The sequence below is a fragment of the Podarcis liolepis genome, assembly GCF_965112155.1.
Source record: "Podarcis liolepis genome assembly, chromosome: 10".
Classification (NCBI taxonomy): Eukaryota; Metazoa; Chordata; class Lepidosauria; order Squamata; family Lacertidae; genus Podarcis; species Podarcis liolepis.
In genome coordinates, this window is record NC_139562.1 from 47,288,160 (window position 1) to 47,432,338 (window position 144,179).

Below are 144,179 nucleotides of genomic sequence, written 5' to 3' on the forward strand. Positions count from 1 at the left end.
CCTATAATCCTAAAAATATTCTTTTTAATGCAAAAGATAACTGCCCCCCTATTATCCCTTGTTATGGGCTGGGAGTCAGAGGTGGGTCTTGGATCATTTGAAGGTCGCTGATCTAGTACATGGGGGCTATTATTATTATTATGGTCTGTGCAGAAGAACCACAAAATCTGTAGGTCTGAGCTCCTACTCTGCTCCCCCCGTATATTTAATATTCTTTGTGTGATTGTGCAAAGTCTTCTAATTTTTCTCCCAAATCTAATTATACTGAAAGAGCTAGGAGATGACTCACACTGTCTTACATGACAAGAGTACTTGGTTGTTTTATATCCCAGAATTGGAATTTCAGAACTGAGGTTTTGAAATATGAACTTGTTTGGAAATCCAAAATGCCATTAAAGTTGGGTCCCGACTCCTCCGCATTCTACACCGGCTCTTAATCAGGGTTTGCTTATTTGTATACCACCCTTTCATCGATTTGTCTAGCATCCCCAGGACAGTTTTATATTTAAAATGCATGAAGATATATGAAACAACCCACCACAATTAACTAGTCCTTCCTGTTGGCTTGCTCACCTCCACTTCCCATTAAGATTCTTTTTTAGGGTGATCATGTGTCCTAGAGATTCTCTAGTTTTTCATTCTATGATACTCCAATTTTATTGATTTCTGCTCTTGCCTCGTTCTCCAGGGCCCACTTAGGAGGCTCCTTTTATAGCTGCTCTTTCAGGACACACTGGGTGAATATGTACAGAACCCTAGATCAATGGCAGAGCACAAGAATTTGCATGTAGATGCTTGCAGGTCCACTCCCTGACATCACTATGTAGGACAAGTAGGGCTGCATACCCCACAAGTGTCCAAAGAAAAAAGAAAAAAGGGACACCCCATTTTTTTCATTTGAGAGCATGGTGGTAATTTTGGGTGCCATGATCTTGCGTGATTTCATGCCAAGATCTTGCACCCCCAAAAGCACTTTTTTGGGGCTGCATTCTTGCTGCAATCCCAGTGCATCCTGTCCACTGCCTCCAAATGCTCAGACCCCTACTTCTCCTCCAGTTCTGGCTCCTGCCTTATGAGGGGCACAAAACCACAAAAAGTGCTACTCACTTCCCCTGGAACAGCTGCCTCTTCCACCCACCCCTCAGAGCCTCTTCTTCTTTGGTGATCACTTGTACCCGAGTAAGATTGTCTTCCATAAACATGGTCTTAACTTTGAGTCCGTAAGTCACTGTGGAGGCCAGTTCTGGATCCACAATTCCTTCCACAGTGGGGACATAGGTTTTTGGGCAGGAGTTGATCATGGTGAGGGTTTGCCAAGTGTGCCTTCCTCTTAGCATGTTTCTCTCTTTCGTCCTGAGTTCGAGCGTCTACAAAGTCCATGACACCTTTGGTAAAGGCTGTTCTCCAGTTGGAGAACTCGCAGGTCAGTGTTTTGCAATTGCCGGTGTTTATTTGCCTTGAGAGAGTCTTTAAACCTCTTTTGTTGATCACGGCATTACACTTTCCATTTTCAAGTTTGGAATAGAGTAGTTGCTTTGGAAGACGATCATCAGGCATCCGCACAACATGAACAGTCCAACAAAGTTGATGTTGAATAATCATTGTTTCGACACTGATGATCTTTGCTTCTTCCAGTACATTGACATTAGTTCACCTGTCTTCCCAAGTGATGTGTAAAAATTTTCGGAGACCCTGACAGGCTGGTATTTTATAAGGACAACATGAAAGGAATTACAAAAGAGACCCTAATATGATTAAAAGAGTGCGCTTTCCTTTTCCTCGCTTCCCCCCTTTAAAATTCTGTATTTGTCACATTATTCTTAATTCTTGGGAGCTTTTAAGAAATGGCCACAGCCGTTATAGATACAGAACATTAGCTGAAGTGATAAAATGGAACTAAATAAGAATTAGTAAATTGCTGTAAAATGGATAAAATTTCTTTAATTAATCTACAAAGTCCTAATTAACCTATCCAGTGGCCCAATTAAGAAACAGGAGATCTTTTGGAAGATATTTTGAAAACAGAAATGAAATTATTTCAGATTGCACCATCGGTTTCCCCCCCTTCCACACTGAGCAATTAGTTTTATTTCCAATTTAACAAGTTAAATGAGAAACATCAGATGTGGAAGGGGAAGAATAATCAAAATATTGTGAAAGCAATTCTGAATATGGGGAAATATGCACAAATGGCTCCACCTGGGTGGGATTTTTTTGCTACGAAACGTCTGCATTGCAAGGAATGAAGGGAGAAAGAAAACCACTTTGCCTGACATCCTCCTCATTTCCTGAACTAAATTGCAATATGGATATTCTCAGATTTTTAAAGGAATTGCTCACTAGACCTTAATGATGTATCAGAAGGGTAGTGTAATGGAACAACTGTCCTCCACTCCTGACATAAGCTTTCAATAATTAATGGGAGCTAATGGCTGTATTTTAACAAGAGCAGCTTTAGACAGTTTATCAAGTGTTCCTGCATGATGTGCTACCCTGAGGTGAGGAAGGATTGTGGTAATTTCTCTAATGGGCTGAGGGGAACATGTCCATCCAAATGGGAAGACTTTTGTCTCCCCTCTTCCCCCTGAATCTTAGGGGAAGGGCCATAGGTCAGTGGTGGAACACATGGTTTGCAAGCAGAAGGTCCCATGTTCCATTCCTGATACCTCCAGTTAAAAGGATCGGGTAGCAAGTGATGCGAAAGGCTCTGAACTTAACTGAGGACCTGGCTACACATTACATTAATGATGTGATTATTGGGTAATAGGTATGTCCATCTGTACTTATTTCCATGGTGTATCACTGTCAATCATGGCATTCACAATAAGGTTGGCATAACTCTAATATGGCAGGAGACCCTCCATGATGAACTTAGGTGATCCTGGGACAAGCCTGATTCCAGTCTCCTCCTCCTCAGGCGGGATGCGGGTGGCGCTGTGGTCTAAACCACTGAGCCTAGAGCTTGCCGATTGGAAAGTCGGCGGTTCGAATCCCTGCGTTTCTGTGTGCTGCTCTGGTTCGCCAGAAGCAGCTTAGTCATGCTGGCCACATGACCCAGAAGCTGTCTGCTGGCTAACGCCGGCTCCTGTGGCCTATAGAGCGAGATGAGCGCACAACCCCAGAGTCTGACCAAAAGATTAACACATGTAAATTTAGTTGCTAAGAAACATTCAACTTTTCAATGGGAGCCATTGGCACAAGTGTAAGGCAGATAGCAGACTGAGATAGCTCATTATCAGATGCTTTCACCCTGTCCTTAAGCAAACAGTTTTAGCCATTTCTCACTAGGGTGGCCAAGCTGAGAAATGGGCAGGAACTCTGAGGGAAGACAGGAATTGCTTATCTCAAAGCCCCTCCCTTCCCTGCTAGGAGACATTAGACAAAAATACTATTAAAACCCCAGACATTTCAGTACTCCCCAGGACTCGGCACAATTCTGCTTTGCTTTAATGACAGGTATACTCCCCCCCCCCCGCCGCTTCTAGTGTGGGTTTATGTTGAGGACTGTTGGGAGACTCCTATTTCCCTCAGAAAGCCACTGTTCACAGAGAAGAGAGACACTTAAAATGAACTAGGAATTGTACCTCTCTGAGGAAAATAAGGGACCCCTAAGGACTCTCAGCACCAGGGCCAAGGCACCTTTTTGGAGCTATAGTCAGTGTTGCCTTGGTGGAAAACCTTCAAGGGTCATATTCTAGTAGCAGAAAAAGCCAAACACCTTAAACCACAGACGCGGATATAAAGGACCTATGGGGGGGGCATTGTCTCTTCCCCCACCACTGTGATTGGGAAGAATCAGATGCATTTCAGCGTTCAATCCCACTTACTGTTATAAGAAAAAAAAACCTGCTTCTTTATCCCTTTTGGGTATCCAAGAGCCTGTATAGAGTCCTTATGTAGGTTTTCTAACGCTAGGAGAAAATAATAGAGGCCAACCAGAGAATACTGAGAAGCAAAACAGCTAGTAAGCATGATCTTTATTAAATGGTTGCAACATGGTCCCCCCTCCCCCACGCGGGGAGGGAGGAGGAACCCAGAACATTGGTGTGCAAGCTCTTATATAGACATTTGAAATTGCCTACCCTGTAGCTCAAGACCATCCCCCCCAAAAAACATCATACATCCATCACTGAAATTGGTGGTCCCCAGCAGAAATTTGAGTGTTGCTTCTCTGCTGTCTGCCAGGATACCTGATAATGCCTTATCTGATTGCCTTTTCTGGGTTGCCTGGCCATTCCTTTGAGATGGTAAATACTTCCTGAATCTCTTGATACTGTGCTCAGCTTAACAGATACTTGCCAGACTGTATTTACAGGGAGGTGTAAGCCCCTATCGTCCAAAGACAACTGGAAAGCTTTTTCCCATTTCCTTCCTCCTTGCAGAGAAATATTTGAGGTCAATTTGGGAGAGTCAAAATGGCTTCAGGATTGTTCTCCTGTACTATTTCAGATACTTGGCTTATATACTTATGTATGTGTTTGCCTTGTACATTTATGAACATTTGTTTTTTATATATAAGACCTTAGAATTCCTATAACGCTGACTCTACCACTTTCAGACTTGGTCAGTATAAACAAATGGATAGATGTCTATTTCCTTATCCTCACATCTTTCTTTGCCCAGTTTGCTAGGGGATACCACGTGCCAGTAGACATCCTCTGCCTCTCCAGCACCCTGAAACGCTGCTGTTATCCCTGATTCATATACTTCTTTTGACAATATGCCACACATTTTAATTACAATACAAATTATATGGTACTGCCATGCAGCAGTAAACAAAGAACTAATTTGTGTTCCTTCTACACTTATCATTCATGGATTAATTAGTTTCTCTATGAGGGTCCAAGTGACTCTTATATAAAGCAAAAGCTCCTGAGGATATAAAGGTTAATTTTGAAGTGATTACAAATATTCTGCTAACATTATAATTAATAGTTATACTTAAAACACAGCAGTTGTCTGCAGCTCCAATAAGTCGACTGTTAATTAGCCAACGAAACTGGCATCATTTGGGATGCTTTAACTTTTCACTGTTTAGTCATTGAAATGACAAAGCTGAGTAATGCTTAGTTTTAATCCACTGCAACGATGAAAGGGGAAACCACTTCAAGCCCCAAACTTGCTGATTCACTGTTTCTCTGTAGCTTCAGTTTGTGTTTATCTTCATCTAGATTATCCTCAATTTTCCACACGGATGTAAGGCAGGGGAAAATTTCTCACAGGGTTTGATTCATATGTCACTGAAACCCAGCCAGCACTAGGCTGCAATGTGGCAGCTGTTTTGCAGGAGCAGAGAGGATTAATTGCAAAGTACAAACATATGGTGATGGTAAAATAGCCAACATAGCGATGCCACAATATTTAGGGCAGAGAAGGAACTTAGTTTTTTGAAAGTAGAGCGTGGAATGAAAGCCAAGATGAGAGTGATGCTTTGGGACAGTGATTGCTAGCAATTGCTGAGTGGTCAGAGTGCTGCTTATGCTCAGGTCCTACTTGTGTCTCACCGGCAGGTATCTGGTTGGCCACTGTGAGAACAGAGTGCTGGACTAGATTTGCCACTGGCCTGATCCAGCAGGCTCTCTTCTTTTGTTCTTCCATGGGGAAATATTTGTTGAGGCTTGTTGGGGTGTGTGTTCATCTTCATCACCCCAAAATCTTGTTCTCTGTAGGTGCACCGTGAAAGCTTCAGCAAAGCTGTTAAGTTCTCCAAACGTGAAACAGTTGTTGTTTTAAGCAGAGTTAGATAAGTAAACAAATAATTTTATTACTTATACCCCACCCATCTGGCTGGGTTTCCCCAGCCACGTTGGGTGGCTCACAGCATATATCAGAACATACTAAAACATCAAACATTAAAAACTTCCCGATACAGGGCTGCCTTCAGATGTCTTCTAAAAGTCAGATAGTTGTTTATTTCCTTGACATCTGAAGGGAGGGTGTTCCACAGGGAGGGCACCACTACCGAGAAGGCCCTCTGCCTGGTTCCCTATAACTTTGCTTCTCACAGTGAGGTCCCTCAGAGCTGGACCTCAGTGTCTGGGCTGAACGATGGGGGTGGAGACGCTCCTTCAGGTATATTGGGCTGAGGCTGTTTAGGGCTTTGAAGGTCAGAACCAACACTTTTAATTGTGCTCAGAAACGCACTGGGAGCCAATGAAGATCCTTTAGGACCGGTGTTATATGGTCCTGGTGGCCACTCCCAGTAACCAGTCTAGCTGTCATATTCTGGATTAGTTGTAGTTTCTGGGTCACTTTCAAAGGTAGCCCTTTGCTTTGATTCACACAAAACACACACTCTGTAGTTACACACTATATACAGGTTACATGAAGACTTTCCCCCTTCTAGTCCCAGGGTGGTTTCTGTACTACAAAGTCTACACGCAAGTTCTAAGTCAATTTGCACAGAGCCTAGCAACATCTTAGAGTTCTCTGAGTCCTGAAGTCTAGGAAGTCTCCAAGACGTCTTCCCAGACGAGCTCTTCTCAAAGTGTTCAGGTTACTTTACAGTTCCATGATGATCCATTCCTTCCTGATAACAACCCATGACCCACAACCAACTCTGTAATCTGAGCCCTTTTATACACAAAGTTCCATGCCCAGTAACACGGAGAAGGAAGTCACCAGGTTCAACCAGATGAATCTCAGGAATAACTCAGCTAATGGAATGAACCCATTAACTGCATTCTTTAACAAGGCATACACACAGACAGACAATATTGGGTTTCACTGTAGAGCTGATATGTATTTTTCAGGAAGGGTGTGTTTTGCAGCCTAAACTCCTGACATATTCAGATGCAATGATTTCACCTTTCACATACTCACCTAGGTGTATTTCTGCAAGTCAAATACCTTGCATTGGATTGACCCTAGTTTAGTCTAGTTGTTTAATTAATGTGATGCTTTCCCACAAAGTACTGAGACCAAAGCAGCTTACAGTAACACCAGCTAATCATCACGATACAACATCACGTTTGAGAAACCAGCTTGCTACAAAATGTAGCAAAAACATTCAAATATGACAAAGCCAGCAATTCAAGAAACGCATCATAGCACAAATTCAACTTGACAATGAACTGATGCAGATTTAATATACCTCAAATATAAAAGCAGGATCAAAATTAATGGGACAGGAAAAAGCTGACCCAACACACATTGCTAGTGTAGCTTGGTTTAATCTAGTTTAGGATCTTGGGGATGGGGGTCTTCTCACTAGGCTAGATGGTTCACAGCTGGCTCCCTCCTCAATCAAAGCCTCCCCAGTGGATCTGCTTCTAGTGCTGGCCTTGGTGCATTAGATTAGGAGTCATTTAATATTGCCTAAGAACCAACCTGTTCACAGTGAGCAGGTGCATGGAGGGAAGTTGCTATGAGGAGCACCAGTAAACTGAAACATGTCAGCAGTCATTTTGAAAGCAGTTGGTATGATATTAGTTGCACAGAGTTTAGTAAAGTTTGTTCTAAACTTCAGGCTCTGTTTTATAAAATTCTGGCATTGTGTCAGAAGCAGGGCAGGCCCTATCATTGGGCAGAGTGAGGCAGCTGCCTAAGAAGCAGCAGCCTGCTCTACAGCCACCAGGCCAGCCTTAATGACTCCTGGTAATAATAATAATAATAATAATAATTTATTATTTATACCCCGCCCATCTGGCTGGGCCTCCCCAGCCAGATGGGCGGCTTCCATAAAAACCAAAAATACAGTAAAATATCACACGTTAAAAACTTCCCTGAACAGGGCTGCCTTAAGATGTCTTCTGAATGTCAGGTAGTTGTTTATCACTTTGACATCTGCTGGAAGGGCGTTCCACAGGGCGGGCGCCACTACCGAGAAGGCCCTCTGCCTGGTTCCCTGTAGCTTTGCTTCTCACAATGAGGGAACCGCCAGAAGGCCCTTGGCGCTGGACCTCAGTGTCCGGGCAGAATGATGGGGGTGGAGACGCTCCTTCAGGTATACTGGACCGAGGCCGTATAGGGCTTTAAAGGTCAGCACCAACACTTTGAATTGTGCTCGGAAACGTACTGGGAGCCAATGTAGGTCTTTCAAGACGGTGTTATATGGTCTCAGCGGCCGCCCCCAGTCACCAGTCTAGCTGCCGCATTCTGGATTAGTTGTAGTTTCCGAGTCACCTTCAAAGGTAGCCCCACGTAGAGTGCATTGCAGTAGTCCAAGCGGGAGATAACCAGAGCATGCACCACTCTGGCGAGACAGTCCGCAGGCAGATAGGGTCTCAGCCTACGTACCAGATGGAGCTGGTAAACAGCTGCCCTGGACACAGATTTGACCTGTGCCTCCATGGACAGCTGTGAGTCCAAAATGACTCCCAGGCTGTGCACCTGGTCCTTCAGGGGCACAGTTATCCCATTCAGGACCAGGGAATCCTCCACACCTGCCCGCCTCCTGTCCCCCAAAAACAGTACTTCTGTCTTGTCAGGATTCAACCTCAATCTGTTAGCCGCCATCCAGTGGAAGATGCAGTCCTTACACTAGGGGCAGTAAGTAAGATTCAGTTGCCAGTCTAATCAGCTGCTGTGCATGGACTAGGGGAAAGCCACCATGCTGTTCTTTGCCTCAGGCAGCAAAATAATGGTCTCCAGGTGAACTTCAAAATGATGCAGATAATAGGAAGAGATGGAAACAACCATTTGAGGTGTAGTGCATTCCAAACTGAACAGATAAGAAAGATGAGAGGTTTCAGTTGGTGCTAGGTGGCAGGTGAAGATGCTAGTATGTTTAACTCTCCTTTTTGCTTGATCTCAACCTAGATAGAACATAGAAGAAACAATACATTAAAAAGGCCCAAATTCTTCACTAGAATTCAGGTCGAAAGAGAAAGCAAAGGCCTACATGTGAATAATTTTAAGCTCTTACTACAAAATTGTGGAGCTGTAGTCCAGTGGTGGGGTTCGTCTGGCTAGCCAGGCCTCCCAGTTTGGCCCATGATGCACACTGACCACACCTACCTGTCTCTCACCTGATGTCATGCACAGGACAGGTAAAGCTGCCACTACAGAGGAAGCCCACTCCCGATTGTTCCTTTGCAGCCCTGGTTTGCTTTTGGTCCTGTTTAAATTTGGCGCTCAATGCAAATCCTCCTGTTTCTTGGTGGGATCCATTCCACCTGATATCATGTGATACGAAAACGGAGAAACCCATTCACAACGCTTGCATATTTCTGTGCAGATTTAAAAAGAAAACTTCAAAAATGGGGTAAACTGAATGTAAGGCTGGAAAAACCAAGGGAGACGAGAACTGGCAAATTTGCCTGTCCCGAGGCATGGAACTGTTGGGATTTTCAAGCCTTATCAGGAGAAACTGGCCATTCTCCAGGCACCCGGCTTGATAATCTCCGGTTAACCTCCCTGTCTGCATTCTCCGGCAGGATACAGGCTAGGTCGCGATCGGCGATCCTTCCCAGCGTGAGAAGAACACACCACTCTTCCCTGCCCCCCCAGGCAGGGGAAAGAGATAGACAGAAACGTATTTACATGCCTTTATTTCTGTCTTTGCAGCATTACAGAAAAACACGTCTGCTCTCTTCAAACTCCAGCAGCCGAGAGACAAACTCCTCCTGTACTTCCTGTACAGCTCATATTACACTCTGAGCTAATTCCGGTGCTTTGCACTGAGAATAGACTGTCCCTCTGTTTCCCACGAAACAGTCCCAACATTCCCATTGATGTTTTGCTTTCCAGCTAGCAGCTCGCTGCCGCATTGCTTCTATATCGTAACAGGAACATGGGGCTGTGTGCGCTGGCATCCTCTCTGCCCAGATGTACCTGCACAATGCTGTTTCGGCAGCCCCTGGCTTTTGCCACTGCCTCCCAGTGCTCTCTGGTTAAGGTCACTGAGCCTTCCTCACCCTTCAGCCCCACTTGCTGAAGGCTGCCTCGTGAGCTGAAGCTCGCCCTGCATATCTAGTGCTGAACACGGAATTTCTTTTGGCAGGTGCAGCCTTTATCTTCCCTGCACAATGAGCTACATTTGCAAAAGATCACAAATGACACAGTTCCTGGTCACCCTACTCAGGACTGGTTACTGGATAGTGGTTTTAAAAAAATTAAAAATAAATTGTGTAATCTTTTGCGTTCCATGTTCATGCGCCAACTTAGGAAACTTTTTGGAGAGAGGAGGAGCACTGGGAAATCATCACATTGGCTAAGTAATCACCATTAGGTTGAGTAGAACGGCTTAGCAAGCACCTGCTTGGATTTAGAGCCATATCACAATACAGCAGGCAGCAGAGCAGGTGCATCAATGTCTTGCAGCCGCTTCTCCTGCTAACATCTGTCATGTGTGTATTTTGCTGATATCCCAAATATATATCCTGCTCATATGAACCACTTAGTTCTTCCTGTTTATTCTTATTATTGCACTAACAAGAAGATCTGAGCTGCAGATGATCTGCAGTGCAGCAATTGTGTGTGTGTGTGTGTGTGTGTGTGTGTTTTAAAAAAGCTTCCAAATCAAGAGATAGCTAACTTTGACAAACCCACTTCCTCCTGCTTTGTGCACCCCCTGATCTTTTTTTGAATGGCCTTAGAACTATAAGAAATGGCCAGAAAGACCTTTGTGGTAGGCTAACGTGAACAATACTGTAACCTTTGTGTGTGAGGATTTCATTCTGATTAAAAACAAATCTGTTTGAAACGCTAATAATTTTCTTAAGGTCAAACAGTAAGCAGAAATTCAAGTCGTAATATTTTAAAGTTCAAGCAAAGTCATATACATTTGTTAACAGAAGAGGGATGCAAAAGATCGTTTTCCCTTACCCATTTCTAAAAAGCTTAAAAGCTTATTTATGTTTTCAGGTGAATGAGAACTGCTCAGGAACTGCTCAGGTGATTTTATTTTATTTTACACAATTAGGCCAGAATAAGATCACCTTCTTAATTCAGTAATGTATGTGATTGATTTTGTCGCTGCTTTTTCATTGGGAAATGTGGTAGGGACTTAGGAATCTGCCTAAGATTCCTTTAGCCAGAACATTGGGTCCATTTAGCTCATTATCGTCTACACTGACTGACAGCAGCTCTCCAAAATCTCTTAGACTAGAGAAGAAGAAGAAGAGTTTGGATTTGATGTATTTATCACTACCCAAAGGAGTCTCAAAGCGGCTAACATTCTCCCTTCCCTTCCTCCCCCATAACCAACACTCTGTGAGGTGAGCTGAGAGACTTCAGAGAAGTGTGACTGGCCCAAGGTCACCCAGCAGCTGCATGTGGAGGAGCGGAGACACGAACCTGGTTCCCCAGATTCCGGGTCTACCGCTCTTAACCACTACACCACCCTGGCTCTGGAGACCACTGGAGTCCTTCTGCATGCAAGGAAAATGCTCAACCATTGATCCGTGTCCCTTCCCCCAAGAAGTGGTGACCAGTTTGAGCAAAGTTCTGGGGCTCTGGCTATTCTTTTGTTATAAGAATTTTAAAGTCTCAAATATAGAATAAATATTCATAAATGCACACATATATGAACCATGTGTTTGAAATAGTATGGGAGAGCAATCCTGAAGCCATTTTTATTCTCCCAATGACCTCAAATATTCCTCTGCAGTAAGGGAGGCAAATGGAGAAAGCCTTCCCATTGTCTTTCTGCTTGCAAATCCTGCGTTAAGGTTAAGGGTGCATTTGTGTATGAACAGAGTGAGCCTGTGACATGGATTCAGGAACTAAAGTATTAACCATCACAAAAGAATGGCCAGGCTGCCCAGCTAATGCAATCAGTGACCATTATCAGGTCTCCTGGCAGACAGGATTTCTGCTGTAGACCGCCTCCTTCTGTGATGTATGTATCATGTTTTAGGGGGGTGGTCTTGGGCTATAGGGTGGGCAATTTCAAAAGTCTATATAGGGGTTTGCGCACTATTGTTCGGGGTTCTCCTCCCTCCTGCCTGTGGTGAGTGGGGACCCTGTTGCAACAGTTCCTTTAATAAAGGTCAAGCTTACTAGCCACTTTGCTTCTCAATATACTCTGGTTGGCCTCTGTTGTTTTCTCCTACTGATAGGGAACCAACTTAAGGACTCTATATGGGCTCTGGAATACCACATAAGGGAAAGGGAGCAGTTTTTCCCCTTCCTTATGCAGGAGCTGGTGAAGAAGAGACAGAAATTCTGCACGTGCTCAGAGATACCATACTATCCACATGCTGCAAGACTGCTGTTAAAAACTGCCAAATGGAGCCAGAGGTCAAATGAAGCTTGTAGGGGAGGAGGGGATATAGAATGCCCACAGGGAGAAAAAAAGTGAGAGGAATTCAGTGGCTTTTTCATTTTAACACGTGCTGCAGTTTCCATCTGGATGGTAGGCAGCCGGTTGTTTATATCACCAGAAGTGTATTACCACAATTTCTGCTCTCCAAAGTGAACCAATGACAGTTCTATCACAGCCTTGGTGAGACCTAAAACCCCAGATATTCTTACCAGTGTTTATGTTATAAGTTGTGTTTGGGCAAATAGTCAAAGTGGAGATGTTTGCAGAGGGGTGTTTGCGCAAGCCATGCCCCCAAAGTTCTTGAACATTTTGCCTCCCCTTCTCAGTCCCCAACCTCATCTGGCTTCTCAACAGGGCCGGATGTAGGTTTGATGAGGCCCTAAGCTACTGAAGGTAATGGGGCCCTTTATATGTCCAGCTGTTCTTTGTCAACAACAAATTGTCACTGTTTTTTTGTGTTGAATATATGCTATATGGTAATTTATGGACCTAATAGGTATCTAAAGCCACTTGCACATAACAAAATATGTATTTCATCAAAGTAATTGTTGAACTGAAATATTTTGTTTTTTATGTTATATTTTGGAAATGTACATCCAGTTTCCCCCCCTTTAGTTTTTTGAGGGCCCCCAAGAGAGTGGGGCCCTAAGCTATAGCTTGCTTAGCTTATATGTTGGCGCTGCTTCCCAACATGGAGGTTGCTGCCAGTAAACAAGGGGGATGGATGAGTGCAGGAGTGTTAAGTTTCAGGTGTTCCAGAAGGCATTGTTGATTTGTTCTAGAGTCTCGAGTTTCTCATGCATTGGAGGGGGAATGTCTGAACTGGGGAGTCTGGTTTATATAGGAAGGCTCTGATTGTGATTCAGAATCCTAATGAGAATTGTGTGAGGGTGTACACCACTGTAGGGCTAATGTTTCCATCACTACTAGGAGAAAGTATTTTATCAACATAAAATATTAAAATTATCAAGGTGCTTTTCTTTAGACATAGGAGGGCATAGCCCGTGAAACCTGTCAAAGTCTCTCACATAGTGAAACAAATAACTGTTCACAAATACAATAGAAAGGTAAAATAAGAAGCCTCCCAAAGGAATAAGAGAAGGTTAAAAAGAAGGCAAAAACCATACACTTGACAACTATCAGCCTGAATCACAGAAAATGCTCATTTCTGTTCAGATTCTTTGCAACTAATTATCAGTAGATCACCCAGGCTGTTTCAGTCTTTCCTCCCCTGAAAATATTGCTTGTCGGTTGAGCTAAGAGTAGAACATCTTTATCAAATGGGAGACGACATCCATTATAAAGGCAGGAAGAACTGTTTTTAAACATGCCTCAAACCACAATTCAATTTAACAGGTTAAGAATATGGTAGGAAGGGTACACCCCAAAAACTGTGGCTATCTAGCTATCTTTGTACATCAGCAGGGGAAGAAATGTAAAAACAACTGCTACAGGCAGTTTGTAGAATGGATAAATATATTCAGCGGGGGTGAAAAAGAGATGTTTCTGTTTGGAATTTTGTACTAGAGCAAGAATCTAATTTTGAACAGTTCTGGGGTTTGAGTCAAACAGCTTGCAGCCTGCTAAAAGATTCCTCTGTTGATCTGAATTTGCAAGGGAGGAGAGAAAGCAGAGAGCATATGCTAATGGCCGTATGCACTGTGCATTTTACTGCGGTTCATCATAATTCTCAAGAAAGCAAAATATTACACGTGCTAAAAATAATGTGGGCCAGCTGTGCTCCTTCTGGGATAGAAAATATTACTGCTTAATTGGGTAAGCCCTTCTAATATCTTCGCCATAGTGTGCAAAATAAGCTGTTTGCAATTATCACCGGCTCCTCCACTTAACCTAGGATTTTATTTTCTCCCATATTAATTTTTCTCCTTATCTTTCCTGCCCTCTCTGCTTAGTTTCACTGTTGCAAAATTGCCTCCTTTGTATCTTTGCCTCAAGGGAGTAGCTTCATATTGTTTACAAAAACACATGTGGCGTTTTATTATTAGTGATTTTTTTGTACTCTGTATATCTAAAGGTATTTGGATTTAACTGTTGAGGCATTGTGTGTTTGAACCTGCAAAAGCTGTAATATTTGCCTTTGGGCTTGTGACTGGTTTTATTCAAGATGCAGAAATTTATAATGCAGTATGGGTTTAATGAAGTGATTCTGGGAACCAAAAATGTAATATTATACATTTTAGGCTTTGCTGCTGAACAATCCTTATGAGTTAGCTTAATGCTTTGGAAGGTGTGGTGTTGCCTGCACAAAAAGAGGGGAGGGAGACAGACAAAACTAGACTCACCCCACCTTCTTGGTAGCTTTGCTGCCGCCACCAAGTGAATATCTTCATTTTTCTCTGGCTACCTAAACGAATCAGCTTCTGGACTTGAAGTATCTCAACCTACTCCCTATACTGGACAGAGTAGTATGGCACTGTAACATGGGGTAAATAACAAGACCATGCCTCTATTTTTTCCAAAGCAAACTTTGGTTTTACTTCAAGTTTCAGTAAGGCAACAAGTTAAATAGTTTCTCAGAAAAATACTTTTGAAAAAACAACAACCCTTTGCAGTTTGAATGGTAACCCATAAAATCAAATAAAATTTAAATAGAGATCCAGCTATGCCAATTACAGGCTGTTTCACTAACCATCAATTTGCATCTCTCATTCCAGCTTCTGCGACCCTTTTGGTCTTCTAGCTACTGCTTCAGTATCAATCCATGCTCTCTAGCACATTCCAGCTCTCTGAGTATTTCAGCCCCTTTTTTCTCTCTTGCAGCTCCTCCTTGCAAGTTTTCAAACCAACACTGAACACAAAATGTATGCAAGTCCTATTGCCTCACTGAAAATCTCATTGAAATGAGAAATGAACCAGAGAAATGCTTGGTAAGTTATCATAGCCTGTGTTTTGGCATCGTATTTACCACCAGTTATTATATAATGGTATATTACTTTTGGTCATCTTCAGTGTTTATTAGATAAAGAACTCTGATTTCTTCTCTCTCCCTCTTTTACTTAATTGGTTGTGTTGCTCTAACACAGGGGTCAGCAAACTTTTTCAGCAGGGGGCCGGTCCACTGTCCCTCAGACCTTGTGGGGGGCTGGACTATCTATCTATCATCTATCTATCTATCTATCTATCTATCTATCTATCTATCTATCTATCTATCTTTGGGGGGGATGAACGAATTCCTATGCCCAACAAATAACCCCGAGATGCATTTTAAATAAAAGCACACATTCTGCGCATGTGAAAACAAGCTGATTCCCGGACCGTCTGTGGGCCAGATTTGGAAGGCCCCCGGGCCTTAGTTTGCCTACCCATGCTCTAACATATATGGTTGCATCCAAACCACCCTCAAAATAATTGCCTTCCTAGTTCCTCCTACTTCCAACTAGTTTAGCATTCTGTCTCTGGAAGTGGACAGCCAGAGTTTCCTGTTAGAAGGAATAATTAAAAAAAAGATATTATCATATCATATCATTTATCAATTCCATATGCTTTGAATTACATGAAGTTCTTTTTTGGGGGGTTGTTTTGAATGTATTGCCTAACATTCTCTGGGAATAATCCTATACATGTTACTCTGGATTAGGTCCTGCAGTGTTCAATGCACCTTATTCCCAGGAGCTCAGTGTGCATAGGATTGTAGCCTAAGAGTTCTATCTATCTGAGATATTAACTGTCTCTCTTTACAGTAAGCACTGTTGAGCTCCTGCCCTCCTTTAAATCTTCATTTTACCCCAGAACTATAAGTCCTAATGGTGTGATAATGTGTTTATTTTCAGTCACTTTCTTATCTATCTTCAAACTGGATCTGCTTTTTTTCTTTGCTGAAGGTACTGAGCTGACATTTTCACTGATACCCTTGGATAGTTAACAACCAATTTAGACCTCTGCAGTGGCAATGTGAAGTGGCAATTTTTGCTTCGGTGTACATCAGTTTGCATTCACTTCTGCTGAATCACAAATACCATTGAGTTGTCCATTCGTCCAGTTTTTAGAATTTATTGGGTTTGATAGAGTACTGAAATCTTTCACTTTCAGTTAATATTGTTCTTAAAAATGCCACCGCCAACACAGCCTTATTAAATATGAAATATTTAAAACATTAACATTTAATATTTTTCTGACTGTTGACTGACTGAAAAACACTTTTGAAAGAGAACATTTTGGTAAAGCACGCAAACATTTGGCATTCAACCAATAGCACCTGCTCACATCTTTTGTAAACAAGCTTGGTGAAATTATAATACCATATGTTACCCATGATTGACATAATATGATTAATATAGTACAAGTGCCAGTCCTTCAGCACTGCTTAAGTGTTATGTAGCACTTAGCAACACTTCAATAAACATTAACAGTTTGTCCTCATTTCTCATGGGACTGTTAAAACAAATACCTGAGTTTTTAGTAATAATATAATTGTTATAGTTTTTAAGTATTTTTTAAAAAATCACTCTGAAGAAGGGGCACAATGAACTGTCTTTCATTTCAGCTGCAGAGCTACCTAATCTATATTTGTGTTAAGGGACCTAGAAGCAATAAGAACAAACTGTTAAGGAGTTTCTGCCAATACACTTCACTTTGGCATCTTTTGGGCAAAGTGCCACTTGCAAGTTGCTTACTTGGAACTGTATGCAAACATACTTACTGTCAGTTGCTTCTCCTTTTCCTCTCCTCCATGGTTGCTTCTCAGTGGGTTGCCCAGCGAAGGATGGTTGTCATCCCAGGTTTGGGGATGTATGTGATAAATATCCAAAGAAACATCAATAGTACTGTCAGAAGTTTGCCTCCCTGTGTAGGCTAAACTCATGGTGAGAGAGTGGGACCATGTGCATATTGTAGGGGTATGCATTTCCAACAACTACTGAATTTTAAGCTGAATAATGCTGATTTGGAGAGATTCAAGATGCAAGGTGAAGCAGGTGTTCTCCAAGGCATTCTGAAGCTCTTGGAGGTCCCAAAGAACTTGGGCTCAGATTGTTGGTCTCTTTAAAACCATTGCATTTTCCAAGCTAACTGTATAAGGACAGAGTAGAAGGAAGTGGAGAGAGATGGGTTGTTTTCTGACTGAGAGCTCTAGCTTCCAACCAGGAAACAACATTCGTCAAGGAACTTTGTGACCAGGGTTCCTGACTGCGTAGCAATTTATTTGCATGCACATAGACTTCTCTTTTCAGAAGCCTGTGCTAAACATGCAAATCTCAAGGGTGAGGCTAATGGTGTGTGATGTCATCGATAGGGTTGGCAGGCACAGTCTTGCTCTGCTCTCATGTGTGCAGCCTTCCTATGGAAGCGAAATTCTTTATAGAACTATGGTTAGTGCTGAACAGCAGGAAGCGCAGGACTTGGTCTATGGAGATGTTGTACCAGGAGGCTTTTTGTTGTAAGTGCAGCTGCTCCACCCTTCCTGTTGCACAAGTGGAGCCCCTAAACAGGACTTTGAAATGGGATGCTGTATTATTGGGTCTGAACCTCCATGGGTGGGCCTCAGTTTGGGCTCACTGTTGTCTCTGTTCTTCAGATAGAAGCACTATTGCAATATCTGTTTGAATTAGTTCCAAACTGCTCTGTGAGACGTCTCACAGCTTGGTTGTCTATATGATCTTGCCAAATGGTATGGAGAATTTTATCAGGTGGAAATTGTTCAGCAGTAGGGGGCTCAGCAGCATTGCTACAGACATCGTTTTCATAAGGCTATAAGGAAATCAGATGCAGAGTCAGTCCCATTGGTGCTTAAGAACTTTGTTGACCGCGGTAGCTATGCGTGTTCTGATAGCAGCAACACTAACAGCAGGTGGCATAGAAAATGTAGGTGGATTCGTGTTCTCAAAATGGATAATGCTAAAAGGAGATACTGGAGGTCCATATGGTGTTACCTTCAGCACACATGGCTGTGTAGGCGATGGTTCTGTTGTAGCAGCTGCATACTATGACTCTTCAAAAGAAATGATCCAAGTGGTTCTAGCTGCTGAAAATTCTGTCTCATTATTAGGCAAGGTCAATTGGCACTACCAAAATGTGTCTTTCAAATTTTTTGTCTCTAAAATTATTTTTTTACACTGTCTCTGAGGAAGTAACATGGACACTGAGACTAAAATCAGCAACAAAGGACCTCATGTGCTGGAGACCCCTGATCTGGGACATCCAGTGACTGCAATCCCTGAGGGGGCAGCCTCCAAGACCACCTTCTTTCTCAAGCTCACCCACTATCACTGGCTGCTTCTCTGATGTGAGATAATGGAGAGGCAACAGAGTGCCAGGATCTAGGAAAGAGTGCTTTCCTATTAAGTCTGTTCTCCAGCAAGGTAGTGATACCTAGGAAATGTAGTCTGTCCCTATAAAGCAGTGGTTCTCAACCTGTGGGTCCCCAGATGTTGTTGGACTACAACTCCCATCATCCCAGAGCTCTGGCCTTGATAGCTAGGGGTGATGGGAGTTGTAGCTCAACAACATCTGGGGACCCAAGGTTGAGAAAGGCTGCTATAATGGTTGAGTTAAGATCAAGTTGCCCTTTCCCTTGCATGGACTTGTCCATGGTGCTGAAAGACATATGTCTGACATGGATATGTTTCCTTATTCTGGTTTAAAACCTTTGAGTGGCCTGCTGTTGCTATCTGCTTCAGACCACTGTGAGACCTGCTTTCTGTAGAATTTTCCACAGGTTTACACTTGCAAGGACAGGACCCCCCAAAAGACAGGAATGTGTTTATGGAGGCTGGTTAAGACCAGCCCTTGAGGGGGGAAAGTGAACAGAGAAGTATTGCAGGCTTCCCATAGCCATCTGACTGGCCACTGTAAGAACAGGATAATGCATTAGATGGTCCTTTGGCATGATGCAGCATGCTCTATACATTGTATAAGCTCTTGATTGGTTACTTAGGGCCCTGAGAAATAAAGGAGACTTTGCAAGAAGCACCACTCTAAAATCCAGCATGAATTCAACAGCCTGAGTGCATTCCAACCTTTTGTTCAATGGAAACAAATAATGGCATCTCTTGCATTTGATTTTGGCACATTCTGAGCATGGAAAGTGGGTATGGAAGTTGCTCGCAAATCCTTTCTTATATTCCTGGAAACACAAAAGACCATTCTTCCATGGAAGCATATTAAACTTCTATATGAGTAGAATGTGAGTATTGTTTTTCAAAAGAAGTCTGCCATCGTTTTTATTTCATCTTTTGTGGAAACCCCAGTACCTGAAGCTCTAATACCTGGATTGAGTTATTTTTCTCCCATTTTTGTTTTCAAAAAATTCAGCACTATTAATTGGAGGTAAGCTGCACTTGCTAAATGTATCCAAAGGGGAAAACATAATAAATGGTTATGTTACAGCCTTGAAAGACTGCAACTATTTCTGGGGTTTGCTTCATTCCTAATAATCCACCTAGATTAATATGGCTGGCCTGAAATAAAACAGACTCCCCCCTCCCCGCTTTCATCTTGACATAAAACTCAAGTTTTCATTGGAAAGCCTTTAATCTGACTGTCATCTTTTCCCAACAACAACCGTGATCCCATAAAGAACTATATCTTTGCTGGAAATGTCAGCTGCATAGAGAGGTATTGAAAGCCGTGTTTGTTTATTGAAATCCTGATAAACACAGTGTCAGCACTTCAGAGAGTGAAACATTTTCATTCTGAATTTTGTGTCTGAACAAACAGCTTATATTAGATTTGGAAATGATAAATAATGACTGCCATAATAAGTATTCATCCGTACACATTTGATTCCCTAAGGATGATGTTAAGTCATAAAACTGACTCCATCTATTGCCACAGCAAGTCTCTTCTTCACATTGCCTTCCCTTCAGCGTAGCTAAACCTATTGTACTCAGGGCACAATTCAAATGCCATGTCAATCTCTAAAAGAGCGGTGGGAGACCTCAGGCTCCAGGGAACAAATGTGACCCTCTGGCCACTAAAGATTGGATGAATGCTCTCTCTCTCTCTTGGTTTCTCATTTTCCAACCTTAAACTCAGTTCACTACATTTCCATAGCTGTTTGAATTTTTTTTTAAAGTCCTCAAGAAACTTCTTCAGCATTTTAATGCATTTTTCCTAATACAGAATGCATATTTAAATGCAATTTTGCTTAATATTTCAAAACAATTTCCCCTACTACAATGGGGAACAGAATAGAATATATAACTATATAATACTTATTTTATTTCTGCTTATATAGATATTGAAATACGTGTACATACATATGCACAACATATATCCATTCACACTCACACTGATCCTTTATTAGCACAATTTCCAACTTTTAATTAAAAATATTTAGATTTGTACACATACATAGAAGAACACATATAGACACATAATCATAGATATTTACAAATACAAATTCAATTTTATCTACAAGATTATTTATGGCAGCAAACCATCTATTCTTATATCTGTAACACACAGTGTGTGTGTGTGTGTACACATACATACAGATAGATGGATGGATGATACAGAAATATATAGTGGTTGGGATCCATTTGCTTTCTCTCTAGTAATCTGATAAGGATTCAGCATATCAGATAACTTTATAATTTATAACTGCTCCCACATTTTCTGAAATAATTCAAGTTTCTTTAATGCTTTGTCCCCCACCCCATTTTATCATATAATATCCTTGCAGTAGTGACTATGTACAAAAACCTGTGTTTGATATTTCCATGTACTCTCATTTCCTTGTGTATAATTTAATAAGCACAACAGCGGCTCTGCGTTTATCTGTAACTTGAACATTACCCTGAGCAGTTCAGTTGTTATTTGCCAAAATTGTTGTTTCTTTTCACATCCTCGCCACATATGAAAAAGCTGCTATTATCATTATGAGCTATCTAGCACTTTTGATCTCCCACTTTACTTATCATTTTGTTTTTCCACTGAATCCTGTACTGTTGAGTTATCATTTTGATAAAATTTTATTCATACCTCATTGCTACTGAGAAATCTGAACCTTTTTGGAACAAAAATCCCCAGATTTCACATGAAATTTCTGTATTTATGTCTTTGTTCCATTTCAACACATACCTATGTACTATATTTCTATGTGTTTTAATGATAAAATTAGTACATCTTAGTACATCTTAGATACATCTAAAATTAGTACATCTTAGATTTTTCTAAAATTGTTTCAAAACCTGTCTTTTCTTTCCAAATCTCATGACTTCTGATCACTCTACTCAGAAAGAAAAGCCTGGAAATAATAATGATAATAATGATGATGATGATGATGATAATAATAATAATAATAATAATAAAACTTTTATTTGTATCCCACCCTCCCCAGCTGAAACCGGGCTCAGGGCGGCTAAAATCAAATATATAACATTGGTATAAAATCAAACAATAATTAAATTACCTCCTAAAAACAAGTCAGGATCAAATTAAAATCTAATTAGATGGCTTTTTGCAGGATTAGGGTTGGGAACAGTAAATGCCCATCAGGCATATTGGTAACTGAGTGGGGTTATCTTCATTTATCTTACGTGTGTTCATATGTTTATATACCTTCCCAATCTTGAACGGTTTCTAATTTATGTTTCTTACATATCTGGAAGTTACTCGGGTGCCCATCCAAATTAAGCATCTTCAATTAAAGATGCCAGTGGGAAGGTCCAAGCAGTGGTCTGACCTGGTGTAAAGTGGATTCTTCTTTCTGTGTTCCAAATGTATCAGGAAAAAAAAACCATTTAAACTGACTGTGAATGTGGTGGGCTTAAGTAGAGTCCTTGAGATAATCCATACCCATGCCATCTTTCCCACTGAGGACTGAAATGTCAGCATGTGGGCTCCATCCCTTGACTCACCCCTGCACAAGCCAAGGCACAAGTCAAGAGCACTTTAATTCCCACCCATCACAGTGTAAACAACAATAAATACAACAACAATAAAGTCTTTGCTTTGGGAACTTGAGCAGTTCAGTACTGTTCACCTACACCTTGAGCTGTTTGTCCCCATAAACAGCAGAGGCACAAACCTTTTGTTGTTGTTTAGTTGTTTAGTCATGTCCAACTCTTCGTGACCTTATGGACCAGAGCATGCCAGGCACTCCTGTCTTCCACTCCCTCCCACAGTTTGGTCAAACTCATGCTGGTAGTTTCGAGTACACTGTCCAACCATCTCGTCCTCTGTCGTCCCCTTCTCCTTGTGCCCTCCATCTTTCCCAACATCAGGGTCTTTTCCAGGGAGTCTTCTCTTCTCATGAGGTGGCCAAAGTATTGGAGTCTCAGCTTCAGGACCTGTCCTTCCAGTGAGCACTCAGGGCTGATTTCCTTCAGAATGGAGAGGTTTGATCTTCTTGCAGTCCACGGGACTCTCAAGAGTCTCCTCCAACACCATAATTCAAAAGAGGCAGTGATCCCCTTCATGGATCACTGCCTTGCTGTGGCGAAGGGGCTTGAATAACTTGTGGAGAGTTTTGACCAAACGTGCTCCACCTGGAGCAGGAACTGGCAAGCCACTCCAGTATCCCTGCCAAGAAAACTCCATGGACAAAGACAAGAGGCAGAAACTATGGGGGTGCTACTCTTCCTGTTCATACTGCAGGAAGGAAAGTTTAAGAGTCCTATGTCTTTGTCTCAGTTTGGGAGAACATTGCTAAGGTGCATCGTCACCATCATCTTCACCATCTGTGTGTACATGCTGTGAGAGAAGTTATTATTTGTTGCAAAAAGAGGTATACTGGGTCCAGATGGAAAGTTCATAGAGGCTAGATTTGGTCCCCGGTTGCCAGTAGTACCTAGTCCAGGACGACAAGTCCAAATCAATTCTGAAGAGAAGAAATGGCTGTCTCTCCAAAGATGTCAGATTTGTCTATATTTTGCTGCTCTACTTTGTCCTTTTCAGACTTGAATATACGTGGGGAGTTAAGTTGATTTAGGCTTTGTATCAAAGAATTCTAGTTCGGTTTGCATGAAATTTCAGAAAGGAAAAGAAAGACCAAGTAAATTAAATGGAGAGTCCAAGTGATTTGCCAGCATTCATTGTGACTTCTTAAGTGCTTTGTTTTTGTGAGCTTGTGGGTGTTTTATGTAGAATTTATTTGTTGACCCCCAACAGAGTCAAGCACCAGATGCTTTTAGCTCAGTATCTTTTTTGTTAACCTGGAATCAGCAGATCTGAGGTTCCATTGTGCCATTTTTCGAGCATCTGTCATTTTTTCTTTGAAAGCACATTTTCCCAGTAAGGATGGGGCTTTTGTAGTAACAAAACAATTTTGAGCAAAATCCTTTGGAAGACTCTCTTTTGGTTGACAGCATTGACTACCTAAAAATAGAATCATACATACAGAATAAGAAAATGAAAGCCCTTTTACCGATGAGGGAAATTACAATTGACAATGTAAGTTAAATAAAATTAGGCTTTACTCAGCTTGCATTGCAAATTAAACCTAATCGATGAGGCTGGCAATTCCAATCAAGATTTTCTGTTAACCTTGTATAATACTTATTTAAACAGAAAATGGTTTTAGTGTGTTATTATTGTTAAGCTGTGAAAAGGGACTGAGCCCCATTTCAATGCCTCAGTTGATAGTTTTTGATGAGTTTCACAAATTGCCTTTGCTTCAGTGTGACTTAGAGTATTGTCATGTTTACTCTCCCTGGCATATTTGACTTGACGGTTGATCCAAGGGTGACCATGATGTTATGTACAACTGCACTCTAATGAATATTGTTTATGCTGGCGTGCTTATTGGTTATGTTGCTCTTCAATTGTTTTTATGACTTTTGTCATAAGCCACTGAGAGCCCATTTCAGCAATGAATAGTACCATGTCATTTAAACAAACAAACAAACAAACAAACAAACAAACAAACAAACAAACAAATTCTGCTATAAGTGGTCATCTAGTCATTTCCACTTGATAGTTAGCTCTAGGATTTCCTGCACTTGGAAGTCTGCAATAGTTAAAGACTGAATATACACCAGGGCAATTGTAAGAACTAGTATGAAAGAGACCTCCCAGCATTTTCACAGGCCCATATAAGATCAGCATAAACAGTTGGGCCGATGAGCATTTACTGTTTCTAACCCTAACCCTGTGGGAAGCCATCTAATTAGACTTTAATTTGATTCTGACCTGTTTTTAGGAGGTAATTTAATTATTATTTGATTTTATACCAATGTTATATACCTCGGGTTGCAGATGCTTCAGGTTTCAGATGATTCAGGTTACAGACTCCGCTAACCCAGAAATAGTGCTTCAGGTTAAGAACGTTGCTTCAGGATGAGAACAGAAATTGTGCAGCGGCGGCGCGGTGGCAGCGGGAGGCCCCGTTAGCTAAAGTGGTACCTCAGATTAAGAACAGTTTCAGGTTAAGAATGGACCTTCAGAATAAATTAAGTTCTTAACCCGAGGTACCGCTGTATTTGATGCTAGCCACCCTGAGCCCGACTTCAGCCAGGGAGGGTGGGATATAAATAAAAGCTTATTATTATTTATTAGAAGATGTACTGTAGGGAGGCAGTGTCATGGCAAAATGCATGCTGTCCTTTTAACCTTGCATCCTGGTTGGGAGCCAGACAGGACAGCCTGGAAGTTGGGAGGCGATGCAGTGGTGTAGCAGAACCCAGGAGGTAAAAGGGTAGTTGGCTGAGCAGCTCAGCTAGTCCTAAAACAGAAGAGAAAGTTGCATAGTTTCCCTTCTGCTCTGAATGACCATCACTTGGGGCTGCTCTTGCTTCAGTTCAGGGAGTGGAATGAACTTCCAGTACCAGAGCAAAAAAATCCCTCTGTGGTCTCTTTTGAACTGCAATGCCACTGTGCTAATTTTAGGGACCTTGGTTGATTGTGTTATAGGCAGCATGAGCAGGAGAACACAAAAACACTCTCTAGGCAACTTTATAACACTGGAGTCTAGCACTTCTGCTAATACTCCCAAGTAAGTGTGTTTAGGATTGCAGCCTAAATCCCTGAATAGTTTTGTTTGGTTCCCTATATATATAATTCGACTTTATATATTACTTGGTATCTTTCTTAGATTAACATGATCCATGAATAAGGAGATATACTTACAGCTGAATATTTGTTATGGCATGCCATTTTGATGCTGTCCTGCAAGAAATTGACTATGGCTCTGTGGTCTAAACCACTGAGCCTCTTGGGCTTGCCGATCAGAAGGTTGATGGTTCGAATCCCCATGATGGGGTGAGCTCCCGTTGTTCTGTCCCAGCTCTTGCCAACCTAGCAGTTTGAAAGCATGCCAAAAAGTGCAAGTAGATAAATAGGTACCGCTCCGGTGGGAAGGTATACGCCATTTCCATGCGCTGCTCTGGTTTTGGTGTTCTGTTGTGCCAGAAGCGGCTTAGTCATGCTGGCCATATGACCTGGAAAAACTGTATGCAGACTAATGCCGGCTCCCTCAGCCTGTAAAGCGAGATGAGTGCCGCAACCCCAGATTTGTCTGCGACTGGACTTAACTGTCAGGGGTCCTTTACCTTTACCCTTTTAATTTAGTAGGGCAATTCTAGCTTCGTTTACTCAGGATTAAGCCCACAGAGTTCAGTGTGTACATAAATGTGCATAGGCGTGTGCATAGAATTAGACTTGCTGAATGGAGCTTTCATGGGTGGTGATGTTCATGGGTATACCAGCACAGGGTTAAAGAAATAAATTCCTCCTCCTCCAACACCACAGTCATAGTTTGAATCATCCTCTGCTCCTTGTGGTTGCTATTAACACTTACAAGTACAAGACCACAGCCCTCTTTGTGTATATCCACATTTGCTTTGCCCCTTAGATGTCAAACCTGTGCCAAGGTGCTTTAGAGCACCAGATCACCTTGACTTTCTCTCCAGATAATGTTCTCACTTCTAACATCTGTAGACTGCTTTTGAATTATTCAGTACCGCAGCAATATCCAATGAAGTATTCTCCAGATGTTGTGGGCTGCAACTCCTATTACCTATGACTATTGGGCATGCTAACCACATTGTCTGATGGGCAGGCACCTCTGTAGCAATGCAACAAATAATGTATTCCATTTTCATCTCCCTACTTGCTATGCTGCGTTTTTATTTTTGGCACTACTTTTAATTATTTTTCAAAACTACTTTTAATTATTTTTCAAAAGATTTATTGATCTTTCTGGCTTAGGTGAATCTCCATTTGGGATAAAGGCAGGATAAATAAATAAATAAATAAATAAATAAATAAATAAATAAATAAATAAATAAATAAATAAATAAATAGGTGTCATTGTGCCCTGCAGTCTTTAAAACTAGTTTAAATACAGTTATTCCTACTGCTCTTGTCCTTTGATTATACTCAGTTGTCTTTGCACATTTATTCCGCTTGTTTACAAAGTGCTTTCAGGTGGAAAATAATTGACCCACAGTGTGTCATGCATAGCTGTCTTGGGCTTCTTTAATGCTGTATGAAAGTACCCTTTGAGTTACATAACTGTGGTTAAAAAAATCTCCAATTCAATGAGATCCCATCCCGTACGCTTTTGGATAAATTGCAAACACAACACAATATAAAACAAATTGGGCTCGCTATCCAATTCCATCTGTGTTGCAGGTTGAAAATGCTAGAAATCTGAAAAAGAAAAAGTATGGGAATCATTTAAATATAGCAAGTAACAAAGCTGCCTGAAGACAAAGTTTGCCTGAGGCAAATTACATTTCCATAACATGGTAATAGGACTTAGGCTGTGTGGGGGAAAAGGTGAGTGATTTTTCTAGCACTTTTGAGGAACCAGCTCACACAAGCCAACTATTTTGCTATCAAGATATGACACTGGGGGAAAAAAACTTGAAAGAAGTGGAAAAAAAGAAGTATCATGTCAGAAATAGTTGTAGATTGTGGTGGCCCAAGAAACCCATTCTTAATGATCAGTCAATCTTCGTATGCGATCCATGCTCTGGTAACTTCCTGATTGGATTTAAATAATATATTATACATGGCCATGAAGATGACTTGGAAGCTTTTATTAGTTCAGAACTCAGTGGCTAGATTTCTGAAAATGTTAACTAGGTAGAGCCATATTACAAATTCTGAAATAATTTCATTGGCTGTCTAATTGCTTCCAAGCCCAGTTCAATGAGTTTCTGTTTATCTTTTAAACCGTTAAATGCCTTGGGACTCAAGTACCAGAAGGAATGCCTTCCCCATACCTTGGAATTAGGATCTTCAGGGGAGGCAACTTCTCTGAGTACCATTAGTGGGAGAATTTCATTATGTATGAAGGAGAAGGCCTTTATGTGGCAGTGTCCGAACTCCAGAATGCCCTCCCCAGGGAACTTTGACTGGCATCGACATTACAATCTTTTTAGTTCCAGGTCAAGACAGTTGCTGAGATGACTTACAGGATCCTTAGATACAGTGGCGTAGCGTGGGGGGTGCAGGGGGGGCCGGCCGCACCGGGCGCAACATCTGGGGGTTAGGGTTAGGGGGCGCAAATCCACGGGTTAGGGGGCGCAAATTACTTGCCTTGCCCCGGGTGCTGACAACCCACGCTACGCCACTGCTTAGATATAGCTGTTCAAACATGCAATCCTTTCCTCTGTCTGGTGAATTAGCATTTCCAAGGTGTATTATTACTAGTACACAGATATTTAAATACAGATCAAGATCAAAACATTTGTCCCAACACACATGCTGGCTCTATATCTTCCTCACATTTTAACCTAATAACTGTGGTTACATAGCTTTGTAGCACAGGTCTCAGATTGCTGGCTGAAGGACATGTTTTTGAACCGCCAGAAGTATTGTGGTCTGTCACCTGAGGGTAGAGCAAGTGGTCACTGTTGTAGACTTTTGAAATCTAAAAGGGTACATTTCACTTTCTGTTGCTGTAGTATTTAAGCCTAACCTTGAATGTCCTGGAAACAAATCATGTCAGTTCAAGTAAACTCATAAGATTTGCTGTGAGGGTAATGTTGGGGGTGGAATCTATGTTTGAAATTGATAAGTGAGAGACCTTGGGCTAAATTTAGTTGAACTAAGGTTAAATGGTATTGATCAAACATTATGGCTGGAGAGAATGATTCTGAAAAGCTTTCATATAATTAGTATGATATAAACTCACTGAGCAGGAGGAAATGTTAGTCCCATGAAAATGAAGGTATCAGAAGCAATGTGAACATCCTTGCCAATTGCTATGCAGATCTTCAATGATTTGTCTTTGGGTGACTTTGCTCATCACTGTGAAAGGATTCCTGAGGCTGACGCAGGAGTGTTAGACTAACTCTGTTAATTCTAATTTGTATCATGCCTATAAAACATGTGGACAGCATTACATAAATATTTTTGCTGCTCTCCTTATTATAGAACTCAGACCTTCATCTGAGCATTTGCTAGAAACTTTGGCGTAATTCAGCGTTATCATTGTTGTTGCTTTTTGTGAAGTGCAGCTAGAGAATACAATGGTATCTCGGGTTAAGTTCTTAATTTGTTCCGGAGGTCCGATCTTAACCTGAAACTGTTCTTAACCTGAAGCACCACTTTAGCTAATGGGGCCTCCTGCTGCTGCCATGCTGTTCTCATCCTGAAGCAAAGTTCTTAACCCGAGGTACTATTTCTGGGTTAGCGGAGTCTGTAACCTGAAGCGTATGTAACCTGGAGCATATGTAACCTGAGGTACCACTGTATTCCAGTTTGGTGACAAATCTGTTCAGAATTCTAACAAGCGGGCAAATTTCTTTTAAAGCAAATCAATGTATTTCAGAGGAACTGCACATATCTGTTTGTATGTTTATGCATACATACTGTGTGATCCCTGACTGACTGGGAACATTATTCCAAGGAAGAAAAACACCTAGTGTGGGCAAAAATTGTGCTAAAGCAGCATTCATTTCGGGAATATCTGTATGCTTAAAGATGTATGTTTATACATACATCTGTTTACATGGCACCTTACAATTGCAAGATGGATCTGCATGGCCACAGCCTGCTCAAGCTTCTGTTAGACAAAGTGGGTTATTAGGACTGAAATGGCCTTGGTTGAGAGAACTGGGCGATGGTCTTCCTGAGGGAGATAGCAGGCATATAGTCCCCCTTGGCAGTATTTGGTACAATTGATCATGATATCCTAAAGTGGATAAAGTATGGGACGTAGTGATACACCATGGGGTGACCCTGTCCCTGATTCTCTGGAATGGCCATCCAGGGATTGGGAGAAGGGCCTTTTATCTGTGACAGAGCATTTGCTTTGCATCCATATGGTCCCAGGTTCAGTTCTTCAGCTCCAAAGTGATGGAGCATGGACCTCTTTTCTCTGATGCACATGACCTGAAAGCTCTGTGCAAATTAGAGCAAAGAGGGCACAACTGATGAATGTAGGAGGAGGAGGATTGCACCAGCTGGTCATTTGGACCTTCTGAACAGAACCTGTGTACATACAAGTTGTATGCATGTGGGATGTACACACAAGTTAGGGTCCACAAATGGAAGTCAGAGGTGGGGTGTACCATCACAATCCTGCTTGCTCCTCCATACATTGATTGAAATCTATTTGCAGTTGCTTGCATAAGATTGATAGTCATGTCACCATGTCCCATTTGGGTGGGTGGGAGAGGAGATATTTCTTTGTTTTGAAAACAGTGTTTTTTCTAAGCCCCATTTCTATTTCCCGTTTTATGGACATGATAATCCCTTAAATAGGTCATCCTCTCCTCCATAAAGTAGAGAACTAGTCAATTATCAATGATGCTTTAGCATGTGCAATATTATTACTATTTATTTATTTCACTGATGAGTTGCTTCCTATGAGGTATCTCAAAAATGATTTACAATACATATTTTAATGGCAATCCAGTTTTCATATATAGTTACAGACGCTTCAGGTGGTGCGTTTTTGGGTTGTGCACCACGTCAAACCTGGAAGTACCAGAATGCGTTACTTCTGGGTTTCGGTGCTTGTGCATGTGCAGAAGTGCTAAATTGTGCTTTGCACATGCACAGAAGTGTTGAATCACGACCTGCGTGTGTGCACAGACATGGCGCTACAGGTTGCGAACGCTTTGGGTTGCGAACACGCCTCCCACACGGATCATGTTTGCAACCCGAGCATCTACTGTACAGATCAATCTCATTTTTTATGCAAAATTTAGAAGGGTACATGAACAAAGAACTTCATGTGGATAATTAAAGATAGCAGTGATCATCTCTTCTGGAGTGGAGATATGGGACTACACTAAGTTTTGTCCAATCCCTTAATACAGGCATCCCCAAACTCAGCCCTCCAGATGGTTTGGGACTACAACTCACATCATCCCTAGCTAACAGGACCAGTGGTCAGGGATGATGGGAATTGTAGTCCCAAAACATCTGGAGGGCCGAGTTTGGGGATGCCTGACTTAATAGATTAACTGTCTGGGCCTATGTGCACACAAGTCTACAATGGACTGGGGTATATACACAGATACTGAATAGATCAAGACCAATCCTTTATCAAAAATAAGTGTTGGTCGATATTAACTTTTCTTCACATTTCTCTTCCGGTCTCAAGCAAGCAATAACCATGCAAACTCTGCAAAAATATCTCAAGGTGCTTCAACGTAGTGTGGGTTTTTTTGATTGGCACACAAAAAGTAATGCTTTCCAGAAAGAAAAGTTATCCAGTTTAGAATCAAAATACAATTTAAAGAGTTTCTCAGCCCTGGAAGAATTTACTCTGCTCAGTCCCACGGAGTTTATGGTAGGTAATGGTTATTTATTGCTTTAAATTTTGACAGTTCATATCTAGTGCAAACCAGGATGGCACTAACAAGCAAATTGTTTCCATTTCAAAAAAGCAATTGTCGTAATTGCTACTGACTTCGGAGACATTTCTTAGAAAAATCAGCAATGATTACCTGGCAACATTCTTTTAACTACGCTTATTTTACAAGAACATATTCTCACTAGTTTACATTTCTGCCTACATGTCAATGGAGAAGTTTATGGAAGGTCCTAAGTCCACGATGAAGTTGTTTTAGCAGTGCAGACACACCAGTATTTGTAGCCCCAGATATGATGAACCTCCCGACCTAAAATGATCTTTATAAGAGACTGAGGCAGGCAAAATAATTCTGTATTATGGTTCTAATCTGGGTATGGCCTCATCGTCCACCCTGGGGGTGCACTTGAAGTATCTGTGGGTCGCATGTCTTTCTAATCTCTTCTGGTTAGAGAAACCTTATTGTGGGACTATGCCAAATGTAGAGTCTCTCCCCATATAAACCGATCTGGACTCTGTGTTACTCGTCTGAGGCCCCTCCTCCATGTGAGGTCCAGAGGTTTGTGACATGAGAACGGGCCTTTGCTTCAGTGGCTCCCTATTTGTGGAGTGCTCTCTCCCCAGGGAGGTTCACCTGGTGCCAGGTGAAAATGTTCCTCTTCAACCAGGCCTTTGACAGATTACTATCCTACAGCCTTTTAAATGTGTTTGTGAGGGGTAGGGGCTATTTGTTTTTTAAAAAACACTATTTTTGTGTGCTGTTACCTTGTGTTTTTATGCCGTGAACCATCCTGAGATCTTGTGATGAAGGATGGCATGTAAATCTAATAAATAAAAGGAATGAAATTAAGGTTCTGAAGTTTACGCAATGCATGCCTAACTGGCTGGTCTTTCAAAGCTGGCAAGGCACATCAGATTCATTCAAGGTTGCCTGTGTACATGCGCCCCAAAAGAAAGAATTGTTGTTGTTGTTGTTGTTGTTGTTTACTCGTTTAGTCTTAGTTTAGACCCTACTCCAGGCTTCCTCAACCTCGGCCTTCCAGATGTTTTGAGACTACAATTCCCACCATCCCTGACCACTGGTCCTGCTAGCTAGGGATCATGGGAGTTGTAGGCCAAAAACATCTGGAGGGCCGAGGTTGAGGAAGCCTGCCCTACTCTGTCTTATGGGCTGAGAATAGTTCACAGAAGCTTTTCTAATAGTTTTTGTTCCCAAGGCAAGCATGATCTAAGCCAATTGTTTCTAGGGAATAAAAGAGGTGAAATAAAATTCAAATGGCATTGTCAACATATATATATTTTTAAAAGAATCACTCTATAAACAATTAGTCCAAGAATCCAAAAGTACTTCTAGCAAGCGGGCAGCTACTAAGTGCTTATTGGTTAAAGAAGTGCAACCAGCTGGAAGGCCTACATTCTAATTTAGCATGTGTATATCAATCCTTAGTCAGCAAAATTCTTACACATTTCAGATTTATACCTTCTCATGCTCTTCATGCAATGCTGGTGAAAACATGTGCAGGGTCTGTTCATAGAGCTGAACACCACACATGGAGAAAATGATTTTATTCTATTAAATTATTGCCTTTTTGGTGTTTTCCCAAAAAATTATCAGTAAGACAATTACGGAGTTTTGCCTAATTAAGCATTCTATTACCGAACTACTATTATGAATTATTCTGGCTCCGTAGATAGCAAAGAGTTGTGGAAGCAGTTCCAGCTGTGTTGGCTAGGCTTGATGGGACACAGGGGTCACATACAAATATTTCTTCTGAATTAAATTAGCATAATTTAGAGCCAGATTCTTTTCATAAATATGTCAGTGCATAAGTTGCAGGTTTTCAACTTTCACTTGAAATTTAATGTCTTCATGAATATTCTTCAGGGGAGATTTATTCACGACAATTGTCTTTTGCAAATCGATACAGAATTATGTAGTCCACAGCGAATGTCTTTCAATTAAGCAAGTATTTTCAGGTTAGGGGGAATAATCAAATATTTTGCTGTCACATCAAGGCACCCCTGGATACACATGTAGCCACAGAGCCAATTTCTGGTGCCCACAGGATCACTTTCCCCATCTGATATTCAGATTGAAAGCAGCTTTATATTGTTGCCAAAAGAACAGGTTATGGTGTGGGTGGTGCCCATGGCAGTTTCTCCAAATGACAAATGTGCCCACAGCCCCCTAAAGGTTGATGCCCCTTGATAGTATGGCCATGGCATTTTAATCTCATATTTCGGGAGGGTAATTAACATAATGATGCCTAGGCGAAAATGCTCATAGTTCTGGTCAAAAAGTCAGGGACCAGATCAGATCAGCAAAAACTATGTTACACTCAGAACAAGGAACCAATACAGGATCTGGAGCCCAAAGTCTAAAGGTATGGAATCCAAACCAAGCTTCTCTCAAAGACTTATAAAACTAGTGCTGGATCACAAACTCAAAAATCCAGTAAGATGTAGGGCCAAATTCATTAGCTCATTCAGAAGTCAAATCTGTTGAAGATCTATGACTGCCAGATCAAAGCATGGAGATTAAGAACAGAAGCCAGATTCTAAATAGCAAGCAATTGAGTCATCAGTAACTGTAATTCTTCTTGTAGGGACATTAAGTATTGTAGGGACACTAAGTAATCCCAGCCCAGTGGAAGGTATCGATTCCAGTGAGGAAGGATGCCTTGCTACATATTTGGTTAGTCCTCTCTCCTAATGCTTTAAAAACTCTTTACAAAGTCAGCTAGACAAAAGGGAGTCCTTTGTCACACATCACCCAATTAACTTACAAATTCATTATCACCATAAAATATAGCAGTGGTGGTCATTAGCTTACATGGCTATTAAACCCAATTAGATAAATTTATCAGAGAGTCTGTCACTATGTAGGTGCCATTCACACACTTGCCCAGAAGCAAAGGCAGCCACTTCAGCACTGTGCAATTCCAGAATGTAGGAGTGTGTATGTGAATGACATGCCCATGGAAGTAGAGCCAGTCATATCAAGTACCACTTCCATGTGCAAGGCCCATTTGATCCTGCTCTCATGGCTATGTTGTCCACAGGGATGCTTCTGCAACATGGGATCCCACCGCACTGAATGAAGGCCACTTGTCTCATCAAGTCACCTCCATTTTCTCTGTTCCTCAGTCTGCTCAATGTCCATGTCATTGTCCGCTTGTGCTCATTGTCCAGTTCTTCTTCTTGGCTCCTGGCAAACCATCTTGCCCATTTTATTTGTCTTCTCTCTTTTTTAAAAATATTGTCCAATGTTCCCTTCCCACATTGGACCTCCTGAACATCTTCTATCTTTCTGGTTGTTCTCTGGTACAATTTTGACAAATGAACCTGCACTTTCTGGATTCTGGAGGTGGGTGGGTGGGGGAAACATGGAAGAGGCATGACCCTATAACCCTTCTGTAGGCATTCATGCCTTCTATAAAAGGAACACATGTGAGAGAAACAGGCGCCTTCCCCAGACACCACACAATTCAACATATCTACCACTATACCCCCTGGGACCCGGGTGGCGCTATGGGTTAAACCACAGAGCCTAGGACTTGCTGATCAGAAGGTCGCCGGTTCGAATCCCTGCAACAGGGTGAGATCCTGTTGCTTGGTCCCTGCTCCTGCCAACCTAGAAGTTCGAAAGCACGTCAAAGTGCAAGTAGATACCACTCCGGTGGGAAGGTAAACAGCATTTCTGTGTGCTGCTCTGGTTTACCAGAAGTGGCTTAGTCATGCTGGCCACATGACCTGGAAACTGTACGCTGGCTCCCTCGGCCAATAAAGCTACCCCAGAGTTGGCCACGACTGGACCTAATGGTCAGGGGTCCCTTTACCTTTACCTTTACCTTTACCACTATACCCAGAGGGGTTCTTTCCATGAATTCAAATGAACAGGTGTAGGTTAGGTGCATAGGTTAGGAGAGTGGTTCCCAATTAGAGTTCTGGGCCCCTGGGGCACCATCCCCTGCCAGGACTCACTTATCTTGTTAATTGCACAGTGAATGCCACAATAATGATCCACAGATCACCCAGCCTCTGCTCGTGACCAGGTCCTTCTTGCTGGTAGGAGAAAAACCTGTGGAAGTGTTTCTGGATGGCAAGTGAGCTGGGAATGGGCACAAACCTCTGACATAGTTTTTTAGGGCTCTTGAGATGGTGGGGGGGGGAGCGCAAAAGTTTGCTCCACAAGATGGATTCACATGCTTATCATTAAAAAATAAATGTAAGGGATTTCTTCCCCTTGCTCTCTACTTTTTAACTGAAAAGAACTTCTAGCTGCTTTAAACAACTATCGAGTTTAGAGGACTCTCCCACTCCTGCAGCCAGTCAGAACCACGGAACCTGCAATGGACATTTGGGTTCCAAAGAACGTTCACAAACTGGAACACTGTGGCGTTTGGGAGCTAAAATGTTCAACTCACAAGGCATTCGACTTCTGAGCTAAGACTGTACTGTATTTAACTAATTAATCTCTTTAAACCAGGGATGAAACTTGGGCACAGGAGGACTAAATAATAATAATAAATTACTACTAGTAGTAGTAGTACTAATGCTAATACCACTGTTACTAACATTATAAAATTCCAGCTGTTTTCTACTCAGATTCTTCACCTGTAAATTAGTCCAGGCTTAGTGTACTGGGATGGAGATCAACCTTAATGATTCTGAAAAGTGAGGTGTGAAGGTGTTTAAAATGGTCATCAAATGAAATTTGACATAAAAGATGCTTTGATAGTCAATGCATAAAATCTGACGTATCACAGCAAGTAGCATGTGAAACACCTGTACTTCTTGAACGCTTTCCATTTTTTTTGGTCCCATTCTTGTTCACTTAGCACATCAAGGACACAGAGGCAAGAGAAGCAGCTGAAGGAATTATTAATGCTGCAAAATGTATCAAACCAATTCTCAACAGAGTTTGCTCTTTATGTTCATTTAGGGTGGAGAGATGATTGAAAGTAACCTTTGAGTGTTTTAATCACATAATGCCTTGTGTTTCCAGAACAATTTAGAGAGACGAGAGAGAGAGAAAGACAGTTTATTAAAAACCTGCCGTGGTCTTATATTTTTAAGTCAATGGGATGTAAGAAACTGTTTCTGGGAACATGAACTGCATAAAGATACCAGGCTTAAGAACATGCTTCTAATTCCTCTTTCAACCATCTTGATTTTTTTTACCTGTGCTCCATCTGTCTTCTTCCTTGTTTTAAGATTAGGGTAAATGATACTGTTGTTCACAGTAGCAACTGGAATCTCCTCTCCCCTGCTAACATTTCTGATGCAGGATTTCACTGTAATTCTCCTTTCTGTTTTCCTCACAGGCTTAGGCACTTCAGAGAATATCCCAATGGGCCTCCCCGCTGAGGGAAAAACCTGAAAAGGTGTGTTTGTACTGCAGTTAAAATTATTCTTGATAAAAACAGCAGTCTTCAAATTTGACACAGTAAGGATCTGACACACATCATCTTCTGAAAATGTTAGCCGTGAAAATAAGGTGTGTGAGGATGTTATGTGTGTGTTTAACAAACAAAAGGAGTGCTATACCTGATTGGAATTAAATGGAGTGAGGAAATGAGACAGTCTTTTGGGGGGTAAGTAGTCTTTGCTTTGAAAGTGTGGCTGATTCTTTCAAAAAGGAAGGCTGTCTTCAAAACGTCATCCACCATTTTGATAGGTTTATAGTTTTCCATAATTTCTAGAACCATAGGGTAAATAAATAACCTGGGAAGTGGGCTGTGGAGATATAACCTTTCTTGTCATGGGTCACTGTGTCATTGATGCCTGCATTAACACAGTCTTCTATAAATGGTTCAACGATCTCTGGGTGCTGCCTTTGAGTAATTAACTACCACTACTGGGACACGGGTGGCGCTGTGGGTTACACCACAGAGCCTAAGGCTTGCCGATCAGAAGGTCGGCGGTTCAAATCCCCGCGATGGGGTGAGCTCCCGTTGCTCGGTCCCTGCTCCTGCCAACCTAGCAGTTCAAAAGCACATCAAAGTGCAAGTAGATAAATAGGTACCGCTCCGGCAGGAAGGTAAACTGTGTTTCTGTGCGCTGCTCTGGTTTGCCAGAAGTGGCCTAGTCATGCTAGCCACATGACCTGGAAGCTGTGACCTTCCTCGGCCAATAAAGCGAGATGAGTGCCGCAACCCCAGAGTTGTCTGTGACTGGACCTAATGGTCAGGGGTCCTTTTACCTTTACCTTTACACATATGCAGGTGAGCTCATGATAAAGTATGCACAAAGCTTTTCCAATTTTTATTTTATTTTTTGAAAATGTTGCTTTTTGTCTCTCTGCAAAAACAGCGCTGGGGAATCTGCCCCCCCATGTTGCTAGACTACAACTCCCATAATTCCTAACTGTTGACCTTGCTGATTGGGGTTAATGGAAGTTGAGTTCAGCCACATTTGGAGGGCTGCAGGTTCCCCACTGTGCACTGCAATGCAGGAATCTCAATGACAGGTGGCCATCCAACATCTGCTTGAAATCTTCCAATGAAGGGGAGTCCAAACCACCCCAAGGGAGTCTGTTCCACTGCTGCACAGCTCTGACATGATCTTTCCTGACCACTTTAGGGTACGTGGTCACATGGAGAAACCTTTGTAATAAATACAGCCAGCAAGCGCCATATTCCCATGAGGCTGATGGCTGAAAAGGAACATTCAGACTGCTTGCGGCATCCATTTATGTTCACAGAAACATTTCTCCATGAATTCACATACACTGGAGATAGTCAGAAGATACTGGATGGAGAGGGGGAAATGGCCAGTTTATTTCTAGCTTTCGTTAATAAAGTTTATATACTGTTTGATTGTAAGAAACCTCAGAATGGTTTACAAAAGGAATAAAATGATTTAAAGTCAAATTGGATGGGTTTAAAAGAAAATTAGACAAATTCATAAGGCTGTCAAGGGCTACTAGCCATGATGGTGATGCTATATCTCCATGGCCAGAGGCAGTAGGCATCTGAAAGCCAGTTTCTGAGAATTGCAGGCAGACAGAGAGTGCTGTTGGGCTCCAATCCTGGTTGTGTGATTCCTCCAGGCATCCGGTTGGCCACTGTAAGAATAGAATGCTGGAATAATGTGCCATTGGCCAGACCCAGCAGACTCTCCTTATACAGTGGTACCTTGGGTTACAGACGCTTCAGGTTACAGATGCTTCAGGTTACAGACTTCGCTAACCCAGAAATAGTACCTTGGGTTAAAAACTTTGCTTCAGGATGAGAACAGAAATCGCATGGCAGCAGCGCGGTGGCAGCAGGAGGCCCCAGGTTAAGAACAGTTTCAGGTTAAGAACGGACCTCCAGAGCAAATTAAGTTCTTAACCCGAGGTACCATTGTATTCTTATGTGCTTATCCATAAATGACTTTTGGTCTACCCTTGTCTGTTAGGGAATAAAATATAAACTTTTTCTTTTCTCTGGCAACTTTTACTTTTGTAAAATTGATTTCAGAGGGCATCAATGGGTCGTGGCTACTGATATGTTTTAAAGCCATACACAGTTACACCGAAGCCCCTGTGAAGCATAGCACGGCGCGGCACTGTTTATGTACCTGACACAATAAAAGGCACCCACTGTGCAACACGCCATGAATCCAAGTATAACGCAGCTCTTATAAAGAATATGAAGTGACAGTGTGGGGCATAACTTACTTAAGCACTTCAGTACTGTCTCCTGCGCGTCCTCTTTTTGCAAGCTAATTTTGTCGACGCCCTAATAGTTTGATGAATTGGAAAATATTCTCATTTTATTTACTGTATCTGTCCTATGAGCTGGGAACCTTTTTCAGGCCACATACCCTCCTGGACAATCTTCTAGGGACCACCCCAGATCGCCCCCTCTGCTTAACAGCTGCTGAGCGGAGAAGGTGATGCTCTGCAAACAGTTTTTCTGGAAGAAAACCACTAGCAGAGCATCGTGTGCACATTGCAGAAATGTCTGTGCAATAGTTGTCTCAGACCCTCCAAGTGTCCCTATTTTCCAGGGACAGTCCTGGATTTACAGAAGCCATCCCGGTTTTGGATTTGATTCCATAATGCCCTGCTTTTCCTTAGGACATTTTCCTATTTTCATTGGAGAAATGTTGGAAGGTATAATGGGACGTCCCTACTTTCATTGGAGGGTATGGAGCTATGTGACCCCCGAGCCAAGTCATTTGAAGGCAGCCCAGTATAGGAAAGTCTTTTAATGTTTCACGTTCTATTATGTTTTTATATATGTTGGAAGTCACCCAGAATGGCTGGGGCAACCCGGTCAGATGATGGTGATGATGATGAAATAGAATAAGGCTATGCACTAGATTTGACTTGGGCCTATTCAGAGGCATTTGGGCATCAGGCAAGTTGGATTCAGGCAGCCACAGACCACAACAAGCCAGGTTGGATGGCCCAGAGGGATCCATGGCTGTCAGGAGGTGGGGTGTCAGGCAGAAAGGAGAGACAGGCAGGGTAGGAAACCCTGCCTGCCTGATGCAACCCCATCCTTGATCTCCCCTTCCATTAAACAGCATGCCCTCCAACATTTCTCTGGCAAAAATAGGGACAATATCTGCAAGACTCCCAACTGGCAGTCTGAGCATGATCAGAGGAAACCATCAGTTACTAACCCTTAAAATGAAGACTGGGCACAATCCCAAGCTCACTCCCTGCTGCAACTGCCCAATGGCAACATGAGTTCTGAGAAAGGAGAAGCACAGGCCACCAGGATGGAGGTTAGGAATGCTGGTACCAGGGCATGCATTATGAGAAATTGTAAGATCAGGTAGGGTTTGGCTGAGCTCATAATTGCTTACCTTTTCATCGTTGTCATTAACGAGCAGTTTGCTTCTGACTCCCTTCTCCTCCCACTTCCAGATTTCAGCTCCGTCTCTCCACATTGTCCACCCAAATGTCTCAAAGTCAGAACTACTCTGCGGGCAGATTTTAACACCCCACAGTGTTACATACAGTCTAAAATAGCCTCCAACAGTTACTGTTGGCATATTTTAGACCCAGATCGTCTTCACACTTTATGTAAATAAGACACAATATGTGCTGTCATTAAGTGTTAAAAGAAAATGCTTCTTATTACTTTGAATAAATTTCAAGTTAGTGCATATTGAAAATTGCATAGTGAAACTTTTTTAAATGGCCTTTTAATAAAGCATACTTTTAACAAAGTTGTGGAGGACTTGGAATTCTCCTCCATCACATTAGAATGGCCAGTGGCATTTGCAAACCAGTTATGCTAAGTACTAGAATTTTATATTAGTATCATCAAGTGAGAGCAAAAGACTTCACCTGATTTAAATTTTAACACCTAGGTATAACAACATGTTGGATTGGACAGTCAGGATTCTCAGATTGTCCTGTACTATCCACCTGGGACATCCTTCCCCTACCTGGTATCTTCCAGATGTTTTCAACTACCTCTGCTGGCTGTGACTGATAGGAGATGTAGTCTGAAGGGTCCCAAGCTGGGAAACCTGACCTAGGAACATTGTGTTGGTGACTGCAGTTCATAAAACACACACACACTACTTCCTAGGAATTTGTAAGCTGGTGACCTTTTTTGTAGGCCATGGCTGATAGTCTGAGCAATCTTGAATGTTTCAGCATTTAATTCCCCAGAATTCCTCATTAATTTGCATTTTTAAAATACCTTCTGAAAATGCACAAGTTCTTTTAGTGTAAGTTTATCCTAATATACACTTTTTGTATGCAATGTAACCCAATATACACAATTTTGCAAATGAATTTCTTCTACTGAAATGCTATGCATTTCTATGCACACTTTACCCCATTATATGCATTTTTGTACACATTGCTTGCCTGGAGAACTGCACTGTAAAATTCAAAGAACGGCAAATTTTGGACGATGGCTGTGTTTCACTTCTTATTTTGCAAAGTTTGCAATTGCATAGGTTCACCTTTGAAGGCAAACTGAATTTTTCCTTCATCCCCACCTGCTAGATCAGACAATGGTCTAACATCAGGCTCTCACGGTTCATCATATTTCAAATAATTTGATTTGCATTTTTTTATTACTTTGCATAATCTATTCACATTTATGGGTTGCGGCAGGGAGCTATTTGGCAAATTGGAGCCTGGCTTCCCACTCCACTAAAAATGATTTCAGTTCTCTTGGTAGATTCTGGGATTCTAGCACTTTCAAAGCATATGTTAAGTTCAGAAACATGCTTTTTAAAAAAAGAAAGAAAAGAAAAGAAAATGTACCCCAAATCTAGATTCTCAGGATCCCAGTATAATATACCAGTAATTCTGTTTCTGGTACCACATTTTGTGTTTTTCCTGCTCTCCTGTGGAGTGGTGCCACACAGCCTCCTTAAAGGAAGATTACCTTTCTGGAAGGAAGCATTTATTCATGCACAGCACATAGTTAAATTCTGGATTTTGCTGCCGCGAGATATTGAAGTGACCACTAGCTTAAATTACTTTTTTAATATTCATGGAGGATAAGTCTGTCCATGGCTACTAGTCATGGTGGCTCTGATGGCTTAAACTTTCAGGTCTGGAGATCTATATGTCACTGAACACTGGCAATTGGAGGCTGTTTGTCAGATGCCTTCTCAGAGGTATCTGTTTAGCTGCCATGAGAAGTAGGATCTGCACTACATGAGCCATTGGTCAGACCAACTGGATTCTTCTTATGTTCTTATGGAAGCACATCCTATTTAGGGATTCCTAAAAAGGAGCATCTCCAACTACCAGCAATGATGAGAAAAACCAGTGTTTACAAATAGTACTCTAAATATGGGGCAGGATTCAACTAATGAGTCCTGTCAGTGGAAGTCCTGCACAAGGATCCCTGTTTGTACAATGGCACGTTCTTCCATCTCCTCTTCCCCACACACCTCAAAATTGGTTGTAGTGGTGTCAGGAGAATCCCTAGCACAGCGTGTGTGGAGAGGAGGGTGTGGCTTGCTCTGTCTGTCTGAAATGCTTGCCCCAGTGAAACCACTGCCTTAGTACAACATTTAATTCCTCTCATGGGAATTTATCTCTGCTTGATGTGGTCTTATTTTGCTGTTGGTTATCATGGCTTGGCACCACAAAATGCATCAAGATGCATAAGGTGAACTCCCTCTTAACTACTGCTTAATTTTTATTTTTTAAAAGGAAAAAAAATCTGGTACTTGGAGACTTAGGGAAGTTAGGGGGGGGTGGAATTTACAGAGCAAAATGGGTAAAACAAAAGATGCATCAGGAAATGGAATTCTTTCAATGAACAGTTAACTCTCTAATATTTGGTGGATGTTACCGGCTTCTAAACAGGTGATACATGCACAGCTTTTTTCAGTTTCTTAAACTAGTTGTATAGGTGTTGCAGTTTATGTGTTAATACATTGGTTCTTAAACAAGGTGGTACTTGCCGTCAGTTTCCAAACAGTCTGTAAATTAGAGTTGCCATATTTCAAAAACTGAAAATCCAGACCCAAAAGTTGTTTTTGCAAAATCTCAAGAAAAGAGAGAAAATTTTGACCTACTTTTAAGGAAGTTCACCAAAAACTACACTTCCGACCTGGGTTGCTATACGTCCAGATTTTCCCAGACATTTAAGTGATTTCCGCCCAGATGCTGTTTCTGACGACCAAATCCCAGCTTTGTCCAGCAACCCTACTATAAATCACATGCCCGAGGCTCCTCTAGCAGCTAAGGGATTCACCACACACCCCTTCTAACAGGTTTGAAATTCTTCTCTTTCCAGAAGATGTCTCCTCTCCTTACTAAATTAAGACCCAAGCAGAGTGTTCCCTAACATCTCTATTTCCACTGTTCCCAGTTCAGCTTCACAGTTTTTCTCTTGTCTATATACTCCTAAAAAGACTCTAATCACTGTCTTTCAAACTAAGCTCAGAAGCTTCCTTCTCTGGCTACAGATATTTTCCTCAGAGTGGATCTTACACACCCAGCTCAGGAGCTATAGCCAGCTGAACACCCTTCGCTTTTTCCCATCCCAAAGTGTGTGGTCTCCATCCCTCTCTGGCTAGCTGTACCCACAGCCAATCAGAGAGAGGCTCCAGCCCAGCACCCGGGTGGAATTCCAGGCATCACCAACCTCTGATCTAGCTGAACTTTCCATCACAGTGCACTATATGTTCAGGTGTATGACTAGGGTGGCTATAGATTGAAAGCTAGACTGGTATGCGCAGCTAGACCGTCTCTAATTCACATGTAGCTGCGGTATCTGTTAAATACTCCATCTCAGCAGACTAACAAGTTTGGATCAATGTCAGCTGCCACTTGATTAATTACGTGCATAAAGCAGCTGGTCAGGGGAATTATCCACCATCTCCCTCAGTACCTGTGCATGTTCCTCACAATTAGTCATAGTCACTCAAAAGCATCATATAGTGAAGTCAGCAAAACGATTCGGCAAGAAGCTGCACAGGGCAAACTGAGTCGGAGAGGGAAAACACGCATTAAAATATGCATAAAAAGCATAGCTGGACTATATCTATTAATTAATGTTGCTCAAAAATGAGAAGCGCTATCTTCTCTCTTTTTCTAAACTAATAGATGGCTTTGACCTAGGCCGCTTCCTTGATGAATTATTGTTTTACAGATTGCTTATGTAAGTTACCCTGTTCAGTGTTGTTTTGCAATAGAAAAAGTGTAGCATTTTCTGCGTAGAATTGCACGTAGCCCCAACTTAAAGTTTTCTTTCATTTACAACTTATATAATAGATACACAGTAAAGGTGGGTGAGGCAACTGAGTCTAAGGTGCTTGCAGCAGCACAGTTCGTCAGTGCTAAAATCACAACTTCTCTGATACAGTTTTATTCTCTGGTTTCTGACATGTGGCTAAAAAATAACCCCTGACTATATATGTGGATTCTTTTCTCTACAAGGAAAAGTGGGGAGAAACCTGCTCTTCTTAAAAGTCAAGCTGATATTTTCAGAGCTCTGTCTGTGGTCGTGCCGCACCATGAGTCCCCTGCTCAGCTTGTGTGAGCAAACAATCAATGCCATATGAAGGGCACATTAGGTTATTTAAATCTCCGACTTTCTGTGGTGGTTTCACTTGTCATGGCGCATGCACAGCAAAGGCAGGTGTGCTATATTTTATGTCCTCTAAATCTCCAGCCGTTCATTCATCCCCATCAAGTCCAGACCGCATATATGAACCGAGAGCAAGGACATGTTGCTAGAGCACACTGCAGAGAGATTGCTTGATACCCAGTGGGCTCCAATCTTGGGCAGCTGAGTCCCAAGTAAACTACTTTAAGAAACATCCCCTCCTGAATAAATAGAGATCAGCTTCTGGTAAAGTTGGTTACATACAAGTAGTTTCCATAGATCTTCCCCAAATTAACACTGGAAATCCAGTGGTATTTTTCTAGAAAAAGAAGTGCCAGAACTCACCATAAACACCTCCCTCGTTCTCTTATACTGGCAATGGTGCCCACCTGAGAGATGCCAGAACTGAGTTCTGGCTGAAAAAAAGCCCTATGTTGGCCTCAATCTTTATGAGGAAAGACTGAGTAGTCTTCTGTGGCATGTGCCCCACCAGGGACTCCAACTCTTATCAGTTACAGCCAGCATGGATAAACATTTGTTTGTCCTATCAAGTTTGATAGGAATTGTAGTCCAACAACCTCTGGGCAGCCCTGTGTTAGCTAACTCTGTTCCATGGCCTCATCCAATGGGATTTCCCCCCAAGTATGAGGCAGTGAAATGGAGTCCACATGAGAGTTGTGAGCAGTTCTCTTCAGATCAGTGGTAAGCAGTGTCCTATCTTATAATTACAATTAGTTTTAGAACTTCCTATATTTAGCAATATATTTGTTTTAAAATAGTTGCTGTTGTGGGGAAATTCTTCTCCAGATCATTTTTGTTTCCATTAATCAGAAACAGAATAATCATGGGATGATTCACTGAATCCCACAGAAATGAATGGGAGAAATGAATAATCCGTTCCTTTCAAAATGGGCTGCTCTGGTAGATTTTGCCCATTGTTTACATATACTACTTTTGAGCATCATGGCCAAGTGCACATTTCTACTTGGCTTATGAAAATTACTGGGTTTCTACAAATCCCTGTGATAAACACTGCAAAAGCATTATATTCTCCTAGCCTGGCTATTGTTGATTTGCTGCCAGGATTGTTGTATGGATAGATAACATTGGTTTGAAGAGAGAGAAAAAGAAAGCTCTTAAATTTCAGCAGCGTTGATTTGTACATGCTCTTTAAATTTTTATTCTCCTCAATGGATACTGGCACTTTAAATATTAATGTGATTTTAATATTGCATTGAAAAAGACAGGAGGTTGAGACCTTCTTATATTTTAATATAATCCCTACAAAGTAAGTACCAGTTATGTATTATCGAGGCTTGATTTAGCTAGTGGCACAGTGGTAGAAAATAACAAATCTGAGCCTTGTGCTGCAAAAAATGTTGAGTTTCTCTTACATTATTCACTCCAATCTCATAACTTCAGTGCCATACAAGGCATGAAATGTATTGTCAAAAATATATAGTTCAGAATGCAGTGCCATTAAATATTTTATCCAATTGGCAACGCTACTAGAAATGAATTGAACCTTAAACTGCCTTCTCGTGTGTGTGTGTTGGGGGTGTGTGTGTGAGTGGCGGCAGTTCATTGTATTTCCTCATCCTATTTCTTCAGATATATTTTCTGTCAACATTTTTCCAAGCTCAGTAAAGCTAGCCTGAGTTTCTTAGAGAGGGATGGAGGAAAATGAACAGTGTTTCTGCTACACTTAGTGAGATAGTGAAGGGTTGTTTTATCTAGCATCTGTCATCTCTCAAGATTAGGGATGGATCTGCCAATATTAATTCTCTTGCTTCTCCTTTTCCGATCTTAAATTCAATTCCTCACATTAAATTCAATTCCAACAATTTGCATTTAAAAAAAGGGAAAAATCCTCATGAAAATTCATCAGCATTTTGGTGTGACTTTCTCCTAATGAACACATTTTTGTATGCACTGTTGTCTAATATGCACAATTTTGCATAGTAATTTCCAACAACATGCTGCATTTTTGTATGCTATTTTCACTAATATATGCATTTTTATGCGCACGTTACCCTAGTATGTGTATTTTTGTACCCATTAGTTGATTTGAGAACTGCATAATTCAGAAAAGTGCAAATTTTGATGGATAGATGTATTTTGATCTTCACATTTCACATGGGCCAATAAGCTGAGCAGGAACCCTGGTAAGATAGAGGCACTGTGAGTTGGTGCTTCCCACATCCGGGAGAATGTCCAGTTGACTGTTCTGGATGGGATCATACTCCTTCCAAAAGAATAGGTTCTGAGTTTGGGGGTGCTCCTGTATCCTTCTTTGTTTCTGGAAGCTGAGGTAGCCTCAGTGGCTAAGAGGCCTTTAACCAGCTACAGCTGGTATGCCAACTACAATGCTTCTTGTGCATAGACAGTCTGGCCACAGTGATTCGTAATGTTGTCTAAGACACTGTGAGTTTTCACTACAAGCCTGAATTCATTTTTCTGTCTAACCTTCAACAACTACCTGACAGATTTAGGCGTGGGTGGTAGAGGTGAGGCTTAAAATAAAAGCCTATGAAAGAGTAAGGTGCAGCAAATATGTGATGGCCACAAGGCCATCAACAGGAATAGGTCATAGCCTATTAGGCAATGGAAAGTTTATAATAGAGACAGGAACATAAAATTTTATTTTTACTTCTGTTGATGCTAGTACTATTGTGGGATGGGTGAGCAACTTGGGATCATGAGTTGACCTACAAGCCCATGATTACCAGCTGCATAAGACACTGGGAGGTGGCCAAAGATGCTACTGATCAGAATGCAATCTAGAAACTATTTGTATCAAGACAGTGCCAATGGTTTCAGCGGTGTGAATCCAGTGTGAATGTTTAATCATTGTATTATTTGTACTACAGCTATACCCAATCTTTTATCCAAGGAGCTCAAAGTTACATAAATGGTTCTCTACACTTTATCCTTATAACAATAGTGTGAGGCAGATTAGGACGAGAGAGGAAGAGGAAAGGACCAAAGGTCACTCATGGGTGAATGGGAATTGGAACCAGGTCTCATTGGTCCTAGTTCAACACCCTAACCCAGTGTTTCTCAACCTTGGGTCCCCAGATGTTGTTGGACTACAACTCTCATCATCATCCCTGAGCTCTGGCCTTGCTAGCTAGGGATGATGGGAGTTGGTAGTTTAACAACATCTGGGGACCCAAGGTTGAGAAAGGCTGCCCTAACCACTACACCATGCTGGCTGCCATCATCCACATGTTCATTATCCATATGGATGCTGGTAATGTGTTAGAAAATTTGAACCCTCAACCATTGTTCCCTCCTTTTCCTCATGTAATCACCAGTCTAGTCAAAGCCAAAAAACCCCAGTTATTAATTGGATAGTAATGGTAAAGGTAAAGGAACCCCTGACCATTAGGTCCAGTCATGACCGACTCTGGGGTTGCGGCGCTCATCTCGCTTTATTGGCCGAGGGAGCTGGCGTACAGCCTCCGGGTCATGTGGCCAGAATGACTAAGCTGCTTCTGGCGAACCAGAGCAGCACACAGAAACGCCGCTTACCTTCCCGCCGGAGCAGTACCTATTTATCTACTTGCACTTTGATGTGCTTTCGAACTGCTAGGTTGTCAGGAATTGGATAGTAGAGTGAAACAATTGACTGCAACCCAATGTCCATGTATTTGGTAGTGAGCAATACTGATTTTGTTGCAGATTATTTCTGAGTAGCCACGGCAGCATTGCACCAGAAATCTCTCCCACTGAAATCTGTGGGATTGGCCGGACCATGCCCCCAATTTCAAAAAAACAAGAGATATCTTTCAAATGGTCGACATGGAGCTATTAGCTACAGAATTAAATAAAAACAACCAAAAAGCCTACCATTCCTTTGTATTGTAATCCACCCTCACTTTGGGAACCTGCCCTTCCCACTGCATTTGCTGGGACTTGCATAATAAAAATTTGATTGCTTACTCATATTCCAAAATGGAAGTACGTATCAGGCCATTAAACATCTGTGCCTTGAAACATAGACTCAAGTAGGGAAAAGTCAAGACTAAGTGAGGAAGAGCAAGAGCTAATTAAACACTTTCTCCCCCCCCCAGCAAACTTTCACTGATGCCAACAAAATACAAAGTAGGCAATAATTATTTTTACCATACATTTTCATTACTAATGCAATTACAGCAGTAGGGAAACACAAAACCAAGCTCAGGGGACTGCGGACACAGTAGTGTGTGGAGGGGAGCCAAGTGGCTGCTCTTTCCCCCTTACACTGTTAAATGCAATGGAATTAAATTAGCCAAGTGGGAGGATAACAGGATTACAGTGGAATCATCCGTTCCTGCAGCATCTAGCCATTACATTTGACCTTTGCAGGAGTTCATTATGGCAGACATGATAGATGGTGCTTTTTAATTTTTTTTTTAAATTAAATAAATAATCCTAAATAACTGAAACCTATTAACAGAATAAACAAGCTATCCCTGTGTTCTATACTCATGCAGACATATTTATATAAGCAATGCCCTAACCACTGGTACAATATGGCAGTGCTAATTCACTTATCTTTTAATTTAATTTACAAAAGTATACGTGAACCTAAATAAGAGAAATAAGCCAGAGCACATTATATTTCAGCTGGATCATACTTAAGGAAAATGGCTACTTTTTTCTGTAAAATCGTTTTCGTAATGGTCAACAGTAACTGAGTGGCAGCCTCTGCAATGCTGAAGTGGTTGCCTTGATAGCGTAATCACAATCCTATGAAGTCCCACAAATGAAGGAGAACGCAAAACATCCCAAGACCAGGTCCAGAGTGTCCATGGGGGAGTTGTGAAGAGGTGTGTGTAAATTTGAACTTATGATACGATTCATCACAGCAGATCATGACATGAGTGTAATATTGACATATCTCTAATGTGTCATGAGACTCTCCATGATGAAACTTTGGTGACTCTGGAACTACCAGCCTCCTGAACGACTCATGGCCATATCCTGAGTTCACACACATCTGACCTAAAGATCAGCACATGCAAATTTAGTTGTCAAGTACAGGATACTCAACTCCTCAAAGGGATCCATCCACACAATGGTCAGGTGATTTGAAGGCAGACAGCAGACAGAGATGGCCAGGCTTAGATAATGGCTCACCAACACAAGTCTTTCACCTTTTGGCTAAGCAAACAGGACGGTAGGTTTTAACCATTTGTCACTATTCTGGAAGGAATTATGGAAACTGTAGAAATCACTCAGTTCACAGCCCCACCCCCCGCTTCCACAATGGCACGTCAGGCTACAGGGAATCCTATCCTCCCCCCATGGGGAGGCTGCCAGTAATAGATAGACAAGAAACTCTTACTAGGTCGTTTATTCAGTATTCACAGAGATAGGCTTAGAAATGCTGCCTCTAGGAGTAATGGTGTTGCTCTGAGTAAGCTCCACCCCCTTCCCTTCTCAATCGTCAACAGCCCCACTCCCCTTATGGTGGCTGCTTAAGGCCAATTGCCTCTTAGGTCTCTACTCTCCTATTGTCACTGCTCACCTGATTCTGGGAGAAGGGGGGTCTGGGATGCTTTCTAGCGATAATGTGTCAGCCAGCTGCTCTGGCTCTGCTTCTCTTCCCTCCTCTTCTCCCATTATCGCCCAGCTTTGCCCTTCTTCTGTCTCAGAGCCGTGACCTTCTGCAAACCACTGTTGTAAACCTATACTGTCTTCTTCTTCTCTGGAAGGTTGAGGAGGAGAGGGAGATGGTCTCCACCATTCCTCAGTTCAATCCCTGGCAGGCATGCCTTGGCAAAAAGTTATTAAAAAACCATTAGATTCAAAGTTCTCTTAGGACAGAACTGACCAAGCACTCTCCATGACAGAACATACTTCTCCTTTGCTTTAAGGACAGGCATACTTTCCTATCTCTATTCACTTCTGGTGTTTGGGTTTATGGCAAAACTGTCATGCCCATGTTTCTGTAGGCCTTTTAGAATAGCTAGGGGATTTTTTTTTACTCTAGCTCTCTGAATCTAGCCATCTTCATATGTTATATGGATGGAGGAGACCTCTTGCAATCACTTCAAACAGAGTTGTCCTGCCTCTGAGTTTGCACAACTTCTGTGGCCCCACTGTTGATGTGTCCATGTTAGCTGTGGATGTCTGGAGCTCTTGGTGTGTACACATGAGTTGTGGGCATTTGCAGGACAAAAGCCTGCACACCTAGATCTGTACATATGTAGGTTGGAAACCCAGATCACATGAAGGACAGAAACAATCTGTATAGGACACAAAACCCTCCCTTTTTACTGTGGGGAAAAGCAAGGTAACGATGGACAAACCTCTCTCGCTTCCTTCTTCTTGGCAACTGATAAAAGCTAAAGTGTTCAAACTTTTGAAGTGGTTTTTGACACCAGGCTCTTAGACTGGAATGTTAAACAGATATTTTTTCCTCACAGCTTCTCAATTTTTTACCCAAACTATTTACAAATCCCAACCAGTTCCAGCAATTACCCCCCACCATGCCTGGTTGTTTTCACTGAATTGGATCACAGCCATAGGAATTAGCAAAGCCCCGGGAGAATGTATTCAGTCACATTTCTGAGCATCTCCTTGGCCACAGAATAAACTGCAGTCCTCGCAGATTCCCTCCTAGCATGAAGTATGTGAGACTTATTGGAGCTTTGAGATGTTGCTGGGAATACTAATAGGAGAATCTTCCTGCTGATTCTTGCCTTGTTCTAACATTTTTGAAAAGTTATCCCATATGTCTACAGAGCACAGACGCTTGCAATTTCTATTATGTCTAGGCTTGATCTTTCCCTGACTGTTTTTCTTGATAGAAGGATATGGCCCCCCTTGGGAGCAAGCCCTCTTCCAGAGTCTCGTTGCAATTAAACAGATAGACATGAAGCAACTGAGGATTTCTATACAGAGATGGTTCACTTGGGGGGGAGGGGAAGAGGGGTGGACAACACATTTCTTATTCTAGGTCAGCTTCAAGAACAGGGGCATTACTAGGCTTTTAATTGGCGCAGGCCCATGGGACACAAATTGCCATAAAATATGCAAATGCGAGTTTAGAAATAATCACTACAATTTGAATTTCACAGAAAACAAGTCAATTAATAATATATATATATTTTAAAAAGCATCAGGATTGTTCTCTTTAGTCTCTAAGCAGTTCACAGTGAGGTTAAAAAGATACAGTAAACAATAACATCAGTTAAAACTAACCACAAATTCAGAAAACTTGCTTAAAACTGCTGTTTGGGAATCCTGGACTTAAGTTGTCCAGGGCCTTGAAGCCAGTAGCATTTGGGCAGGCCATGAGAGTTTTAAGCACTGGAGTTATGTGCTGGAAGTAATCTGCCCTTGTTGCATGGCTTCCTATGAAGTTTTCAAGAGGAGAAATTGGCAGTTTTTTTTTTTAAAGTGTGGATGCATTCAAAGCTGTGGTCATTTGCCAGATTTTGAAATGGAGCATCACCATCATGGCTGTATCACCCCAGAGTGGCTGTGCTTTTCCAATACATGTAGATGGGATTTTTGAACAAGGGTTGTGGGTAGAAAGTTGACCTTTGGAGCTCCAGCTTCCAGTTCCAGGCATTTTGGCAGTTGGAAATATACTGTTAAAGGCCATGAGGGAAATCCAGTTGTGGCAACTTACTTGCACAGTGAAGATCAATTTGTGCAGTGGGACTTCTGATTTTTCTTCTCCCCTCTCCTGTCCCCCATGCACTCCCAAAAATGGCTATAGAAGGTCTCAGACCCTTTGGGAAAGGTTTTGGGGGGTGAATGGTGGGATGGAAAGGGGCTGGAAGGAAGGAGAAGCACTGCTGAGCTTGCAGATGCCTGACGGATCTCACCCCGTATCCTTATTTTTGTATCAGAGCAGAAATCCTAATCCACTCTGCATACATCATGAAATATACTCAGAGTCGAGAGTGGATTTCATGCTCTTTATTCAGCTCATAGTGGTGAGGAGGAATGAATGTCCCCCCAAAGTATCTGTTTTATACACATTATTTACACAATGGGCTGCATGTGATTGGCTAATTCCGGGATTCTCCTGTGGGCCAATCAGGTTGTGGATTCACTTCCATCTGGAGCTGGATTGGGTGGCTCCTGCAGACCAATCATACTGCTGCATTGTTCTAGGACCAATCAGGCTGCTGCATTCTGAATCCTATTGTTCTAGGACCAATCAGACTGCTGCATTTTGGATCCTATTCAACTCAGTACATAACACATCAACACATATACATCCATATGAAAACATGTACATAGATGTGCAGAATGGACATATATCCACCAGAGTGTTATCTTTCCAGCTTGCCAAATCAGAGAGGAGTGGTATTAAAGAACTTTGTTCACATGATGCAAATTTTTGCCACGAATGGACAGTCAGCTGTGCTGTTCATGCTTCCCACTTGACAAGGACAAATAGCAAACTGCTTTGTTACATTGCAGGAGTATGAGAGAATGTACCTTATTATGATGATGGCCTTGGATAGCATGAAGCGGTTAGGTTTGTTCTCTTCCCAAACAACCCTATTTGCATAAGATGATTAGAAAGCTAAATCAGTAATAAACATTGTCAAAACAATTTAGGTTTAATCCAGGCACAGTTCCCAAGAGGTCGGTTGCAGTGAATTCCTAGGCACCATTTCTTAGGAGGGAGATGACTCCAGTTTTCACCACAGATGCATCATCACTTTGCATGTGCAATATACGCTCTCACAGTATTCCACGTTTAATAGCAAGAGTAACAATAAATAATAATAAAAAGTTGTGTGCCTCCATTAGCACCACCAGATTTTGTTCCAAGTTCAGATATAAGGGCATACTTGAAGTGAAGAGGTCTACCCTACTTATACAGCCCTGTAGAGGGAATTTTTAACTGTTTTATGTTTTATTATGTTTTTATTTCTGATGGAAGTTGCCCAGAGTGGTTGGGGCAACCCAGTCAGATGAGTGGGGTACAAATAACAACAACAACAACTACCAGAGCCAGTGTGGTGTAGTGGTTAAGAGCAGTGGACTCGTACTCTGGTGAACCGGGCTCGCTTCCCTGCTCCTCCACATGCAGCTGCTGGGTGACCTTGGGCTAGTCACACTTCTCTGAAGACTCTCAGCCTCACTCACCTTACAGAGTGTTTGTTGTGGGGGAGGAGGGGAAAGGAGATTGTTAGTCGCTTTGAGACTCCTTAGGGTAGTGATAAAGCGGGATATCAAATCCAAACTCCTCCTCCTCTATTATTATTATTATTATTATTATTATTATTATTATTATTACTACTACTACTACTACTGTTGGTGCTGACCTTACGGCCTCGGTCCAGTATACCTGAAGGAGCGTCTCCACCTCCATCGTTCTACCCGGACGCTGAGGTCCAGCACCGAGGGCCTTCTGGCAGTTCCCTCACTGCAAAAAGCCAAGTTACAGGGAACCAGGCAGAGGGCCTTCTCGGTAGTGGCGCCCTCCCTGTGGAACGCCCTCCCACCAGATGTCAAAGAGAACAACAACTACCAGACTTTTAGAAGACATCTGAAGGCAGCCCTGTTTAGGGAAGCTTTTAATGTTTGATGTATCATAGTATTTTAATATTCTTTTGGAAGCCGCCCAGAGTGGCTGGGGAAACCCAGCCAGATGGGCGGGGTATAAATAATAAATTACTACTACTACTACTACTACTACTACTACTACTACTACTTTTGCAATGGTCTTGATAAAACACAATTTGATCCTTATAAGAGTCTGTTACCTGTAGGAAGCAAAGGTTAAGACTGCAATTACAACCCTCTCCCAAAATCAGTGTGTTAGAATACAAGATAAGATGGCATTCTTGAAAATCAAATGTTTATAACTGTGATTCCAAAATCAGCCTAAGTAATCAAATGATATTTAGTAAAATATCAGGTTTGCTATGATTTTTGCCCCTGAGCTCACAGGTTTAACAGACAGAATCTCAAAAGGAAGACATGATTCTTGCTTGTATCAAACACATCTTTTAAAAGCTTGGCAGTCACGTGAGTTGTACTGAATCAGTATTTTGACCTTTATTGTCTTTTTTTCAAAACCAACAACAGCTGAAGGGTCTGGGGGCGGGGGGGGGACACCTGTTGGCTGCCTAGTTTATGCCTCTGTAGAGAACAGGCATTATACTGGATGTCTTCTTTGAACACAGTTTTAATTCATTTCTTCGGCAGATCCCTTCTTAAACCAATTGCTTTTATAACTAAAATGTTTTTCCCGCAACACTCGAGATCTAAAGTTCAGGTTGTCTTTGCTGCGTTCATGTCACTAGATTGTCCTTCCAACCGCTGTACCTTAAATAACTTCTTTCTCACCTTTAGATTGCCTGTCACTTGTTTGTGCCCAACTATCATCTTCACTCTTTTCTTTATTTTGCTTCCTTATCAGTGTTAAAACAGCAGTCTTGAAGCAACTTCTTTTTGAATCATTCCACAAAGCCCATCAGACTGATGCTGAGTAAGTGGTTTGAAGAAATGCAAAGCCTAATATGACTTTAATTTTGTTTTTCATTTCAAGGTGTGTGTGGTTTTTTTCCAAAGTGTCAAAGGATTTTATTTTTTAGTCTTGCTTTGGATAATGTTCCTGAAATCGCAGTAGCAACTTGACATATGTGGCCATTACCCCCCTCTCTTTGTATATCTTTCACATTCCAGAATTTGCCACTTAAACAGTGGCTGTTGTCACAAATAAAATGTCAACATTTGTTTTTCTAGTGATAGACTCCACAGTGTATTCACAGTTCAAGAGAGGACTGTGGCATGTGAAGTATCGTCCTGTACAGGCTTAGGATACAAACAGAAGGCTGGAAGGATTAACCTTGTATGTTCACATTTTCTGGGCACTGCAAATTAATGAACCAGCAAATGAGAGTGTGGGCAGGAAAGAGACTTATTCATACCAAGTTGGTTGTTTCCGCTGCTGCTCACTTTAAGTACCCTGATGCTTACTTTAAACGTAGTTATATTCCGACTGTGACATCGGTTATTCACATCACAAAGTTGAATGCATTATAAGGGACCTGATTCAGCACTGACAGCCCTCCACAACCTTGGTGCTTTCTGGTGGGGAAAGCTGTTAATAGGTACAAATTAAACTCACATCATAATGGTTGTACTGGTGGGCAACAGCTCACGAATCCAATCTTCACCTTACCACATCCCTGCTGTGGCTCTCCTATAGCTGAGTCCCTGCCCAAGGGAAAAGGTTGGGTATAAATAAAAGCATCATCATCCGCATCAACCAACCATCTACTATTCAGCTTCTACTATCTAGGTTCTAGTATTGTGTGATAGGCTCACTCGCTGGATTATCACCTTGTCATGGTGAGTGGGCCTGCACGTTTCTCTGACCCTTGTGAGCGAAGCCGTCGTGAGTCTCCTACTCCCAGCAGGGTCCCCTAAGGCAGTAAGGTCAAAGGGGAGGAGTTAGACCAAGAATGATCCAAGATGTCCTCAATGGCAGAATAGGTGGAAGATAACGAGCAGCATGTTACAACGGCTGTGAAGGCAGATGAAGGCTGCAGCAGATAAGAATCTGCCGGCCTTACTGCAAAGACTATGCGTTGGTCGGCGTGCACTGATCTACACACATAAAACAAATTCACACACAGGTGTCTTCCAAAAATTCACACACACCCCAAGTCCCATGGCAATCGGCAAATGGTAACAGGGGCAGGACCGTGAAATCTCGAATCCCCTACTCATAAACCATGGCAGTGGATACAGATTCAGTTGTTCTGACTCAAGGAATGACTCAAGGAATTTTCTGACTCAAGGAAAATCTGACTCTACATGAGTTTTCTCTATCAGGTCTCCTGCCCTTGTCTCTTCTTCAAAATGAAGATGTCCCAACAGCGTAGTTCACCCTCACAGAGGAGTTGTTTCAGCCTCTTGATCTCTCAGATTTCAACCCCCCCCCCTTTCCCCAGCTTTAAAATCTCCTTTTTTGAAATGCCGCTACTGGAAGTGGGCACAGGATTCCAAGTGTGCCTCTGCCACAGTTTTGTATAAAGGCATTAAGAGTTTGGCACTTTTATTTTAGATCCCTTTCCAAATGAAACGAGGAGCTGTAATGCGTTGCTTGAAGTATCTGTGCCATCCTCAGCTTTTGTTAGTCTGCTCTTGCCAGCATTTTTCCCCCAGTGCTTCAGCAAGAAAACCCCCCAGAACACATCCTGGTAACCAGACTGAGAGCTTGGAAGGCTGCCAATGAATGCAGAAGGAAGCAAATCACCTTTGAATTAATGCACGCTTAACGGGGGAGTTCTGTACTTTGTCACTTATGTGGCATCCTATGTGGCTGCTCCCAGTGGACGCTGCTCCATAAGAGTGAATGGGTCCACTGCTCCACCAGCCTCAGTCTGTACTCAGCTAGCCCTCATCTGCTTTCAGGCTTAGTTATAAGCAGTCCAGGGGGGTGGCAATGCCTGTCAACTTCCTCTTCTTCAGTGTTGCCCTTGCAGAACTCAGCAGTGAGGTAGATGTGAGGGGAGAGCTGGAATTGTCTACCCTCTGACTTCTCACCTACAATCCCAATGGGTATGAGCCACCACAGGATACCACTTTCAGATCCAGTTCTCCAGCCTTCTTTATACAGTGTTACCTTGGGTTACAAACACCTCAGGTTACAAACACTTCGGGTTACAGACTCCGCTAACCCGGAAGTAGTACCTTGGGTTAAGAACTTTACCTCAGGATGAGAACATAAATTGCGTGGAGGCGGCAGCGGGAGGCCCCATTAGATAAAGTGGTACAGTACCACAGGGTAAGAACAGTTTCAGGTTAAGAACGGACCTCAGGAACGAAATAAGTTCCTAACCAAAGGTACCACGTTATTCTAAATAAATACACATGGCAAACAGCAGCTCTAGCACAACCCCAAAGAATTGGCCACTGACCACTTCTTAGGACTAGGTGTCAAGTCAGAAGCTGTGCCATTTTCTCCCTCAAACATGGCCTCCTGCCAACCCAATGCTTATTATTTGCCTCAGAGATTCCAGAGGTGAAAACATAACTTCCCTTGCCATTGTATCCTTAGTTTAGCTGACCACGTCTTAATTCTTCAGAACTGACACGTCTCCATCCCAGTTGAATACACCTGTCTGCCCTACAGTACATCTCTGGCTCACTGAGAGTGTACTCCTGTCTCCTGCCTTGTATTGTTTAATTATTGAAAGCATTTTTTTTTTTTGGTATAAAGTGCTTCACAAACTAAATGCTGCTGTTCCTTCTTGCACTACAACTTGCAACTGGCCATTTAAAACAGAGATGGTTGGGCATGCCTGCTTTTCCAAGTCTCAGAAAGCAGCAGCTTTGTGTTGCAGAACCAAATTCCTTTTTTTGCCTGAAGGCATTGTTTGTAAGCAATGCATTTGGCTTCAGATATGACTGGAGGAGAGCCAAAGCAGTGCTGCTTTTGTGATTCAGATCAAACACCAAAATAGCAAGCCTCTCCATAACACTTGTGTCAAAGAACAGAGGAGGAGCTGTTCAATAAAAGCAGGGACCTTGCAAGGTGGGCACAGTTCTCTCATGGCCAGGGAGAGGAAAAGGGTCATGTGAGGATGAAAGTAAAAACTAGAGTGATTTGCAGAGCGGTGTGCATTATCCATTGTCAGGGACACTCTCAGCAGAGAGGAATCTCCAGAGGAGGAGGAATTGGCTGCACCTGAGTCTCCAAGAAGTAGGAGGCAGAGCAAGCGATTAGAGCAGATGTGGGCCAGCAGGAGGCAGGGGAGGTCATGGCGTATATCTGGCCTTGGGAGGGGTCAGAAGCCAGTTGAGTCAACTGATTCCGACGGCGAAGGATGAGTTGTGGAAGCTTGACTGTTATTGAGAAATAAACCTCAACTGCCAGCATTCCATGTCTTGTGTGGGAGAAGCACTAAACCTGACAGCCATACTGCAAAAATCCAAGAGCTATGCTCTGAATGAATTATATGAACCAAGCAATATTCCACATGTAATCTGCAGAAGTAAGCTATGCATTTCTGCAAAACATGGAAGCCACAGACTCCTACTTTAGGAGTGGTGGGGAAATAACAATTCAGTTAGCATTAAAGATGAACCTGCCATACCCACACTTTCTGAAACAAAAGAACCAAAACACAGCCATGTCTTGAAATCCTCTGAATTTTGTAATGTGTTTTTTCAGCAATGTGTGCAGCAATGCTTATGCTAGTGTGAAGTGTGCATAAAATTGCATATACAGTCGTTCCTTGGAAGTCAAACAGAATCTGTTCCGGAAGTCCTTCTGACTTCCAAAACACTCGGAAACCAAAGCGCGGCTTCTGATTGGCTGCAGGAATCGAAAGTCACAGAAGCCGCGCTGGACATTTGGCTTCCGAAAATCATTCAAAAACTGGAACACTCACTTCCGGGTTTTGATCGTTCAGGAACCAAGGCATTTGGGATCCAAGGTACGACTGTATTTGTGCAAATAACATACAAATTCATTATATTGGGGGAAATTCCTCTGCAAGCATGTGTATATTAGGCAAAATTGCACACAGAAAGATGCCTATGCTTGAGAGATGGATGTGCTTAATGTCATATTTTAATTACCTATTGGGGTCCACACCAGCAGCCCTAATGTATCTTATTGTCCAGAGCATACCCAGAACCCCCAAGGAGAACATGTGATTGGAAGTTTAGGTTTTTTTATTGGCAAAGCACTAGATTACATCAGTTCCTAAGATGCAAGAATCACATGCACCGCTCCTGCTAAATAGCCAGCTGGGCATCACCTTCTTCAGACCTGTGCTCTGTACCAGCAGTTGGAGCAATGGTGTGCCACACATCCCCCATCCTTCGCTTCCTCTTCTCCTGTCTCTGACTCCCCAGCTTCTTCCTCTTCCTCCTGCCCACAGGTGGCACAGGAACCTGCAAATCACTGGCTCTTTTCCTTAGCTCATCCTCCCGCCCTCCTACCTCCTCTGCCCGTCCTTCAGACTCCTGCCTGTCTCTGACATCTACCAAAGAATCCTCCAGATGCTTCAGACCAAGGCCAAGTTGGCGGTTTGACATTATGTGGACTAGAACCAATCTAAATGATATACACTCATCATTTATATTAGTCATTCTGCCCAACTCTGCGAGTGATGGTGGTCTCAGCATTAGCAGGTTAGCTTGGAAGAGCACATATGGGTACTATTACAAGTTGAGATACTTGATAGAAACCATACATCTTGCAGTATTCTGCAGAGTATAAGCACTTTGACAGAATTCTGGCCTTGTAAAACCAGTACTGGGGAGAAGTAAGCTTTCCTGTAACAGATAATGAACAACTAGAGCTATTTGCGATGGCTTTGGGAGTGTTTGCTGCTGTGATATACCCTCATTTTGTGACTGAGAATGCTTTTGATAGCGGCGAGGAGGCAGTGCCTATCTTGCCGCACCGGGACGGAGAGAATTTCCCTCTTCTTGTTTAATATGATAGCCAAATGGCCAAAGATAAATTTCTTCATCATTGGTTGAATCTGTTATTCTGCATCTAACAGAACTTCACATTTTATATACTGGAGCATTTAGCCTGCAATCCTTTGTACATTTACCAGGGAGTAAGCCCCACTTAAAGCAGTGAAACTTGTTTCCAAGTAAACATGTATAGGATTACTCTACATGTGTGTGAGGCTGATAATGGCTTCTAGTGCAATAACTATTCAATGTGGTTACCTATCTAAAAAATAACAGAATGACTAAGGCTAGTGGAATAGGCAGCTGCAGAATAGATCCCATTCAAGTATCACTGATGCTGTCTGTGGTTTGGAGTTTGTGCATGTGCACTGGGTGATTACATGCGCATCTGCAAGAACTTATATGTTTACCTTGGCTGATAGCATGAGATGAAATGCAAAATAAACTCAAGATAAAACAAAAGTCACACAGTTGACAAAGCTGACGCTGCAAAAATAGCAAGCAGAATGGTTAACTGGACCACCAGCATAGTCTGTTAACTGATAGCTTTGTGTATGCTGCTTGATTCTGAGTGCTGAAGACAAAAGCTGTTGAATAATTGACTATTCTGCACATTACCTGAAGTTATAAACCCAAGTTAAAGAAAGCATCGCTAAAGTTTTCTAGGTGCTTACGTATAAAACAGGTAAAGCACAGGAATAAGTATTCTCAATTCTAATTAAAACTGAGTTGAGTTTAAAAGTGTAAAAATGCTGGGGAAAGCGCTTAAAAACATAAAACATGTGGAAAGGTAAAAAAACAGCAACTGAAAATGAGTTTAAGTATTCCAACCCAAAGCTTTATTGGGGATGAGCTGAAGTATAATGAGACTGATTTCAAACTGAGTGTGAGTACCAAAATGCTTATAAGTCCCAAATTATTTCTCCGTATAAAAAATGTCCCAGTGTATCCATATTGGGACAAAGTCACCACATGCCAATCAGAGGTGAAGAGTCCACTTGTCCCAATACCTTTGTGTTGGCCTCTGTGTTTTGTTACAAGAACATCTCTAACCCATGCATAAATATTATTTGAAGCTCTCTGAAGTGCCAATGCCAATGCTATCCTCTTCTGTCTGTCTTTAGAATAGAAGTCCCATTGTATTACTATTGCCAGGGCTTACATTCAGCTTCTAAATCAGGGATGGGGGGGAACTGTGGCAAAGCAGATCTTGCTGGACTACAACTCCCATCATCCCGTACCATTCACCATACTCTCTGGGGCTGATGACAGCCTTTTGGAGGGCTGCTTCCATTCCTAGTCTAAACAGCACCTATATTCCAGGGCCTGTTGCTCCTTTCTGATCAAAGCTTTCAGTCTATCTCAAATGCCACTGACCCCTGTTGGGAATTATTCATGGGTTACCTATTCTGAACCCAGATGAGCCCAGATATTCTTAGCTGACAATTGGGCAAAGACATGCTGCAAATAATTAGGATCCTTGCTCTACATTGGTGGGTGGGATATTCACATAGATAGTTCTTCTGGCAAATAGCACAGGGATGCTTTGCCTGTCAATATTACTAAAGTATATTAAAATGGAATGACAGATATTCCTCTCTGGGAAATCTCCAAGAAGCTGTGCTGTATAACAATGGCTAAAACTTAATTTCTTTGCTACTAGCTAGAATGGTGATGGGAAATGGTGATGTTTAATAATGGCATTTAGAACTGTGTATATATTTACTGAATTTGCATTTCAGTCTTGGCCTTAACAGTACAGTGGTACCTCTGATTGCAAACTTAATTCCAACCGGAGGTCTGTTCTTAACATGAAACCGTTCTTAACCTGAGGTACCACTTTAGCTAATGGGGCCTCCCACTGCTGCCACACTACTGGCATCTGATTTCTCTTCTCATCCTGAGGTAAAATTCTTAACCCGAGGTACTACTTCCGGGTTAGCGGAGTCTGTAACCTGAAGTGTTTGTAACCTGAGGTGTTTGTAACCCGAGGTACCACTGTAATTATGAAGTTCAACTATTTTTTGTGACATTTTTTGTGGTAGTGATGGGCCCACAAGAAAATGTGTATGAATTGTTAGGATAGTATGGGATAGTACCCTCTAGTTGTTTTGTTGGGTAAAAATCATAACTTCCATCTGGGAGCAGTGGGGATGAACAGAGTGGTGGAGCTATGGCCACATGCAAAGTTCAACATGGCAGCTGCTGCCAGGGCAGAAGAGGGGCATGTTTTCATGGTGCCAGCTCCATCTTGGCATAGCAGAGAGGCCCAGATCTGGCGCATTGCTGGCCTGGCTTATGATCTAGCAGATCCTTGGCCAATCCAGCTCTGTACCCTTCCCCACCCCAGAAATATTGAGTTTTATGCTGGTGACTACTAACTGAGAAAACACTAGCAGGAGCTGCCACCCACCAGTGTTTTGGGTGGTGTCCCCCCCATGAGTGGAGCCTGGCAGAGGGGTAGATATGGCTCCTCCTAAACCCCTCCAGTGCATTAGACAAGGTTGGGATGGCAGATAATAAAAAATGCCTGAAAACAGAAAATTAATACAGTGATACCTTGGTTTACAACCATAATCCATTCCAGACATTGGCGTAGCGTGGGGGGTGCAGGGGGGGGCGGCCGCACCGGGTGCAACATCTGGGGGTTAGGGGGCGCAAATCCACGGGTTAGGGGGCGCAAATTACTTGCCTTGCCCCGGGTGCTGACAACCCACGCTATGTCACTGATTCCAGAGGTCCGTTTGTAAACAAAAACAGGTTGTAACCCAAGGTGTGCTTTCACCAATGGGGCCTCCAAATATTTTGTGTTTGTAATCCCCCCAAAATTGGTTGTAATAAATAAATAAAAAAAGGTTGCAAACCGGGACATGCACTTCCGGGTTTGATGTGTTTGTAATCCAAACCAAGGTGTATGCAAACCAAGGTGTATGCGAACCAAGGTACCACTATAACTAGAATAAGGAAAAATTGCGTAGAATCTATTGATTCTGTTTGTGCATTTATGGTTTAAGAAATATTGCTTCAGAGAAAGGGTGGTACACTACAGTTTAAAAGTTATTATTGCACTTAATGTTTTTGAAGATGTTGGGATTATTTCCACAGAATGGCTTCCCTGAAATTCAGAAATACATGGCAGGGGATGAAAAATGGGTGGCGGTGGTTATTTTAACTGGACTGGACATAAGCATTTCTGTAAAACAGCTAAGAGATGCTGGATACCCTTACATTTCAGGGTTTCCTTCCTAGTTGAATCCAGTTACTTTGTTGGAAATGTGAAAGCAAGGAGCCATTACACGTCCCACTGGAAAGTGGTTATATATCTTTTTAAAATGTTTCAGGTGTCATAGTCTGCATTTTCTTATTCTGTATAGTAACTGTACCAGTTGTGTTTTATAGCTCTTAAAAAAAAAAAACCTTTCCCAAAATAAACTGCATTTGAATTTTCATGCCTAAAGTGTGGCTTTAGCACAGATGCTGTGGGGGAGGCTTAAAATCTCTTGTGAAGACCAGTGCTATTCTAGTGGGGGGGGGGGATGCAGCATAAAATGGATTGGAACAGGGTGGAGTGAGATAGAACTAAGAGATAAGAGAAAGTAAAGAAGGACAGATCACTCTATTTCTGGAGTCACCAATCTTTTTCGGCCAGTGGGCACATTCGGAATTTTGAGGAAGTGCTGTGGATATCAGCCACAAAATGGTGTGTGCTTGCTCTTTTCTCAGTGTGAAAGAGTCGTGCACCTCTGCCCTTGTTCACAGAGAGAAATGCTTTGCATCTTTCCTCTGATCAGGAGGGAAGGTTTTTGTGTGTGTGTGTGTGTGCCCTGCCATAGCATTGAATGAATGAAAGGTGAGAATGCTTAAGGGGACATGTTCATTGCAGGAGAGGCCAAGCAGGAAGAGAAAACAGTCTCTCATGCATTGTGTTTTTTTGAGGGGATATTTACTAGGTACTGTAGGAGATATTGGTGGGCACACTGGTACCCATGAGCACCTCATTGGTGACCCTTTATTTCTATTTTAAGTCCATGTCAGTTTCACACATGGAATCATAAAATTGTCGAGTTGGAAGGGAACACAAGCATCATCTAGTCCATTCACATGTTCATTCATAAGCCTGTTCAATCCTGTTTCCACATTAATTAGTATTTTTTTAACAACAACAACAACAACTTGCACACAATTTTCTCTCTAAATTGTTATTGCTACTTACTGCACTTATTTATCCCCTATACAAAAAAAGTATCAAGATGACTTATTCCAAAAACTATCCTATTAAATCACAGTGAATTACAAATTAAAATCACACACACTTTCTTTTTTTTTCTGTCCTGCACCCATCGTGATGGTGGCTCATGGATCGCGTAGTTGGTTGAGCATGAGACTCTTAATCTATGATTCTGTGTCCTAGAAGGCTTTCTGAACCTGCTCTGCACCTGAGATCCATAATATGCAGTGTGACTTGCTGAATTTGAGGCTTTAGTCAAAACAATTAATGAACAACCTTAGAGGGTTTAAAAACAAAACAAAACAAAAACCCTGCTCAGGAATCTCCTAAGGGAGCTAACAACACTGGAAGCTACGTGGAAGAATCTGCATTGCAACATTTTTAATTGTATGCAGTAAGGATCAAGTGGCCTGATTAACCAAGCTTTCATTTTTGAGGTGCTTTCATTGCAGTTTGTGCTTTTGGCGGCCCTGGATTTTCCTCTGAGGAAATGTGTGAGAGAACGGAATAAACAGAAGTGTGCCAAGGAAGAAGCCTAAAATCTCATCTGTATGTCCCCTCCCCACACACCACATAAAAGATTTGCATAACCTTTGAACTTCACATTTGATTTCAAAGAACAGCATAGGTTTTAAAAAACCCTTTGGTGTAATGACTGAAAGCCTTCTGAGAACAAACACCCTGAGGCTGTTTTCATAACAAGAATCCCTGAGCTTCCTACATTTTTTTTTAATTCCTCGAGACAATTTTTAGAAGTTAGTTTAAAACTCCCATCTGCTGTTTACGAGCATGATTTCCCTCAGCGTTCCCCCCCTCCCCGAAGAGCAGCCATTATAAATGCTACATCTCTCCAGACCTACTCTGGACTAATTGGTACTCTTACCCCCTCAATAAAACAGTTTGTACTCAGTGGAAATAAATGCTTTCCTTTTTGATGCTTCAAGTGTACAGTGGACCTTGTAACTTTCGGGTTGTGAACGCGGCAAACCCGGAAGTGTATTCTTCCGGGTTTCACCACACGTGCATGCGCAGAAGCGCTCTGTGCCCCTCACACATGCACCGAAGTGCTTTATCACGCTGCGCGCGTGCGCTGAAGCAGCGCCTCTACTTGCAGATTTTTCGGGGTACGTATGAACTCCTAGAATGAATTACATTCGTATCCAGAGGGTCCACTGTATATCCTGTGAATGGAACCCAACACCAGCATCATCTATAAACGTCAATAAGAGGCACCAGGAACTGTGATAGGACATTGGTATATTTTATAGGATAAGAGATATAGAATCTCGATTTCTCTTCTTATTCAACTGTGGGTATGCTAGTGCTTTGTTGCAGGTTACTCATGAGTTGGTTTAATGGGAGTGGCTGCCGAGACCATATAACACCGGTCCTGAAAGACCTACATTGGCTCCCAGTACATTTCAGAGCACAATTCAAAGTGTTGATACTGATATTTAAAGACCTAAATGGCCTTGGACCAGTATACCTGAAGGAGCATCTCCACCACCACCATTCAGCCCAGACACTGAGGTCCAGCTTCGAGGGCCTTCTGGTGTTTCCCTCACTGCAAGAAGTGAGGTTGCAGGGAACCAGGCAGAGGGCATTCTCAGTAGTGGCGCCCACCCTGTGGAACGCCCTCCCATCAGATGTCAAGGAAATAAACAACTATCTGACTTTTAGAAGACATCTAAAGGCAGCCCTGTATCAGGAATTTTTTATGTTGAATGTTTTAGTATGTTCTGATATATGCTGTGAGCCGTCCAGAGTGGCTGGGGAAACCCAGCCAGATGGGCGGGGTATAAATATATTATTATTATTAATACTATATAATGAGATATGACCTGTGGCATCTAAACTGGAGATTTTGTGGAACCGTTCTATGCACACAAAACATGCTATGATAATTTAATCTGCATTCAGTTCAAATTAACATGTGGCAAATGTCCTAGTTAACCCAAAACAAAAGCTACAGAGGCAGGAATCCTGTACTAACCATCAGATATTACTGTTGTCATATCTGGCTGGGGCCTTTTCTTTCCTTCCTACATATTACCTTTGTGTAACAAAATTATGTCCATGTGGTCTTATCACATACCTTGCAACATGCTGCAGAGGAAAATGGGGTTGTGTGTCTTTTGGGGCCGCGCTTCCGCAGGAGCCAGGTGACTCGCACGAGAGCACACGTGTCCACCCCCCCCAAATCAGGACACTTTGGGGGGCCGCACTCTTGCAGGAGCTGAAACAGGACATCCTGGGATCCAATCAGAAGCCGGGGTGACTTCTGTAATTCTGGGGCATCCTGCTCAAAGTGGGACAGTTGACAGGCATGTTATCACCTATTGTGTAAACATTTGGGCTTGTGCCTTAAACTGTTGTAAAAATATTTAGCTGGACTAAATGCTTTTCATAGGTTGGAATGCATTGCAGCTGAGTTATACAAAGGAGTATGTCCATACATCAGCTGCTTCCACTTTCCAGATTATATTCCTGGAAAACTTAGGTGCTTTTTCTCCCAAACTGTCCTGTGGTGAGTGTCGGGAAATTTGCCATGCAGGTGACACAGCAATGTCCTGGTCTCCCAGACATTCCCTTCAACCATTTTGGACAGGCAGCAATGTGGGCAAAAAGTATCATCCATTGACAGGTACCATAGTGCCCTCCAGCTATTGTTGGACTACAATTCCCTTCAGTCCCAGCCAGCATGGCCAACAGTCAAGAAACTTGGGAACTGTAGTCAATGACATTTGCTGTATGTAGATGGGACTAGCAATGGTGGCATCGGGAAACACACATTGCCCAGCTCAAATGATCGCAACCCCATCAACCAGAGGCTGAACTCTGTCCGCAGCAATGAGAAAATCAGTAGAACTCAATAATAGAACATGGGGAAGCCAGTCAACAACAGCAATGCTGAAGCCATGGAGTGGGCCTGTATTTATGGCATAGCAGCAGGCCAGAGGGGAAAGGTCCATACCTATAGACATGAGCTAGCTCAGTTACCCATTCAGCTGTGCAAGGGACATTGGAGGAAGGTCTAGTTTGGGAAGAGGTTGTGTGGTTGGACATCCCCATGTGAATTTGTTTTAAACTGGAAAGAGTAAATCTGTACCATAAATGACCTTTTAGACTAGGTCTCAGTCTTCATATTCTGTTTAGCTGAGTCAAATTAGGGTCAGACTCATTGTGGTTAGTTCCCAAATATGACTGTTAGGGGTTCAGTTTAGTGACAATTTAATCTGCAGTGTGAGCCAGATGATTGCTGCTTTCCTATTATTATCCCAGCATCAAGAATTGTACATCCAGTATGCTTAGCATCAAGCTGTTTTATATAAAAGACTACTTTGGTTTTCCCCAGATCTATGTTATGCTGAGGCATACCAGAAAACAGAAGGGACTGTAGCTGCAGAAAAATATATAAGCTTCTGTATTCCCCCTGCTTCCTTTTTTAACTTAGTAGGCATGTCTATTTCAACTATCTTCATTTGCTGAAATGTGTAAAATTAGTAGGCACCTGAAATAATGCAATTTTGGGGGTTATGCATAGTGGCAAAATTAATATCCTTCATCTTTCTCCCGCAAACTTTATTATTTCTAACTACTGGTCTGAAATTATTGCTTCTATCTCCTGGGTTTAATAAAGCAATTTGGCTCCTTAATGGGTCTTGTTAGGGTTGAAGACCAATGCCTTTCTGGTCCTATTTTTTAGCATTAGTGGTATACTACCTGCTGAGTCATCAGCATGGAAACCAGAGGTTAATTTCCCTCCTACTAAATGAAGCAGATAATCAGCCATCAGAGGACAACTCCTGTGCTGTAAATAAGTCTTGACAAGCCAAGGGACGCCACTGTGCACTGCTCAACCCTATTCACACCATCTGTCCACATATTAAAACAAAGTAAGGATATTAATTTGTTACATTTCAAAAGCTGCGCCGACAAGCCCGTGTGGACATTTTTTAAATGGCAGCGAATAACTGAAACATTTCACTAATACTCCGCCGAGCCATGGGTTACGCTTTTTTGCGAAAATTTCTTTCCAACAGCCAACATGTGGAAATGGTTTTGACCAGATGTACAGCTAATGACTATCAAAGCAGAAGCTTTCCAATGCATTACACAAAGGGCTTCCTTAAAACAACCATAATGGCAACAGCAAACTTTAAATGAGAAAATAGATCAGGTTGATGGTGCAAAATTGCATGCACATATATTTCCTGGAGGTAAACTCACAGGTCAGAAATAATGGCAATGCAGTTTCTTAAGTCAGAGATAAGTATAGCCCCCGTTACTTTCATAACAATAAATAAATGATTGAATATAAGGTATGGAAATTGCCAAGTATGGTAGCTGTCTAATAGATAAACATGACTGCACTGTCATGATAGATAAACATGGCTGCACTTTATCTTACAGGATATCAGAAATCAGCAGATCAGCCATGAGCAAGCGAATGAATTAGGTACAGATGGGTAACGTTTAACTGCATGAATAGTTCTCTCTGTGTTTCATGTATTCATAGGATATTGCCTGCTTGCTCAATCTCAGCCTCTCCCTTGCAAGAAGAAACCTTTCAGTCAGAGTTCTCAGGTTGAATGACTATCAGAAATCTAACCACCCTCCGAAGATGAGATTTGTTAGAAAATAAGTGCTTAGTATAGTGTGTACCATCAGCCAGTGTGCCAGTGTAGTGTAATGAACTATGTCACATGAACATTACCTTGTCATTTCGGGTAGAAATGTCAGGCTGAATGGGAACAACCCAGTTAAATTTAAGCCACTTGATTCAATGGGAGAGTTCTGTGTAGGACCTGGATAGGATGAGCAAGAAAGATTATGCCATTGAAGCTAAACAATAAAAGCACTGGGTAATAAAATAATAATAAATGTTTCTATAGTGTTTTTGAATGTTCTCAGCACTACATATTCAATATCTAGCTGCAATCCTTACAGCAACCATTAGTGCTCACATGAGCTGCATCTGCTTGATTTCCCCAATTCCTTCTCTGGCTAAAACCCACCACCTCATGTCCTAAACCAGGTTTGGGGAACCTTTGGCCCTCCAGATGTTGTTGAACTACAGCCCCCATAATCCTGGAGCCTGATTGGTCTTTTCCTGCAGGCCAATCAGTTGTTGCATTCTACAATCCTACCAGCCTAATAGGCTGGTTAACTTTCTCCTGGAGCCTGATTGGTCTTCTCCTGCAAGCCAATCAGTTGTTGCATTCTAGGATCCTACTTGCCTATTGTTCTAGGATCCAAGCTTAGTACATAACACCACCCTTTGATAAAGGATTACTTTGCTGCATCATAGAGCAGAAAGAAATAAGAGTACCATGTGTTTTAGTCATTTCTTTCACTAGGAACCAACTCTTTGACTTAAACCTCTTTTTAAATAGCATTGTTGTTATATCACTTTCTTTTATTCCCTTCCCTCACCATTTTTTTTTTTTAGCATGGCGATAGTGATCAGTGAGGTGGGAGGAAGTATTTGACCTTCACACACAAATGCACACAATGAAAGTGACCCCACCATTTGGGGATGGGCAAAGGGGGATGACAGAAGGGGATGACAGAACAAGATGGTTGGACAGTGTTCTTGAAGCTACCAACATGAGTTTGACCAAACTGCGGGAGGCAGTGGAAGACAGGAGTGCCTGGCGTGCTCTGGTCCATGGGGTCACGAAGAGTCAGACACGACTAATTGGCTAAACAACAACAAAGGGGGACTACTCACTTGGATTCCGAGTGTAGGACACCTGGAAGCAGAGTTGCTCTTCCACTTCTAGCTTAAAGCAGAGAGAAATATTTGGGTGCTGCTAAATAGTCCAGATCTGAAAGCATCCTGTGAGTCTCTGAATCATGATAGCATTTAAATCAGTCATTTCATGAACACCCTTAGAGACTTCTTAAAAGACTATGGTGCATAATGCATTTTATTGTACTTACATTCTGGCTGTATTTAATTTTACTTTTAAATGGTTTAGAATTCTGTGGAAATCATCTAGCATTGGAAAGCAGCCCTCTCTGTGGATTACAAAGGAAACTGCCTTCCCAGTATGTAAATACAAATTATATTTCCAAAGGTGTACTTTCTCCCCACCCTTCTTTTTTAAATGCTCATGCTGACTTGGATAATCAAGATGAAACAGAAGTGGTTTAAAAATAAATTAAATTTTAATTTGCATGCTATCAGTGATCTCATTACCATGGACAAATATCAGCCGGTTTGCTTTGGGAGTCTCTGTATTATTATGACTTTAAGGGGTAGCAGCTTCATATCCCTGGGAGCGTTTGCGTGTGCCAGTTTTCATTCAAAAATAAGCACTGGAGGAGCCACAGAAAAAGCCGCTTACTTGTCATTCTGAAAGAGGCCTGATCAAAACACAGATTTCTCTTTTTCTGCGCAGATGAAAGATCTCTAACCGCGGGGACTAATAAGTAGGGCTATACTTGCTTTTCTTTCAAAGTGGGGCTCATCTGGTCTTGACATTATGATCTGGGCATTACCTGCATTAGGGCAAGGGGTCCCATTCACAATCCCCAAAGAGGCAACAAGGCCACGGGGGAGAGGGAGGCGGCGTTTGGGAAATTCACTGCACTTCTTTTTTGTTCGCATAGCAACAAGCAACTCCAACCTCTGAAGCCAGACCACCAGGGAGTCAGGGGAAGCTCAGCTGTCAGATGTAGCAGTTATTCAGGCATAGCTGAAGCCGGCCCTCTGCATTGTTCTTTGACTGCTTTTATTCAGGCTCTGCTCCGACTATCTCCAGCTTTAATCTTCTTTCCCTATGATATCATTCCCCTTCCCCTTAATCAAAAGAGACTGCAGTGGTCACACTGTGATCAACAATCAGATCCCTGCACTAATTACGTTGTTGCCTACTGTATTGTCGACTTGCATCTAGTGTTTATTAATGAGAATAAAGCTAGGCTGCTTCTTCCGGGCTGACTTTGATTTATTTCATCTCCTGCACCTGCTTTATTAGCCGTCTTGTCTCGGCATAAATGATACAAAATTGATAGGAACATATATTATTTACTGTGCGCTGAGTGTCCGTGACTATTTCCTTACTGCCCTAACACAGAATAGAAGAGGGGAGTTCCTACTCCAAGCCTTAATAAGGAATGGAAACCTCTGGCCCACTAGATGCTACTGGACTCAAACTTCCATCACCCTGAACACTGGGCACCTTGGATGGGGTTGATGGGAGCCAGAGGCCAACAACATCTGGGAGGCCACAGGTTCCTCATCCCAACCCAAATAAATATCATAAGTAGGGGTGGCCGATCTTCAGCTTGCTATAACCTGCTCCATTACTGCATTGGTTCCCATGTCCAGCCTCCAGTCATGCTTGCTATGGGGCAAATGAAGTGTCCTGTTCACCATACCTGGAAGCTGAGCAACGAGGGCAGGGGAGGAACAGGATTGGAGAACTGGGCCCAAACTTAAAAATAAATAAATGAATTTCAATAGGGACAAATGTAAGGTTCTGCACTTAGGCAGGAAGAACCAGCTGCACAAATATAAGGTCTGATGCAATAGCCAAAAAAAAAGCTAATGCTATTTTAGGCTGTATCAACAGAAATATACAATGGTACCTTGGGTTACATACACTTCAGGTTACATACGCTTCAGGTTACACAGAAATAGTGCTTCAGGCTAAGAACTTTGCTTCAGGATAAGAACAGAAATTGGGCTCCGGCAGCGTGGCAGCAGCAGGAGGCCCCATAAGCTAAAGTGGTGCTTCAGGTTAAGAACAGTTTCAGGTTAAGTACGGACCTCCGGAATGAATTAAGTACTTAACCTGAGGTACCACTGTAGTGTCCTGATTAAGGGACGCAAGAGTACCTCTTTCCCCCCCATTACTATTAAGGAATTTTCCTTTGTAATTTTGGTTGTCTATATTTATATGTACCTGTTTAAAGCAAAAAAAAAAAGAGAGAGAGAGAGAGAGAGAAAGAGTACCTCTTTATTCTGCCTTGGTCAGACCACACTTGGAATACTGTGTCCAGTTCTGGGCACTACAGTTAAAGAAGGATATTGACAAGCTGGAATGTACGCAGAAGAGGGCAACCAATATGATCAAAGGTCTGGAAAACAAGCCTTTTGTGGAACGGTTGAGGGAATGGATATTATCCTGGAAAAGAGGAGACTGGAAGGAGATATGATAGCAATCTTCAAATATCTAAAGGGCTGTCACATGGAAGATGGATCAAGCTTGTTTTCTCCTGCTCCAGAGAGTAGGACCCAAACAAATGGCTTCAAGTGACAAGAAAGGAGATTCTGACAAAACATCAGGAAGAACTTTCTGATTATAAGAGCTGTTTTTGACAGTGGAACTGTCTCCCTACTAGAAAGTAAGTTATAAAGCAAAATGTGCAGGCCCCCTTCAAAACATTTTTTATGATATAAGCCTGACTGGCTGCTCCTGCTTTCCAGTGTTTTAGCCAATGAGCGAAGTCAGAACTGTGATTGATGAGTGAGTTACTTGGAGACCAGGCCTTAGAAATCCTAAAATACTTGAAACTCTTGAGCTTTATAATTCAGCAGCTTCATGTTTCCACTTCAAAAGGGGTCTGCACCATGAAAGTGCTGGTTTACAATAAATCAAAGATTTCGGTTTTAGCACTTGCAGACTGCATTGAAACAAAGGATTTTAGTACATTTGTGTTAATTGGCTTAGCAGTGCTAGGATGTCTGTGCCATCAAGAACTGTTTTGTGAATAGCCACTATTAAGTATGCAATTATCACCGCCTGTACTTTTCTGCATTTCATTTCCCTCTGATCTCAATCTCCCCCACCACAAACAAACAAACAAACAAACAAGTAAATATAAACCTATAACTCAGGCTAACACTGCATGCATCTGTTTAAATGGACTATAGGCCACATAACCTTATATCACATAATAAATGTGTTCATATTTAGGGTGCCACAAGACTTTGCTGTTTGTACTGTATTTAGGAGCATTTCAGGACTTTCATCTGCATAAACAAAAATTTTCTGACTCATCTGATCGTTGCTCTTTTGCAGGTGCAGTTATCTATAATAAAATGTGTATGTATGTAAAATAGCAGACTTAACAGGCCAAAGAATAATAGTTGCAGGGGGAATTTATAAGCAGTATGCATACACATAATGAAAGCCATATTACATCTGATTATAAATTATGGGTGACTTACTGTGTCTTTCTAATTGCTCTTGTATATGCAAAATGCCAAACATGTATAAATTTCCTTTTACTCTGATGGAATCTCATTGCAATTTTCCATGTGCTATATGGATATTTTTGATGCTAACTGAGGTGCCGCATTTAATTGGTGTGGAACCAAATCTACAAAACAGCCTATAAATGGGCAATAACAGATAGAAAAGGGATTAAATTGTTGGCAGTTCAGTAAAGGGGTTAATAGAATTCCACAAGGGAAGTTATTTTCTTTCAGGCGAAGTGGATGCCTATGGCAGATAGTTGACCCTGTTATGAAGCACTATCTTTCTTTCTGTTGCTGAAGGAAATACAATTCTCAATCATTTTCTGCATCTGTATCATCTGAGTTGTGCTAGCAGAGGGAGGGAAAGTAGCCACATTTCAGAACTTAGTTGTGTATGAAGTGTATTCCTCCCCCTCTTCTCAAATCATGCAAGTTTAAATTTTTTCAGTACATAGGCACACACACAGAGATACTGACAAGACTTGAGTGATTTGTGTTGCCAATTGTTGTGAGTGTTATATAGAGTAATAGTCAAGCCATGGCCTTTGAAGTGAATCACACCATATGCCCCCAACTGTCCCAACAGGACAGAGACTTATCCTGCACCTGAAGGCAGCCAACGTATTTATAGCGCATGGGACAGGTCACATGACACACTCCCTGCACATTTGATGTATGAAGCGGCTGATGCACTCTGTCTAATGGTACGACTGGACTGTTTTAGCAGAGACAGCCCATTCTTGCATCAATCCCAAAGAAATCACTCTCTTTCTCTCTGTGTGTCCCTATCTTTGCTGGTGGGGGATGCCTTGTTAAAATGCCACTTTCTTGAATTGTTATGGTAAGAATATAGGACCCTAATTTATACTAGGCCTATTTGACTTTCTACCTCAGTACTGTCTGCTCTGGCTGGCAGCAGAACCAGGGTTCATCTGAAAGGACATGGTAAGTGGGGTCATGAGACTGTGCAGGTTAAACACACAGTCCCTGCATTCATACAACATGTGAAGGGTCCTTATTCTTGCACCACATTTGCATGGAAACCAAAATGCTTGTTTACAAAGCTATTGTACTACCAACTTTACTGTACACTTGTGAAACATGGACCACTTATAAAGGCCAGCTCCAGCTCCTCAAAAGATTCCATCCACGGTGTCTCCAGAAATTTTTACATATCACTTTGGGAGAGAGGCAAACTAATGTCAGTGTACTGGAAGAAGCAAAGATCACCAGTGTCTAAGCAATGATTCTTCAACATCAACTTCATTGGACTGGTCATGTTCTTTGGATGCCTGATTATCATCTTCCAAAGCAACTACTCTATTCCTACTGTAAGAATGGAAAGCGATATGCCGGTGGACAACAAAAGAGGTTTAAAGACGCTCTCAAGGCAAATTTTTAAAAATGTCAGCACTAACAAAAAACAATGACAACTGGGAAACACTGGCCTACGAGTGCTTCAATTGGCGAATAGCCTCTACCAAAGGTGTCATGGACTTTGAAGAAGCACAAACTCAGGATGAAAGGGAGAATGAGCTAAGAGGAAGGCACATTTGGCAAATCCTCACCATGATCAACTCCTGCCCGGAAACCTATATCCCCTCTGTGGAAGGATGTGTGAATCCAGAACTGGCCTCCACAGTCACCTACAAACACAGCATTAAGACCATATTCATGGAAGAAAATCCTACTTGGCTACGAGTGATCCCCAAAGACAAATGTGAAAGAAACCATTTTGAAAGCTTGTTTGTGCTTCTCCTCCCCTGCCCTGAGGGCAAGTTGGATCTTCAGAAGGCTCTCTGTCTGAATTTTCCCCTTCCTCTTCTCCCTCCCCTCAGGACGAGATGGTTTTCCAGAAGCCACATTCAACTAAAAGCCTTTAAAAAGTCTCATTAGTGCTTTTTTTCGGCCTAAGCATCCCAAATATTATATATAATTTGAAGCTTCTTACAATTCAAGCACATCTGCTGTGTTTTATTTTCATTGTTCCAGCTTATATGTACAAGAATGCAGCTCAACAGCTGTTGATTATACGGTGAAGTTTCTTGTTTGGAGCTCTTGTCATCAGATCATTCTGTGAACCAGGCTCTGGCTGGTTATATTTTGGTAGCTCGGCTTCTTGAATATCTGCCTTACAGCAGAGTTGACACTGTCCATCGTGAATTATTTGCAGTTGTGACATGTGCTCACTTTAGAAGGGAGAGATGGGGGAAGTTATTTTCGTCCATCTTCGACACTATTGCTCAGCACTGTCACTGAGTTTTTGTGAGCTTCCATTTTTGATGTGCGGTTGGTATTTCAGGGTATGTCTGTCAGTCTTCACCAAAACATACAACTCTGCTTCCTACTCATTCATGCATTTAGCAAGCCTGTTTACAGTCACTGGTTTTCTGAGCTGCTTCTTCTTCATTGCCATTTCTTTTCTTTTACCAGAAAGTAAAGTTTGAAAAAAGCGTGTGTCTGAATCATGACTATATGTGACCTGTCAGATTTTTCTGTGATGAGGTCACTAGTGTTGCTCTTACTTTAAAGATGGAGAAAGAAGGGAAAACAGACCTCATCTTTTTGGGAACTAGGCCAGCGTTTCATTGCCCACCACCAACATGCAGCAGGATTTTTGCCCAAGTCCAAATTTAGTCTTGCATAATTTTAAGGATATATTGGTGGTACTGCAGTGAGGGTGGATGACCTGTGATTTTGGATGCATAATCAAATGCAGATGCTCTTCATATACCTGTCAACTTTTATTCAGATGTGTTTTGGTATGTTTCCAAATGTGTACAGTGGTACCTTGGGTTACAAACACATCGGGTTACAAACACTTCGGGTTACAGACTCTGCTAACCCGGAAGTAGTACCTCGGGTTAAGAACTTTGCCCCAGAATGAGAACAGAAATCACGCACCGGCGGCAGCGGGATGCCCCATTAGCTAAAGTGGTACCTCAGGTTAAGAACGGTTTCAGGTTAAGAACGGACCTCCGGAACAAATTAAGTTCGTAACCAGCGGTACCACTATACCTTCATTCACATTAGACAAGTACGGGGGTTTGGGTCTGGGAGTGTTAGCCTAGCTGCCTTTGCAAAGGAGGCATGTTTCCTCTGGCCTCCCAGCGCCAGTTAAACGGTTAAATTGTGTTTGCACAATTTGCTACAGTTGTCTGCTGGTATCTTCTTCTTACAAGTTACCAGTGCACACAAGCACATGTGCTGATTTTTCAATGATTAAAAAAACCTGCTGAGTTTAAGATCAGAGTTAAGGCTCTCTCATGGTCCACAAAGCTGGAAAACTGGAGGCTGAAACTTAGTTTGCTTTTACAGCAGTGCTATTTTTCTAGAAAAAGAGGTGCTGGAACTCACCACAAACACCTTCCTCATTCTCTTAGAATGGCAACGCCCCCCTTTTCACTAGCTGCAAGTTTCTGAACAGAATATGAAAGATTTTCCTTGTGAACATTGGCTTGCTAATGAGATGGGATGTTGCCCAAATGGCCTTGTACCAAGATTAATGTTTGCATTATTTTAATGGAGGTCATATATACTAACAAGATTGTCCACTAATGCGTAAATGGATCCTACAAATAAAAGTACAGCCTGAACCGTTGGCTCCCGTAATTCTGTTTATTGTTTCACAAAGCATATTTACATAGATTTCCTGGGATGGATTGGCCAAAATAAGGGACAATATATAAGAAATTGCTGAAAATGTATTTATGAACTGATAGTGTTTCATGGACATCTTGACTATTCAGTTTTCTTTGCTTTTCATGCGTGGCAGTAAACTACACATGATTTGCTGATTTGTTGAAGTATCACGGGCTGGGCATGTTAGTGAAGAGGAAAAACCTATAATTTAATTCAGAGTGCAGCTATTTAAGGTGTTTAGAAATGGAATTTGCCAAGCCCCGATTTATTACTAGAAAGCTTACTTACAATCTGAATTTAGTTTGCTACTTAATCTTTGCAATTTTGCGATTTTAGTTTTCATTTTTGCCAATTTGCACAATTACTTGCTTGCTAAGGCTGTAGTTCTAATCCCATTAACCTGGGAGTAACCACCACTGAATTCAGTGGCACTTGCTTTTGAGTAGACATGGCTAGGCTTGCACTCAAATGAAGCAGAGGGGCATAGGCTTGTGTTGGGTTCAATGAGACTTACTCGCAGGTAAGTGTGTGGCTGCAGTTTAATCAACCTGTTTGGATAGCTGTCATTATATATGGAAATACAACATGCATTGTCTAACACATGGTGGAAAGTATCCACCCCCTCAAGGTTATTCCCTAAAAGTGTGGAGTTGTGCTTCTTTTTTTGTCTAACCAGTAGGCTAGGAAAGGAATATATATATATATATATATATATATATATATATATATATATGCTTTCGTAGATTTTCACGGGTACAGGAATGCAGGTTTTGGTGTCTTCGGGTGTCTTCCCGTGTAAGAGTTGGGGTGTCTAGGCGACGTTTCGACGAGGTCTCACTCGTCATCTTCAGGCTGGTGCTTACGGCTTCTTGTTACTGGAACAGAGCAGGATCTCAGTGTTTGAGTTCCTATAAATACTGTTGAGGGGGTGTGGTGTATTCTGGGCAGAGAGGAAGTTCCCAGGATAGTGTGACTTTTCTTCTTTTGTTCCTTAATTACTTGAGGGATATCTTGAGTGATTTCTTGAGTGATATTCTGAGTACCACTTAGGAGGGTCATTAAGAGTGGATTAGTTGCTAAAGCTTTCGTGTCTTGACCTCTTGAACTTGTGAAGAGTTTTTCTGAGAAGATGGCTGTACTGCACTTAATTGTGCTCTGGCTTGGCTTCGTGTATAGGGGCGAGCTGTGGTTTTGTGCCCTGTGCCAGTCAGATCTGTGTAGGGATTGCAGGGGGGTGTAGCATCCGGAGGTGCCACTATGGTTTGGCTACTGGATGGTGTCTGTAATTTATCTGTGGAGAGGGTCTGGGTTTGGGTCTGGTGTGGTTGATTGGTGATGGTGTTCTGTGTGCCTCTGGTTCTGGTGTCGGTTTTTGTGGGGAGGGCTAATTTCCAGATGTCTGGCAGGCGGGACGTGTCGTCACGCTTGTTCATGTTGTGAGGGTGTTTCTCTATCTCGATGGCTTCCATGATTATTCTCTTGTGGTGATGTTCCATGTTAAAGAGCAATTTGGAATCTGCAAAATTAATTTCGTGTCCTGTTTCTTTCATGTGTTGGAAAAGAGAGGAAGTTCTTTCTTCTTTTTTGACGGCATTCTTGTGTTCTGCGATACGTGCATTTATTCGTCTGTTTGTTTGTCCAATGTACGTGGCTGGGCAGACTTTGCAGGGTATTTCATAGACCCCTTGGTTTTCCAACTGGATTTTATCTTTGGGGTTTCTGAGGATATTGGCTATTTTTTGGTTGGTGCAAAAGGCTGTTTTGATATTGTGTTTATGGAGGATTTTGCTAATTTTATCTGTAGTGCCCTTGATATAAGGAAGGAGGGCCATGCCATTGTTTTCTTCTGTGTCTTGGTTTTTGGGGTTTCTCCTATCAGTGAAGAAATCCAGCTAAGAATCATCCCCAGAGAAAAATCATCCAGATGCCCCAAACTCTACGGTCTCCCCAAGATACACAAAGAAGGAACACCACTCAGACCAATAGTCAGCTCCATAGGCTCACCTCTACAAAATCTCGCTAAATTTCTCGCTAAGCAACTTCAGCCCTATGCAGAATCCATCGCTTCACACGTTACTAACTCCTTCCAGTTCATAGAAACAATAAAGAAGCAAAACCTACATCCCGATGACCTACTTGTGAGCTTCGATGTTGTATCTCTCTTCACACAAGTGCCCATTAATGAAGCCTTGACAGCCATCCAAAACAAATACAATCCCCCCGAATACATCCTGGACCTGACCAACCACTGCCTAACCAACACGTACTTCATCCACAATGGACAAAGATACAAACAGATAGAAGGAGCACCTATGGGATCACCCCTCTCACCGGTCATCGCAAATCTGTACATGGAACACTTTGAAACCAATGCTTTAGACAAGTCAGAACACAAACCCAAACTCTGGCTCAGATATGTTGACGACACCTTTGTAATTTGGCCACACGGGAAAGAAAAACTAGATAGCTTCCTCACACATCTCAACAGCCTACACCCCAAAATACAATTCACTATGGAAATAGAAGCCAACAACCAACTTCCCTTCCTTGACGTCCTAATCTACAAAAAACCTGATGGCTCCCTAGGACACACCATCTACCGGAAAAAAACACACACCAACCGCTACTTACATGCACAATCACACCACCACCCTGCACAAATAAACTCCGTAGCCAAGACTCTCATCTCCAGAACCAAACGCCTGGCTGACAAAGACCACTTGACAACTGAGTTACAGAATCTCTCAAATGTGTTAATCGCCAATGGATACCAGCAAAACAGGGTTACGAAGCTAATCCAAAAAGAAACACCCCCCAAAAACCAAGACACAGAAGAAAACAATGGCATGGCCCTCCTTCCTTATATCAAGGGCACTACAGATAAAATTAGCAAAATCCTCCATAAACACAATATCAAAACAGCCTTTTGCACCAACCAAAAAATAGCCAATATCCTCAGAAACCCCAAAGATAAAATCCAGTTGGAAAACCAAGGGGTCTATGAAATACCCTGCAAAGTCTGCCCAGCCACGTACATTGGACAAACAAACAGACGAATAAATGCACGTATCGCAGAACACAAGAATGCCGTCAAAAAAGAAGAAAGAACTTCCTCTCTTTTCCAACACATGAAAGAAACAGGACACGAAATTAATTTTGCAGATTCCAAATTGCTCTTTAACATGGAACATCACCACAAGAGAATAATCATGGAAGCCATCGAGATAGAGAAACACCCTCACAACATGAACAAGCGTGACGACACGTCCCGCCTGCCAGACATCTGGAAATTAGCCCTCCCCACAAAAACCGACACCAGAACCAGAGGCACACAGAACACCATCACCAATCAACCACACCAGACCCAAACCCAGACCCTCTCCACAGATAAATTACAGACACCATCCAGTAGCCAAACCATAGTGGCACCTCCGGATGCTACACCCCCCTGCAATCCCTACACAGATCTGACTGGCACAGGGCACAAAACCACAGCTCGCCCCTATACACGAAGCCAAGCCAGAGCACAATTAAGTGCAGTACAGCCATCTTCTCAGAAAAACTCTTCACAAGTTCAAGAGGTCAAGACACGAAAGCTTTAGCAACTAATCCACTCTTAATGACCCTCCTAAGTGGTACTCAGAATATCACTCAAGAAATCACTCAAGATATCCCTCAAGTAATTAAGGAACAAAAGAAGAAAAGTCACACTATCCTGGGAACTTCCTCTCTGCCCAGAATACACCACACCCCCTCAACAGTATTTATAGGAACTCAAACACTGAGATCCTGCTCTGTTCCAGTAACAAGAAGCCGTAAGCACCAGCCTGAAGATGACGAGTGAGACCTCGTCGAAACGTCGCCTAGACACCCCAACTCTTACACGGGAAGACACCCGAAGACACCAAAACCTGCATATATATATATATATATATATATAGGTTGCTGAGTGTGTTGCTGGGATAAGTGATTTGGCTGCAAAATTTATATGAGTCAATATTTCTGGACATGGGAATTAATGTAGGATTATGTACATAAAGGCAAGATGCAGTCTGTAACCTCATTTCAGTATAGTGAAACCCTCAACTGTGTAATGCTAGTTCTGCTGCAGATGAAGCATCATGCTTAATGTCTCATAGATTCGCCACGGTGTGTTAGACTCACCCGGCATCACACATCATAATATCACACAGATCTTGCCAGCAGAGCCGAAAGGAAAATTCTCTTTATGGTCACACCTTTAAAGGTCTGACACTTGCTTCACATTCATGGAAGGCAGCAAGGCAGGAGGATAACCAACAATAAGGACAGAGAAAACAGTGAGAAAACAAAAGCCGGGGGGAAAAGAAACGAAGAAAAACTGGCCAAAGATAAAAATTCCCCCACCCCCCACTTCCCACTTCAAAACAATGAAAAGAATCAATGTACTTAGTGATAAAAGAAGAGAAAGAATTGGTAGAATTTTGGGGTTTGAATGACCGTCAGCACCTGGAGATTGTTCACAATAATTTTCTAAGGGGCAGAACAAATGGGATAGCGCCATAATTCATGTGTTTGCTTCATTAGTATAAACACTTGTTAAAATAAAATCTGCAATGATCATAGTGGCAGTATTCACTTGTAACTGTTCAAGTATCACTTGGATGAGTTTGAATCAGACTTTTCTGATATTTCGATGGACACTGATAACATTACAGTGCATTTTACAATCTATCCAATGAGAGGATCCGAGCAGCTTGCAATGCATCAGTAACATGATGGTGACTGAAACGATATATGCAATCCTAACTCCTTTTACCTGGGAATTAACATGACTTAATTCAATGGGACCTATTTCTCTTATTGTTAAGATTATGGTATAAGACTATAAAATATCATTATCAATGACACTGCAGTAGGAAAATTAATCAATATCTTTTCTTTTTTTAAGACAAGCAGCCATCATTCATATGTAGTTACTTGTTAAATTTCTATACCTGTTCACCTTTTCGCACAGTGGCCAACCAGATGACCATGGGAAGCCCAGAAGCAGCATCTGAGTGCAATAGTACTCTCCTCACTGACGGTGCCCCGCAGGCGGTATTCGGAAGCATAATACCCCCTTCTGTGAAAGCAGAGCATTCATCGGGGTAGCAATCATTGACAGCCTTAAATAGGTAAAGGACCCCTGACAGTTAAGTCCAGTCATGAACGACTCGGGGGTTGTGGCGCTCATCTTGCTTTACTGGCCAAGGGAGCCAATGTTTGTCCGCAGACAGTTTTTTGGGGAGTAGCGCACAGAAATGCCGTTTACCCTCCTGCCGGAGCGGTACCTATTTATCTACCTGCACTTTGACGTGCTTTTGAACTGCTAGGTTGGCAGGAACTGGGACCGAGCAACGAGAGCTCACCCTGTCATGGGCATTCGACCCACCGACCTTCCAATTGGCAAGCCCTAGGCTCAGTGGTTTAGACCACAGTGCCACTCGCGTCCCCAGATTGACAGCCTTAGCCTTTTTAAAATCCATCCAAGTTGGTAGCCATCACTGTGTCTTGTGGGGGCAAATCCTATAGTTTCACTATGTGCTGCATGGTGTTTGTCCATCGTGAATCCTCCAACATTCATTGGATGGCCCTGCGTTCTAGTGCTATGGGGGGAGATAAATTTTCTCTGCCCACTTTCTCTACACCATGCCTAATGTTGTACACTTCTATCTCTTTGCCTCTTAAAAACCTTTCCTGCTGTAACCTTTCCATACAGGAGAGTTGCTCCACCCCACTGATCATTCTGGTTGCCTGATCTTACCTTTTCCAATTCTACAATATCCTTTTTGAGGGGAGGCAGCCAGAACTGTATATAAATTATAAGCAAGCACCATCTACCCCAGCCTGATGCTTGATTGTTTATATCTACGGCAGGCTGCAATAATTATTTTGGGATCTTTGGAAGGTGGGGTGGCTCTGCAAGAAGCAGTTGGTAGGACATTTAAGATGAGGAGAAGAACTGTCGATGAAAAGGCCTGACATTCAGCTTATCTGCTGCATTATAGCTATTGCATCAGCAGATCAAGGTTTTCCTTCAAAGTTTCAGGGAGAATTACGACTCCAATCATTTTTTATAATATCCTTAGAGTCTTCTGTTACATTCTTTCCCTGACAGCTCATATAGAATCTTATGGTGGATGCTTGTCTCTAAGGCCTAGAAGGGTATTTCATCTAAGGGTAGAACTCTGGGAACCAAGACACATCCTGCTATAAGTCAAGTGAGACCACAATCCCACATAAGCACTTTTGGGGAAGTCAGTCCCATTGAAGACATGGAACTTAATTTCCAAATACCCATGTTTCGGATGACGTGTGCAAAGAAACCAAAAAGTTGGTCTAGGAAAAAAGACCAGGTTGAAATCAAGACATTATATCTCATCTCTGGACTCTGCCAAAACTAAACTATCCGAAACCTTTAGGCTGGTGTATAATTACTCCAGGACAACTTGTCCTTGCAATAAGCACATTCAGTCAGCCAAATTCTTGAGACAGAAGCAAAAAGTGCATCTTCACCAAGCTAAGAAAAATGTCAGTTAGGCATATATTTTAGGAGTATTTTGGATTCTTAAAATAGCCTAGAAGTTCTGAGGAAATTGCCCTTTAAGAAGGTTTCTTCAAGAAGAGTAGTGTTGGTGCCAAAATTCACACTCCTCTGAATTTTTCAATGCAGTGCTTTGGAAAGGTAATGTTTGCAAAGCATGTATATGCTGGGGCATATACATATACTAGTGTGTGGGGGAAACAAATGCAAAAACATTATATTAAGGGAAGCAATAGGAAAAAAATGTGTATATCAGGATTTTCGTATAAGGAGAAATTCACACTAAAATGCTGGTGAATTTTCACAATTAACGTTTTAAGAAAGGAGAGCGGCGTTATAACCTTCATTGCCCTGTGGTTTAATATTTGACTTGCCCAAAGCAATATTTCTCCCATTTGGCTACAGTACTGGAAATGAGTGCATGTGGGGGGAAATAAACAGGATGAGTGTGCAAAGAGCTAAACTCATGCACCATTATGGGCTATTAAGGTAAAGGGATGCATACACTGGTATGTGTAACTTGGGGCTTCTGCCCTTGCTTTTGTTGCTTGCCAACCCTGTCTACCCACCTACCAAACCCCTGACCCTCTTGCCAACCCTGCTGTCAGGGACTGGGCAGAGGAGGAATGGTGGAAACCACCTCCCCAGCTTGACCCTTCCAGAGAAGAAGGAGACAGGGGTTACAGCAGGGGTTTGAGGGAGGCCACAGCTCAGAGGCAGATGAGGGGGAAAGCTGGGAAGTAATGGGAAAGGAGGAGGAGGAGGAGGAGGAGGAGGAAGAAGAAGCAGCACCAGAGGAGAGACAGCTGACACTCAGTGTCTTTAGAAAGCATTCCAGACCCTCCTCTACCAGAACCTGGCAGGCACTGAAAGTAGGGGAGCAGAGAGCTCAGAGACAGAAAGCACAGATCAGCCACTGTAGGGATGGTGTATAATGGGAGAGATGGAGGAGGTGGGGTTTCACTCAGGGCAACACCATTACTCCAAGAGGATGCTTTTCTAAGCCTCTATCTGCGAATATTGAATAAACAACATTGGTAAGAACTTTCTCTGTTTTATCCATTCCTGGCAACCTACCGTGGGGGGTTGGATCCTCTGAAGCCTGACACTCGCTCCCTTTACACCTTGCCTACCCACCCCCACAGCTCCCTGCAATCCCTCCCCTTTCAGAAGGTGCCCCCAACCCCACCTTCACAGCTTGCCCCAACTCCCCTTTCCCTCACAGCTTTCCCATCCCCTCAGAGCTCACTCTCAACCCCCTCTTCCTCATCTCCTCACAGCTCAGTCAATGCCCCCTGCCCCAATCCCCACAGGCTTTTTCTTTTTTGTGGCTGAGTCATGAGCATTTGGGTGAGGAGGGGGTGAAGGGGATGAAGACTTTCTCCATTTCATCCACCCCCTTGCCCTCACCACTGACAATGAGACAAGGGTGCCTGCTTTTAAAATACAGGATTCCTTCTCTCGGCTGAGGCAGCCATGGTGGGTATGGTGATGGGAGAGCAGGGTGAGACCTTCCCACCTGTTTGCACACTTACCCTACTAGTTCCACCCACCTGCTTGTACCAACCTACTTCCTCATGCATGCACACTTAGTCGTCTGCCTGACAACGGACGAGGGCAACTATAGTATGGAGAGAAATACCTTTTATCTGAGGTTTGTAACACAACTTATTTGCTTTTCTCTTTTCGGTGTAGTGATGACAGACCTTCACAATGCAATGCTCATCTTAAACCTATGGTGGTGGGAAAGGGTTTGTTTGTTTTTTAACGTCGCTTGAGAAGAAACAAAGCGAACATGTAAGCAAACACTAGTAACAAGAAATAAATCCCCTTTCAGTCAATTGGGTTCTTCTCTGCTGAAAAACAGTAAGCTATGCACATAATTAGACTTCGTTCTGCCACAATAAATCACTTTTCTGAACACATTGATGCACCCTGACACACTGTGCCCAAGTTAGCAAGCCTACCTCTAAATAAGGATCTGCTGAGTGGCTGACATGAACTTCTGGTGCATTTCAAATAGAGACAGTGAGAATCCTTTAGCAAGCCTCCTTTCTGTTCTTAAAAGTCTCCCACAGAGTCTGACTGTTTATCTGTGCATGCCCCACACACCAGTAGGGTTGTGTCTATTGCAGGTATTCCCTGCTGCCTCTCACAGTTCATGGCACTTTTTATGTTCACATGTGAAGAGCTTACACTAGATTCAGACTATATATTTGGAATATCTAGACACAGGCTTACATACAGGGTCCTTTTTAAAGATCTGATGGCTGCCTTATGAAAATAGAAAGGTGTAAACCTATTACAGAGTTATGTTCAATCTGTGTGGTGCACTAATAACCAGAAGGAATGGTGATTGCTTGGCTTCCATCTCAAAGATCACAAAAGTTACTCCCATCCGGTATCCTTATGTTGGATTCCCAATGCAGTGAGAGAACACTCTCATGGCCACAAAATTTAATTGACCAGGGAAGGTCTAGCCATACCATTCACCTACCACAAATATGAGGCTTGTTTGAATTTACTTTGGCAACCAGCCTTATCTGTGTGAAGTCCTTGGCCATGGCCAAGCCCTGTTAAAGATGTTGCCCAGCTTCTATCATATCAAATGGAAGATTTGGGTTGTGTTTTATGAATAGAGGCAAACAATGTTGCTTACTTCTGTAGGGGCTATCAAGAGAGAGACACCATAATTCTATTTGGATCATACAGATGAGAACTATCTCCCTTTCCCTACCCCACAAATGTGCTATTTTTTCTAGAAAAAGGGGTGCTGGAACTCAACATGAACATCTCCCTTGTTCTCTTATACAGTGGTACCTCGGGTTAAGAACTTAATTCATTCTAGAGGTCCGTTCTTAACCTGAAACTTAGCGGAGTCTGTAACCTGAAGCATCTGTAACCCAAGGTACCACTGTAATGGCAATGACGCCCACCTGAGAGGTGCCGGAAATGAATTCCAGTGAGTTCCGGCTGAAAACAAAAGCCCTGCTAATAGAATACGATCATTTCTTATGCAACATAATGTGAAAAAATACTTTCAATCCATGTCCTTAAGACATATGCTGCACTCCAGATATTTTGGATGGCATGTTGGCTTGGGCCAATTAATGGGAAGTGTGGTCTAAACATATGATGGGTACCAGATTGGGCAACACTGTTTTAAGCAATTTCCCCTATGTAATTAGCTGTCAGCGGAACCCAATATTTTCAGTGTCTGAAAAAAGAAGTGAGTCTGACAATTGATTAATTGGGGAATATGTGGACAGTGGAATGTAGTTCTGAGGCAATGCCTGCATGTGGCATTGGTCTTAATAACTTTCTATTACACACACTTCCTGAAGCAGAAGGAAAACTAGGTTTGATTTATTTTTGATGGAGCTTCTCCCCCACTAGAACTCTATTGCTTTCAAAACTGTTGCAGCTGAAGCACCTGAAGTGATTTTATTGCTGCTATAAACACATTAAATGATTTCAGGTGCCATAGACATTTTCATGTTTTGCTGTTTGATAAGTGAAGTCAGTTGTTAAGAAATGGCGCTGTGCTGTTTTTAACTTTTGACATACCCTGGAAAAAAAAATCAATATTCTGTGCCCACCGGAGTAACTGATGCTGTACAAATATCACAAAAGATGCAAAGATTAAGCTTTCTTCAGATCACTGTGACACTTTGCCAACTGTAACCTGGAAGCTGCTTCTTTTCCACATCTCTCCTATTCTGCTTTAGAACATATTTTGCAAACAACATGTGGTCAAATATCCTTGAAATTATACTTGCCTGTGTGGGAAAATGCTTCATTGTGGGTTCAGTGTTGCCAGTATCTAAATTTGAACCTTGTACTTCTCATTTCTGGGGAAAAAAATTCTCCTAAGTTTAATAGTGGATTGTGGTGTATGATTTTTTAGACTTTTCAGAGCAGAAAAACTAGGTTTGGTTTAATTTTATTAGATCTTTTCCCTGCCAGAAGACTAAAACAAAGGGCCCATATAACCTGACATTCTGCTTCTAATAGCCCCGGGATGCTGTCCTGAAGCTTTAATGTGTTTTTGCTGTATGTTGAGAACCTATAATTGAGAAATAATAAAACCATGGCAGGAAAAAGGCAAACATTGCAGAATTCACAAGATCACCCATTATGGTTCTGCCATTCAGCTTTAAAAGTGGCTCCAACTCCAATTCCATCTGCTTTGAACATGGTTGTGCGACTTGGTATATATATTTCAGGGATGAGCCTCCAGGTGTCCCTGGACTACAACTCCCATCAGTTCCAATCATCATGGCGAGTGGTCAAGGAAGATAGGTGTTGCTGTCAACATCTAGAGGGCCACACATTCCCCAACCTTGGCATACAGGATAAATGTGAATGATTCCAATCTAGAGTGACTTCCAGGCTCATAAGCACAGTATTTCCTCTCTGTGTATTACACGGAAGGAGTACTTACTCTAGCTTCCATGTCCCAATGGGTTCTGTTCTCAAGTCAATGCTCAGCAGAGAAAGGTAGGTTGATAAACAGCTTCCTTGTATGAGGAATGACGTAGCCACCTTGCAAGCCAGAACAGCTCATGCAGCAACCCACTCACTCCAGCGTGCAAATTCAGAGATTAAACTGCACCAAACCAGTATGAGAGGGATACTGGACTGTTCCAATACAGTCCCCCTAAAGACACATTTAATATATCACAATATGGCGGCTCTCCTTTAATTGCTTCTGTTGTTTTCTCCCACAACAGATGCTCAATTTGGTATTATTTTGATGCTCCATTGATCTGATTTCTTTGATTTGTCTCTGTTTTGATGTCTAATTACAATGTTTGGTTTAAATACATTTGGGCCTCCATGGTCCATTGTAATGAAGTTCAGTCAATTCAATCAAATGTTATTGTTCATGCAGACTGCTTTTGTAAATAAAAATAAAATCAGCAATCATTACATTTAATTACGATTGCAAAGTCGAAAGACCTGTTAGATGTCAAACAAAGGCATCAATAAAGCATTTGGGGGAAAAAATCTCTCTCAGCACTCCCTGGGAGTGTTATTCATATAAATATATTATTAACTTTGGATAAACTTTCATTTCTGGACTGTTATGAAAAGAATACTTTCCCTCTCTCTACTGCAACAAAAGGACATTGGCACTAGTGCTCTTTGCAGAATGAGAAGACTCATTTGGGAAGTAAATGGGAGCTAGTTTCCTTGTATCAGTTTGACTGCCTTTCATCACAAACATTTCCAACCATTATGAGCCCTGATACCACAGCCTACCCAACCAATGGACTTCTCCAGCTTCATCTGATACTATCTGTCAGTGTTTGTAAAAAGGAGGGGGGGAAAAAAGAGGAAAGGGTTCTGACCTCCCTTTGTCTCCTCAGCCTGGTCCTCGGACCCTTGTCAGCACAATAAGAGTCCATGAGAATATCCTTGCAGAGTTTTATTCTTAAAAGTCCTTGTGTAAAACACCAGTACCAAACACCAGCCTCAGCACAAACTAACATTTCTCACTTATATATACAACCTGCTGCAGGCCCCTGAGTCATGCTGACCCAGCTTTATTCGCATTAAAGAAACAGTGGCCATTTTAGCCGTGACACTATCCTGGTCCATTGCCATGCTGGCTTGGGCTGATGGGAGCTGGAGTCTAACAGTACCCATTATCTATGTTTTTATTCCATTGTAGATTGCTTTGAGTTGTTTCATAGGAAGCAATTCATAAATGAAATAAACAACTGCAGTAGCAGCAACAGCATATGTAAGATTCTAGGTTGGAGAAGGCTTGGTTTATGGGACAGAAGAAAAATATTACTGCTGTGTGCCTTGCTTCACTAAGCAGTGCTTGCTGTTACCCAAGAGCCTTCAAACGAATGTGATCTTTAGGCACATTTCAATGGATGTGCAAATTCCCACACACCTCACCCTTATTTATTTAGTAATTTATTTCTTTAAATCCAACCTTCTGCTCACAAGAGATGTTCAAGGAGGCTAACAAAATATGTTTTAAAATGATTGTATAATGAATGGATGAGTAAGTCACACAGGAAGAGGCGAGCCTTCAAGTAACCTGATTTAACCTGATCATTTAGGACAGGGGTCTGCAACCTTTAAGACAAAAAGAGCCACTTGGACCCGTTTCCGAAGAAAAAACAACAACTGGGAGCCGCAAAACCATTGCGACATTTAAAACAAATATAACACTGTGAACGGCTTACTGTGCTTGACTATTTCCTGAGCGGCTACAAAACTAGCATATGTTGTGGAATTTGCAGACTTCACCCAATTCTTGAAATTATTTTTGCTCCTATCAACCTTCCTCATAAGTTCTGCAATGGCTTTTCGTCTCTCATCTCCATCTGGATATTTTTCAGCAAAGGCTGTGTGTTTATTGTGGAAATGTCTTGCAATATTTGACTTTTTGTTGTTTGCAAATTTCTCACCATATATTAAGCATACTGGTAAACCAGTCTTGTCAGTAGAGAAGGCAAATGATTCTGTCCATGTATCATTAAACATTCTGTTTTCTTCAGAAATTTTTCTTTTCTTGCCTTTATCCATGGCTGGCCTATCGGGAGTCCAAAAGAGGGACGTAACTAGAAATCAGAGGGCCCCATAGCAAAATTTGCTATGTCCAATAATCAATGCCCCAAAATGCCATAGAAAATTAATCAGGGCCCCAGTGTACCATAAATCATAATCAGTGCCTGATGTAAATAATAATTAATAATGAGGGCCCAATGTCATCCTCGTCATTTTAAAATAACTTTTTTGACACTTTTTTATTATTTTTTTGTTTGACCCCTCAGAATTACTCCTCCTCATAGAAATAAACGTTAAATTAACAAGTTACCTTTTTTTGAGTGTGTGTTCTTCACTCCCCTTCAAAACAGTGACCAGCTTACATGCCCCCTTTCAATGCAGCCTGCTTACAGCCCTCAACCAAAATGGCCGCTCCCGCGACTCCCACGTGCGCCCACAAAGATGGCGCCGACGATTTTCCCTTATAGGTGCCCTTTAAAGAAATGGCCGCCGCAGCTTCAACCCACGCCTAGAGGAGGCTAGAGAGGGAGAAAAGCGGGGGGGAGGAAAGCAGCGAGGACGGCAGAGAAGGACTGCCGGGAGTGGAATCCCACACACCGCGAGGGGAAGGAAGGGAGAGGGTGCGAGCTGGAACGGGGCAAAGAGGGCGGTCCCCGGTCGTGCCTGGCCTTAAATGGGCTAGGCCACGCCTCCCCGGCCCCGCCGATTGGCGGGCAGGGTTGCAGGGACGCCCGGGGATTCCCCTGTTCTCGCGGGGGCAAAAGGCCAGCCCCTGCGAGTGGAGTGTGGGAGGGGTTAGCTCGCAACCCCGTCTCCTCTCTAGCTCGGAAATGGCTTTGCGGAAAATGCGCCTCCTCCCCTCGCCTCCGCCCCGGAGCCGCGGCAAAGGCGTTAAAGAGCCGCATGCGGCTCCGGAGCCGCAGGTTGCCGACCCCTGATTTAGGACATGAGTGGAGAACCTCAGGGCTGCAGGCCAAATGCAGCTCTACAAGCCCTCAGGATTGTCTTCACACCATCCCTGCTCCCCCGCTGTCCAGGCCACACTCATCACCAGCCGTGCTGTGCACTCCCCTTGAATGTATTTGCTGGGCTAGTATGCATCCTAAAACTCTGATAGTGCCTCTTGCTTCTCTGGCTAGAGAATAAAGAAGTGTGTGAAAGTGTGTGTAGAAATTAGCTTATTGTACAAAGGTAAAGTCTCATACCCTCCGACATTCCTTAGATGAAAATTGAGACATTTTCATCTGAGAAATGTTGGAAGATATGCAAATGAGGTTAAAGCAATGTGATTTTGAGGTAAAATAGCATATTGCTGGCTGCCCTGGGAATTGGGTGGGCTAGATGTCGATAATTTTTTTTATATATATACATAAATGCTGACATGGAGATGAAAATCCACTTCAGTGTGGGGTTCAGCAGACGATTTATCTGATACTTAAGGATTTTGGAACCTTTCACTTTGAACTGTCAATTTCCCTATAATCTAAAACATATATGCATATGCTTAAAATAAGACATTTCAGTCTGCTTCATCCACATGCCTGAATACTACAATTCCAGACTTTTTAAAGCACAAGTGTGCACTGAAGATGGTTCTAGACTCATTCACAAAGCAAGAAATCCAGTAGTGTTAACGAGCTGAACAGATAAATTAGGGCTGCCATACATCCAACTTCCCAGAAATTGCAATTTCTCAGTAAAAACCCCAGACATATGGCAACCCATATCAGAAGTGCTGTTGTTGTTTTTGCGAACTTCCTTAAAAAATGGCTCAAAAACTTGTCTGGATTTTCACTTTTTGAAATAACCAACTCACCCACCCATGCCTGCTCATATACCATCTGCCGCTGTGTCCTCATTCCTCAACTCTAATGTGAAGCAGTGGTTCCCCTCCCTCTCCCTCACCTTTGCTGATATATCATGGTGTCCCCCCATGACAGGCATCCACAGCTGGGGCTGCTGACAACAGGCTATCACCCCCCTGCGCTCGGCCCCACCGCCTCCACTGGCACTAGTCCACCCCAGTCAGAAATGCTATACGGTGTGCGCCCAGTGAACCTGTGCCAAACAACTCATGTATGCCAACACCTCTGCTGCTTCTCTAGCCGTAACACACACTCTCCTTTGTGACATGCCCCACACCCTCCACAGCTGGAGCTTTTCATGTTCCCCGCTGCATTTGGACACGTGAGAGTGGTACCTGTTGAGAGCTTGTGCCACACTCGAGTAGGACCCTGGCAGAGACACATGCCCGGCTGGCATGTTCTCTGCCTCCTGGTTGTTCATTTGGGAGCTTCAAAAGCTTTCTTCTGCCTGAACATCACTGCGACCGATGCCAACAGACATTGGCACACTTAGGGATCTGCAGAGTCTTTGCAGCTTGCGTGACAGAACTCAGCAACTCAGCATTTTGGCTAATCTACTTTATTTACATATAAATACACACGGAGCACTGCAGCATGGCTCCCTCTCTCTCTAGCATCAGACAGCAAACAAACAAGCAAACAAACAAAAAACAAAGGACAATAGTCTTATTTCACAGAACACAGTAACACAAACATCCTGTCTCCGTCACTTCCCACTCTGTGGAGTCAAAACATATACCGTCATGTGAAAGACAACAATCCCATGACTGCAATCATGGAGCAGGAATTCTAACAGTACCACCACTGGGCAAGCCCATTCTCCCTCACCTGAACAAAGCACCTGCTCCTATGGCTTTGGGCAGGAAGTGTGAGGGCTCTGACATGGTTTGAGAGTCCACCCTCCTTCTTCCCAAAGCCTAATAAGCGCCAACTAGGGTTTGGGAAGGAGCCATCATGCCGAATGCCTCTGTCACCCCAGGAACTGCTTCCGTCACCCACATCCGCTGGCTGGGAGAAATTGGGGCACCCTGGAGTGAAGTAAGAAATTGTGACTGCTTTAGACATTTTAGGGCTGTCCTGGCAAAATCTGGGATGCTTAGAGGGTATTAAATTTGCACGCCTTGCTCCGCAAACTTTTTGTCTCTTGTTCCGCCCACTACGGGTAGGCTGCCCAGAAAGAAATACAGTCCTCAGGATAAAATATGGTTCCCTAAACCTGCTGCAGGCAAATTGCTGGTAATGAATTCATTTGTGCAAGCTTCAAGTGACAGGTATCAGTCTTGTCTATCAAGATCAAAGAGAGGCCCATCTTGGTTCCTAGAATAGTTGCTACAATATAAGCAGTAGCTGGAATCAATTTCATTTCAACAATGCAGTGCTTAAAGTAATGTGGATTCTACAGTTCTCAACAGCATATAATTTCTAATTAAATGAATATCATATTTTTCATGAAAGTAATGACTTCAGGATTGGGCAAATTGCGAGAGCTTCGAGGTTTGTGTGAGCACTTCAGGATTTGTGTTTATTTTATTAACGATGACTATATTAGGATGCTGCCATTGTCTGATTTATTTCAGTTGCATTGCGAGGCATTTTTTTTTACCCGATTAGAGCTCTATATAGTGTTTGCTATTCAAATTTATACATATTATAGAAATTATAATGAAATATGTGCTTCATCTACTTTACTTGATAAAATTCTAATTTAATGTAAAAATTGTTTCAGTACAGAAAAAAAGGCACACAGCAGCAAGTGTGCATGTTGCAAATGTTGTAGTGGGAAGATAATGCAATTTCAATATCAAACAATTAATCATAGTAGTTCAATTAGATGCTGACATGCACCTAATTTACACATGCACAAAATGGAGCCTGATGCTTTATGCTGTATCCATATACGAATATGATAGTATGCAAGGGAAACTCTTGGGATCCAAACTCCAGTGACAATTTACATTAGCCTCATTTACCAGCCATGCTTAAGTTTCATTGCATTTCTTGAATGATGATGTTTAGAGGAGCTTTGTTCATTATAAACAAGTAGGAGAGCAAGTGTTTCACGCTGAGACTTTTTTTTTTTTTTTTGCATTTCTGGTGTTTTATTTTTTTTAATCATGCCACATTTATATCCTGCATTTTCTCTGAAGAGTTCAAGGCAGCACTGATATGTAGGGCCAGCCCTACCATTGGGCACAGTGAGATTGCCTTAGATGGCAGATGCTGGTGAACAGTAAGTGGTGGCGAGGTGTTGGGGGACAGAACTCTGTGTGGACTGCTGTGCACCTCCCAAGACAGCTTCTTCCTGTAGTGGCTGATGCTATCCAGTCATCAGTGATGAATGCCAGCCACGGAATAGGAGGAAGGACCTTCTTGTCCTTTCCCCAGGCAACCAAATATCTTGGACTGGCTGTGTGCATGTAGTTCCTCCTCTTCCATTTTATTCTAAGAACAATCATGTGAGTTAGATGAAGCTGCCAAGTCGACCTGGTGAGCTTTGTCATCTAAGTGAAGATTTGAACACAGGGTTGGCTCAAGTGTTCAGTCAACCTAAATGGCTGGTTTTGGGGCACTAGATTTGGGACAGCAAACTGAATTGGAGAACTTCATATCTATGCTAACCAATCTGAGAAAAATGAAAAGAAAAAAAAGTGTCCATTGTGGTCAGCACAGCTGTTAAGGTGCAGGCTTAAACCCAGGTCTTGTTTTTCAACACGTGTATAATCTGGGGACGCGGGTGGCGCTGTGGGTTAAACCACAGAACCTAGGACTTGCTGATCAGAAGGTTGGCAGTTTGAATCCCCGCAATGGGGTGAGCTCCTGTTGCTCGGTCCCTGCTCCTGCCAACCTAGCAGTTCGAAAGCACATCAACGTGCAAGTAGATAAATAGGTGGTGGGAAGGTAAACGGTGTTTCCGTGCGCTGCTCTGGTTTGCTGCTCTTAGTCATGCTGGCCACATGACCCGGAAGCTGTACGCCGGCCCCCTAAGCCAATAAAGCGAGATGAGTGCCGCAACCCCAGAGTTGGTCACGACTGGACCTAATGGTCAGGGGTCCCTTTACCTTTTAATCTGGGTCTATCCACCCTTTTGATTTCTCACAGTGCTCCAGAGTGATGTTTGGTCAGGGGTACTGTGAGTAGATCAGCTGGCTGATGTTGTTTGGAGTGCCAGCCAAAATAACGAAGGGAGGGGGCAGGGCATGCATTGCAGTGAGCCTGGTGGAGCCCATGCATTGGTCCCAGGATGTCTGGTGCTCAGAGGCAGTTTTTGAGCAACACAGCCAGTTCAGCCACACTGGGCTCTGCTACAATGATGTAGAACAGAGTGTGAGAGGTTGGGGAGGGGATTTTAGAGTTGCACAGGGCGCTGCTGGAATTTGAGAGCCTAAAGTCTGCCAGTGCCAGTGCTGGTGCCAGCTCTGGGGCAGGTGTTTGTGAGAAGAGAGCCTAGTGGAAGATGGTTAAGGACTACACCATATCCAAGGCACAATAATGACTAAAGTGGGACACCTTGGGTGACTTTCAACTATGTCAGTCCACTTGCTTCATGGACTTCTGCTTGTTCAATGGAGCTTCTGCATCTCTTCACCTGTGAACCCCAAAAATCTGCTCTGGAGTATAGGTAGGGCTGTGGGCAGGGGGAGAGGATAGTTGTGTTTGTAGTGCAACACTGGCTAACGCCCATAATTTATATTTTCTGTATCCCTTAATGGTTGTCTAAACATTAAGCTGTAGTGCAATATATCTGATAGAATTGGTTGATTTTTTTAAATCACCAAAAGTCAGGTATAAGTTTATACCAGGGGAAAAATACAACTGTCTTGCTCTTACAGCTGCTCTATGCTGGTGATAATGCACATTCCATTGTTTAAAAATGTATTTAAAAGAGGAATGGGTGCCTGGTGAACCAGAAGGAGACAGATAAGATAGTTGGAAATTAAGGAACTGAAAGTCTTGTAGCAAACAAATATCCGTAGCCCTTTAGAATTAACTTTTAATTATCTAGCCAAGAGACAGGTACAAATCTATCCTTGAAGAGCCCATCACATGGCATTTTTCAAAGAAGGCTTATACAGTGGGAGGAATAAGATGTTTAAACAGATAAGGGTCTATTTTTCTAATGTGCATTATAGTGGCTCATTCAGAGTGTGACCTTGATACAGTTCAATAACACCACTGTCATTTTTCTCACATTGGAGGCGGCCAATGCATTGTGCTAAAGGTACTTCTTTTTAGAAGGCATTATATGTGGAGCAGCACCTATGAGAATGTGGGCTTGCTCGTCCAACAGTAATTACAGAAAATTGCTTTGGACATGCCTGCTGTGTCAAGTCTGAAATGAGTTTTCAGGGTCAGATACACTGATATCAAGCTATTTTGCAAACCATAGGCTTTGTGAGTTTTAAGGTGGTGTATACACACACACACACACACACACACACACACACACACTGTCACTAGATAAATTGTAATTACACCTGTGCCTAAAGATGAAACCAGGCTGACTAAAAGCTTGGTCCTGGAAAGTGGTAGTGAGTTAAGCCTTAAGTGAAATACAGATCCTCATAGCTGTGCAATGTCCAACCATTTAGGTCTTTATAGGTCAAAACATTGAACTATGCACAAGAGGCAAGGGAAGGCTAGTGTAAAACATAGAGGTCTTCTCCAACATGATCTTAGGGGCCATTACCCAGCTAGTGTAGTTTCAGCTTATGGGCCTGGAATGTAACTATGGAATACCTAATCCTGTTGATGGAAGCTTTCACCATTCCTAGAGTGTTCTGAGACAACCTTGGAGGATGTAAATGAGCCCCTATCTTACGAAGCCATGAGAGTGTGGGCTAGAGATGATCTGAAACAGTATACTTTTTTTGTTATTGTAGAACCATCATTTTCCAGAAAGTTCACAACTTTGTCTTTGATAATAATAATAATAATAATAATAATAATAATAATAATAATAATAATAATAATAATATATTTATACCCCACCCATCTGGCTGGGTTTCCCCAGCCACTCTGGGCGGCTTCCAACAAAACACTAAAATACAATAACCTATTAAACATTAAAAGCTTCCCTAAACAGGGCTGCCTTTAGATGTCTTCTAAAAGTTTGGTAGTTATTTTTCTCTTTGACATCTGGTGGGAGGGCGTTCCACAGGGCAGGTGCCACTACCGAGAAGGCCCTCTGCCTGGTTCCTTGTAACTTGGCTTCTCGCAGCGAGGGAACTGCCAGAAGGCCCTCGCCGCTGGACCTCAGTGTCCGGGCAGAACGATGGAGGTGGAGACGCTCCTTCAGGTATACTGGACTGAGGCTGTTTAGGGCTTTAAAGGTGAAGCGCTATTTCCCTCTCGGATGGTAATCACAGCTCAGGGTTGTGCAAAAGCCCCCAGGGGCTGGCTTGAAAGACTAATGGAAATTCTGCAGGTCCTTACAGGACACAGCTCAGGGAAATTCCTCAGCACTGGGAAATTAGGGTGTTTGGAAGCATTTGGGACTTTGTTGCAATTGTAATTAAGTGACCAGGAGACTGGGATGAAAGGCAGAGAAGCACTTCCAGTTTTCCTGAGATATATCTAGCTGCTTGAGACTGAAAATAAGATTTCCTCTCCAACGTGAAAATGGAAACTTGGGAATATCCATGCCAGTTCTAGTGTGGACCTCCGTGTTAGCTTTCTTTACATTTTACATGCCCTGGGAACACTTTCCACAATGGCTTAGTTTATTATGTGTACCCCACTTTTCTGTTAGAACTTGGGATGCAGACAAAGCTAATGGAAAATGAGGAAAAGAGCAAGTTCTGTTAAAGTCTTCGTGTTTGTGCAGAAACTGATCTCCTGCCTGTTATTTAAGCACTTGCAAGCCGTCTTCGATACCCATCTTTTGATAACCTTATCGTCCTGTTCTTGATCTCTGAGCTAGTTTGTAACTTGGCTTGGCTTGCTGTCATTGTTTTTGGGTATCAGAGCGGTCTCTGTGCCCTGCATTGGCATTACACAGCAAACGTACAGAATACCGCTTTTCCCTTCTAAATGCGGATTCTCTCCACTCCTGTATGCAACCAGAAGCGTGCACTGTCAAAATCAGAAAAGAGAGGGATAAACAAATCTTTACCAGCATTGAGTAAAGTTTTTTGGTTTTTTTTAAAGAATCCAGGCTTTTGGCCAATAGTTTTATGAAGTTTCTACACTGCTTTCCATCTGCAGTATTGTGTAGCATTATTTTAAATTGCTCTTGGGTATTCTTTATTGTGAAAGTCTTCTTGTGTTCCCTTTGGGGAGGAAGGGTGGATTATAAATTTGAAATCATGAACAAGTAAGCCAATAAATGTTTATGAGGACATAAATGCCTCTGTTGTAGGATTTCAGCCTAGAAAATAAAAACATAATCTTGAGTAACTGGATCTGGAAAACTCAGGCAAATATGTCAACAGTTAAAAGATGAAGGTCTGTTTCTGAGCAGGGGGATAAGGTAGGTACTTTACTAAAGTATGTACCCTATCCTCCTGCTCAGAGACAAACACTTCATCTTTTACAAACAACATTCATTGTTGTTCAAGTGAGCCTTTCCTTGATATTATTAACTAATCAAGGCAAGGCTCAGTTGAAGAGCAATGAATGCTGTTTGTTTAGAAGTTGTGTGCCCCAGGGGCAGGTGACTTACATTTGAATCAAAATCATTGTTGAACTGGAGATTGTCATTTTTGGCTCAACAAGCTAAATATTGACAGTAGATCCCATTGATATACCCACTATGGGCTGAGCCTATACTGTGGAATAAGTACAGTGGTACCTCGGGGTTACAAACACTTTGGGTTACAAACTCCGCTAACCTGGAAGTAGATACCTCGGGTTGCAAATTTTACCCCAGGATGAGAATGAAAATCGCGTGGCGGTGCGGCAGCGGCAGCAGCGGGAGGCCCCATTAGCGAAAGCACGCTTCAGGTTAAGAACGGTTTTGGGTTAAGAATGGACCTCTGGAACAAATTAAGTTCATAACCTGAGGTACCACTGTATCCACATTCACTGAGCTGATTTGGTGAGAACCGCAAACAGGCAAACAGTGAGTCCCATCCCTAGTTTGAACAATAACCAAACCAGCTTACAACAGGAATGGAGTATGTGACTAATTACACACACACACACACACACACACACACACACACACACACACACACACCATATGTAATAACTACTTCATTTACTTTCCAGAGCAAGGAGGTTCATCAGTTCATCAGTCACCCTGCTGCTCAGGCAGATAATGTCATCAATACTGCTCCAAAAAAATTCTGGAGATATGCTCCTCTGTGTTCTTCCTCCATTCCATCACTGATGATATCAAGGATAAGCTTGTAGCAGATGTAGAGTAAACAACTTTAAAAGAAGGTCACAAACTTTTGAGAAAGCCTGAATGTCTAAGTTATAATAATAGAATAACCATCTATATTATCCATCACACACACTGGCAGAGCCCTTGTACCGGATTGGAAACTTGGCAAATTTTAGGGAAATCTTTGTTTCCCACGGCACAGTTCTAACATCACTGCTCGATATTGAGAAGAGGTATTTGAAACAGAAGAGCCAAGTGTTTAATGGATAGCAAGGCATGTTTATGGGAGAAGTGTGGGAGAGATATCTTTCACAATATGTATAGCCAGAAACTGAACAATGGTTCTGTTTTTCTGCAGAAAAGTTTTCCTACCAGATTTGTCATTCAAAGCAGATAACAAAGTAACTTAGGCTTCATAGGTCAGCCTGCTTGAGGGTCATCGTGACAGCAGGGCATGACCTTGTTATATGGGAAGTATGTTTTAAATTTCAGATGTGTCTCGCAGCTAGCAGGAGACAATAGGTGTTTGTTTTTTTAATGTCATTAGATGCTTTTTCCAGTTTGCTCCATGTAGGGTAACTCACTACTGTGCTCTAATTGTGTCAACCTTCTTGACATTGTTCTCCTTCTTCCCCCAGAACCATTTTCTTCTTGCCTCCTGATACCACAGGTTTATACATTTTATTTTTTTTAAAAAAAAACAGCAACCAGGTGCCTGTTATTGTCAAAAAGTCAAGGCTGTGTTAGAACCTTCAGGAAATTCATTATGCTCCGTGTCCCTGGCAGGTCCTTCCAATACAAAAACATTAATATACGTCAGGTTTGTGACTAGTCACCCAGAAATATCCTGAAAGAAGACATAATATCCCTGTAATCTTTATTTAGCGCTGGTTAGAGTTGTTTGTACTGGATCTTTGTTCAGGGTCGAGCTGCCAACAATAAATAAATAAATTACTCCCCAGCTTGTAAATTGCCACAGCCGTCGGTGGATTTTGGAGCAAGAAAGCAAAGTGATGAATGGGTAGCCTCCAGAAGTTTATTCATAAATATTCCCTCCATTTTATTTAATGCGATCTCTGTTGACGCCATTAAAGGTACATTTACCTCTTCTGTAAAAAGCTCTTACATGGAAACAAGTCGTAATGAAAAACAGTCTGTTTGTCCAGTTTGTGCGAAGCTCTGGAATGCTTTGGTACAACTAATCGTTAAAGAAATTGGAGTTCTTGTTGAAAATGCACTGAAAAGGATATATCAAGAACTCTGGCCACAAGTTTCAGTATAAGGAATAATTCCTACTCAAGAGTTGAAATGAAAAACGTGTATATTCTGCCATTGAGACTTGTATAAAACAATTGTTGTGCACTGGTATTTCATGTACCATTGTACTATATCACTGTATATTTGAAACTACATTATTTCTGTACTTAAACGTTGTGTCCAAACTTACCATTACCATAAAACTATCGTATTTACACGTTGTGTTTAAATTTACTACTAGCTTCATACTGTTATTCTTAGCAGAATATACACGTTTTTCATTTCAACTCTTGAGTAGGAATTATTCCTTATACTGAAACTTGTAGCCAGAGTTCTTGATATATCCTTTTTGGTACAACTAATAGCATCTGTGAGAAAGAGGCCAAGATGCCCTAACCACATCCATGGTAAACTGAAATGCATACTCTCCAACATTTTTCAGATGAAAATAGGGATGTCCCATTCCATAATTATAATTTTACTATTTATACCCCACGCATCTTACTGGGTTGCCCCAGCCACTCTGGATAGCTTCCAGCATATATAAAAACACAATAATACATTAAACATTTTAAAAAACTTCCCTATACAGGATTGCATTCAGACGGCTTGGGGGGGGTGTGTCAGACAATGTTATACCTCCAACATTTCTCCAATGAAAAGAGGGACATCCTAAAGAAAGGTGGGACATTCTGGGATCAAATCAGAAACTGGGATGGCTTCTCTAAATCAGGGATGTCCCTGGAAAATAGGGACACTTGGATAGTCTGGGAATGTCAGGATTCAAGTAGATATAGTGCTTAAATTCTCCAAAATGCTTCAACCTAGCCAGCTCAGATTTCTTCATTTCTCCACTTTCATCAGAGAAGGTGGAAGAAATGCTTAATGTCTTTGTCTCAAGTGTGGTTTTTATTCACTCACAACTGAGTGGACATCATGCCCTCCCCTCTGGCTGCCCCACATTCCCTGTTCTTTATTACATAACTCTCAAAAACTTTCTTGGATCTACCAGGATGGAAGCAGCCTCTCATTTGTTCATAGCTGAAGTGAAAAATAGAGAAAGTGCCAGTCCAGAGGACCATATATCTTAAATGACTCGTCTAATCATTTTGTAGTAAGTGCCTTTTTCTTTAGAGATTCAAGCCCGTAGTAGGAGCAATTTAAATGCCTTTCCTCACTTACAGTTTGGACTCACAGGGGAAATAAATTCTGTCGGGGTAAAGCTGCTCCTAATTGGGATGAAAGTTCTTGACAAAAATGCAGCAAACTCAGTGGCTGTGGTGCTTTCAAAAGCACAAGCCAAAAGCGCATGGCAGGGAGGTTGCTCAGTCCTTTAACTATATTAATTGACCCAGGAAACTAGTGAAATAGATGTGAAAGAAGGAAGTATGGCTTGCCTGTCTTAGCCCAGAGGACCTGGCAAATGGCAGGCAGGCAAAATGAGCTAAAGTGGTTGAAATGACTCCCATGTCACCAATTGCCTCAGGCTACTTTTGGTGTTAGTATCCATAGGTATATTGTCCCTCTTCTCTGCTGTCAATTTAGTAGTACACCAAACTATTGGTGCAGTTAGGTAATTTTGGACTCTAGATTCAATGAGAAGGGGATTCTAAAAGCTGACCTCTTGCACAGGTCCTAGCAGTCCCTTAGCCATTGGTCAGGGATGCTGGAAGTTGTAATCCAACTATCTAGAGGGCATCAGGTTAGGGAAGGTAGCTTTGAATGTAGGTTTAAAATTCACAGTGTGGTCAGCCAGCCCTCTTCCATTGGAGGGCATCACTGCTCATTCTGCTGGGTAAAGACCCTGGACTTCTTCCCCCAGAGTCTTGCCCTGATGGAATCACTGGTCTGATTTGATTATCAGTGATTTATGAAGTTAATGGTCTTGGCAGATTAACTTGCCCCCTCAAACTAATGGTGGAAATCACCACAGCCTAAGCTCAAGTTCACTCCTCACCTTGGATCACGGTTCTGCAGCATCTTGTAAGGGACTCTGAGATGGGGACTAGAGCCACTGAATGGGTTGTAACACTCAATCACAGTGGCTGTTTACTGGTCCTGGAGCTGTGAATAATAACACAATGCAGATGGACCCCACTGGACCTTGTCCTAAGGAGAGTTCACAGCAAGTACGACAGAGCACAATCCCCCGTTGAAATTAATTGGGCTTGCACATAGCTAGGATAGGTTGCAGGCTGTGAGGTATGGGGGCAATATTGGCTAAAATAACATGGAAATCTGTAGGTTGACATTAATATGGGCTAGTGTGGTGAATTGGAAGCGTGTGTCATATTGATTTGCATTTTATGTTTGCTTTGGATCTTGGCTTTGGTTGGTATCTACAACTGGTTTCTGAATGACTGTTAACCCAGCTATTGTGGAATGAAGCTAATCATAGAAAATATCCTCACTAGCAATAATTGATATTCATGGGTCCTATTGACCAAACATCTCCATGAACAGGGGAAACTGGGCAGCACCTGCTTTTTCTGCTGCTCCCCGCCATGTTTTCATCAGAAGCTGTGAACAGAACCTATGCACATGGAGTCGTTCATATGCTGTCTCTGGATGATGAAGAGAATGCAGGATCTCCCAGTTATAGGCACCATGTATATTTAACTTGGATTATGCACATAGGCTCTGATTGAAATACCTGATGAGAGTTTGGAGTTTGCTGGTGGAATAAGGCCATGGTGCTATTTCAAACTGCTTTTGAAATGAAACAGCTCACAGGGATCACTTTCACTTCACTGGGAAATTTAGCCTGTTGTGTAGGTGACTAGATTATTTGCTAGGCTATCTGTAGAATTTTGTTGTAAGATAGGGCTTATTTGGTGACCATGCATGAATTCTAGATAATTATATCTCAGCGTGTACTAGGAAGTCTCGAACGGTTGCTAGAATGGCAACTGACAACAGAATGAGAAAAAACACACAGCCAGAAATGGATGTGCACCCTGACAGATTAAAAATTAGGCTGTGTGTTGCATTAGAACATCATGCTTAAGCAGCAGTATTCAGAACACATTTTGGAAGGCACTCATAGAGTTTATGCCAACAGTTTTGTGGAAATGTTGGGCTAATATTGTCACTGAAGGTCCAAATGACTGAGGCTGCATTCACACTGCAGTTTATTCTGTTTCCCTAATGTTTCCCTAACTGTTAATTTTCATGTTATATTCAAGCTTTCATACAATGTAAACGCCACTTTTGGAAAACAAATGGAATATAGTACAAACTTAGCACTCATTTATGTGTAGTTTGCTTCTGGAAAAAGGCTGTTTGCATGGCTGGAAACTCAGAAAATCAAGGGAGTTTTGTGTAGGGCTGTGCAGAGGGTTTAAGTGCCCATTAGATAAGTAGGAAACGCTCTGGAGGGAAAGTAAACTGCGTTTCCGTGCTCTGCTCTGGTTTGCCAGAAGCGGCTTAGTCATGCTGGCCACATGAGCTGTACGCCGGCTCCCTTGGCCAATAAAGTGAGATGAGCGCCGCAACCCCAGAGTCGGCCACGACTGGACGTAATGGTCAGGGGTCCCTTTACCTTTACCTTTACAGCTTACTGTTGCTGTCAAACCTGTTCCAAGAGATGTCCACAGAAAAGGCTGTCAGCCACAAAGTGAGCAAGCACCTTGATCCAGCCACCCTTTGCCTCACTCACCCAGCAGCATTCTGCAGAGTATGGAGTCCCACCCCACCCCCATACTGTAAGGAGATATTTCCAGGATCCTGCTGGTGATGCTCCTCAAATGGCTTTCCTCTACTGTTGAACATAAGGGATTATTATAATGGCAGTGCCTTGGGCACAATTTCTAGCTTTCATGCTGATGTGTGAATGAAATTTAGTGCAACATGGTGGTCTGTTAGAATCATAGAATTGTAGAGTTGGAAGGGAGCCTGAGGATCGTCTAGTCCAGGCATAGGCAAATTCAGCCCTCCAGATGTTTTGAGACTACAATTCCCATCATCCCTGACCACTGGTCCTGTTAGCTAGGGATGATGGGAGTTGTAGTCCCAAAACATCTGGAGGGCCAAGTTTGCCTATGCATGGTCTAGTCCATTATTGTTGTGCTGGTTAAAATTTATATGCCAGCCTTAGCACTCATTTCTGTGTAATTTGCTTCTGGAAAAAAGCAAATATCAGAATACTGCAACCTAAAAATACAAAAGAAAAACACAAATTACATAATAAAACAAAAACAAACACAAGCCAATAACCTCTCCTCCCACATACACCTTTAAAAGGCATAGTCAAAGGCCTGGTTATAGAGAAAATTTTCTACCTGACACCTGAATATATGTCATGAAGGTGAGCCTCCCTGGGGAGAACATTCCACAAATGGGGAGCCACCACAGAAGAGGTCCATTCTTGTGTAGCCACCCTCCAGACCTTTCATGGAGGAGGCACACAAAGAATGATTATTGTTGAGTCCGAGTCGGTTCATATGGGCGAGAGGGGGTCCTTGAGGTATTGCAGTCCCTAATGCTTTATAGATCAAAACCAGGACTTTGAATTGTGCCCAGAAACTAATTGGCCATCAGTGCATTCAGGCCAGAATCTTGCCCTGGTGAGCAACCTAGCCGCTAAATTCTGCACCAGCTGAAGTTTCTGAACCATCTTCAGAGGCAGCCCTACGTATAACATGTTGCAATAATCTAACCTAGAGGCTACTGGTGAAGTTAAGCTATCCCTGGCCAGAAAGGGGTGCAGCTGAGCCACCAGCTGAAGCTGATTGGGAGGCACTCTCCACCACAGAGGCCACCTGATACATGCCTCAAGTGACAGTAAAGGGTCCAGAAGTACCTTCAAGCTATGTACCTGCTCCTTCAGAGGGAGCATAACCCCATCAAGAGCAGGCAACCTCCCATCCATCCAGTCTAGGAAACCATCCACTAACAGTGCCTCAGTTCAGCCGCCTCAGCTTTTGTAGCTGGAGTCAGTCAGGGCCCAGGTGGAAAAGGCCCGCAAGGCAGGAAACAGGTCCCCCAGGACTCACAGCAAAGATGGACTGCAGTCTGAAAGGAACATTCGAACATGTGACAGACTACTAATAACCAGTAAAACTAATGGAATAAACCTCACTTGTGAATGCAGCCTAAATAAGCTATTTCCTTCCCAAGTTCAAGTGGTGTACAAGCAAGAGAATCCTGTCTCACAACCATCTTGCCTTTCTGCCTCTCTGTGGCTTTTGAAACCAGGATGGGTTCCATCTTGAAATGTGCCTTCACTTGACATTATGTTTGTGACTCAATATAGATGGAATAGTCTGAGGCATATGGGTTTTCCTCCAAGCACCTTTAAATTTAAAAAGTTAAAATTAAAAGGACTTGACAGCCGTGACATAAATTGATATCTTAAAAAATTATTCAATATTACACTTACGTGCCTTTATTGTATTGAAGAGAATATTGATATTCGCGTCAACATGCCTGATGCTTGAATGCATCACTTAAATGAAGGTGGGAACAGACTTTAAGCAAATGAAATAAACATGGAAAGAAGGAAGTATTGACACTTCAGTTGATAGCATTAATGCTGTTATCGGTGGTTTTGGGAAATGCTTGCAATGAGTGATTGGGGAGGAAAACAGGCTTTGGTTCTATAACCCTCTTCAAGTATTCATAGTAATGAAAGGATCTAAGCTCTCCACATGGTTTAGAACCCTGATTGCACATGGTTCTACACATAGGAAGGGCAGCCACACCATTACAAACCTTTGTTCACATGGCTGGTTGGGGCAGGATAGAACAGATACAACAGATGGGTAGGGGCCAGCGAGCACAGCCCCTTTCTCCTCACAGCACCTCAAGAGGGCTTGAGTGAACTGTCATGCCCACCAGGCTCATGCAGAGCTTGTCTGAGACTCTCTTGGGTTACTTCCCACCAAAGCTGCCTCTTCCCCCTCGTCTGATAACTCATCTGACAGCAACAGCCACCCCAGCCCTGAACTAGTTCAGATTGCAGGACCCATGGCACAGAACAGGGATGGGGAACCCATGGATCTTCAAGCAATGTTGGACTCCAAATGCTATAAACCCCAGCAATCCCTGGGAATGATGGAAATTGCATGTCAACACCCAAAGGGCCACAGGTCCCCTACTGCTTCAATGGATGGTTGCAACTTGTTCCTAATTGTGATTTGATAGCTCTTCTCTCACCAGATGTGTCGCTTTGCACAAGAAAATCCAGCTAAGCTCACTGGAATAGTAATAACAACTTGCGGTTTGATAAAATCACAGAATGGGAGGTCAAACAGCTTGGTTCCAAGCTCTAGATAAGATCACAAGAAACAAAATATCTGGTAAAACAAATGGAACCTACTCAAGGATTCCGAAAGATTTAGCAAACCTACGAGCTAAGCAGATATACAAGCCTGATAATGAAAGCAATGCAGATTCCTGCCATAAAAGTGGGCCATAGCACTGCCAAATCTTGTTTCTAAATTACATTAAGTATATTATCATAATCCTCCTTAGAAAATTTGGGAAGAAATAGAACATTGTGTCTTAAAGCAAAATGATACTGTCATATCAGCCGTCAGCTATCTCTGAATACTGACTTAAGAAAAGTCTGTTGTGAGCCAAAATGTTTAACTGATACCTTTGGGGGGTTTGCCATATGCTCTGGCATGCTTAAGTACAGATCTATGTGACTGCCACAATTTAGATTAAGTAGTTCTAAGAGAGGGAATGGTTTGGGCAAATTGCAATTTCTTGTTATTCACAATTCACTGGGTTCCACTGTCAACTTGATAATATCTTGAAACATATCAGACTTGAAATAAGGAGAATAGAGGAGCAATTTATCAAAACTCTGTGCAAGTTAGAAAAACAGAGTAAAGTATAAAAGAAATAATATTGCAGTTAAGACTGCTCACACTTATCTGCACATTCCCTTCTCCCCTCCATTACAGGAACATGAGAAACTGCCTTATACGGAGTCAGACCACTTGTCTAACTAGTTCAGTATTGTCTACACTGACTGGTCCTTCAGGATTTCAGAGGAGGGTATTCCTAGCCCTACTTAGAGATGCCAGGATTGAACCTGAGACCTGCATGCAGAGCAATTGCGCTACTGCTAAACAACCAAAACCAAAGTGTTCCAAAACCAAGGCGTGCTTTCCCATAGAAAGTAATGCAAAACAGATTAATCCGTTCCAGACTTTTAAAAACAACCCCTAAAACAGCAATTTAACATGAATTTTAGCTGAACTGGGTTCCACACAGTCACAAAAAAAAGAGCCACAAAAACAAAACACAAAATAAATAGCAAAAACAGACAGACCTCAGCATAACACTCAAACCGGAAGTGTGGCACTCAAATCGGAAGCGTAACACTCAAAATGGAGCACATTTGGCTTCTGAAAAACGTTCACAAACTGGAACACTGACTTCCAGGTTTACAGTGTTTGGGTTCCAAGTTCCAAGGTGTTTCAGAACCAAGGTCCCACTGTATATCATCTCAGTGGGATTTGATTCAAGCTTAATGGTCATGAACAGTGCTATTTTTCTAGAAGAAGAGGTGCCGGAACTCACCATGAACACCTCCCTTGTTTTCTTATAATGGCAATGGCGCTCACCTGAGAGGTTCTGGAATTGAGTTCTGATGAGTTCCGGCTGAAAAAAGGCCCTGAAACTCACTTAGGTGCAACCAAAAATTATATCTGTTATGCATTTTGGCCTTGTATAGGTGATGGTTTCATAAACAGCACATTTTTTTGGGGGGGGGGGGTAGATTGTGGGATGGGGGGAAATAGAGATTGAAATCCTTTGTTCCTGCTGTGGTTTCATCCTAACACTCCCCCTGAACGTAGTGCAAGTAGCAGCTGCTCCATCTCACACCAGTGGCTGGAACCAGAATACAGTGGAACCTCTACTCATGACCACAATCCATTCGGGAGGCCCGTCGTTATGGCGAAATGGATCGCTGGTGGAAGCGCCATTGTGTGCAGGCGCATTTGACATCAGCTCGCTTCTGTGCATGTGCAGACGACGGCAGTCGCTTCTGCGCATGTGCGAATCACGGCAAATCCAGTGTTTACTTCTGGGTTTCGCCTGGTCATGACTTAGAAAGGGCCTAAGTAGAGCAGGACATAAGTAGAGATTCTACTGTAACAACAACAACAACAACAACAACAACAACAACAACAACAACAACAATTTATTTATACCCCACTCATCTGGCTGGGTTTCCCCAGCCACTCTGGGCGGCTCCCAACTGAATATTAAAAACACGATAAAACATCAGACCTTAAAAACTTCCCTAAACAGGGCTGCCTTCAGATGTCTTCTAAAAGTCAGATAGTTGTTTATTTCCTTGACATCTGATAGGAGGGCGTTCAACATGGAGGGCGCCACTACCGAGCAGGCCCTCTGCCTGGTTCCCTCCTTGCTATGAATGTTATTTCTGATATTCCTGACACTAAAACTTGCATCTGTCACATCTTCCCGGACAGAGCATTTGCTCAGTAAGGGCTAGTGATATGGGTCCTGTTACAGATATGGATGAAACTAAGTACAGTGGTACCTCAGGTTACATACGCTTCAGGTTACATACACTTCAGGTTATATACGCTTCAGGTTACAGGCTCTGCTAACCCAGAAATAGTACCTCGGGTTAAGAACTTTGCTTCAGGATGAGAACAGAAATCGTGCTCCGGCGGTGTGGCAGCAGCAGGAGGCCCCATTAGCTAAAGTGGTGCCTCAGGTTAAGAACAGTTTCAGGTTAAGTACGGACCTCCAAAATGAATTAAGTACTTAACCCGAGGTATCACTGTAGCTATGTAAATGCAGTATGCATGTTAGAAAAGCATTCATAGCTAAGGAGCAGTGGATAAGCTAGAATTGTCTGCTCTGCAAAAGAGCAAAAAACGAGTGGTTTTTGATAGGAGTGTAGAATGTAGCACCCATAAAGTTTCAGCAGGACACTGAAAATCAAACGCTACCGGACAGATGAGTATATAGGACAGGAGGAGAAATAAAGCAAGAGATGCCTGGGAAATAAAAGGGAAACATAAAAACTTCTGGAGCTTTTGTCCCGAAGGAAAATATAGGCTTGGCTGAGTTTACAGCTGATCTGAGCGTAAAAGCTTTATTAACTTAACAACAACAAAAAGGTTTTAAAATGTGTATAGTGTTTTTCTTTTTTTAAAAAAAGGAGAAAAAAGTTTTATTGGAAGAATTACTTTAATAGTCCCCCAAGGCAAGCTCTAGTCATTGCTCAACATAAACAAGTGATGAGTCTTAGATGCTGAAAGAGTAACAAGCGAAGTATGTAATTCATCTTTTTCTGCAATTAAAATTGTTCATGTGTAAGTTGGGATTTGTGCGCAAGGATACATGTGGGTACTTTTCGTTTTTAACTTCCAACACATTTTCTGGTACGAAGCTTCAGCAGGATAGATAAAATCTCCAAACACTTAACTTCCAAGATAGTGTTTTGCATCAATGTAGAATCCACATGATGAAACATATGCTCCACATTGTCTACCAAGAAACAGTGTTACATGAAGTATCATCACTCCACAGGGATTCCAGGAAACAGAGTGGGCCTATGGCAGGCATAGGAAAAGTCGGCCCTCCAGATGTTTTGGGACTACAACTCTCACCACCCCTAGCTAACAGGATCAGTGGTCAGGGATGATGGGACTTGTAGTCCCAAAACATTTGGAGGGCTGAGTTTGCCTGTGCCTGGCCTATGGTGAGACAATGGAAAGGAGGTAGGTAGGTTGGATGGTTGAAGACAGACGGAAGCTAGTGGGATGTTGCTCCATTTGCCCTAATGGCAATTATTCCAGATGTTTTGCATGCTTACTGCAGATGATGGGCAATGTAGTTCAAAACATCTGGAATATACCAGTTTGGGGAAGTCTAATATAACCACTCTGTGACCCTATGCCATGGAATCTTTGGTTCTGCGAGGGTATTCATATTTAACTATTTAACTATTTAACTATTTAACTATTTAACTATTTAACTATTTAACTATTTAACTATTTAACTATTTAACTATTTAACTATTTAACTATTTAACTATTTAACTATTTAACTATTTAACTATTTAACTATTTAACTATTTAACTGCGTTCTTCATGTCTCTCCACAATGTAACTATTTGACCCTATTATGTATAGGGATGGATATTATCAGCTGTTTTCTATTGCTTGAAGCTTGGGATAAGAATGGTGGAAAAAATTGGTTCCATTGGTTTCTTAATGAAAACTTATCTTATTCATGCTTCCCCGAACAATGGATGAACCGAAACTCAGACGTCGTTCAAAAATCCACACTTCTCTGAACTTTGCGATGCTGTTCTCTAACAAACCAACATGTGCAAAATGCATATATTATGGGAAATCATGCAGATAGAACAACAAACATGTGTATATCAGGCAAAACAGCATGCAAAATTGTTAAGGAAATTTATAATTCATGCCAAAATGCCGACAAATTTTTATGAGAATTTCTTTTAAAGATGTAAACTGATGCAGTAAGGTAAAGGTAAAGGTACTCCTGCCTGTACGGGCCAGTCGTGTCCGACTCTGGGGTTGCGCGCCCATCTCGCTTAAGAGGCCGGGGGCCAGCGCTCTCCAGAGACACTTCCGGGTCACGTGGCCAGCGTGACAAAGCTGCTCTGGCGAGCCTGCACCAGCGCAGCACACGGAAACGCCGTTTACCTTCCCGCTATAAAGCGGTACCTATTTATCTACTTGCACTTAAGGGTGCTTTCGAACTGCTAGGTGGGCAGGAGCTGGGACCGAACGGCGGGAGCTCACCCCGCCGCGGGGATTCGAACCGCCAACCATACTGTCGGCAAGTCCTAGGCACTGAGGTTTTACCCACAGCGCCACCCGCGTCCCTTAAACTGATGCAGAAATGTGGCAAATTGACAGCTTGGTTGGTTGTTGTGGTTTTTTGCTGGTGTATAGAAAACCAAACAGGTATTGCACATTGGGTGGAGACATCTACATCCCCTCTTTGGTGTTCACAGCAATGTGAAAATACAACTTGAAGAACAAGAAGGGGGGAAATGACTTCTCTGTGCATGAAGCAGTTAATGCGTACATGCCCCAACAAATTTATCCATCCCTAGATTGGGGGCCTATTTTGGTCACATGGTGAAAAAGCTTAGCTTAAATCCAACTAGGTGAATTATCTAAGTAGAAGTAAGCTTCTCTCTGTGTTTGGGGATCCTGTTCACCGTACCTCTTTCTGATCCAAAACCTGGGACTGCCTTCAAAAATATTAAAATTAATCTTATTTTCGAGGTGAAGGTAAGGACTTGGATTAAGTCCCACTCAGTTCCTTTTCCCCACCAAACAGCAGATTGGTGGGACTTCAGCTCTTTCTGAAAGGGCTTTGAACAAGTAACTTCAGTTGCACTATGCAGATTCCTTTACACTTGTGCAATAGGGTGGTAGTCAAGACTTCTGCTCAACATAGACCCATTGAAGTTAATGAACAATTGAGATCAATTAATTTTAATGGGTCTACTCTGAGTAGGGTTTAGTTGACCAATAATTTTGAAACACCATGGTTTTGCCTAAGTATTAAATGTTGAAACTGCAACAGCTTTACATTGTCCTTCAAAGGCAGTCCGTTTTCTTCTGTGTTGCTTAACGTTCCTGAGCTAATGATTTGTAAGTAGGAAGTTTTGCAGCCTTTTTCATTTGATTTGTGTAACTGCTTTTTAAAATTTGGAATGCGATAAGAATCAGCTGTGCTGCAACAAAGGTATGCTTAACTTATAAGAGTAACAAAATCATTAATTCTCTTCACACTATCTTGGCAGGGTGCACAAAAATTGCAGACATTTGCTGTCCAATAATTTAAGAAATTAAGTGGTATTGAGAGAGCTGAAGGAAATGCACAAATGTTGCTTTATTTTCACCCGGTGACACCACAGTTTGATTTTTGAAATCTTGCTCTGGGTAATTAGCAGAGTTTAGTCCACCCTGCTATAATCTGTAGTCAATTAATACTCCCTATAATTTACTCGCCCTTGTTCCAATCTTTCATTTTATATTTTAACAATCAGCAATCCTCCTGTAACCTCAGATATGGGTTTTCAGTTATGAAATAAATAAGTGTGAATTCTATACTCTCCCCCTCAGCTCTTAAATCTGAAGTAGAGTTGAATCTAGCTAGCTGCATCAACACCCACCCCCCAAACAAGGTGCTATTCAACATCAGTCAAGTAGACTTCTGCTCATACAGTGAGACTTTCCCTTCATTTCCTGCTTCTTGCAGCCACCACCCTGCCCAAACTATTCCCACGAACCTCCAGGATAAAGTTGGGAGCAGAAGTCTATTCAGCTGGCAGGTGAATATCATTGGATGTCACCCAAGACTAGGGAGGAAAAGACCTGTCCATCTGGGTTCTCTTCAATCTTAAATCCAGTTCTCCACATTTTGGAGCAATTTGTGAATTTCTTTCTTTCTTTTTTAAAAATCTTAACCCTGCACTATATCTGCCAAGGAATGTGAAAGACCCTTGTATCCTGACTAACTAACAGCTACTGTGGCCAGCATGATGTAGAGGGTGGTTGGGGAAACCCAAATAGTCCAAGGCCAATCAGAATCTTATGGAAAGAAATTCCTACTTGCCTCTAAATTTGTTTGGGGATTGGAAAAACTCACACTGAACCAGGTGGGTGGGGAGCATGTTGACCTGAAAACACAACTGAGGGGCAGGAGGCGGAGCTGTGAAATATATAGCCAGTTCTGAGAACTGTTCCCTACAGGCAAAGGAAGCTTTGTAGATAGGCATCAAACTGATGCCATCTCCTGGAGGGCTGGGTGCAAATGTAATTTCCCTGGCCTCCCGTTGTGTTTTAGGAGTGGAATGAGCAGTAGTGTGGTGATTTCACTGAGAATATTAAATTAGAGAATACCCAGCGCACCTCTCTATCAAATATACAGTTCTTTTGAATTTTGGAAGATATTAACTGTACAAAGTCAGGGTACCAAAGGTTAGAGTTTCATACTGACTTTTCATTTGTAAGAAGGAGTTATAATTTCTGGTCATCTTTTAGAAGTGCTGAATTTCACAGCTTGTAGTCAACTGCTCCCCTACCATGAGAAAACTATTATAGAATTACCTCTCTGTATATTTTATTTTAAATTTATCAGGCTTGTTGTTTTCTTAAACATATCTTTGTTTTAGAAATGTCAGCCTCTCCCAAGTCACAACGCTTTCAAGGTTACACACTATTAAAAGCAGAGAGGGGTAAATTTTCAAAGTGGTGTGTGGGAGGTATTAAAACAAATCCTGTTATACATGAACAGATTCCCTTTTAATGCTTTGAAAATATATCCTTTCATATAAAAATACCTCTACACACACACGTTTCTTACGTTCTTTGTTTCTTTTTGAGAAATGCCTAAAATATATTTAATTAACCTTTGAGCAAGAAACTTCGGAAACTTTGCAATTGCTTTTGAGCTTTGCATTCAGTTTGTGATCAAGCTTAATATATTATGTGTATTTCAAACATTTTATTGTATACATCCCCACTCAAGAATAAGGCCCAGTTTTCGTGATACAGAGGGGAGATGTGTGGTAACCACACAGAAGTTTCACTACTCATTTCTGCTTTCCTTGAAATACCTGAAACTCAGTAGTAACTTAGAGATGTGTGGACCTCTTTGGCAATTTTGTTTGCCTTATTTAAACACTTTTTCTTGTTTTCGTCCTTGAATTCCATTGGATGTTTTGTCAAGCAGGAACCTCTAGCTTCACCTTGCAATTTCACTTTAGGTGCAATGTAGTGGCAAATATAACAGTAAATGAATACAGATGACCATTTACCAAGTGATAGCTTATCACTGTGGACATACAACCACAGGGGGAATTGGTTCTCAGTAAAGTCTGTCCATGTGGTAATCAGAATTTAACACACCTCCATACCTGATGACAAATCCAAGGGAGCAGGGGAGTGATAAAATATTCCTCATTACATTGGTGAATGCTAGAACTGACCAGATCCCTGTGGTATTGTAAGTCCTCCACAGAAACTTACCACTTGTTTTATGGTTGCTGGTATTCACCCTTTAGAACAGGTCTCAAATGTAGCTCGAGAGAATGCAGATTAAATTTTGATACCCAGTAAAGTAGATGTGAAATCATTTCACTGCTGTTTGCTCAAGTCTCGAGTTTTCCATGACAACAGACAGCTGAGAGATGGTCTGGTGAGGTGGCAAAATGTCAGCCTGCACTGAGAATATGGTGTGTGATGGAGTCAATTACACAACAGCTTCATATTATGATTCTACTTAGCCCCAGTTCCCTTAGCCCAATTCTCACTTGATCTCAGAGCCCTGTGAACTGTTTATCATTGAGTTCAAATTATAAATAGGTTGGGATTTGACCAGGAAATCCTGCAGGTTATAGGATGAAAACTTCAGTCCCATCCGTGAGGAAGACTAACCGAATAAGTCTGTTCTTTACAAATGCATGTCTTCTTATGGGCGAAATGGAACACAGAGTTAAGCTAGTTTAAGACCATTGAGAAAGGGCTCAAGTGCTACCAAAAGAGGATAAAAGACTTTTTATGTATACAACGAGGGAAGCGAGAATGCTTCTAGCCCAGAGATGGAAGGAAGGAGAAGTACCAACAAGAGAAGAATGGAAGACAAAACTGATGGAGTATGCAGAGATGGTGAAACTGACGGGGAAGATCAGAAATCACGAAGATCAAGTATTTTTTAAAAGACTGGAGTAAATTCTTAATTTATTTGAAAGCCCACTGTAAACAGTTAAAATCATTGGCAGGGATATAATGACACTCGTAATGTGGAATTAACTATGGTAACTATGGCTATATAACAGATGGATAATGATAAAAGAGGTGGAAAACTTTATCTTAAATATGGAACCCATGGAGGGAGGGAAGGAGGTCTGAAGGTTCAAAAGAACCTTTTATTTTAATGTTTGAAATGGTTAAAGTTAAAATGTATAAAATTATGTAAAACCAATTAAAAATGTTATATATATAAAAAGAAAGGGCTCAAGTAAAAAAGCCAATGCAATTCTGGGCTGCATTAATAGGAGTATAGCATCTAGATCAAGGGAAGTAATAGTGCCACTGTATTCTGCTCTGGTCAGACCTCACTTGGAGTACTGTGTCCAGTTCTGGGCACCACAGTTCAAGAAGGACACTGACAAACTGGAACGTGTCCAGAGGAGGGCAACCAAAATGGTCAAAGGCCTGGAAACGATGCCTTATGAGGAACGGCTAAGGGAGCTGGGCATGTTTAGCCTGGAGAAGAGGAGGTTAAGGGGTGATATGACAGCCATGTTCAAATATATAAAAGGATGTCACATAGAGGAGGGAGAAAGGTTGTTTTCTGCTGCCCCAGAGAAGCGGACACGGAGCAATGGATCCAAACTACAAGAAAGAAGATTCCACCTAAACATTAGGAAGAACTTCCTGACAGTAAGAGCTGTTCGACAGTGGAATTTGCTGCCAAGGAGTGTGGTGGAGTCTCCTCCTTTGGAGGTCTTTAAGCAGAGGCTTGACAACCATATGTCAGGAGTGCTCTGATGGTGTTTCCTGCTTGGCAGGGGGTTGGACTCGATGGCCCTTGTGGTCTCTTCCAACTCTATGATTCTATGTTTCTAAGTGCAACCTCCAGCATCTCCAGATAGGACTGGGAAAAGACTCCTGTCTGAAAGCCTGGAGAACCATTGTCAGTAATTGCAGACAATACTGGGCTAGAAAGACCAGTGGACTGACTTGGTATGTACTATGTTCCAAAATTTGTGTGGGATTTAGGTCTGTGCCTCTAATAGTGCAGGCCTGTACAGGTGTACTCAGAAGTAAGCTCCACTGAGTTCTGTGAGACTTAGCCCCAAGCAAGAGTATATAGGATTGCAACCTTGATCACTGCAATTGTATGGGCGATTGTTCTGTTTAAGATTGCTGGACTTCTGGTTCCAAACATTTTGTTATTATTGATATAAGTATAAAGCACTGTTGGGCATGGTACAAACTCAAGGCTTGTTTCCTTTGCTCAGCAACCAAGATCTGACCAGTTTCATCCCATTCTGACTAACAACATTGCTCTCCAGTCCTTAAAGGGACAGTGAAGTTTTCTTTCCTTCTGGTTCCATTATTTTTATTTCTGCTGTTCTATTTTGCATTTAAGAGAGCACAGCAGGCCAGCAATTGCATATGGTTTCTAATTATTAATTTAATTGTGGCATTTGTTTTAATTAAACACTGATCAATTCTTCCCGTACCCAAACATTATTTGTCATTGGCTTCTACTGAATATTGAGCACTGGTTAATCGTGAAGGTGTTCAGCAGGCATATTTGGAACAGTGATGGAACTTTTACCCCTAATAGGTCGAAGCCTCATAATGCTAAGCAACTCAAAACAAACCCTCCTTTAAATAGCTTTGCTAAAATACATTTCTTAATCTGTGGTGTTTTTTTTCCTTCTGGAAGCATGGACTGTTGGGGTGTACTTACACCCTTCTCCTGGACTTCCTTACATCTTGGATATCTTGAGATAGGCATAATGTAGTTCCCTCCAAATGCAGGAGGACTGTTCCCTTAGGACTAATGGGGCACAAACTTCCCCAGCAACCTCAGCCTGCCTTTAGGCAGCCCCCACCTGCGCTGCCTAGCAACCCATCCATGGACTGACACTGGCTGTCAGTTTCCTTATGTCTCAGTGTTGCCCTTGCAGAATTTGGCAGGGAAGAGGAGGTGGGCAAAATTAGAATTAGATATCTGCCATTGTCTTTGGCAGCCTGATGCTGCTCCGCCTGTTTCAGCTCTCTTCTGCTTCTGAGAGACAAGGGGGGAGGGAACCTTGTCGCAGCAGGAGGGGGAGACATCTGCTGGACCCATCTCTCCCTCTTGGCCCCCCTCACCCCACTCTCCCGCTTCAGCTTCTGCCACTGATTATGGACTTCTCTCCGCCACAGACTCTCCCAGCTCACTAAGCCCTGCTACCTCTTCCCAGTCTTCTCCCTCTTCTCTCACTCATCATTGTCCCACCACCAATCCCTGGGCTCTGAGCCTTCTTCCCTTGGTGGTTCGCCAGCTGGTTTCTCCCACCATTCTTCTGCGTCCAACCAGTCCATGGCAAAGGAAGAGCAGGAACAAAGGAACAAGAGCATCTCTCCTGCTCTTGTTTCTCTCCTTTGTTGTTCTTATGGTTCCAACCTCCCTGTCTTCCACTCTTTGGGGGTTTTGCTTTGAAGAGGGAGATTTCTAAAATTAATTTCAGAATTAGGATAGGCACAGTTTATAGGGTCACAGAATTGTAGAGTTAGACATGACACTGATGGTCATCTAGTCCAGGGGTCAGCAAACTTTTTCAGCAGGGGGCCAGTCCACTGACCCTCAGACCTTGTTGGGGGGGGCTGGACTATATTGAGGGGGGGGAATGAACAAATTCCTATGCTCCACAAATAACCCAGAGATGCATTTTAAATAAAAGCACACATTCTACTCATGTAAAAACACACTGATTCCCGGACCGTCTGCAGGCCGGATTGAGAAGGTGATTGGGCCAGATCCAGCCCCCAGGCCTTAGTTTGCCTACCTCTATTCCAACCCCCCTGCGATGCAGGAATCCCAACCAACACATGCTAACACCCACCCACAGAGTACTAATTTCCATATTTAGCAGCATTCAATGTCACACAAATGGACTTCCACTCATGTAATGAGATTTCTCCCCCTCCAACCCCCTAATTTTTTTATTTTTTTTTGGGGGGGGAGGTTTACTATCTGGTGCTGTGGGTTAAACCACAGAGCCTAGGACTTGCTGATCGGAAGGTCGGTGGTTCGAATCCCTGCGACGGGGTGAGCTCCCATTGCTCGGTCCCAGCTCCTGCCCACCTAGCAGTTCAAAAGCACCTCAAAGTGCAAGTAGATAAATAGGTACTGCTCTGGTGAGAAGGTAAATGGCGTTTCAGTGTGCTGCTCTGGTTCGCCAGAAGCGGCTTAGTCATGCTGGCCACATGACCCGGAAGCTGTACGCCGGCTCCCTCGGCCAATAAAGTGAGATGAGGGGTCCCTTTACCTTTACCTTACTATCTTTCTAGTTTATAACTGGTAATGAACAACTTGTGTGACCCTCCCATCCCATGTGCTGTTACCATCTTTATTCAGGACTGATATGTTTTTGGAATAACAGCAAGGGCTTCAGATTTTCTCACAGACTTCTATGAGCTGATTTAAAGTGGCATCAAAGCTCACTGCTATAAAGAGAGAGATTTAATTTACACCCAGACAGTAAAGTTTGATTTGAACTTTAATTAAAGCTACAGCCATTTGGATTATTTTCAACATCCCACTAAAGAAGCCCTTTAATAAAGCATCTAAAGTCAGATGAAAACAAGATGTATACTGTGTACGTTTCTTCGTGCCATAGTTTTATAAATTAAACCTAACGTGCTCTATTCCACTGGAACCAAAAGAAGCCGTGGCATTAATGGAGTCTCTCTTATCTCATTATCATCCACTTAACCTTAATTTTTCCCATTTCTCTTCAGTAATTTCACAGCCAAAATATATTGTTAATTGATGTCTCTTGTCTTTTGGGTTTGATGGAAAAGAGCTGTAGGCTGCTGCATTCGCGACAGAAACCACAATGGATTGGTTGGGTTTTAGATAAAGGATAGGAATGCAAAGAAAGAAGAAGCATTCCTTCCTCCTTTTTTGCTATCAAAAGACCTAAACTTGGAGTACTTTCTAGTTCCAGATGTGGTGCTATTAGACAGGGGTTCCTCCAGAGAGTTATTAACTCTTCCTCTGGATTAGAAGCTGCATTAGATACATGCATGTGGACTTTAAGTGGCAACAGGGCTAATACTCCAAACACATTGGCTCCAGTGCTGAAGTGAGTTACATTTCCCCTGTTTTCTTAATTGTCTCATCCCTTATATGCCCAATAGATTGCTGCACTCTGCAGGAGAGGGTCAGATACCATCTTACCAGGAGGCCTGTTCCATACAATATACGGGCCTTTCATTAGGTGGTACCTAACCTTTGGAATTCCCTACAATTTCTTATCATATGTGGACCATCGGTGTTGTCCTTTTGGTATCTAGTAAAGACCTTACCCTTTCAAGAAGCTTTTTAAGTGGAGATCTTTATCCTAGCCTGCATCTGTATAGAAAGTATTTTTAACACGGAACTGTTTTCCATTGTTATCGTAGTTTTCTTGTTTTAGGGTTGCAAATGTTTCATTTGTTTTATTAATTGTATATATTGTCGTTGTAACCCATCCTGGGACCTTGTTTATGATAAAGGGTGTATAAGAATCCTAACTGAATAATTAATAAAACCATTCAAAAACATATACAGTGGTACCTCGGTTTATGGACTTAATCTGTTCCGGAAGTCCATTCTTAAACCGAAGCCGTTCTTAAACTGAGGCGCACTTTCCCTAATGAGGTCTCCCACTGCTGGTGCCCTTCCACCGTTTGCCTTCCGTTCGTAGACCGAGGTAAAGCTCACAAACCGGGACACTACTTCCAGTTTTGCAGAGTTCGTATACCGAATAGTTCATAAACAGGGCTGTTCTTAAACTGAGGTATCACTGTATCTGAAGCCAAAATGACTTGAACAATACTATCAAATCTCACTCTGCACTTAACGGAAATTCATGCTGTATTGAGGTACTTTCCCAATCAAACTTCGGGTTACGTTACCCTCGGGTAATGTAAACTTCAGGCTGCGAAAGCAGCCAACACGGAAGTGTTTCGTCGTGCGCACATGCGCAGAAGCGGTCTGCTGCTTCTCCTCAGGTTGTGAAAACCTCAGGATCCAGCTGGACCTCTGGAACAGATCCCGTTCACAACCAGAGGTAATACTGTAATAAGAAAGCTCCCAGGAAATGCTGAGCTAGGTCTATGAATTTTTCCCTTTTACCTGTGATGTGTAGCATGGTTTTCACTGAGTGTCAGTTTATGGTGCTACTCCTTGTGGAAGAGAATTATGGGAAATCTTGTAAAATGTGGATTTGATCTGGCCTCCTTGCCCCATTCTTTCCTTTGAGAATCTCTTACTATGGAATGGTTTCCCCATCTGCTTCCTTAGGTAAGGTCACATCATGTGTGTGCACGCGTGTATATTTCAATAGAACATGTATTCACAAACAAAGCAAAAAAGAGAAAAGTATAGAAACATGATTGTCATGTGCATTGAACTATTCTTTCTTGGAGAAAACATGTTGCTTAATCTTCACAGTTGGTTTGCCACCTACTGACCTACGGCTACATAAATGCACCAAAGTGGTTTTAACAGCTTGCCGATAAATCAAAAGGGCAAATGAAAGACTGTGAACTGCCCTAGACCCTAATTAAACAGCAGCCAGGCTCAGATGGAAGTTTTGCCTTCATGTTGGAAAAAGTAACTTTTTTACATTTTGTTAAAATCTAAGGTCAGATTCCCCTTCATATACTCATCTTGAGCCTTTGGCCATTTGCATTATTTAAACGGCACCTCACATTAACTGCCTGGGGTTCAGAACAGATACATCCGCAGCAGGCATCATAAAATGCTCGATCTTTTAATAATCTTGTCAAACATTATCTAACGAGCATTATTTCATTCTGTCTTATGTGCGGCCATATAGGATGAGGCATGTGCCTTATTTGAAGAAAATTAATGGAATAAATGCATGCATAAAATCACCGGTCACTCATTATGATTTGACTTGTAAATTTTGTATGAAGGTAAGAGATGAGTTTCAAATTACTGCTGTAAAACCATAAGCTACAAGTGCAGTTTTTGTATCTTCTTCTGTCCCCTTATCTTGTCTTACAATAAAGCTACACTGTTCTTAGTTCAGCAGAGGTAACTACACACGCCCCTTCTCTGTACTGTTTTATCATTCAGCTGCCATATGAAGTGGCCACTTTTCCTTTTCACTTATTAAAGCACCTAAACACATACTTGACTTTACATCTGTGCCTGAAGTCCTATGGATTTTCATTCTGCTTTAAACTTTGTGTAACGGCTTTTAACATTTAGATTTCTTGTTCCTCACTGCTATACTTTTACCACTGTGAATTCTCAGAGTTCTGAAAAATCTGAAACTATAACTGAAAGGAGGAGTTGGGAGGAATGGAGAACAAGGAAGGATTCACTTTCTGTCACAGGTGGATGATGCCCATGGCTGCTGAGAGAACTTCAGAGAGAACTGAAAGAATGTACACAGGAGACCGATATTGGGTTGAATTAGGCCACAACTTTATTGATTACAGGAAAAAGTAGGTTTGGCTAAGGCATCGGGCATGTATCCAGCATCAGGCACTCTGCCTGCTACCTGATAGGAACTCAGTGGGCTCAATCCTGTGCAAGGGAGTTGCCCCTGAAATGGATTGGGTGCCATGACCACACACAGGCCACCATTGGGGGAGGTATGTAGGCCCATCAGTCCACTTGTGGATTCCCCTCTTAGACCCCTCTAATGGGATACCCCTGCAACTAAGGATCCAGCCCAATGCCTTAGCCACTCAAGTTGTGACAGTTGCTATGATATAGGCAAAAACCTGCAAGCCGGCCAGTTTGCTTGCAGAAGAAAATTCCAGCGCGGCCGGAGGTAGGCGACACCAGATGGCTGTCCTCTCCACAGTCATGCAGGATGATACTGTCTTTTAGCCATCTGCGGCAGCGCTGTGTGGCAAACACTGCCCCCCTGCCGAGAGCTGCAGGTTAGGTGGTATTTTCCAGGCACAGTTCTGAGTCACGATCTCTAGAATTCTCTCCCCCCCCTTCTCCATTTTTCCATTTGTTTTCACATACCTCTTAACTCCTTTCCCACATCTACCCAATTCCCTAGAATCCCACTCTATCACAGGGTGATAATAATTTCTTGGTTCTATACAGCACTCACCCTAATGTGGCTTCTTGTGAAATGTGGCCCTGATAGTGGTCTACTTGAATACAGGACTCTCCGTTGTTTTTCATAAGGGATTTGCATATGTGGCTATTCCATTGGTGTCAACTGAGAAGTAGGAAACATCGCAACCTATAGCAGCTGTTGTTCTGGCATCATCGGATTCTGCCAGCGGTGGACCTACATTTTTGGGACTATTATGGGGGGCCCATCGCAACCAGCAGTGAAGCCTGGGTAATCACTGTTATCTTCTTCAAAGGGGCTGTTCCACAACAGATCTAAGTCCCAAATTTATGTTCACTGGAACAGACCTGTGGAGTCTATGCAACGGGACCTGCCATTCCATAGTCCATAGTGCAAGTACCCAACAAGCAACCTATACAATCCACAGAGAAAGACCTTGCAAGGGACCTTGAAAGTCGTCTAGTCCAACCCCTTGCTTAGTAAAGGATAGCCACAAGTGATGCTTTCTCTTATACATCTTCCACACAAAACCATGAAAATTCTGCGCAATAGATTGATAGTTCCCCATGGAATTTCCCATCGAGCTATATACAAGAGATGCTGCTTGGTTGACCCTGGGGGCTTATGGAGATTTGGCAAAATCAACAAATTCAGGGGTCAGCAAACTTTTTCAGCAGGGGACCAGTCCACTGTCCCTCAGACCTTGTGGGGGGCTGGACTATATTTTTTTTTTGGGGGGGGCGGAATGAACGAATTCACATGCCCCACAAATAACCCAGATATGCATTTTAACTAAAAGCACACCTTCTACTCATGTAAAAACAAGCTGATTTCTGGACTGTCCACGGGCTGGATTGAGAAGGCGATTGAGCTGGATCCGGCCCCCGGGCCTTAGTTTGCCTACCCATGACCTAATTAGTGTCAGTGACTTCACAGTATGAATTTGGCGGTTATGATCTTTGAATAGAAACAGCTTCCTCCTCTTCCCCTCCTCCTAGTCCCCCAAGTTCCACAGGAACACAGCACTGTTTGGTTAGTTCCCTGCCCAGTGATACAATAGAAAGCATTGGTGTTGCTAATCAGAGACCACAGCCCTTCTCCCCGCCCCAGCCAGCCTGCACTCTGAAACCAAAGCACATTGTACTGTAGTCCTTTCTCTATAGGGAAATGCTCCCTGCCAGCCACATAACAGTACAGCACATGCCAAACCCACACCCTCCTATCGGTATATGGCTTTGGAGGATGGTACAGGAGACAATATTGCATAGATAGAACGATAGATGATCGGCTGCTGATTTGCTAAGCCCATTCCCTTCCCAGACACACGTGAATACTCACCGTATTGCACAATGGTCAAACTGCCTTCACAGACTTGCCGGATAATTGGACCCCTCTGCACAGCAAGTCATCTAATAGCACAGTCAGGATGACGGCTGCCCACATCAAAGCCCGACAGGAGCACAATGTTTTCCTCTGCCATTTCAACCGAGGCCTATAAGTCGTTTCTGCACACTGCTGCAATTAGCCATTGTCATTCACAGGCGTTGGCTGCAGAATTTGATTAACAAGCACAGATACTTTCTCAGCATGGTAACAGAAAATATGTGTGGAGTGTACACAGTTGCAGTTATGCAGTACTGTACGGCACTAATTCACAAGGTCACATCACTTGCCACCTCTGCATCCCAAGTGATAATGTAAAAAGGAGCTTTTCATAGAAAGGGGGAAGGAGGTGTGTTTCCCCTCCCCACACTATTACACATGGTCTCCCCCTTTCCCTCTACCACCAAAAATTGGGCAAATCACAAAGTATCACAAAGCATCAGTGCTAGCTGCAGTGTAAAATATTACTGGAGCACAGAACCATTCTCAAAGCATTACAGCTGTGTATATTTTTAAATTTAATAATCTCATCATCTTTTCACATTAGAATGGTCTGTGTGCTTTAGGCTTTCCTTGTTTTCTTACTTATTTAAAAAAGGTAAAGGACCCCTGACAGTTAAGTCCAGTCGCGAACGACTTTGGGGTTGTGGCGCTCATCTCGCTTTACTGGCTGAGGGAGCTGGCATTTGTCTGCAGACAGTTTTTCTGGGTCATGTGGCAGCATGACTAAGCCGCTTCTGGTGAAATCAGAGGAGCGCATGGAAACGCCGTTTACCTTCCCACCGAAGCAGTACCTATTTATCTATTTGCACTTTGAAGTGCTTTTGAATTGTTAGGTTGGCAGGAGCTGGGACCGAGCAATGGGAGCTCACCCTGTCACAGGGATTTGAACTGCCGACCTTCCGATCGGCAAGCCTTAGGCTCAGTGGTTTACACCACAGCACCACCCGTGTCCTTATTTCACTTATCTTACTTATTTAAGATATTTTAAAGCTGTGTTTTCAGGGCAAACGCCCACCCAAAGTGGCTTAAAATCAAAACAAGATAAAAATAACAACAGTACAAAATTGTGTGGCTTAAAAACAAGAGAGAATACATTAAAAAAGATAAAAAATGTAATTCATAATAATTAACACAAACAGGATTTTTAAAATATATATATATGCTTGAATAAAGAAATTCTGCTCTCAGAACACACACCCACACCCACACCCACTCACCTTCCAAATCAGAATTAACAAAAATATGTTGTATACCTCCCTGATCTTTTATGATAGGGGAGTATATGAATGCTTGAATCAAAAATATTGATGCCCATGATTTCACCTACCAACCACCTACCTCCTGAATATATGGGTATGGAAACATGTGTCCACATGCATTCTTCCCTTCCTGATTTAAATAACATCAGTGCTCCCCTCCTCCAACTATTCTAGCCAGGTCTCATCCTTTCAATAAAACAACAACATTCTGAATTGTTTCAAGCAACTAAGTGTTTCTGTGCCCTCACCATGTTATCCTTGTTTACTCAGCAGGATGCCCATTGATTTCAGTTTTACTCTGCAAGCTCTTGGTGATATGCACAGTTAACAAAAGTCAAGTAAATTGTTTTAAGGCAGAAAAGAAGGTGGTGAGCAGATCAGAGGAAATGAGTGGCTGTGCAGCAGGAAATTAGAAATGTGCGGAAGGCGAGAGATGTCAGTCATATGAATCAGGGGTGGGGAACAGGATCGGGCTGGCAGGTCACCCTTGCGGATGGGCAAGACCACTCACCTGTCAGCCATCTGATGTCACTGTTACAAACTCAGGGGCAAGCACATATTCTAGACGTCCCCCTTGACCTAACACAATGAAGAAGTTCCCAAAAGATTTGGTACAAATCTTCCCACCCCAGCAAAGCCTATGGTAGAAAAACACAGAAATTCTGTTGTGAGGTCTCTGGTCAGACATTTAACTCATTCAAAGCAAGCCATTTCTTATCCTTTCTACCCCTAATTTGGCAAAGGCCACCCTCCGGCTTGCCTCTCCTGTGTTGCCAAGTTTCAAGTCAGTCCATTGAAATGTTCTCTAACTAAGTCACAGAAACGACTCTCTGTCCAATTTCTCATTATAATTTGGAATGTGATCCAGCCAACTCATCCTTGTTTTTTGTTCCAAACTGTTACTGTCACACTTTGTTAAGTTATTGTGAAGCATTATATTCTAGTATTTAGTAATATTTTGTTTTCATTCTCTGAAATTTATTCAGTCCACAATTTTGGGATTCTGGGCGTTTATGTAATTTGCTCATTCTCTGTCACTTGAACCCCGCTGTATTTTTCCTAGGATACTATAAAGTGTATGCATATATATGTACCTATGAACCATCAATCTTTACATCATTCTCCCCTGTTTTTTTATTATCGTGGGTTTATGAGCAATTTGCTGTGCTATTTAACAAATAGCCTATGTACCAGACTGAATACTAAGTTGTTATACTTAAACATCTAAAGAGTAGCAGAGCTTCAGTGATTCCACCGTAAATTTTTTTCAGGGGTGTGTGTGAGAGAGAGTATTTAATCCCTTCAGTGTTGAGCATTTTAAATAAAAACATTTTTAATCTAAAATTATTTTAATGCCCAGCCTTCAAGTGAGATCTCAGAGTTTTGGCGGACTGAGACTCATCATTCGTGCAGCATAATTTGCTGACAAAGGTAGCACCAGAGAGCTAAAGTGTTGTGAGTTTGTGTTGAGGTTATGATAATGTAGTTGGCAATGAGTGGATGGAAGTAGTTCTTATATCCTCCAGGATGAGAGTCTGTTCTCGTAATGATCTGGGCCACTCTCGGGTGAGAGATAGGAGAGGAATATTACATGTGGGTGTGGGGCATGAGCCCATTAGTGCTTCAGAGATTAGGAGAGTATCTTATGTGCATATGCTTAGCAGCAGGGGTGCCAACTTGAATAAAATATGGGGCCCCCACATAATTGATCACAAGACACAGTGTGTGCGCACCATTTGAATAGCAGTGCCCATCAACTTTGCCTCCCCACCCCCTTGAATATTTTATTGGGGGGGGGGGTTCCAAAAGAACCTCAGCCCCTAGGAGTTGGCTCCTATGCTTAGCCCTAGTATTTTGTATGTAGGGTGTGATATTGTTGAGTGTGAGTGGTTTATGTATGAGTGCTTTTGACAGGTGGTAAATGATTGCAATGATTGTGTGAAATGGATGGTGATTGTGACTGTGTATTGTTGTGTTGTATGGACTGAGATGTTACATTATGCTGCTCTGTAGTGCTCTCTGGTTTTATTTATTTTTATATTTATGGATATAGGTATGTCACAATCTTTCTTGTTGTGTGAATCATTTGGCGTAGTTTTAGGTACGTATTTGTGTGTGTGTGTACACATAGACATACATATTTATGCATTTATCTATTGTAAACTGCTTCAATAACTTTCAGAGAGTAAGTGGTCTATAAATGGAAACAACTACAACATGACATATGCAGATGTGAGGGGGCTTATAGAAACAACATATTATTTTGCTTTGTTCCATCATATTACAAGTCCTTGGTGTCATGAATAACAGAAACTGTATCCTACTTAAATTGAATGGTCTCTCCGTAACGCAGGCTGTTATCTTTACTTGTAAATCCAGTAGGATTTACCTAAATTGTTTGTTTGTTTTGTTTAGGCAGTCATTCTAACCCATTCTATCCTGAGGGATTAGAGTGGATAGCAATAACAAATGTGTTCAGTGTTTGCAAAGAAAAGTATCTCTATACAATTGATTTTGCCTTGTGTGTTGGTTGCCTGAGTCTCCCAGCCAGATTTTGCCACTGACCATTATAAGAACAGATAGATGATGAATTCATTACTAATCACATCATCATACAGTTTTGTAATAAACATCTACAGTCTGCTATTTTGTGTAATACATGTATTAGCAAAAAGCACAGAGATGAAGTATAGATCACAGCATGGTTTTCTCTTCACTAGGGATGGAGAAATTGGATTTAGGATGCAAGTTTGCACTTTCTGAAACAATACAAGAACTGTAGCACAGCTGTCCTTTGAAATTCACACTTACCCGAATTTTGCGTTGCAGTTCTCCAGCCGTGTAGTGTGTTAAAAAAACTTATATCTTAGCTTTTGCATTAGTTGAAGTTACCAAGTAGCCTGACCTAGGTGTTATCATGAAACAGATAATGATGGTTAGGCTATCTCTGTCCAAGGGGGGCCAAGACTGCTGGACCAGCCTCAGCAAATGGAAGACATTTCTTGATTCATGTTACTGATAACATTAAGGCCAGACCTAATAATAATAATACCCCATCCCATTAGGAGGCATGCAGTTCCGCTTCCTTAATGCAATTGAGCTGTAAACACATTTTAAATTCAGCCCAATAGAAGCAGAGGCATTGTGCTCCAAAAATGTAGTCAATGCATGGGTGCACTAAGAAAGCTATGGATGGGAAAGGGACATTGATTGTGTTTTTCAGGTCATCGTGCTGATTCTGCTTCACCTGTTTACAGTTCTCTGAAAGTGCTTTCTGGACATATCTAGGGGTCATTAGACCGAGAAAGCTTGCGGAGGAAGAAGCAGGGATCAGATGTTAACTGAAGCAGAACCTTGGCTTTGTTATCCAAACTGTCCAAGCATCCTGTCTTAACATCCAGTTATTATTTCATTCTGTAGCCTCATCAGTACTGGAGGGAAAATATCTATCACTACTCTGACTGCTTTCTCACAGAGTAACCGTGGAGATAGTTGTTGGCAATGAAAAAAGAAGAAGAAGAAAAGCACAGGCCCTGAATATTCAACCATACATGGTGAGTTTGCCGTCATCTGCCCTGAATTATCAAGACCATTTTATCCTTATGCCAATTTGCTCTGTTTGTTGTCATAAAACTGAGTGGGAAGGAACATATTATGTTGGGAATACAAGAATATGTAAAGATGCTTCGTATAAAACAGCACCCTGCAAAATATATTTTCATGCAGTAAAATATATATTAGTTTATAGAACTAGAACATGGAGAATAAGCAGCTTATTGCTATAACCATAACAAAAACCCACATTCAGGAACAGACTGCATTGTGTTGTCTGGCATTTCGAGAGGTTATTTTCATAATTCTCCAGTAGGCAAGCCATTATAAAAGAATAACAAAAAGAGATCAGAGTTAGTTCATTTTCTTCCCAGTAAAAGTGATTGAAATAAAACCCTGGCTCCAAAAATAATAACAATTAACATGTATAAAAGCATTTTAAATTGTTTGTTTATGTCAATGATTTCTATCCCACCTTTCAGGATGCATGCACCTCACAAACCTGTTTACGAGAAAGAAATGTAGAACATTAGGAAACACAATAAATAAAACAGATTACATACCCAAACTATTAATTTAAACCAGCAGCAATTTAAAATATTTCAAACACATGCCTTAATGATCAAATGAGGTCTGAGCTAGAAAGATATCTTCACAGTTGTCTGTAAAATTAGCAAGGATGAGTCTGTATGGTCCTCATTCAAGATGGAGTTGCGAGATGTGGGGCCACCACTGATAAGAACGTGCCCCTGGCATATACCAGTCTAAAAACTCAAGGCCTTGATGCTAATCCTAGGGCCCCTTCAGATTGGTGTATTAATGCAGGTGTGTTCTGCAACATGTTTTTGATGCAGTAATAGCGCATTAGCAGTGGATTTCTCTTGCTTTGGCTTGTTCTTTGATGCATCTTCAATGCTACCACATTATTGGCATTCAGAGGGGCTGTAGTATAACAGAAGCAGGACAAAAATAAACCAGAACATATCTGGTATACAGGATTTCAGCAGGAAGTTATGAGATATGCACTGATTTGAAACAAAGCCAAACTTTTGCCAGCACAACTGTATACGACAGGCCTCTAACTCAAGGGGCTTACGATACAAGAAACACTGGAAAACCTAATGGAAAGGGGGTAAATGGAGACATGGGGAGGCAGGGCAAGATTATGTGGTTACTTCAATTACATGAACTTTGTCTTAGTTGCAAGGAGTTATAGGTACCGGGGGTGGGTGGGCGGGCCAGGGAATGACAATTCCATAGGGAAATGCACTGGCAGAGGAACGGGGGTACGGAGGGAGCAGACTGCCCCCAGCACCACTATTCTGGTAGGGTGCCATTGTGGCACCGACATGCGCCGCACCCCCCTGCACGCTGGGCACCACGCCCCCACAGGCGACACGCCACACCCCCAGAATGCGCGACACGCCCTTGCAGGCAGCACAACATGCCCTCATGGGTGGCGTACCACACCCACGGGATATGAGCCACGCCCCCATGGACAGTGTGGCACGCCCCCGGGATGCACGCCACGCCCCCAGTTGGCGCCATCCACACCTCCAACTGCTCTCCTCCCCCAGTAGCGGAGCATGCAGCTTCGCCACTGGGGAAATAGAGAAGGGGAGCAAGAATGGTATCCATTTGTAACCAGCATGTACTGTACTCCTGATCTTATTTAGTCATCATTAATTTTGATGCTAAGATTAGGCCAGGAGGAGAAAAAGATTCTGCAACTGAAAGTCAATCTGTCACTACTGACCTTTTCTCTGAACAAGAGAATGGAAGGCCACTTAATGACATACCTGGTACTCCTAGCAAAATAATTGTATCCCTATAATTGCTGCCAGGATTTCCCGAAAGCATAATTTGGATAATTGGATAGAGTTTCTGTCTAGAAATTGGGTTTATTTATGTTCCTAACATGTTTCTCTGTCGTTTATCCCTTTGAGACTTTAAAACCCACGCTGAGTGTTTCCCACCTCATATGGAACAAATGATTGGCATTATTATTATTTTTAACCATACCTTCATCATTCTGGAGGGACTTGAACATTGTAGCTCAGGCAACATAAAAGTTTGTATTGTGAGAAAGTGAGCTTGTCATAGTGATTTCAAAGTGTTTGAACTGAATAACAATAGGGGCGGCTATTTTATTTTTCACCAATTTCATGACGGTGCCTGCTTGAAGGGAGTTGGAAATGGAAATGAAAGAAAAGTTCCAAATGTTGCAGTGGAAGAATTTCCAAATGCAATTTAAAGATTTTTTTTTCTTTTTACATGCAATTGTAACTAGCAAAGGGAGCAATTACAGGTATTAACTAAAAGCATACAAAGGTATTTACAGGTATTAACTAAATATTAACTGAAGGTATTTACAGGTATTAACTAAAAGCATACAAAGCAAAACTGATCATCTCACAATCTTAGAATGTATCTTTTTGCGGTATGACTTTTTCAAAATGGTAAATTAAATACTGTTGAGAATGCAATAAGAGAAGAAAGTAGCTTAAAACATAATAAGAGAATCATGAAGTGAAAGGTATTCTTCAATTGTATTCAGCTGTTTTTAAAATCTCTGGCATATCTGGAAAAAGAGGATGGAGATGAACGAGTTAAAAATTCTCGGATATTTTTGGAGGCGGAATAAACAGGCAAAAGGAGAACAACAGTGGCTTGAAACTGAAACTGAAATAATTGGAAGGAAAACAAGAGACAAAGCTGTTAAGTATTTCGTGCACTGAAAAATAATTTCTAAAGCATTCAGCTATGTTGATTATGTAAAATGAAAGAAAATAGAAATGTGCTTCTTCCTTCCCCATTTAAAAAATCTAATTCACTCTTAATGCTTTTTAACAGGAGTGGCTAAATTTAGCTGAATTGTGCTAGGAGAATCACTTCCTACTGCAATCCTGGCTCTGTTATGTTGCTGGGCAGGCTGCTGATTGTCTGGTAGAGCAAACCCAGAAAGTGGCACATTTCCTAAACCCACAGGAGCACAATGTGAGTAACTTCAGATTGTTCAGTTAAGTTAGTGGAGTGCCCTCATAAGCTACTGGGGTGAGGGTGTGCAGCAACAGAGATGAATTCAGTGCTTTGGCAGAAATGAGATTTTACTGAGAAAATATTAGCGAAAAGGGCAATGTAATAGGTAACTATTGAAGGCTGTCCTAGAGACCAAAGGGAGGAGTGAGAAGTGATGTTATTATGGAGGCTGCACAGTGAATTGCTTCTGTTGGTGTTGCAGTGGGTACCTGAAACCTAGAGAGAGAGAGAGAGAGAGAAACAGAGGCTGAGATTTACCTTTCCTTCCTTATGCTCTATCTGGCTTTGTCTGGCAAAGTCCACAGAAAGTGAAGGAAAAGAATGCTCAGTGTCGAGGTTCACAGAAGACTATGGTGGTCCTGAAACTTCCAGGTCAACAAAAGGAAGGCAATTGCTTTGTTCCAGCTTAGCAAACTATGTGCTTCTAGGCTTCAGGTGGGATTTAAAGTGCTTCTTGTAAAGGACACTTAACATCAAATGGCTACCCATTGAAAATCCATAGTTGATAAAGTGTTAACTTGGGTTAGATTAGGAACTGGAGGAAGATTGAACATTTGTAGATTTCTGGAAGCCCTATGTGAAAGGAGGGATAAGCAAGAGTGGATAACTGGTGGTCCTCCTTATGTTTTTAGACTTTAACTTGCATCATTGCAAGACACTATGGCTCAGGGGAATGATGGTGGGAGCAAAGTCTGGAGGACCATATTTTCCTCCTATTCACATCAGTATAGGTGGTGTGGGCACTCCTTGATCATTTTAATACTGGGTTTTGACAAGAACCTCAAGTGCACTTTGGTGTAGTTTGCTAGATCCCTAGTAGATCACCTTTCTGGACAAAATGTGACCATTTGAGCACAGGTGCTTGGGAGAGTATGGCAGTTGCTCTCCAACAACAAGCTTCCTACTCAAAGCACCGATTCCCTCTCTCCTGCTGTTGTTGAACGCAAGAGTGGACAAAACAAGTGGTCAGTTTTCATTACAGTGAAGTTAATTTCAGTTCTATTTCCATCATTTTCATTTTCAAGCTCATTTTAAAATGACGTTGGAAACTGTCATTTCATCTCGCCTTGAGCTGAATCATTGCAAGTTGTTTCGGGCTGCAATTCTCATAAAGGTTCAATGCAATTAAGCTGGAATAAAATATTCATTGATGGAAAATACATAACTTTCCCATATGCCACAGTTTCTAGCTAGTGACGGATGTCGACGACTTTCATGAAATTCATGATACCTGTTCTGAACAGGGGCCAGATTTCAGATTGATTGGATTCCAGCGAGTCAGATGACTAGATGCCAACTTGTTGAAATGATGCATTTAATTTCTAGAATAAAGCCCTCTTAAGGGTATCGAATCTGCTCTTTGACATTGCTTAGGTGGATTAAATGGTGAACTGAACTAGTAGAGAAGAATCCCTCCATTGGCTCACAAGATACTGCTTTCTGCTCTGCTTTGATTGGCCTTTATCAATTTAATAGTATCAGTCGGCTCAGTTCTGCCATCAGAACAAATATGGAGTAAAATAATGGCTGGCCCTACTGTTAGGCAGAGCGAGACAGCCACCTGAGGCAGCAGATGCTCAGGGGTGGTTGAGAAGAAGAAGAAGAAGAGTTTGGATTTGATATCCCGCTTTATCACTACCCGAAGGAGTCTCAAAGCGGCTAACATTCTCCTTTCCCTTCCTCCCCCACAACAAACACTCTGTGAGGTGAGTGGGGCTGAGAGACTTCAAAGAAGTGTGACTGGCCCAAGGTCACCCAGCAGCTGCATGTGGAGGAGCGGAGACGCGAACCCGGTTCCCCAGATTACGAGACTACCGCTCTTAACCACTACACCACACTGGCTCTCAAGAAGGAATTGGAGGACAGTGACACACATTAGGCTAGTCTCTGCTTCAATTTACAGGAGGACAGCAGTGTTGAAGTAAGATTCAGCAGCTGTCAGTCTGGTCACAGTGTCTGTACATGGAATTTGTGTGTGTGTGTTGTGTAGATGCCATCTTGTCCTTTGCCTCAGGCCGCGAAGTGTCTTGGAGTTGCCATGAGTAAAATGATATCTTCCAGTTCAATACCAGCAAGAGGAATTTCTTTTTTTACTCATATAACTACCTCACATTCCTGTCCTTTCTGCCACTGCATTTATTATTTTTCCAAAGGAACAATTGAATGTGCAACTTTTTATCTGAATCCCCTTCCAAATTCTGCAAAGCATCAACCAAACAAGAAAATAATTGCCAGGCAAAAATTTTCCTCATCAACATTCTATATGTCCTTTAAAATGTATTTGTGGAATGAGAGCTATTGGTTTAGTCTTGTTTTTATTATGTATTTTGTGTTCTCACTTTGTATTTTTATGTTGTGAAGCGCCCTGTGATTTCTGGATGAAGGGCGGTATGGTATACAAATTATTATTATTATTATTATTATTATTATTATTATTATTATTACCTGAGTGTTTTAACTTTATGCATCTCCTATTGCTTGAAAGGAGAGGTGGAGGAAAATGAAGAAGCATCACAGGCAAATGAGTCATAATACTTGTGAAGCTCCCCCTCCCTCCGCACACAGTATTTTAGGCTCCCCATTGCACTTGCTGTCTTCCAGCAGTGCTATAACTCCTGGTTATCTAACAACCCAGCATTCCCACAGCTGTGTCAAAGGCATTGCACACAGCCATCATTACTCAAAAACGCCTTGGCATAAGGAGCTATATAATTTGAAGTTGTCGTTAAACACAAACTTGTGCTTTAATTCCAATCTCTGGCTAAACACAAGGGGAATGAGCTTTCATTTGCCAAATGAAAAGCAAATTGGTAGTTTCTTTTTCCACAGAATGTATGCATTTTCCTTGGAGAGTTGGGATAAACACAAGATGAGGCAACAGCTATAAATCTAGCCCTCGTTCTTTCTTTCTCTCTTTTACTTCTAGTAAAATTACCTTGACAAGGGAGAGTAAACAAACACAAGGACGTTGAATTATGAAGAAATGCTTACACTGTTGCTGACACTATTCCTCCCTCTCCCTTTCTGGAAGGGCTGTGCTGCTTTTAGCAGCTTTCTGTCCTGTGAGTACAGATGGACAGCCATCATTGCAGTGCTATTCTGGCAGAACTCTCTCTTTCTTGCTTGTAAAAAGCAGTGTGGGCAGGCAGAAATCCAAAAGGTCACTTTCCTCCAACAGGTAGACCAGTGATGGTCAGACCTCAGGCTTGTGGGATCTACATTTTATTTTTTATTTTTATCAGAATGTTGAGGTCCACCGCTAAGGACCATGTGCAAAAGAGTGGCTGGGACAGTGAAAACAGATGCAAATAAATGGATCGTGGGGCCAGTTAGCTACTGAGCCCCATGATCTATGTGCTGGCAAAACCTGTATAGACAAGTACAAATCTAGCTTGGACTTACTACAGACCTAGGAATTCTAACATATAGCTCTTCAAAACTGGCCAGCAGAACTGCACTGGTTGAAGGCATATATTATATGTGAGGAACTCTCTGGTTGAGAGGTAAGTGATTAATACTCCTTTTGGAGCCAGAAGTCCTGGCCAATCTACTGCAAATCACCCAGAGATATGTCAGGAGATCAGTCTCATTTTCACCCTCCTTTTATGTAGATGCTGTGCTGATAAGGTTGCCACTTACTCAATTTCTGGGTATAACACACTAATACAAGTATGAGAGGCTAACCAGAATAAATACTCTGTGGTGGTGGTGATGGTCATGATCATCCCATAGCAACCTGCATTTTGGCAAAGACTTGGGGAATGGCAGTGGCAATTCCAGGAAGCCTAGGTAGAATGGGGATAAAGAGCTGTAGTTGGCAAGGATTGGAAAAACAGTGAATTGTGGCTATGGTAGAAAAGCAAGGTGATCTGTATGTCAGTGGAACTGCCTGGATTATATATTTCAGTAGCTGCTGTCAACAAGAGTCAGCTTGAGAAGACCAGAGGAGGCACCTTTTTCTCCCAATGAACACTATGTGTCACTCACAACACAGCATGAGAGGCAACAAAAGAGTTGCCTTACTGTGGTCTGGTGACTTTTCCTCCATCCCTGTGATGTGCTGCAGGCGTTTGTGGCTGTGAAGTTTTTAAACAGACACAGAAGCAGCACATTCAAAGGAATTGAATCGGGGAGGGAATTTCTTGCCCCGTATATGTCTCTCTTTGCTCTGTAGGGTTGCAACAATGATTATTTGTCCAGTCACAAAGGCCACACAAGAGCCCAAGAAGGGTCATCATATAGGAGCAAGTAAGAAAAAGGGAAACGTCTCGAGAAAACTGGACTAGGTTTTTAGAGCAATCAGAACACTTTTCGTTTTCTGTGCATTTTCCAGCACACGAACTGCATCAGAGAATCATGTTTGCGGCAAGCAAAACAATGTCATGAGATGTAACATTGTGCTGTTCGGGGAAGCGGGCCCAGTAAACTTTTTGTAGCAATGCTGCGAAAGCTACCCTGGCATTTTTATAACGCAGTCTCAGGCAACTTTGTTAAGTGCCCAGTGGAGACAGAGAACTGGGGAGGGGGGCAGTTTCAGTGCACTAGAGACCATTAAAACGGCTCTTCCCTCCTTAAAGAGAGCTCTGTGAAACTTGTTGGGATGATTTCTTCTCACACTGGAGAAAGTAATTGAAATGAGCCAGTCAGCTTCTTTCCCCACAAACAGAGTGAAGAATTTTGAGAGGCCTGTGGAGCAGAGCTGTCACGCGGACAAGACAGAGATGCTGATGGTATGCAGGCCCATTGACCTACATCTGGGAGAATATATCAGTTCTCATTACAATCAGACCTCCCATTAAGGAACAGTTTTGCAACTCTGAGATGCTCATTGACCTAGCATTCAGTAGTGTGGTCTTTTAGCTTCGGCTGGGGCCCTTTGTCGGTACCAACAATTTGGATACTATTTTGTACTGATAGTATTGTTGCAAATGTTGGGTGCCCCCCCCTCTGCCAAGTGGTTGGAAAAACCCATGGGGTTCCAGGTGTGTGTTCCTTTGGAGAACTGAGATCCTGCAGAGACTATCGTACCATAAGAAATGTGGTTTGTTCACCTGTTTCCACCTTCAGTCCGCATTGAGGGAGTCCAGATCCTACAGCATGGTCATTTCAAGAGGGGCTTGTTCCCTACAGCAGTGCAGCACTGTAGTCCGAGGCATCTCTCCCAGCCAGCCTGCAGCCAGCCTGCCCAAGATGGATCCCAGTCTGTTTGCTTCCCTCTTCCTTTTCCAGAACACCTTGCTCAAAAACTCTCTTTTCCTGTCATCTCAATCACACAACCCATCACCTTGGCAATATCTGTCTCCCCGGGCCAAAGGATTCCACGCAGATGGCCACCAACCCCTTTTGTCATGCTAACAGATTTGCTGTTCACTAGGCCAGCCAGGCTGGTTTGCATGAGCCAGCCCAGGGATTCCTTGCCTGGCACAGTTTGCATATTATACTTCCATTCATATCCCAATTAATCAAAATCCTACCATTTATTAATTTTTAAGGCTTAGGGGGTCCCCCCTCGAAATCTATAATAATCTATTCACTTGACTATTGTCCTTGAAAACAGTCTGAAAGCCTTAAAATGAAATATTTCAACTTTTATCAAGCACTAGGTGCATAACACCAAGTCTGGAAGATCTTCCCTAAATGTTTGTTTTCAAGCCAAAAAACTGATTTTGACAGGATGTGAGGCATCACAGAAGAACCAAGTTCATAGGGACTCATTCTTCAATACATCAGCATAAGATTGCAGGCTTAGCAAAGTTGGAAATATTGGCATAGAAAAGCTTCTGGGTTGTTCAGCTTGTATCTACATTGGGCAGCGGTCTGGAACATAACTTTTGATATATGGAAAACAAGATCTACCTAGGATGCCAATGGCAACCATTGTTCTCTAAAAAGAGAGATGACACACTGATAAGTCCATAAATTGAACAGGATACTATTCATCTGAAGCTGTATAGTAAATGTCAGGTGTCACTATTAAACAAAGGCTGCCCTTTATGGGTCTTATGATGGGGGTGGGAAGCAGTGCAATGCCTTCCAGCAATCTTTGGAGATGATTAGCAAAATGCTATTTTCTCGCTGTGGCCTCATCAGTTTGATTATGAATATATTTTTCACCTTTCTTCTAATTTCTATCTCTTCTTTATTTATAGGCCAAACCGTTTTACGATATCATTGATAGTATTTGCCCATAAATTAGATAAATTTCAGCAGAATGTTGTCTGAAAGGTTTCGACAACTATTTTGCTTTATTGTTCCTGGTGACAGCAGGATTAGATGGATGGCGAAAGTAACACAGGGGTAATGGGCCTGACATTCTCTGCTGGAGTTCATGGTTCCTTGCTAGGTGTGCCAACAACACATTACTAATACACTAGATCTTGGCAGTAATACCTGGCTCATAGAGTTCACTGTGTGGAAGAAGGCACTAAGAGCTACATTGGTCAAGCACTGCTCTATGACAAGTCTGAACTCATTACCTGTATAGTGTAAAGGTAAATGGACCCCTGACCATTAGGTCCAGTCGTGAACGACTCTGGGGTTGCGGCACTCATCTTGCTTTATTGGCCGAGGGAGCCAGCATACAGCTTCCAGGTCATGTGGCCAGCATGACTAAGCTGCTTCTGGTGAACCAGAGCAGTGCATGGAAACGCCGTTTACCTTCCCACTGGACCTATTTATCTACTTGCACTTTGATGTGCTTTCGAACTGCTAGGTTGGCAGGAGCTGGGACCAAGAAACAGGAGCTCACCCCATCATGGGGATTCGAACCGCCTACCTTCGAATCGGCAAGCCCTAGGCTCTGTGGTTTAACCCACAGTGCCACCCGCGTCCCTACCTTTATAGTGTACATAATGTTAATTTGGGAGATAGTAGACCCAGGACCAAATCTCTGCTTAGCCATGAAGTTCACAGGCTAGCCTTCAGCAAGTCACTGTCTCCTACCCTAAGCTACCATAGAGAATTGTGAGGATGAGTAAATGAAAGTATGAGTTAATGAATGGTCTTCTGTGTCTCTGTTCATGTGAGATGGACATGAGACCGAACAGGTTTTGCTAATGCCAAATCTGGAATGCAGTCTTAGCGCTATAGGTTTCTCATTGTGCAAGACTGATAGGACCATATATTATATAACAGGGGTGGGAAATCTTAGGCCTAGAGGCTGAATGTGACCCTCCAGCCCTCTCTATCTGGTCCTCGGGATTCTGCATTGGTCATAGCTATGCTCCTCACCATACCCATCAACAGTCCTGAGTAGACCAGGACATCCCAGAATTGGGATGCCAATTGGGCATAGCCACTGTGCCTCTTCTGCCCATTGCTGCCCCCTCTATAGGAGGAGAAGAAGCCAATGAAGATAAGGATGGCGGGGAAGAGGAGGAAAAGGAGGAGGAACTGGAGGTGCTGGTCCGGTGCTCATTGAGGGTGCTGCTGCTTGTTATGGAGGCAGTAGGCTGAGGTGAGGAAACCCCATCTGGCTTGCATGGGAGTGTGGCATGAAAAGATACGTGTCCTGATTTTAATTGGTGGAATGTTGAAGGTGATGCCTCACTAGCACTGCTTTTCACTTCACTGGAATATGCCCTTACACTGTGTATGTGTCTGCACATTCCTGTTACTGTTATGTGGCCCCTGAATGCCTTCATCTGCCCACGGTTGCAACAAAACATGTCTCTTCCATATTGGCCTCTTACAGCCGCAGCAGGCGCTGTAACCATCCAACAGTTTGACTTCACCCTCCCCCCAGCACATTCCTCCATTGTCTCCCAAGACCAATGGATGCCAAAAAGGCAATGAAAATGTTTCTTCACATTTATAGACACCTCTGTTTTGTTTTATTCACTCCTAATTTATGGCATAGAATCGATGCACAGAATGAAAATCGAGAGGTGGGAAATAAGGAGGTTGTGTTCTTTCTGTATTTAGAGTGGAATGTTATGTTTAAATTAACTATAAGTTTTCAGTACGTGTGAATATTAGCTTACGTAAACAGTGCAACGTGGAAGAACCACGCTGAAAGAAGATGCAGGAGAACCTCTGCTGAGCAGGGATTTCTGGACCCCATGAGTGTCCTATTTACGGAAGCTTCAGCTCTTAATGCTCTCCTCCTATATTAAACTGCTGACATGAGTAGAAAACGTGCAGTGGTGGTATGCCAAAATCTGTCCTCTAATTTCTTCACCTGAGGGAAATCTCTCCCTCTCCTTCCTTCCTTCCTTCCTTCCTTCCTTCCTTCCTTCCTTCCTTCCTTCCTTCCTTCCTTCCCCTCATTCACAAGGCACAAGACTGAGACAATTTTATCTGTGTTTTTAAAGTCAAAGTTGTACCCCATATTCCTTTAAAATAAATAATAATAATAATAAGTTTTTATTGAACCCCCCCAAAAAATCCCCCACAAACAACAAAGTATGACAAAATCAGTGTAGTGACAGAAAGCATGAAGAAAACATGCTAGACTACAGGGTAGACTATGATGGATACAATACAGAAAATTTGTTAGCATTCTGAAATTTCAGGTCTGGCCGAAACTATTTAGACAAACCAAAAGGAAAGATGGGATGTTGGAGGTCAGAGTGTCTTATCTTTGTTATTAACATGTGTAATAAATTGAAACATGTCTCAGAGAACTTGTCTTTGCTTAGTTTTCTCCTTGCTTTCCAGCAGCTCTGTGTTCACTTATCATTTAGAGCCAGTTGCCAGACTCTGGGGTACTGGGCATTAACAGAGATGTTAGCAAGATCCTTCCAGTGACATCCATTTTCTAATCTAGCAGCCACAAGTAACTTCACTATCAGATCTCTGTGGACCAGGGCTTATTAACCCCTTCCCTGGAGATAAATAGGAAAGCAAGCAAAGGGTCAGCTGTTAAGGGTTGTAGTACAGCTTGACTAACATACGTAAAAATTAATACCCAATAAGCTTCCACCTTAGGGAAAGTCCACCTTAGGTAATATAGCTTCTCCAATGCATAGAAGAGAGGCTCTGATTTATATAACTCAGCTGAACTGGAGTCCAATGCCATATGTGAAAGAGCTTCAATCCAGCCTCATGGATGTTAGCAGAAGTGAATTTCAGCTGACATTTTGACCACCTTGTGTCCCAATCATTGTCTATTTAAGTCAGTTTCCCATGGGAGTACCTGCCAAATCTCCATGCCCTAAAATCTTCCGAGAAGGTGTCTAATCTTATTTTCTCATATCTGTATTTCAGTTACTTCATGGCATGTCCCTCTGGGTTTTAACTGAAGTGTGGAAAGCTGGGCAGGAGAGCAACCAGAAGTGGGCCACTTGGTGGGCCACAGTCACAATGCTGGTTTCCTGGTAATACAATCCAGTGGCCCTACCAACGTGCATGCAGATCCCAGACCTCCCCACACCTTCCCCCTCCTGATAAGTCTCAGTGCTGCTGCTGCTGAGAAGCTAACAGTGCAGCTCTGCCCCACTGTCAGGCACTGGACTGAGGAGGAATGGTGGGAGCCGCCCCCCTTCTCCTGAACCTTCCCAAGTGCAGGAGGGCAGTATTGATTTAGAACAGTGGTTTGCAGAGGGGCATAGCCCAGAGGGAAAAAACTGGGAAATACTGGGTGAGGAACAGCTAGAAGAGGAAACACCAGGAGAGAGACAGCTGGCAGATTCCGTGTCCTTGGACAGCATTCTTGGACCCCCTTCGCCTAGGACTCGACGGGTTCTGAGAGTGATAGAACAGAAAGCGCAGTGGCAACAAGCTCAGATTACCCGACATAGGAGTGACATAGATTAATAGGGATGGAGGGAGTGAACCTTAACTGGGAGCAGCAGTTAGAGAGATATGTATTCCTCGCTGTGCTTATTAAAGAAACTATCTGCTAAGAATGCTCCTTTTGTTTGATCTGCTTATTTACTGCCACCAGGGGAGGGATCCGATTCCCCAAAGCATGACACCACTGGAGGAGCCACTATCGGTGGCTACTGAGCACCTGTGACTGGTTCATTCATTTTGTTTTTTAGAATCCTTCCTTTTACCAGTTAAACCCAGCACATGGTGGGGAGCCTCCCTGCACTTACAGGAAAGCCTAGCATCACCTGGGAAGACTGCAGGGTGCAGGCCACCCTTGAGGGGATTTGCAGAAGGAAAGAAAGCACGTTCACATACTCGCCTTGGGCAACCTGAAAGTAAGGTTGTTGTTTAGTCATTTAGTCATGTCCAACTCTTCGTGACCCCATGGACCAGAGCACGCCAGGCACTCCTGTCTTCCACTGCCTCCCACAGTTTGGTCAAACTCATGCTGGTAGCTCCGAGAACACTGTCCAACCATCTCGTCCTCTGTCGTCCCCTTCTCCTTGTGCCCTCCATCTTTCCCAACTTCAGGGTCTTTTCGAGGGAGTCGTCTCTTCTCATGAGGTGGCCAAAGTATTGGAGCCTCAGCTTCAGGATCTGTCCTTCCAGTGAGCACTCAGGGCTGATTTCCTTCAGAATGGAGAGGTTTGATCTTCTTGCAGTCCATGGGACTCTCAAGAGTCTCCTCCAGCACCATAATTCAAAAGCATCAATTCTTCGGCAATCAGCTTTCTTTGCCGAAGCAAGTAATGTAAGAAAGTAAGTAAGTTAAGCCCAACCAAAGCTTTCAATTCCACCATGATTTCGCAGAATTTGTCCTTCCCAAATTGTTAGATGCAATTTCTTTCTTTTATTAATTAATTGATGGAGAATGGTTGGGGGGGGGGGAATAGAAGAAAAATGTTTGGATCCATGCTAATTTACAGGGTCATTTTCATTGAAGTTGTGTACAACTGTACGTGATAGTACTTGCCATGAGAGGAATTGGGATGAGAATCCTGTTTTTCCAGAGGGAGCATTGTTATTTTAAAGGAGGTGATATACAGTGTCATGCACAGCATGGTCACTCTCTCGCTCTCTAGGCAAACCACTGTGCCTTGTTCAGGAAAAAGAAGCAATTCATTTTTGAAGATATACAACAGACGGTGTGCATTTCAGTGGGTGCTTCATCTCCTCTGAAATTGCAACTTTTGTACTGAAAGTTGAACTCTATGAAAACAACAACAACACTATTCTAAATCCTTTAATTGGATACTGATTTCCCCCCTTACTCCATGAGGATACAAAGTTTAGTTTGCAACTAGGTAAAGCATTTGCTTTTGAAAAAATGTGTGCATTTAAATGTGATGGTCAAATTTGTTGTGAAGTAGAGGATTGGAAAATGAGCTATGCTGCGTTTTCTGCATGGTTCATGTGCATTGTTGGGACTTCAAAGCACAGTGCGTGGCTGTTTGGAAAACATTTGCAGACAGCCCCATGTTTTTCCTTAAACCTCTGAAACTGGAGTTTTAAGAAGAAGCATGGAGTTGTTTACAAGGGCTCTTTGAAATTCCTTTCCCAAACAGCCCTGTGCTGCTCCTTAAATCTCTAAAAATCCGAGGTTTTAAAACACTGCAATGCTCTTTGGGAAAGGGCTTTCAAACAGTCCTGCACTGATCTTTGACCCTTCAGTTTTTGGAGTTTTCAAGAGCAGCGTTAGGAGAGAGAAGCCGTTTTCATAGAATGGAAGGTACACCTTCAGCAAGGTGCGCTCTCACCAGCCATTCCTTGATGGCTGGGAGTGTGTCCTGCTCTAGCAAAAGAATAACCAAGAGCTTGCTTTAAACCGTTAATTGGTCTTTTGAAGCCCCACCCTTACTCACCCAACACATCTGTAAAGTGGGTGGCGCTCTCCCAAAATGGCCTTGCAGGCCAAATGGGAGGCTTTCTGGGTCAGGTTTGAGCTGGAGGTTCCTCACTCCTGCCCTAGAAAATTGAGAAATTGAGAATTATGGTGCTGGAGGAGACTCTTGAGAGTCCCATGGACTACAAGAAGATCAAACCTATCCATTCTGAAGGAAATCAGCCCCGAGTGCTCACTGGAAGGACAGATCCTGAAGCTGAGGCTCCAGTACTTTGGCCACCTCATGAGAAGAGAAGACTCCCTGGAAAAGACCCTGAAGTTGGGAAGGATGGAGGGCACAAGGAGAAGGGGACGACAGAGGACGAGATGGTTGGATGGTGTTCTCGAAGCTACAAACATGAGTTTGACCAAACTGTGGGAGGCAGTGGAAGACAGGAGGGCCTGGCGTGCTCTGGTCCATGGTCACGAAGAGTCGGACATGACTAAACAACAACACCACCTGTCCAGGTAAGCGTTAATGATGCTAGCGTCAGGAGGGTGGTTCCACAACTTTGTCCCACCACATGCACCACAACAGCAAGCAAGTATTGCTGTTAAGCAAGTGTGTTGGACGCACAAAGTAAGGAAGTATTCCTACAAAAAATCTCTCTGGGAGCATTGGCATTTTTGCAAATGCCACTGTCTGCATTGTGAGTGGAGGCAGTATTTAGGGGAACGCAATGTATTCAGGACACATTCCATGTTGCTGGCTATCTGGAAAAGATTGATGTGCTCCTGCATCAGCCAATTAGCAATTAAACAGCTTTGATTTGCTACCCAATGCAGCCATGCTGTATGGAAAATTCTCCACTTGGTGAAATGACTACAGTAATATTATATTTAATTACTTCATTGTTAGTAACAGTGTTTCGTGAACACCATTGAATGTGTGATAATGAGACACAGCATTAGCCAAACTTTGATGCAGACAAAAAGCATGATTGTTCATCTTGTCCAGATTGGGATTTCATTTCTATTTGCGAATGGCATGTGCTAGTATCTTCTTCTGCAGTTAATGACCTTATTGTTGATAGCTGGGTGGCAACTATTTTCTTTTCTACAAGAACGTAATGTTTCAAATAGGGATTTAGGATAATCTCTAGAGATTGTGTGTTCTTGCTAGATTTCCAATATAAGGCAGCTACAAATCCTGCTTTTTGTCTTCTAGGATCTAAATATCGGGGTAAAAAACAAAATGATGAATTCCTTTCATTTTTAACATTCTGCTGCAGCTTTTCCTTGCCCAGTCACCTTGTTTTTCGTTAGATTATTAACTCTCACTAGGATGGATTGGATAATACCAATGTGCTTTTGGAGTGATGGATTGCATCAGCCTGTGACACTTAGGCTGCCTTCATACTGCAGTTTATGCCATTTTCCTGACATCTCCCTGTTATTTTGCACATTATATTTGAGCGTTCACATGATGTAAAAGCCACTTATGGAAAACTAATGAAATGTAAT

The 144,179-nt window shown here is 42.3% G+C and overlaps 1 long non-coding RNA gene across 1 annotated transcript; it reads left to right on the top strand.

Moving 5' to 3' along the window:
• Positions 1-14,989: 14,989 nt before the first annotated feature.
• Positions 14,990-67,007, top strand: LOC310687990. The gene is made up of 3 exons (XR_014516717.1): positions 14,990-15,096; positions 36,209-36,268; positions 66,910-67,007. It is a non-coding gene; the product is annotated as an uncharacterized lncRNA (long non-coding RNA).
• Positions 67,008-144,179: the final 77,172 nt, after the last annotated feature.